Source organism: Mytilus californianus, unplaced genomic scaffold (assembly GCF_021869535.1).
Source record: "Mytilus californianus isolate M0D057914Y unplaced genomic scaffold, xbMytCali1.0.p SCAF_4, whole genome shotgun sequence".
Taxonomy (NCBI): domain Eukaryota; kingdom Metazoa; phylum Mollusca; class Bivalvia; order Mytilida; family Mytilidae; genus Mytilus; species Mytilus californianus.
This window is the reverse complement of record NW_026262690.1, coordinates 95,892,273-96,010,192: the sequence shown is the minus strand read 5'-3', so window position 1 is coordinate 96,010,192 and position 117,920 is coordinate 95,892,273. Positions and strand designations below refer to the sequence as shown.

At 32.2% G+C, this 117,920-nt stretch overlaps 3 protein-coding genes across 8 annotated transcripts; 1 reads left to right on the top strand and 2 right to left on the bottom strand.

Moving 5' to 3' along the window:
- Positions 1-9,825: 9,825 nt before the first annotated feature.
- LOC127698939 (galectin-4-like) lies at positions 9,826-65,335 on the top strand. 6 transcript variants are annotated; one of them, XM_052202703.1, is made up of 17 exons: positions 9,826-9,938; positions 12,466-12,513; positions 16,686-16,774; positions 17,475-17,802; positions 18,322-18,407; positions 18,920-19,121; positions 19,869-19,988; positions 21,345-21,433; positions 22,781-22,985; positions 59,919-60,038; positions 60,424-60,512; positions 61,889-62,093; positions 62,366-62,485; positions 63,582-63,670; positions 64,052-64,259; positions 64,530-64,647; positions 65,189-65,335. In XM_052202703.1, the coding sequence occupies exons 2-16, from the start codon at positions 12,490-12,492 to the stop codon at positions 64,641-64,643; spliced, it is 2,088 nt and encodes a 695-aa protein (XP_052058663.1). In that variant the 5' UTR covers positions 9,826-9,938; positions 12,466-12,489; the 3' UTR covers positions 64,644-64,647; positions 65,189-65,335. The 6 variants fall into 6 exon arrangements, with proteins under 6 accessions (XP_052058663.1, XP_052058662.1, XP_052058661.1 ...); XM_052202702.1 differs by having other exon boundaries at positions 64,530-64,664; XM_052202701.1 differs by having other exon boundaries at positions 64,530-65,335.
- Positions 65,336-76,425: 11,090 nt separating this feature from the next.
- LOC127698994 (serine/threonine-protein phosphatase PP1-beta catalytic subunit) lies at positions 76,426-88,034 on the bottom strand. The gene is made up of 8 exons (XM_052202789.1): positions 87,968-88,034; positions 84,851-84,982; positions 83,751-83,981; positions 83,050-83,154; positions 81,602-81,673; positions 80,879-81,030; positions 80,057-80,191; positions 76,426-78,777 (listed from the first exon to the last, which is right to left on the bottom strand). Exons 1-8 carry the CDS (start codon positions 88,017-88,019, stop codon positions 78,673-78,675), a joined length of 984 nt encoding a protein of 327 aa, XP_052058749.1. The 5' UTR covers positions 88,020-88,034; the 3' UTR covers positions 76,426-78,672.
- Positions 88,035-100,885: 12,851 nt separating this feature from the next.
- Positions 100,886-117,057, bottom strand: LOC127698953 (GTP-binding protein 2-like). Its single transcript, XM_052202732.1, has 12 exons — positions 116,854-117,057; positions 114,061-114,087; positions 112,623-112,807; positions 110,659-110,770; positions 110,256-110,453; positions 109,133-109,307; positions 108,417-108,633; positions 107,978-108,113; positions 106,215-106,273; positions 105,641-105,812; positions 104,792-104,956; positions 100,886-104,204 (listed from the first exon to the last, which is right to left on the bottom strand). Exons 1-12 carry the CDS (start codon positions 116,908-116,910, stop codon positions 103,992-103,994), a joined length of 1,716 nt encoding a protein of 571 aa, XP_052058692.1. The 5' UTR covers positions 116,911-117,057; the 3' UTR covers positions 100,886-103,991.
- Between the last annotated feature and the right edge of the window lie 863 nt (positions 117,058-117,920).

Here is a 117,920-nt window from a genome sequence, read left to right as displayed (position 1 = left end):
ATGTTTATCTGACATACAAATCTATATAAAGTTGTTTAAAATTTGGTGTTAGTACATGTCTTAAAATATGAAAAATATATAAAAAAGTGTCAAAAAATGAAAAAGATGTCAAGCTCTCTGTATATGCCCAGAATACAGGATTTTACACCATCTATCCCAGACCCCCTGCCAACATTTTTTGCCTCGCTCCGCTCGGCTCAATTTTTTCAGTTTTGCCTCACTAAAATAATCTGCCTAGTTACGGCCTTGTAATTCATTGGTTGTCGTTTGTTGCTGTGTTACATATTTGTTTTTCGTTCATTTTTTTGTACATTAATTAGACCGTTAGTTTTCTCGTTTGAATTGTTTTACATTTGTGATTTCGGGGCCTTTTATAGCTGACTATGCGGAATGGGCTTTGCTTATTGTTGAAGGCCGTACGGTGACCTATAGCTGTTAATTGCTGTGTCATTTTGTCTCTTGTGGAGAGTTGTCTCATTGGCAATCTTTGTTTTTATATTAACCCTGCCATATTCTTTGTGTGCCTTTCCCAAGTCAGGAGCCTGTAGTTTAGTTGTTGTCGTTGGTTCATGTCTCGACTCATATTTGATATTTTGTAAATTATTTTGTTATGTATAATTAGGCCGTAAGTTTTTTCGTTTGAATTGTTTCTCACACTTTTCACGTCGGGTTTTGTCATTGTTGAAGGCCTTAATTACGGTTGCCTATAATTGCTTACATCCACTTCATATTTGAACTCCGGTGGATAGTTGCCTCATTAGCCATCATACATTTCTTCGTTTTTATTTATTTACCTGACTTTTAAACTCGTGTTTCCTGAACCGAACCGAATCCTGAACCTGCATGACATATTTGTCACTGGGCGTTACAAATTAGCAACAAACAATCAATCAATTTAAACTTGTGTTAAATAAGAAGAAAAACCATTTGATATTCATTCATTTATTGGGGTGGGGGCTGGACGATTTCATATATGAATATGGTTGGCCGGTAAGAGCTGAAAAATAGGCATAATTAGCGACAGATTAAAAAAGTTAATTATGCCCTCTTCCCTTCCCCATCCTTCATCTATAAATTTAAACTGATCACCACGGAATAGCCCAACTTAGTGTTGAAAGTAGCGTTAAACACCAATCAATCAAAATCCCTTCCTTAGAATATCAAATAGTGGTCCCTTAACTGTTATTGTCCGTGTAGTTCTTATATTTATACAGCTTATCGTCCTACATGGATGTCCTACTAAGACTGTCATACCATAAAAACGTTTATAACACAGCTCACATTCTAATATATCTGCATTCATAAATTTATTAATGTCATTTAGACTAAACGACGCCATGTTTGTTATGTGCCTCTGCCGTCTAAACTACCTATCAAAAAAGAAGAGGTGGAAGAGAGCCAGAAGATCTTCCCTATGCAAAAAAAAAACAGAAATGGACCTCTTCTGGCTCACTACCGAAGAACAAAAAAACACGCCCCAGATCACACTGAACACCGTAAAACATCGCGGAACACAAGACATATACAGTTTTTGTCATCCAAGCTCCCGTGTTCTGAAATTGTTCAGTAAATTAATATTCCGATGAAGTGTCGTTTTTGTCTAGAATAAAAAATACAAACACATATTTATAAAGAAATATAACTTTTATTTGTTTGTTTGTTAAAAACTAAGACAGTATCAGGAAGGCGAAATTGAACTACAGAATGACAAAACAGACCCTAAAATGACATATATATATATATATATTGAACAAAATAAAAAAAAAGAATTCATCTGCCCAGAATCAAAAAAATACCTTAAATAATTATATTAAAATATACATTGAATCATTATGCATTTGATTCACAGATACAATAACATAATAAATAGACTTTCACAAACGCTGTGTGTATATTCTCCGTTATATTAGTTTTTGAAATTGCGATAAAAAATCAACAAATTCAACAGTTTTCTGCTTTAACTGACACACATTATTGATTTTTTCATAGTTTTAATTCACTTTTGGGGTGTTCGGCGGTGTGCGGTGGTGTTCGGCGGTGAAAAGACCTATGTTAAACTAAGTCCCCTGCTGGCAGCCATCTTGAATGACAAATTAGCTACAAAGTAACAACACTTGGTCAGCACCTCAAAAGAAACATTTATACTATGTTTGGTTTCAATCCATTAAGCAGTTTTCTAGAAGAAGACATTTGTATGTATTTCCCAAATGGTCCTTTGTTAAACTAAGTCCCCCGTTGGCAGCTATTTTGGTTGATGGATTTGCTACAAAGTAACAACACTTGGTCAGCACCTCATAAGGAACATTCATGCCATGTTTGGTTTAATTCCATTCAATTGTTCTTCAAAAGAAGACATTTGTATGTATTGTCCATAGATCCAATGTTAAAATTAGTCCCCGCTGGCGGCCATCTTGGATGATTGATTGGCTACAAAGTTACAACACTTGATCAGCACCTCATAAGGAACATTCATGTTATGTTTTATTTCATTCTATTAAGTTCTATTCAGTGGTACTTTAAAAGAAGACAATTGTATGTATTTCCCATAGCCGGGTCCTATGTTAAACTAAGTCCCTCTCTGGCCGCCATCTTGGATGATGGATCCACTTCAAAGTAACAACACTTGGTCAGCACCTCATAAGGAACATTCATGTCATGTTTGGTTTCATTCTATTCAGTGGTTCTCTAAAAGAAGACATTTGTACGTATTGCCCTTAGGGTCCTATGTTAAACGAAGTCCTCCGCTGGCGGCCATCTTGGATGATGAATCGCCTACAAAGTTACAACACTTGACCAGCACCTCATAAGGAACATTCTTGCTATGTTTTATTTCATTCTATACAGTGGTTCTCTAAAGGAAGACATTTGTATGTATTTCACATAGGGTCCAATGTTAAATTAAGTCCCTCTCTGGTCGCCATCTTGGATGATGGATTGGCAACAAAGTAACAACACTTGGTCAGCACCTCATAAGGAACATTCATTCTATGTTTGGTTTCATTCCATTCAGTGGTTCTCTAAAAGAAGACATTTGTGTGTATTGTCCATAGGGTCCTATGTTAAACTAAGTCCCCCGCTGGCGGCCATCTTGGATGATGGATAGGCTACAAAGTAACAACACTTGGTCAGCACCTCATAAGGAACATTCATGCCATGTTTGGTTTTATTCCATTCAGTGGTTCTCTAGAAAAAGTTCAAAATGTAAAAAGTTAACGACGACGGACGACGGACGCCAAGTGATGAGAAAAGCTCACTTGGCCCTTCAGGTCAGGTGAGCTAAAAAGGATGCCAACAAATTGAAAACCAGATGGAATGTACCCTGGATTCATAGAGAGATCAAAACAATTATTAGAAGAAAAAAACAAAGAGTCTACAACAAGGCTAAACGCAGCAACAATGAAAAACATGCACTGAGGCTCCTACGAAAGACGGTTAAATCTTGAAGAAGTACATAAAAACTGTATTTCACAAATATTGGAAGTAGATTAAGACGGATAAAGAAAAGCAACCAATTGTAGGAAAAAAGTATTGGAAATATGTTAAATCAAAGAAAAGTGGAATAGCAACACTCAGTTCAAATGGAAAAATAATGAAAGATAGTAAAAGTAAGGCAGGAGCACTTATAACCATCAATTTGTTTCTGTGTTTACAGATGAAAATACACAATCCAACCAGAATTGAAAGGCAATCCATCACCTATCATAATCAAGTTAGAAATTACAGAAAAAAGGGATAAGAAATATTTTAAGTAAAACCAAATGGTAAAATTGAGAATGGAAATGGGGAATGTGTCAAAGAGACAACAACCCGACCATAGAGCAGACAACAGACGAAGGCCACCAATGGGTCTTCAATGCAGCGAGAAACTCCCGCACCCGGAGGCGTCCTTCAGCTGGCCCCTAAACAAATATGTATACTAGTTAACTTGATAACATCCATAACGAGAGTCATTAAAGAGTGTGGAACCAGTATCTTTCCATACATAACAACAATATATGAAAAAAAACCATACGAGAGACATACAGCAATCATCACAGCATTTTTAAAAAGGGAGATAAAAGAATGCCAGTTAATTACCAACCGGTTTTATTGATGTTAGTTATACCCCAGCGAAGTCATGGATAAAACATTACCATCGGCCCAATGTTAAAAAGTCTGCCAAATCTAGATCGCTATCTGGGAGATTTGATTACCTTCTTTCACATCTCCATCATCCGCTAGGGTTACATTACATTAGAACTATTCTTTTTTCACTGCCTGGTAAATTTCTTAAATGTTTGAGAGATTATGCACTTGACAAGGGATGCATATATACATTTTCGCCAATATACATGCTGGTCAGTATAATTTGTGATGTAGCTGTTTTTCCGTCTTTTTAAACCAGTAAAATCGAAACCTTTACATGATGAAAAGAGGAAATTCCTTCCTATTCAGTTTACTAATAAAGGAATTGATGCTATCAACATCAGAAACGTTCTTCATCACAAAGAGGTAACATCTGAAATTCCAATTTATTTTCAAAATCAGTCTGTTCCTATTGTAGCCTACAGTTACACCAAAACCATTGCACCTAAAGTATTTAACAAAAAAAAAATACCTATAAAAACCCTCCGACATGTGACTGATCCCACTCGCCTTATATTTACAGCCCCTCTGGCCATGTTATTACTGGGGATCTAAACAAAATTCAACATGAACATCTCCGAAAGGTGATATATCACGGTCCCAAATTCAGAGAACCCCAACACATCAATTGGAACCATAACTTCAAAATAATTATGGATTCCATTGAGAACTACGCCAGAGCCAGAGCTTGGGCTAAACGAAAAGAAGTTGAACTGGAAACATTGTCAGAATGGGTCAAAACAATCAGGTCTCTGATAAAACGTCGAATTCATAAGTTGAAAAACTGTGTGAATGATCGACCAAAGTCCGTTTTCAGAGACAAAGAAGCTGTGAAATGTCTATCATCTCTTCACGATAAATATGTTGTTGTTCCTGCGGACAAAGCTTCAAATAATATTGTTTTTGTATGTAAATCGTACTACTATGAGTGTCTGGTAAATGAATTAGGAATAAATGAGCATTCAGGTAATCCCACATACAAAAACATATCATTTGACAAGGATGAGATTTTGGTGAATCATAAGTCCTTCATGGCTTCAATGAACATTACATTGAACAGCAAATCTAAGGACTTACCTTGTCTGTATTGGATACCTAAGCTTCACAAAATTCCGTACAAACAACGGTACATTGCCGACTGATCTGCATGTTCTACAAAGGAATTGTCCATTAGATTGACGAAAATTCTGGCCGCAGTGAAAGAGGGTCTTCAGAAATACTGTGAAACTGTTTACTCGCGTAGTGGTATTAACCATATGTGGATTCTAAAAAATTCTAAAGAACTTCTTGTTAATTATAAATCTCGATCTTTCTCTGAAATTAATTCTATCAAAACTTTTGATTTTTCAACCCTGTATACCACCATTCCCCATGTGAAATTGAAAAATCGTCTAAAAGAAATAATCCACAATGCTTTTCAATATAAAAATGGCAGCATACGCAATAAATTTATTGCTTTGGGATACCATACGGCATATTTTGTTAATAGTGAACAAAAAGGTAAAACATGCTACACCGAGGAACACGTGATCAGTATGCTGGAGTTTTTCATTGACAACATATTTGTTGAATTTGGAGGTAGACCTTTTCAGCAAGTTGTCGGCATTCCTATGGGAACGAACTGTGCGCCTCTCCTTGCAAACGTTTTCTTATTTTCATATGAGTCGGAGTTCCTTCAGACACGTGTCAAAAACAAGAAAATCAAAGAAGCCCGATCATTTAATTTCACATTCAGATATATTGATGATGCGCTTTCCATTAAATATCCAAACTTTTCTGATTGGGTTCCATTAATATATCCTCCAGAACTAGAAATTAAAGAAACAACAGACACGGCTTCCTCCGCCTCATTTTTAGACTTATACCTCGAATTTGACATAAGCGGTCATAGACGATTTTAATTTTGAAATTATAAACTTTCCCCACCTTAGTAGCAATATACCAGCTTCACCTGCATATGGGATATACATTTCCCAACTTCCCAACTCATTCGGTATTCAAGAGCTTGCAGCTGTTACTCAGACTTTATAAAACGTCAACAGTGTTTGAGAAAAAAGTTGATGAGCCAAGGGCAAGGTTACGTCAAAGAACGTCTCGTCCTGTTTCTAAAAAAGTTCATTGGAAGATACCACGACCTTGTTGATAAATATTCCGTATCAACTTCAAAAATAGTACATGATGGTCTTGAAGTATATATTCTAGGTACTGACGTTGTTTATCATCTTAATTGCGTGTTAAAGTCCCCTTTTTTGTCCTAGTATATTTTTAACCCTTACTGTTTATCCATATTTGATTATATATCTATGACGTGGATCGGTACTTATACATTCCGCCATTGTGTTATTGTGCTATGGTCAATTTTGAGTTCTTGTCTTCCATTTTTGCATATGTACTTTGTCTATATAGATATAAGAAGATGTGGTATGAGTGCCAATGAGACAACTCTCCATCCAAGTCAAAATTTAAAAAAGTAAACCATTATAGGTCAAAGTACGGTATGCCAGTTTGTGTTTCTTTGTTAAAACAGTTATTTGTTTTATAGTGTTTAAGATTATATTACAATTTTGACTGCTGTACTCCGATTTTTGACGTTTTTACCTATTATGTCTGTTTGTTTTGCTCACACATTGTTGTCAATATAATGGAATTCTATGCGACTGTCATACAAGCGAGAGGTTTAGCTAGCTATAAAACCAGGTTTAATCCACCATTTATTACATAAGGAAATGCCTGTACCAAGTCTGGAATATGACAGTTGTTTTCCATTCGTTAGATGTGTTTAAGCTTTTGATTTTGCCATTTTATAAAGGACTTTCCGTTTTGAATTTCCCTTCTAGTTCGATATTTTTGTTATTTTACTTTTTACATGTAAACACATGGAAAACATTATCTTCAAACACATAATGCAACACCTAGAGAAATAGGAAATCTTAGTAGATTTACAACACAGCTTCAGGCAGAAAAGATCATGCGAATCTCATTAAGTTACAACAATTGAAGATATAGCCAAACATCTGGATAACAAAGAGCAAGTAGATATGCTATAAATTTTAGACTTTAGAAAAGCTTTCGATGTAGTACGACACCTGCGCCTTTTACAGAAACTGCTGCATTACGGAATAAAAGGCAAAATACTTGAGTGGCTAAAGGCTTGGCTCACGCAACGTCAACAGTGTGTAGCAGTTGAAGGTAAACGTCTAGAAAGGCCTTTGTGAAATCAGGATTACCTCAAGGGAACATTTTAGGTCAATTGATGTTCCTTTTGTACATCAATGATATCGGTGATGAAATCAAGACAAATATACCAGATTATGTTCAACAACAAAACAGGACAACAAGGTGATACCATAAACGAAAATTCAGAAATCTTCAAACATCAACCAACAGCTTCTTACCTCGTACCATCAAAGACTGGAACAGTTTACCAACAAAACTGTTAAATATAGCATAAATATATTTAATATGCGCATGTAAATATGTTTTTTAAAGAGCATCGTATTGAATGACTGGTCTTAAACATCTTTAAATGGAGGATAGAATACATACTATTTCTGGAAAAGCACATTGTATCTGAAATAATAATAGTATGAATATACTTTGGCGGACACTGACCGTTAGATGGCGCTGAATTATTCCAATTAGAATATACTGTTTATTTGAAATAAGTCAGTCATGGGGTACAAAATATAGTCACGGAATACAAAAACAAATTAACTGATATTAGTCTAGCCAGACCAAGAATACTTTTACATACCATGGAGGAAATAAGAAAAAAAAAGGCATGCGATACTCAGATTCCGATGGACGAAACTAAAACATAATACTGGCAATAAAACTTCCTGATAATTCATATTGGACAACACATTCACAATCCACAGTCGTATTTTCATTAGAATCCATAATTTTGATTGGCTGACAACAATCCCGAGGCACTCCAATATCATATTTTATTTCTGTATAAAAAATACAACATCTATGACTGAACGTGCTGTCTGTGACAATTTTAAAATGATGCATTGAAAAACAATCAAAAAGTTTGATATAACTTTTATTAAATTTCATGGTTGTAGCATAAAAATGTAATCATAAGAATTGAATGCTTCGTTTTCTAATTTTATAGAGTTGTAAAAGCGTTGATCGTGCGTACATTTTAGATGTGAAGCACTTCATACAAAATGTGCTTCGGTCAACGGTTTTATACCCTAATCAAATTATAAAAAGAAGCATTCAATTCTTAAACAAATTTTCGGGTGCGAGATTATCTCGCTGTGTTGAAGACCCATTGGTGGCCTTGGGCTGTTTTCTGATCTTTGGTCGGGTTGTTGTCTGTATGACATATTCCCCGTTTCCATTCTCAATTTTATTTTCTCGTCTGAAATGCTTTTCTGGATTCACCTCCCGATCAGGAACACTCAAACTCAACATTTGAAGCTTATAGTGAGGGATGTATATATCATGTAAAATACGTAGAAACGTTAGGAACTATTTGACCAAAAAGGAAACAAAAAAGAATAGCCAAGCTATTCATTGCCTTGGGGAGTTGGAACCTTAGTACCTTGATTATTTTTTGATAATTTGTTAATCTATCAACGGAGTATTTTATAAAATTACGTTCAAAATCATGTCAGTACCGGAGCACTGACTATATATACGATCTCTCAAACAATCATGTTTTAAGCATATAAAACAATTAATAAAACAGCAGGTCTAAACTTCCCCAGCAAAGGCTTTGGGACAAGTCAACTTTATATTCATTTACTGGAATGAAAATATGGATATTTATTTTTTTTTAAATCTGCTGTTGTTTAATATTGGTAACTATCTTAAATTAAGAAATATATTTCCCTCATACAAAGCTTTGATTTGGCTATACTTGAGGTCATTTTTGGTTAATCAGCTCTTCAAATTTTGTATTAGGTTTTAAATGTTTAAATAGTTTTGCCTCAGGCATCACATACGCATCTGGTGCAGTAAAATTGCTAACGTTAATGTTATTACTCTGGATTCCAAAGGACTACGAGTGAACTATAACATACGACAAGTGTTTACCCGAGAAAGAGGACAAAGTCCGAAAGACTATAGTATGTTGCCACTATTTTTTTATATCAGAAAAGCCAAATGGGTCAATTTTTTGTGCAAACCATATCTGCCACAAAAGTGAATTGAAAAGTAGTTTAAATTTGCGTCTGAAACGGTTAAAATTAACTCACTCAGATATAGGCGGTGTTCTGTTAAAGCAAGAAAATGGCTGCACTCATTGTAACTGTGTAAGTTTTACTTCGCATATTCTAAAAAGAGAAAATAAAAGTTAACAAGAGAAGCTTGTTCGACTTTAGCATCTATCAAATGTGAGCACAATTGCATTAGTAGAAGTAAGTATAAGTTCTGAATGTGTAGAAGGGAGGCGAAAGATACCAAAGGAACACTCAATCTCATAGGTCGAAATTAAACTGATAACGCCATGGAAAAAAACCCAACAAAAAAGACCAAAAGACAAACAACAGTACACAAAACAAACATTTATTGTATAACGTAATATTAACTTTAGAGGAGTGTTCAGAAACTTTTCTGAGGTCTCTATTTCTACGACCAAGCCTTGTAAATACAAAATAAATATAAAGTTACACATACTTACATCTCCTTATTTTTATATTAGAGGCTACTAAAGAAAGTCACGCATAAAAATAAATAGGAAATTATTAAGCAGTTTTACAAGTTGTTTCCGATGGTTTTCTCGGTCGTGTGATTGCAATCATAACAAGTCCGCAATTGGACTGACGTGGAAGGAAAAATACAACAGTGAACTTTAATCAGTAAGACATTTTATTTACATTGACAAGCGATATTATTTGCATGTAAAGCCAAACTATGCATGTATTGACCAATAATCCTGCAAATTCTATTTTGATTTCAACGAAAGTAATTTGAAACAAAAAAATATATATTATCTAGATAAGCGAAGGTGGGGGTTGTAATTACGTAAAAACTGGTTTAACCCCACCACATTAATCAGGCTATCTTGACCATTTGTTGTTGTTGGATTTAAATTGTGTGTATGTCTTTTTCCGGGGAGTCGGCTGTTGGTGGTTGAGTTGTATGGTCTCATAATTTTGATAATTCGTGTTATCATTTTTAAGTATTGTTAGGTATTGAATACATTGAACTCATGCAAAACTTAAGTACAGTAATTTGAATTAAACTGTTTCACCTTAACAAAATAAATTTGACTGTTTGTATGTAATTTTTGGATAGCTCTTGTTAAAACCTATCTAGCAAAAACACATCAGTGGTTCAAAGTGGATCGTAAAAAAATCAGATTTTTAGTTAAAACTTTTTATTCTAAAACCTAATTCATAAACACGTACAGTAATACAATGCAATGATTAGAAAACTTATACAAATTTATCTCCTAGCATGAGAAGTGGATTTAGTCAAGATTGTTGTATTTAAGGAGATCCTGAAATATTTAAGAACATCCAAAACTCGATTTCAGGACACCTTTAAAAGTGTATAGAGCCTTGCAAATATTTCAAAGAATCTAGAATTCGATTTCAGTCTTTTCTTAAATATTTATGGATGTCCTGAAATCATTGTGGACCTATGTAAATGTTTTAGGATATCCCGAAATCGAATTATGGAGCTCCTTAAAATTATAATAAAGGAGCTCTATAAATATTAAGGATATTCTGAAAAAGGTTAAAGGCAACCTGAACAGGTTAAAGGACATCCTGTGATAAAGCAATTTTGACCAATTATTTGAAGAGGTCATGAAATCATGCGGAAGTCGAATTATACAGGTCCTTGTATATTTCAGGAGGTCCTCAAGGATGTATTGATATCTTGAACTCGAATTATGGAGGTCCTGAAATATTTCATATTTTTGCCTCTCATTTTGTAGGAGGCATTGTTAGATACCGGATAAACCGAACACTTTCTGTGATTACTAATACATAACACTTGGATTGGCTTAGTATGTATATATTGATCAACAGTTCCAATGAACATAAAATTACTTGATGACATCAAGTTTAAAAGTGGTATTCCCAGAACTATTCCAGCTATATACAATTAAAGAGAACGATACTATGCTCGTTTCGATACAAAAAAGTACATGCCGTTTAATATGTGAATTGATAAATACACCAATAAAATGAAAATTACATGGTCTTTTTCGATAAATTGACCTATCTTTCTGCTGACACATATGTCGTAAGATATTCATTGTTATTCAAACCCCCCCCCCCCCACACTATTTTTTTTTGAATCTTTTAGTCACAGAAAGTACTAATCAAACCGGTGAAAATGGCTCGGCAATCGTAGAAACCCGGTCTGAGAGTTTGGTCTGATATGTATGAAATTGTATCTATCAACAAAAGTGCTCTTCTGACTAAAAAGTATACTATCGTATATCATATCTATGTAGTACACTTCATAGATATAGTTGATATTATGTAATACTGCATAAATAATATCTTTATGCTTATCAAAAACAAAATAAATTATCTATAAGTGTGATTGCCAATGAGACAACTATATCCACACTAGAGACAAGGATATAAGCAACTTTAAGTAACCGTACGGCCTTCAACAATAAACCAAAAACCTATATGTATAGTCAGTTATAAAACGCCCTGACATGACAAAATGTAAATCATTTTGAAACAAACAAAAAATCAACAGGTTTGCGAGCGATCAACCCTCCTTCCAACCAGGGACAGTAGTGTAACAGCACAACATAAGAAAAAAATATTAAAAATCAGTTGTAAAGGATTGACTCCTCAGATCGACTCAAATTACAAAATGACAAAAAGACGACAGATACAACATACCGATCTAAGAGTACTTGCAGTTTCTGAAAGCTGCTTATTACGACTAAAAACGCGTCTTAAAATAATGTAAACTACATTTTAAGAAGGGAGAAAAAGTTTAACATGAGCAAGTTTTGAGCCTTCAGTAAGTCTATCGTCTTGAATATGCATGAAATATTTGCCACTTGACGTTAAGCAAACAACAATCAATTAATCAATCAGTAAGTCTATACAACCACCATACACGGCATTCCTATCTATATTATCTATTCTGTAATATTGCTAATTAATGTCCATGACGTATGACAAAGAGTTATCGGTTTAAACATATATCCTTCTGGTGACCACAGGTAAAACGAGATAACACATTCTTCCTTGATAAATACAAGTATCCAACGATCGCACTCCCACTCTATAAACCTCCTATCAACGTCTAAACATCAGGTGAGTCTACACAAAGTTCGGCTTTTTCAATTTCTGAAATTTCAAATGTTTATATAGCCAATTTTGATTCTTTGCTGGTCTTTTGTAGGGTCACCACCAATAGCTTGCCAAGATGTCTTATATGATCAATCGTGTGGTATGTACTTTTCATTCTGTCTTTTATTTGTTCAAAGCATCCGACTAAGCAATGAAAAAAAATACCTGTTATTTTAAAACTGATACATTAAAATACAAATTTTATACACTATCAGTGCTTTCAATATGAACAGACAAATTGTTTGACCTGTGTCAAACATCTCTAGTCCCTTTATTTTTAAATTGTAAAACCATTAGTGGTTATTTTAATTTTCTCATGTTTCTACGATTATGTGTATGCCTTGTAGTTGAATACCATGTATGTTTATTAAGTTATATTCAAAATGATTAAAAGCTTTCATGTCATACAGACGAATTATATAGTTAGTGTTTCCATGCTTTTGCAGCTGGTAATTTTTCTTCCTTCTCACAAGAAGGAGGTTACTATATATGGAATAAATTTGATGGTGTAAATAATCTTTTATTAGATCTTTCCCTAATGTGTTCTTGTTGTTGTCTCAAAATCCGAAGTGTTCATTCGGCCTCTTTTTTTGCGGTGTTTATATATCCCAACTCGTTCCCTATACCCGTGTCTGTAGTTACGTTTTGGGTCAATTTAAACGTTATCTATGTATAATAACTGCACATGATGAATTATTGAGTCGGGGATTTTGTTAACACAAGTTTCGTAAAACCTTTACAAAATTCTTTCTTATATAAATAGAAGGATTTAGTTTGCAAGCTTGGCAATATCTGTAAAGATATAATTATAAACGAGATATCATATCCCAATTTTTCGTTGATGATGTTTATTGAGCTTGTATAGTACGATTCGATCCATGCATGTATTGGTCATTTGAATATTCCTATTCATAAAGTTATCAATTTAACATTGTACAAAGTCAGAGTCAAAAGTGTTTCACCATTTGAAACTGAATTCCGCTATCTATTTCATATTTATACACATTTTAATAAAGATTCTCCTTAGGTTATTTCTTTTCCCATTAAATGCAGAAATGTCTGCATTTTTTTCAATACTTATGAACTATATTTATGATTTTTACCTTTGAGGGAATCACTTTTTAAAGACAAATATGAATTACTGCATGCCCGAAACGATCATATGGATATATAGGGAAAAATGAAACGCAGTGCCTATATTTGTATACATATAATGATTTTTTCGGAAATGAAATGTTTTAAGAATATTTCAAAATAGCTATAAAAAACCGTACACATTTATGAGTGTAATAAGATCTTTGTCTTTATTGGTACTTAATTTGATTTTAATTCAATAATTTCATACATATCCTATCCATTTGTTAACACTTATGGTCCTTCATTCTAAAATTGAGAATGGAAACGGATACTGACAGATACTTATATTTTGGCATTGGACTAGGTCAATGCTTTTCTCAAACTTTGCTGCTTATAATGTATTTACGCTAAATTCTTTTGAGCTGTACTGGTTGATATTTATTTAAGTCTGGCACACGTGTTCTATTTATAAGTTAAAAACTGGGCAAGAACTAGCTTTTAGTAACTGTAGGTACTATTAGGTCAGTGTGTCTATCGTAATTTGTTTTTTGTTTGTTTTGTTTTTGTGATTAGCCAAAATATTAGGCGCAAGTGTCAATTAATATTTACAGTTTGCTCTAATGTTGTACTGTTACCACCTTGTTCAAGGTTAGGATATTGTTGAGCGCTTACAAACATGTTTATGTCAAGCCGAGGCATCATGGCTTACTATACGGTATGGGTTTTGCTAATTGTTGAAGGCCGTACAGTACGCTATAGTTGTCAACATCTTCGACTTTAGGTCTCTGGTGGATAATTCAACCATTGGTAATCATACCACATCTCCTTCTTTTTATATCAACCCTCAACATATTCGTTATGTACTTTCTCTCACAGTGGTTGTGGAAATGCAGTGTTCCGATTATTTAATTTGTCATCACTATGAAAAATAAGGAGACGTGGTTTGGTCAATTGCCAGTCAGACCACTCGCCATAAAAGACAATATTGAAAAAAGGGAGACGTGGTATGATTGCCAATGAGACAACTAGCCACCAGAGACCAATTGACGTTGATTTGTGTAACTATAGGTTAACCCATGAGCAAGACCTATACCGTAAAGTCAGCTTAAAAAAGCCCCGACATGACAAAATAACATATAATTAGTTTGTTTTTGATGTATTATTTAAGTTTCTCTATTTTGTCACAAATATAGGCAATTATTATGGAATATTTAACCCGGTATGTCAAGGTTGTGTTTACTTGTACTGTTTATAGCGTTAATGTGTGAAATCGATTTAGACAAACCTTGGCCTATTCGTATATGGAACCTGAGCCTATTTCATTATGCAATAAGATGATGTGGTATGATTGCCAACGAGACAACTCTCCATCGGAGACCAACTGAAGTAGAAGTTAACAACTATAGATCACTGTACAGCTTTCAACAATGAACAAAACCCATACCGCATAGTAAGCTATGACAGTTCCCGAAATGACAAATGTAATACAATTTAAACGAATAAACTAACGGCTTGATTTGTTTACAAAACAATAAACGAAAATGAATATGATATACAGCAACAAACAACTATCACTGAACTACAGTCTCCTGACTTTGGACAGACACATACAGAATTAGTAGCATTTCATATCAGAATATAGATTTGATGTAAAATGTGGGAAACGTAAATGTTTCCCCGTTCTGCAAGCCTTAGGTTACGACTTAATCCAGAGTAATTGTTCACAAAATTTATTACAATTTAATAGATAACTTTCAAGTAAGAACCAATTGAACTTTCAAGTACAGTTCCCATTACATTTACTATGATACAATGCTTATGTTATTATGCCAAAGTTAGAACCAATTGTTCAATGACCTCGGGTCAACCGTCGCAACTCATTCATAAAAAACAACTTCAAATTGGTCTACTACAGCAAAACTTCAAAATTGATATCGTTTAGTACGAACGAGGGAACACCTTTTGATCCTCACATGCATATGTTTTGTCTAGCAAAAGACTATATACCATCTGCAAGTTAAACATGTCACTATAGTACTAGAGACTAAACAAACAAGAAAACACGTCATTACTTGGCCTCCACAATTTAATATGAATTGCATTCTTCATATGAATTGTACATGAAAGAACATTATCAGACGATGAGTAGGCGAGGGTTTGAAGTTGGTCTCATTTTCAACCCAAGATAACCCGACTACAAAGTTATTTTTATTGTCCTTGTCTTTACATTTGCGATCAAATCAATACAAACCCAATAAATTACAAATACATTTAATCCTGTTATCAAATATTTTAGGGTACGCCTGGTATATACCGGGTTATATCGGTTGATTTAAGAATAGTATATCTATGTGTCATAAATTCATTGATAACCAACTAAAATATTGTGGGTGAGATAGCATATGCATATTCAGCAAAATGGGAAGGTCATAAAAAACTGAATCTGAAGCATTAACTTAAGGTTCCGCGTTCCTTTATCCATTACCTGTTATGAACAATGAATTCATTGGCGTTCAGTGTTTTTGTTATTTTACTTTTTAGAGGGTTTCATCATCTAATATGTATTTTTAATGAGAGGGAAATGATACCAAAACTGTTTGTATGTGTTTTCCTATTACAGCCCAAGTACACCAAACAATATTGTTAACAGCAAGTGCAATAATATTGCTGAATAAAAAAAAAAGATTTACGCAATTGAACAATGACCATGATGCCATCCAACTAGAGTTACGTGCTTGGATGAGTTCAACAGAGTCATTCGAAGATATTGACAATCGCGCCATATCGCTTGAAGAACAATGATCATAATAAAAAAAAACTGAAACATATGTTCTACCACTGTCCAAATTCTTAGCTTTGTACAGATTGTCTATATATTCCACTTGTCAATGATGATTAGAAGCATTTATCTTAATTTATTATTATGAAAAATGCATGTCAATCCTTATATTCTGTTTTTGTCTCCCATCGTATGTGAAGGTTGACATGCTAGTTTTCCCTTAAAAATACATCTACCTCTATCCGATTGTGAAAGTGACAGTAGTTCCAAGTCGCTTTCTCCTTCACCTCCTGCTATATTATTTTGACTTACTTTTTCTTTGTACCTTACAAAAAAGATTCTAGTTTGTGATTATTTAAAATACTACTGTGACTATCCAAGATATATTTTTAAGATGACTAGTTATTTTCTTTTAGTACACACCATCGTCTTTCTATATCCCCAATGGATTACATCCTGGAAAACAATTCATCATGCGAGGAAGAGTCACATGGGGTACCGAAGCGTAAGTCTTTGATTACAATCTTAATGATCTTACTTAGCAAGACTGATATTTGAAGAAATAAATCCTCTACTTAAAGAAGCATTTATGTTATCTCAACTGCTTGACACACATTGGTATACGTATGTCAAGAATATTTCACCCAGCCCAGACTTTTTTGATATAATTAACTGTAGAGACTTGAATAAAGCAAAGTCTGTAAAGCCCTTTAAAATGAACTAAAATAAACATATAAAAGTATGTTTGAAAATAAAATGAATAGTTATGATGAAAATAGTCAACTGTTTCTTTATAAAAATTTCAAACATGTCCTGGATAGATAATTTTATTTCGCTTCTCATATAACTTCTCCGTAAGAAAATGCTTCACAAAACTGAGAATAAGTGACCTCAATCTAGAAATACATAAGGGTTGGTATTATAAAATTCATAAAAAGGATAGACTATGTTAACAGTGTCATTTGCTGGAGGATGAAAAAAAAGATATTTTGTTATGGTACTCTCTACTTTTCCAACCGGACCATCTAAAATGTCTTCCGAACAATTCACTAATCCCAGTGGTACTAGCTTCGTTTTATTAATATCAGCTCATACACTGTACTATAACGGCTTCTTAATATGAGACACGATTCCTATGTTTTATCTATGTAAAAGTACTGAAACTGATTTTTGATCATTATACTGTGCATTTCACGTATATTTAGATTTGCAATCAATTTACAACAAGACACCGACCCACAGGGAGGTGACATCGCATTCCATTTCAACCCCCGACCATCACAAGGAGAAGTAATCAGGAACTCTTGTACTGGTGGTGATTGGCAGGACGAAGAAAAAGATCAGCCACATTTTCCATTTGAAGACGGCAGATCATTCATTCTCCGTATTGAAGTTACTGCTAGTGAATTCAGAACATATGTTAACGGAAAACCATACATCAACTACTCTCACCGTGTTGATTTGGGAAATGTCCATTTCTTACACCTGACGGACGGCGCTGAATACTACGACATCACTTTTGTTGATAGATATGTAAGTAGACTTAAACCAATATGCTTTCAAGATATGTAAAATGCAAAATATGAAACACTTCGTGAAATAAATTAGTAAAGGTTGAATTCGTTTCAATTTTTAATAGCAATAAACACGGAATAACGATGAAACAACATTTTCATCTTCCTGGTCATTTTGAGGTTTCTAATTTATCATCTAGCTGGTATACTACATTTTGAGGTTTCTAATTTATCATCTAGCTGGTATACTAGTAATTGCAACGTCGACAATAAAGTTCCTAAGTGTAACATAACAGGAAAACGATGCATAGTACTGTAAAAGAAAAATCAAAAATTGAATTCGAAAGAGACAAATAAAACAGCATACAGAGACTCAAGACAATTGTATAAAAACAGTAAACATTTGAAATTTAAACTTTTACAGCACGAACTCGAATTAAAACATTGAATAAAAGCACGTGCATTAGAAATGGAAGACTGCTGGTCATGAGGATTTTTTCAAACGAATGTAAATAACACTTGATCTTACGTTTTTAAGGGCTTGCCATATAGAACAGAGATTCCAGGAGGTATGCAAGTCGGAAAAGCCGTTAGAATACGGGGAGCAGGAATGGACAATGAACCGTACGTATAAAAATAGCTCTGCATTTATCCTCATTTCAAAAAGTAGAAGCAGATATTTCATTGCAGTTTGAAAAAAAACTGCTAAACACTAATAAATGCTAAAGCGTCATTATTCTTATCATTTATGTAAACAGACAATTTTGTATTGTCACGCCTGTGACTAACTCCATCCAAAAGGAATTCATACTATTTATTTGATTAAACATTCCTCAAAAGATCTTTCTTTATTCCTGAATATTAAGTTGGACCAATGATAACAGTATGAATTAACAAAGATAAGGATGAGGAAGTTCAAATATTTAATCTGAAGGAAAATGTCGTATTTAATATGAAATGTATTTTTCAATAACCACGTTCATAATGATATATATATAGTAACAATAAAACTTTACTGGTATTTGATGGACTAAAATCGTTGAAGAAATGTAACGTAATAGGTTTGTTCATTGCTCTGTTTATTGCAATTGACAATAGTTTCCACATATAGATAATGATTATTGTTATTGAAATAGATTCAGCATCAATTTTGGATGTGATTGTGAGAATGAGACATGCGCTTTTCACTTCAACCCAAGACCAAACGAAGGTGTAGTTATTCGGAATGCAAACCTTGGTGGCTGGGGAGACGAGGAGAGAGATTATGAGGCAGATTTCCCATTCAGCCCAGGTCAATACTTCGATGCTCTGTTTGTGTGTACTGACGATAAGTATCATGTAAGTAAACCCAGGAATGGAGTAAGATGTCTTGTCCCAGTTGATTCCAGTATTGATTAGTTACATTCGACTACGTCGCAACGGTTAGAAATCAGTCAAAATCAACTTTATATTAAAACAAGAGTCCACAGTCATGCCCCTACCATAGAATATAATTTCAAAATGACCTAGACAGGGAAATTTAACTCACGTGAATCTCATGTGAAATTCAAACGAGCTTACACGTGAAACTCATGTGAACTAATTATACGTGAATCTATGTGAAACTCAAATGAATTTCACGTGAATTTCCGAAATAAAATTATTCAAATAACATCTAAATTTTCAAAATTAATTAAAATCATGAAAAATACAATTTTTTGTGTAAAGTTCACGTGAGATTCATGTATAATCTCGTTTGGGGTGAATTTCACGTGAGCAAAATTTGCCTATGTGTAGAGAGTGTTCAATAACTTCACATGATATTTATTTTATTGAAAAACTAGAATAGTAATATTAAATGTGTACAATGCATTTGTAAAAGTAGAGTTCATTGTAATACGTTGATTATTTAAACAGTCAAGTGATTCAAAATGAAAAAAAAACATAGTACAATTCAACAGGAATACAACTAAACAATAATGTCATTCTAAATATGTACATACTTGCTATGTAAAACACTACTCGTCTATTTCAAGTCATTTTGTCATGTATAAGTTGTATTATTACAAGATTGTGTATTAAATATGAAAATCTATTCTTATATAGGTGTACGTAAACGGAGAGCATTTTACTGATTTCAATCATCGATGTGGAGTGCCTGATGTGTCTCACTTTCATGTACAGGGAAATATGGACATCAAAGATGTGGAATATTTTGAACCATTGGTAAGTCTTTTTTTAACAACTAAGCATCTATAACGAAAGATATTTGACAAAAAAAGAGTTTTGGTAGAAAGTACTATACAAACATAAATCAAAACTGTAGGGATGAACATGTAAGAACGAGATAGCTGAGGTTAAGATACTAACAGCAAACAATTTGGAATACTAAGACTAAGCGGTATAAACACTTCTAGACTCTTACAGGACAGCTGTCAAATTAAACAAAACATCCCATGAAAATCACTGCCAATTTAAACAAATGTTTGTATTGAACGATGTCCATGATGAAATATTGAATCAGAATCTCATTTACTTTTACTACAGTAGATGGAGACTAGCTACCTAGACAGAATAAGTATTTCCTGCTACGCATGTAGTACCCGTCACATAATTAAAAAAATCACATTTAGTTTGAAGTGTAAAAGACATGAACTTTGCCAAATCTGTTATTTCGACATATTGACGATATGATATAAACCTGAATGAGTTCAAATGTCACAAGTAAGTTGAGAAGCCAAGATGCTATGACCTATTCATGATGACAACTTAGTGTCTTTTGGAGTATAGATTTACATGATTTATAACAAACTTTTCTAAAATTGCCCGTTTATAAATTTTGAAATTATAAAGAAACTAAGGTTTCAACTCCCTCAGGCAAAGTTGACCTTAGATGGATTTGGCTATTTGTTTTAGGTATTTTTGTCATATAGCTCTTCAACTGTTTCGGTACTTATACATCCCTCGGATTTCAAATGTTTGGCTTTGAGCGTTCCTGATGAAGGTAAGTCCAGAAAAGCGCTTCGGACGCATGAAATTATTAAACGTGTTGTTTTCATTTTTTTACAACCGTTCTTCCAAATAACCATGCTAGAATATATCTTAAGATAAGAGTATACTCCTGTTTTTGAAATCACAAAAATGAGAACACTCTCTGGCAAATCTTCTTAACCGAGAAATGTAAACGCCATAACCTGGGGAAGATGTAGCAAGTTTCCTCTCAAAAATGGAGATTGGACAATTGAATACCGTATGATGAAAATTTGGTGTGTTGTTTGTGTTGTTGGGATGCTGTCTAATTGACGTGTGTCTTTTGTCTATTTAGTATTAATAATTTTAATTTCACAGGGATTGTAAGTACTTTCCAAAAAAAGTGAAAGAACATCATCAGTATATCTGAAAGTGCACCTAAAGGACATTGCTAGATGTGTTGGTTGCTGTATGATGTAAAGGCAGCTAAAAAGCCAAACAATTTTTGGTCAATAAATGGTGTAATAAACGTTTGTGTATTTTTAACTAATAAGCTAATAATTTTTGGAGTATAAAAACTTTGTACAGTAACGTGATTGAATTAAATTTTAGGAGGATGATTTTGTGAAACAGGTTCCATCTGGAATGGAGAAAGGAGATGTAGTGGTGTTTAGAGGTTTCATGAGACCAGGAGGCGATGTGTAAGTTGAATTGTAGAATACCAGGAAGATATTGTCCTAAATAGAATATAGTACTACATAAGCTTACAAATGCAGTACATATATTGTGAGATTCAATCATTTCATTGTTTGAAAAAAAAACTTAAGAAATAATGGTATACGAAACGTATATGATAGGGAATTATTTGTAGAAAATATTTTTGCTCTTACATGACTTACTTGTTGCGGAGGTAAAGGCTTTCTGGTTGAAACTTTTGGGTGTAGTAAGAGGATTTCAGAATAAAAACTTATAAAACGTATAGATATATTACTTACCAACAATATAATAAATGATGTGGAATTTATGAAAGTTTTCAAATCAGAAATAAGAAAACTAAATCCAAACATATGTGTATAATTATCATCTTATACATATCAACGACGTGATGTATGTGAGGATTGAAAATTTATCAATTTATTCAATTTACAATTTAATTGACATTTGCAAACAAGTTAGTGAAGTAATTTCTCAATTGATCTTTATACCTCTAAAATAGATTTACATTAACTGTTACAATTTAAATATGAACTGAATTTTTTTCGTCAAAATTACTGAATGTTTCTAGTAATTTTTTATGTCATTAATTAAACTTTCTGTTTGGGTAATTTATTCATGAGACACGTGTTGTATATTTTGTCCAACCACTATGAAAAGATACTCTAAACAGCTTATAAAGAACATACAAATGAAGAGGCTACCTGTAATATATAGTGATATGTTGATGTCACATGTGACTATATCTTTAACACTTTTGTGTTGACAGGAAATGTTATTGATACGTTCATGTTCTGTAAATTTTACTGTTTATAAAATGTTGAACTATTCCAAACACTGAGGTGTTTCTATCCCAGGCACAGATAGATAAGCCGTGTTTGGCACAAATTTTCGGAAGTTATGGTTTTCAATGCAGTTCAACTTCATGTTTGATTTGGCTTTCCAACTTGATTGGAGCACGACTGATGAGTCTTATGTAGACGACGCGCATGTCTGGCGTACCAAATTATAAGCCTGGTATCTTTGATGAGGTTTACAACCATTTAATCGCTTCCCTTGCTGGTGGACTTTTCTGTAAATTTCCTGTAAACCAAAAGATGAATTATTCGAAACACTAAGGTTGTTCTACCTACAGTGTCGTATATATGGAACAGCTTTTCGGATTGTTTTTGGTTTCTAATACTCTTTAGTTTCACATTTGATCTGATCTTCCAAATGTTTTGGTTCTAGTCCAACTGGTGAGCTTTATGTAGACGAAACTTGTATGTGGTACCAAGTTATAAGCCTTTTTAATTTAGAATGACAAAATAAAGTTCAATCATCTTTATTCACAGATTTTCAGTAAACTTTATGAACGGATACACAGCCGATTCAGACATTGCCTTACATTTCAACCCTCGTATCGGTGAGGGACAGGTTATTATGAACTGCTGTACTGGAGGAGATTGGGGCGAAGAAGAAAAAGCAGACATTCCATCTGTTATTGCCGAGGGAAAACCATTTGAAATCAAAATTGTAACAAAGAGGAACAAATTCAAGGTAAAATGCGAAACTTCTGAATCACCTGACAACATTTAAAACTAAGCCTCTTTCATCTTTGTTTAGTATTATCATATACCGGTATGTCCTCACGTATTCAGGCAGGCCCACCTCCGGGTGCGGGATTTTCTCGCTGCGTTGAAGACCCATTGGTTGCCTTCGGCTGTTATCTGCTCTTTGGTCGGGTTGTTGTCTCTTTGACATATTCCTTATTTCCATTCTCAATCTTATTTATACTTTTTGATTTTTAACGTTCCTGGTGAAAGAAAATCCAGAAACGCATTGCGGACGCATATTGCTTCTATGTATTATTTTTATTTTCTAACACTGGGTCGTCAGTTAGTGAGGATATCAATCAGCTTAGTAGTCAGGATTCGGTTGGGGAGATATTTCCCCTGTCGACGAACCCGTCTCTCTCCTTTTTTGGATTTCTCGATTTCTGTTTGTTACCTCGATTTATCTCTAGGTAAACTACTGTCGCCATAACTAACACAATTTATTACGTTCTTTTCTTAAATTCTCCGTTAATAAATTAAACATTATTAAGATACTAAGTATTTAACTCCCTAAGGCAAACTGACCTTAAATGAATTTGGATATTCTTTCTAGGTCCGTTTTGTTCATATAGTTTTTCACATATTTAGATATTTAACCATCCTTAATGGGCTTCCGGTTCTTTTTTAATTTGAGCATTCCTGCTGAAAGTAAATCCAGAAAAGCACTTCTGATCCACCAAATTTGTTAATTAGTATTTTCTTTTTAATATATCTTGGAGAAAATTTCTCTTTCTAATATTATTTGATATCAATGCTATTACTACAAAAAGAGATGAAAGCCAGAAGCCAAAAAGTCAACAGCGAAATTGCCTCAACGTTTCACAAATTTCTTGCAACATGTAAAATCTATCTATACTTACGATAAGTGACAGAACGGAAATATAAAATCAGAACACCGACATTCTCAATAAAACACAGGGCAAATATGCTTACTAAGCTTTAGTGTTTGTAAGAGCAATTTTGATGGTAACACCATTAAATATTTCACTTAACTATAATGGAAAGAAATCATGTATAAAGATGCATTATTTCCCTCGAATATCTCCGAAAACTACTATATTGTATAGAATTATAGTTTTGATCTATATCCACTATCACCAATTACAATCGTATACAGTCAGATCATAACTTATAGCTGCATTCGATGTGTTTTTCTGAGTAAACTTTGAGGAGGTTAGCTCAGAACCAATATTTGGAACAGTAAGATTTTGTTCACGAATGTAGCTATAACAAAAATGAAATCCGTTTGAGGCCTGCTTTGTCTCGGACGACTGAAAACCTTATATTTTTTTTAACTTACAAACTCAGTTGAGAATTTGTATATAAAATGCCAAACACGTTAAGTAGAAGAGAAATAGCCTCGCTAACACAAAACAGTATATCACAAACGTCAACTTTGCAAAAGGTAGTCACAACTTCAATTTTAATTTTGGGTAAAGTTCGTTAAGCATTATTCGTTGCCAACTTAAACTTAAGAAATGTTGTTTCCTGGGTACATTTCTTATTTCATGGTATATTTCTTCTCATAAATCTTCTCATTTTTCTGAAGGTTTATGTCAACGGAAACAAATGCATGAAATTCGATGCCAGAGGTAACGTGGAGGACATCAAAGGAATAATGGTTAAAGGAGAAGCCTTTATCTACCAAGTTAAACTAGAGAGAAAACTGGTAAGTATAAACACCTAATTGCAAATTTGATTTAAATTAACACTATAATATTAGTTATCTTGGTGTAATCAGGGGTGTACAGAATTTTACCGAATTTATTTCTTATGAACAATTCCTTTACTCATTTTTAAACCGGGATGTAAAATTGAAAAATGCTAATGAAAAAATTCCAGTGTTACATTTTTTCAACATCGATGTTGCTGCGCATTGTCAAATACTTTTTTTCTTTATTTTGGGGATTCAGAAAAAAAAAATTGTTATTTTGAATTTTCGGGGAAAAAATTTTTTTATTTAATTTTTTTTTATATAAATTTTTTTTACAAATTTTTGTCCTCAAATTTATTTATTTTTCATTTTTTATATTATTTTTTTTTTTTGACATTTTATTTTTTTTTGTTTTTGACATTTTATTTATTAATGTTTTATTATTTATTTTTTTTTACATTTTATTTTTTTCTTCTTTATTTTGGCAATTTTTTTAATTTTTTTATTTTTTGGCAAAATTTTATTTATCCCGGGGTGAACAAGGTTGGGTGTTATTTACACCGTGGTAATTAACCAATCAGATTGCAGTATTTTTGCTGCATAAGAAATAAGCTGTTTTACAATTGTTTTCCCATAGAGGATAGTTTCCAAATTTCGAGGAGGGTTGAAGATCATCTGTGAAACCAATCTGGTAGTTGTGAAATCGACATACACAAACAAGTCTCCTTATTTTGTATAATGTTTACATTTAAGTAAATTAAATATGTACTTTTTTAGACTTGTCAAAATGATTGTGGAATATTTTTTTTTAAAAGCTGTCTTAATATCTAATATTAATGCTGTTTTAACAGGAAAAACCAGTTGTAGAAAGTCTACCATTTGGTCTTAGAGAAGGTGGATGGGTCGTTGTTCAAGCCATTCCAAAGAAAGGCTCAGAAGGGTAAGACATATTTTTAAAAATTACCGACAAAAAGTATAATTTTATACATTTGAATTGCTCAGGTATCAAAATAAATAATTTATCATTGTTACCTTATATGAAGGCTTTAAACATTTACATGTATAACGTAATGTGTTCTTCCGCTGACATTATAAATCTTTCTCACTTGTTTTTTTTTAAATATCACAAAACCCGTGCCAGTGCTATTTATTTGTATGAATAAATGATAGTATCTTCAGTTTATATATATAGACAATAGAGGTGGTTCTGGACATTTGGCTATTAATGAAGACTTATTATGACAACCTCCGGACGTGTTTTTGTATTTTATTGTTTTTAACTATAACGTTATGCTCGACGTCCTTTTTATGCATCAGTTTGCAGCATTTCTTAACTAATGTTTAGAAAAATCATATATCCCCAAAAGTTTAAATGTTAATTTGTTATGTTTAATGTACCCATTTTATAATTTTGAATAATGTCCACTTATAGCTTTGCTGTAAACTTATGCTGTGGAGAAGATGATGACTGTGATGTAGCATTCCACTTTAATCCACGTCTACAGGAAAATTGCTCCATTCGAAACACGTTTTCTGGTGGAGAGTGGCAAGAGGAGGAACGTGACCAACCATGCTTTCCATTTGAAAAGAAGGAAACCTGTGAAATTGCGATTAATATAAAGTCCGATAAATTTGTGGTAAGGGATTATTTCTTGAAAAAGATTATCATTTCACAAAACGTTGAAAGAAGTAAACATTTGTATTCTGTATGTTTATTTTCATCTCTCGCCGACAATTATTTGACAATTTGACGAAAGAGTCGATTTTTCTATGTATAAAATAAAGAAATAAAAACGATAATAGCTTTCTACAGAATGAATCATAATTTTATTCACATCTCTTCAAAAAGCCGGTGTTTTCAATATTTAATTTGCTTACCAAATATTGCTTTGATTTTAGACGTATGTAAATGGAGAACATTATGTAGACTATAACCACAGACTTTCACTAGACAGCGTGTGCCATCTGAAACTAACGGGAAATGCAGAATTTTATGAACCAGAGTTCTTATAAAAGGTAATAATCGTGTAAAAAGTACACCATTTACTCAGGGTATCATCCGCCAAATAGCCAGTGCTTTGCAACAGACATGACTTTTGAAACATACTTTTCTAAAATTTTCGATTGATAAACTGATAAATTATGAGTGTTATAAGAGCTCATAAAAAATACAAGGCTTTTAATTTGGTACGCCAGACCATCGTTTTGTCTACATAAGACTCATCAGTGCCGTTCGAATCAAAAACCAAATAAATATTACGAAGTTGAAGAGCATTTATAACCGAACTTCCAAAAAGGTTATAAGGTTCCAACTCTTTCAGGCTGGTTTTGGGTTTGGTTGTTCTTTTTAAGTCACTTAAAAAAGACTTTTTTAAAGTCTCTTTTGGTCATAAAGCTTTGTTAAGTATCTATACCTCCCCCTGGCTTTCAAATTGTTGGATTTGATCGATATTGAAGCAAGTAAATCCACCAAGTGTTAATTTCATTTACCAAAATAACATTGCATTGCATTTTCAGAACGGAATTGATTTGATGGCTCAATAAAAATGCCTTTGTTGCGCTTTTTACATCGCGATGAACGTGAGGGCATTCCGATGTATTGCTATCACCTAGATTTCCATTACGTAAATTTCGTTTTGGGTTTGTAACCGATCTATAAACATAATAAATATGCGGATATTAACGAGTGCAAACTAACATTCCTTATCGTTTGTAAATTAAATTCATCTCTTCAATGAATACTGATAAAAATATTTTTGTTTAGAACATAAATTAATAATATGAAAATGTTTTGTCGTTAGATATATATATATATATAAGTAAAAAATCATTGACAATATCTATGCACACGTACCGAAAAATTGTGTTAAAGCATGCGGAAGAATATCTCAAGAATCCCGGCAAGGACCGGTAACTCTGTAATTGTTTTTGAGGGAAAATATGAATGCCTACTCATATCCAATCTTTTAGAAAAATCGAATTTTTACAGAAGAGTGTCCACCATGCACTTGCACTGCACTATTATTAGAATAGTATAATAGAATGATATACAAATGGATGAAAATCATATATATATGTAACTGTTATATTAATATAATATATAACAACAAACCAGTGTATACTGATTTGTATCACTACAATATAATAGTTATTTCGGTGAGGTTGAATTTCCTGTCATTTATTCATCATCCACGCACGAACTTGTCTCAGAAAAAAATATATCTCTGTACATTAACCTCAGTTTCACGTATAGAGATGTGATTTTTTTCTGTGACAAGTGCTTCCTCCGCCTCATTTTTAGACTTATATCTCGAATTTGACATACACAGTCATCTCAGTACCAGAATCTATGACAAACGAGACGATTTTAATTTTAAAATTATAAATTTCCCCCACCTTAGTAGCAATATACCAACTTCACCTGCATATGGGATATACATTTCCCAACTTATTCGTTATTCAAGAGCTTGCAGCTCCTACTCAGACTTTGTAAAACGTCACCAGTGTCTCAGCAGAAAGTTGATGAACCAGGGGTATGTCAAAGAACGTCTCTTCCTTTTTCTAAAAAGTTCATCGGAAGGTACCAAGACCTTGTTGATAAATATTCCGTATCAACTTCACAAATAATACATGATGGTCTTGAAGTATAGATTCTGCGTACTGACGTTGTTTATCATCTTAACAACGTGTTATATTGTTCTTTCATTTGTCTTTGTTCTATTATTAATATTACTTTTACTGTTTGGTTTGTTTTCTGTGATATCCATTTGACGTGGCTCGGTACTTATACATCCCGTCAATGTGTTTGTATTATCTTTCATTTTTGCTGGTGTGTTTTGTATATGCGACTTTTTGTGTTTCTTTGGTTCTTATAACGTGACTCTGTACTTTAAAAGATCCCGTCATTATGTTATTGTTCTATTATATGTCATTATGTTATTGTTCTATTATAAATTTGAAAATACTTTGAACGACAAACGACAAATTTATTTTACTCGCGTAGTGGTATTAACCATATGTGGATTCTTAAAAATTCTAAAGAACTTCTTGACAATTTTAAATCTCGGTCTATTTCTGAAATTAATTCTAACATAATTTTTGATTTTTTAACCCTGTATACCAACATTCCCCTTGTGAAATTATAAAATTGTTTTGAATAAACATTGAACGACAAAATTTCTTCTTATGTGACGTTTACATTTTCTGACGTCAGACAAACGAAGCAATGAATGTGGTTTTTAATTTGATAGATGCTTTTGTGCTTTTTTGTAAATGATGGTTTGTTTTGATATTGTAACACAGTGATGACTGCTGTACCCATATTTTGACTATTTTATTTATTATGTCTGTTTTGTTCACGCATCGTTGTAAATATAACGGAATTTGACGAGACTGTCGTACAAGTGAGAGGTTTAGCGCTATAAAACCAGGTTCAATCCACCATTTTCTACATTTGAAAATGCCTGTACCAAGTCAGGTATATGACAGTTGTTGTCCATTCGTTTGATGTGTTTTGTCATTTGATTTTGTCATGTGATTAGGGACTTTCCGATTGAATTTTCCTCGGAGTTCAGTATTTTTGTGATTTTACTTTTTTTGACCATCCACAAGAACTTGCGGTCATCCGATATTCAGTACTTCAGTACTTCAGTACTTTGATTAGAATATATTGTCATGTGAAAAAGTAAGATGTATAAAAACATCAGGATGTATCACCGGTAGTCATTTTGAACTGACACGAGCATTTTGATAAGATATTTTCAGTCTTTCAGTCCAATCCAGGTATCCATTCTGGTAAATTTAGTCCTGTTCAGACATTCTTTATAAAAGATCAGTTCAGTAGCTGTTAGTTACCTGTGCAAAACCATTAAAGCGAGGAGAAAGAGAATAAATCTCAAATTGGCTGAAAAGTAACTGTACAATACTGGATTTGCTGTAAGCGAACTCCCAATATTCTTCAGTCGCTTTTCAGTTTAGTAGGTTTTGTTATATACAGCACTAAATTTACAGTAAGGCTAACATAAAAAAACCCATTAAACTCGGAAAAAAAGTATTTGCTACATTTTTTATGATGTTAATAACAATTAAGGCAACAATGTTTTACCGATGTTCAAAATTCATAGACTGATTAAGAAGATAAATCAAGGTAAATTAAAGTAACATACACAAATTAAGGGAAAGGCATGAACTTCAAAAGGACAAAGACCATGTGCGCCATTAAGGTAAGCGTTTCCTACTATGTATGCATCATCCGCCATGCAAAAACATTCTCAGTCAAAACGTCACAATCAGGAATAGAACAAAATCGGTAAAAATACAGATTAGATGACTATTATGGTATCTAAATATCTAAGACTGCTAGAACAATACCATAATTCTTTTTATAACGGTTTTTTTCTGCTAAAATAGTCGTTTAATAATAAATTCATTTACTATCGTCTATAAACTAAATGTGACGTAAAAATGCAAAATAGTTTGATGTCAATATTTCCATGGACAGTAAAAACGATAAGATGAGTTGCTTGAAGTATCCTTTCTTATGATTAAATACTAAGGTTATTAAGGTTTCCCATCTTATGATTAACTACCAAGGAGGTCGAATTATCATTTCTTATGATTATCTACTAAGATTGATGTATTTCCTTCTTATGATTAACTACTAATGTTATTGAATTATACCGGTACTTTCTTATAGATAACTACTTAGGTTGTGAATTTTTTTTCCGATAATTAACTACTAAGGTTGTTGAATTATCATTTTTTATGAATAATTACTAAGGTTATTGAATTATCCCATCTTATGATTCATTCAGTCACGTCTCAGTCATTACAGCTGAAAGGACGTGCTGGGTCAGCTCCTCTTTACCCGCTATCTACGATGTTGGTTTACTGATAGATGGATCAACGACTTACTACTCTCGATGACAGAAACCAATCCAACGCTGTACAGTACGTTCATAAACTTGTTTTTTTGCGTAAATACCCGCGTAAGCATATACTCCGTAACACCCATTATGGGGGAGAATGTATGCCGACTGACGTCCGAGGGTCTGTATCCTAGGTGTTAGATAATGGACCGCCATTTCACTGTCTACTTACGACTTTGGTCCTGATAATGCTTCCTGTCGTTGTTATTACTATGTCCGAGACCCATCGACCAGTACTTCATCATCGTGGTTAGCGGGCTGACAAGCTGACCAACCTGGCACTGAAAGCAGCCGTCTCGAAGGCAGTAAACAACACCAAAATAGTCAACATACCAAAAAGAATTATGAAAATATTTAAACGCTCATCAAACGCCTTCGGGCACCGAGCCGACCGTGCGAGGACTGTATAGCCAGTCAAGGTCGTTAAACACTTCCATCATCATCATCTTATGATTAACAACTAAGATTGTTGAATTATCATTCTTTATGATTTACTACTATAAAGGTTGTTGAATTATAATTTTTAATTTATGATTAACTATTAAGGTTGTTAAATTATCCTTACTTATGATTCATTACTAAGATTGTTGACCGATCCTTACTTGTGATCAACTACTGAGGTTGTTGAATTTCCCTTATTTCTAATTAACTAATTTCTTTTTCAGAAATTTTGGAATTATAAATACCATACGAGAATAACATCGCCATATACTGCAAAGACAATCAACCTACGCATTATTAATCTGTGATATATAGAATTAAAAAAATAGTGTATATTAGAATCAGTACCGGTCTGTTAAAAACAAAGTGTGGAAAGGAGAAGTAATTGCTTAGGCAGCTTTTTATAATGAACAAATTGATATATAAAAAATAAATGTATTAATTTTGTATAAAAACATTTAAAAGCTTTAAACTGACCATCATGTCAAAGGCTGATTTGAGAATTATTACATGTCAAAGGCTGATTTGAGAATTATTATAGCCCTATTCATCAACTTGCTTTATTACATGTTGTGAGAAAAAAAGTCTGGATAAGTATATTGCACTATTTCAGTCAGATTTCGTAAAACCTAGGAGTTTACATATAGACTTTTCAAAAATTCAAATTTATTTACAATTCAAAGTTTTCAAAATTGGACCCGGACTGTATTGCTAGAATGATAACTTATCATAATTGTAATTTCTATTTACTTATATTGCTTTGTTGCTGTTTATTATTGAATAAAAAACTTTATCTTTAATTTTTTTAATTAATCAATTGTTTAAATTTTCATAGGCCATACACACAAAAAATCCATACCTTATCCTTAATTTTCTATATACCACCAAAAATATACCTTTACACACTATACAGGAAGACTGTTTGGTCGACTGAATTGATTTAAGAATTGATTGCTTCTTTTTATAGTTTTATATGAATGCCGAGAAGAGGGTCGATAACTAACATCTAGACGTGTGTGAAAGCGTTGATCGGAGTATGTTTAGAATTACTTATAATGCTTTAGTGTTACAGAAAGAGAAGCATTTCTGCTTTATTATTATAAATTTCGATACTTAAAAAAACTCATCAGAGGTACAAGGCTTGTTGATAGTTAACTACGTTAAACGCGAGTCTCGTCTACAAGAGAGTCATCAGTAAAACTCGAATTGAATGAGTAAAAAAATGACATGGATGATGAAAAAAAATCCCAAATTTGTGTCAAATCTGGCTCAGACATCTATGCCTTGGGGTCAGAAACTTAAGTGGTATGACAGAGTTTAATATCTTATTGACAGAAAATTTACAGATAATGATCGCCTCAATGATGCTTCATTTCAAGTGCTGACTACTGAACTGGTAACATAATTAGGGACCAATCCGCCAGTAGTATAATCTATCCAGTTGTTTTAATTTTAGGTACAGAATGCATACAGCATATTATCACAAACGTGAAAAACAAGTTGCTTTCTTTAAAAAAAGAAATGCAATCGTAAACCCAAATGCTTGTTTGGCATTAAATATTAGATAATTGTTTTTTTAAGATAAGAGTTAGTTTCTAGGCTTATGTTCAAATACAAATGTAAGAAATTTAATCAATTAATGATCATTTGTGCTTAAAAAAAGAAATGCAATACGTGAAACTTAATAGCTGTTTTTATTGGAATTTGAGATATGTTCATGGTTATTTGAACAATGGCTTGATATTTTTCATTATTAAGATCCTTACACCGGCTCTGCAAGGTTTTTGTGATGCTTAGGGTAGTAAGCATTGGCAATTTTAAGTTGTGTGCTTTATTCTCTTAAAACATTTAGATGACAAACCTCTTTTTTAAAAAACAAAAACTTTTTAAAACCTTAAATAACTCGATTTGAAGATATTTTTTGAATGTCCCTTTTTATTTTGATGTTTTCTTATATTTTAAATTGTGGGTCATGAAAAAAGGCCTGCAAGTTTAATTGTAAATATATATAATTTGAATTGCACTGTATTCTCTTCACCTTGATGACCAAAACCAATTCATTAAGAAAGCTATTTACAGCCTAGACAAAACAGCTTACACCTTGTACTTATATATAAACAAACTAAATTGAAAACAACAAAACAACTAACATAATCAAATCTGAAATTATCACTGAATACCCATTTCTAAACATTAGTTTGTTTAAAGGCCACATTTATGAACTGTTGTAAGGTGTTCCTTTTTTTATTTGAACAAGTTTTTTCATTAACTTTTAAAGGGTGTCTTTTACATGGTAAAGTTACACTACTGTCTTATGGTATGTATGTAAATTCTTTTAAAACAGGTGTATTCATAAGCACATGTCCCAAGTCAGAAGCATGTTGTTTAGTGGTTTTTTTTGGTGCAGTTCATATTTGCTTTTTGTTTCTGGTTTGAAGTTAAAGTAGATTTGATTTTTCCTGTTTGAATTGTTTTATAACAGTGTCTTAGGGCCCCTAGTAGGATGCAGTTAAAAAAAAAAGAATTAGCCTGCTTTGTACATCAAGTACATCTTCCCTAGACTCAAAATCTTAAATGAAATGCTATAGTAATACTTCTTTTATAGATTTTAGTTTTAACGATTTTGAACGTTTGGAACGAGATGGATGCAGTTCAATGTGAGCCACGCCTTTGTGTTAAAGGCTGTATTATAACCTATTATTGCTTACTTTGACTACACTGTGTATTGATGGAGAGTTGTCTCATTGGTATTCCTACCACATTTAAAACAGATATTCCCTCTGACATTTGACAAATCCATAAGAATAATCTAAATATTGAAATGGAACTGAAGTTGCCTTGTAGGTTTCTTATATTGACCTATCCTTTTTCTCTCGTGCTGGATAGTTTTATACTAGTCATTTGGGGGCACTGTATAGCCTACTGATCACTGAGATGGCTTGTATTGAAAGAAAAAATGTAACCTGCAACATTTTGCTTAATTGTACCACATTGTGTCTCACAGAGTCCTTGTTTATAATCACTCTGATATTACCGTAAAGTTGTCAGGCGGTCAAAATCGGTGGACCTTATAGGGGAAACGGTACTATTTATTCTGCCATAGACGACAATACTAACATTTTCTAAATTTACCACTTTTTATAATAAAAACCTGGACAAAACAGTTATGTGTGGTGTTAGTTACTTTATTACTAAAATTTGTAGCCATTATGTCAACATATGGTAACAACAGGCGTCGCTCTATATAATCATGGAAGTAATATTGAATATTACTTCCATGATATAATTAAGATTCTCTCAGTATCAATTATAAATAATTTTATACTCACTTACTGTCTTGTAATCTAATTAATTAGTACAACAATTGTATACAATTAATGTGAGTTCGTGGTCTAGTGGTTAAGACCGATGGCTACAGTGCTGAAGGTCCCGAGTTCGATTCTCACTCGGGGTGCTAAAAATATCAGTACATCAGAAGGGTAATTTTCACCCTCTCACACACATCTCTGGTACCCAGACCGGAGTTTAAACTAGAATGGGTACTTTGGGGGCCTCGGTTGGTCAAAGTTGTCCCCTACTTTTACCTGGAGATCAATCTTCTGATATCTCCCTGGTTTGTCTGTTTCTGCCGAGTGGCCCGGTGGTTCTCTCCGAGTACTTCGGCTTCCTCCGCCTTAATAACAGACTTCCCGGTGTCCTAGCACTCCCTTTGTGTTGGGTGGGGATTGATCGTCCTTGTAAAAATAATTGTCGTATAAATATACGTTAGTGACACATCTCCATTAATTCCGATAGGGAGTGTACATGGATGCCACTGTACCCTCGCAGCTTTCGATGGGTTCTTCGGATAACGGAGGCATTTACCAGAACATACATACATACAACAACCGATTTGTTTTTGCAACGCAACTTTAACATCACAAAGAAACACTTACAACCCATACACCGTAGCTGCTATATAAGACATCAGAGAAAATTTAGTTTACAGTTATGAGAACAGTTGACCAGGAGCTTTTAATTAATTAGATAACGCGTTTACATCGGTACATTATCACAAAGGTCACACAAAGCTCTGCTACTTGTGGTCAAAATTATAAAAATATAACATAAATAAAACAAACTTCAAAATTTCCTAAAAACTATTTTACATGCATATATATAAAACCTAAGTATCAATTATCCTGTCGTTTTTCAAAATCTCCTTGCACTATTTTACATTTTCGTATTTAATATATATTAAAACCGAAAATTCATCATCTGATCGTTTTCAAGAAATAATATTTATTTTTTTTATTTTGACGAACATTTTGAAGAGCCTTAATTACTACAGGTTAGATAATCTGTTGACGGCCAAGATAACAATAAATAGAAATTATTTTTTCTTAACTCTGCCTGCATCTGTCATCACTCGGTGTCCATAAATAGACATTTGATATCTTATCGCTGACCCTGTTAAGTCTGCTGAAATTGCATGCATGATGAATTTTAAGGTTATCGATCGTAATTAAAGCGGCACATTTAATTCGTTATTTCATTGCTTGAAGTATTATTTCTTTCATCTGCATGGTCAAATGTATTTTTTTTTAAATATATTTTAGATTTAGATTTCAGTTTTAGTTTTTTTTTTCATATTCAATATCTATTTATTCACATTCTAATAACGAAAAAGGATCCAGATATACCTATAACAATCTGATTTGTTATTTTAATCAAGGAGGTTATATGACCTCCTTGTTTTTTAAAAAGGAAATAATGTTGCAATATTTAAACAAAGAAAATAACTGTATTTCAATTTGCAATGTACTTTCATAATTAATTTAAACGTTATTTTTAATAAACGATATTTTTTTCGAAAAATCCTCGTTTTTTTACATCCATTCAAGGACGTATTATAGATTATATACGTCCTTGGTCTATTCTTGACGTAAAATTTTAATAAAGTGCAAGAAAGACTTCCTTTTTAATTTCAGTATAAAAAAATGAATTAGCCTGCTTTGTACATCAAGTACATCTTCCCTAGACTCAAAATCTTAAATGAAATGCTAGTAATACTTCTTTTATAGATTTTAGTTTTAACGATTCTCGTTCCGAATATAAATCGCATTGTTTACATGAAATTTTATCTCATATCTAAACACAGCTGGTTTCAACGTTCGACTCTAATTAAAATAAGTACGCATACATGTAGGTAAATATTAGCAGCTTGTAATTGCGTGCAAGGAAGTATTCAAATGCTTATTACAGTAGCTTGCGTCATAACAAATTTCGCATCATATGTATCATATCACTATAGCAACTTTAAGATGCTAATGCTTATTCAATAGGTCAATTAATAAGCTATTGCGCATGTATATGAAAGGTGGTCATAGAAAGAACAGATGTATTCCGAATAACATCCGGTGTTCCGAAAGACTACGGACATCGTCCAATATATACTGCGTAAACCCTCAGGGGTTTACGCAAAAAATCGACTCATCGGGTGTCCAGTTCGCAAGATAAGACAACTCTCGGTAGATATCGCGATGGTCTATATGTGTTTATTGATTAATCAGTAGGAATCGTTTAACATGTTAACTATCAGCAAGGATTTGTATATACAGTTTTAAAGTTTTAAATCCTTGCTATCAGTAAGACACTGGATTTTAAAGGGAAAGAAAATTTAATAAGGCAGTAGTAGAAAGAATTCACGACTTACTATGTCCAAAAAAGTTCATAGTTAAATTTTCATTATTCATGATTTCAAATCTTTCTTTCAAGAACATTTTCTTTTTTCTTCTTGATAATAATGAAACTTTTTTTCTGTAAAAAACCGTATTTACAAAGTTTTTTTTTTACATATAATGTTCAAGAAAATAAAAATATAACTTTGAAATAAGTTTTTCACATTGTAAATCAGAGACAAAACTATCTCAAACCTTACTTTTTTCTGGTACCTTGTTCGTGTCCGGGGCTTTCTGTCCTACATTTGAAATGCGTCCTCTTAATTCTAAAAAAATGGATATATTGGCTTATTAATAAGAAGATGTGGTATGATGAAAACCTTTCCATCAATTGAAAAAAACAAAAGACGAGGATGTCAACAACTATAGGACACTGTACGTCATTCAACAATGAGTAAAACCAGTTATACATGTTATAAAAAGTTATGTTATAAAATGCCCCGGCATGACAAAATGAGAAATAATTCAAAAAAGAAAACCAATGGCCTGACTTATGTTCTAATATCGTTCAAAAAGATTTAAATCGCAACTAGTTAAAATCGCGGTGGGTTCTTTCAAATCTTAAAAATGCATTTTTCAATTTAGAGACACTTTAAAGAAGATTTGGGTGAAAAAAAAACTATACCTGTGAATTTTAGAAAGTCGATTTGATAGGTTTTTACAATTTTAAGGCTACAATGCTTAGAAATATAGAAGAATATTAAAAAGGCAGTCTCACATTTTGTCTTCTTTTTTATTAGTGTGAAATACAAGTTAGTATAATTCCCTTTTTTTTTTTAAATATTTGCATTCTTCGTGTCATTTTTTGCTGTATCTATATTACCTTTAGATAATGATGTTTATTCTTAACATAAACCCATATCAACATAAACCCATATCAACTGAAAGAGAATGCCCCCCCCCCCCCTCCCCCCAAAAAATTTTTTAAAAAAGACACAATACAATTTCATATGAAACTCATACATTTCGAAAACATATACGAAATTACGTGTGAAGCTTAATTTTTCAATAAACTATAGAGCTCCATCTTCACCAGTGTATGAGGGATCGTTTTCCGTCTTTCTCAAGCAAGTTTAAAAAGCAATTCATATTGACGAAAAGAACACAGGTTTTCATATATAGACTAACCTGTAAAAATAAGTTCATGTTCAATCATGTATGGGAAAATCATAATACTTTTTCAAAAAAGTGCCTGGTTAATTCTGTAGGGAACAAATTAGCTGAAAGACATACAGATTTCTGGAAAAACAGTCTTTTTAATGACCAAAATAACCCTATTGGAAACAAACTAAGAATATACAGAATTGTTTTTCTGTTTTTCATATATATTTGTTATGTTATATTTTATTACAATAGCATTAATAATATTGTGTGTACTTTTACTTTCAAATTTAAAAAGTATCACCTACTCCAAAATATCTAAATATATGAGATACTTATATAATATGAATGTTGCTTAAATCTAAATATTATATGTTTGTAAATATTGTCATGTTTGTCTTGGTAACAACCAAATATTTGGATTTTACACCAATTAGATGATTTGATTTGATTTGTTATTGGTAAAAACACAGCTATATATAGACAAAAAATCAAATTAACATATGGTTTAGCCTTATAGTAGAATTTCTAGCTTTGACTCAAATTATAGTAAAACGTTGAGCGGTCTAATTCACATCTCCTTCAAATATTTGTTTTCGTATGAAATGACTATATACTCCAGTATGAAAACAATTTTATGTCCTATGTGCTCTTATTAAACTCCTTTGTGGTCCTTTGTGCTACATGATTGTACTGCTTTGTGCACAAAGGCGTTCCTTTGTGGGGTTTTTAGAGACCGTATTCATATACATGTAACCATTTTCATACAAAATATATATAATGTGACTTTTTTTCCAATATATATGTAGCAATATGACCATTTTCATACAAAATATAACCTCGTAAGTAGTTGTCGTATGTCATATCTTATTTGTTTGCGTAAACCCCTCATTTACGCAGTATATATTGGACGATGTCCGTAGTCTTTCGGAACACCGGATGTTATTCGGAATACATCTGTTTCTTTCTATGACCACCTTTCATATACATGCGCAATAGCTTATTATTTGACCTGTTGAATCATTAGCATCTTAAAGTTGCTATAGAGATATGTTACATATGATGTGAAATTTATTATGACGCAAGCTACTTAAATAAGCATTTGAATACTTCCTTGCACGCAATTACAAGCTGCTAATATTTACCTTACATATACGCGTAGTTATTCTAATTAGAGTCAAACGTTGAAACCAGCTGTGTTTAGATATGAGATAAGATTTCACATAAACAATGCGATTTATATTCGAAACGAGATTTCACGGTTAAAACTAAAATCTATAAAAGAAGTATTACTAGCATTTCACTTGAGATTCCGAGTCTAGGGAAAATGTACATAATGTACGAAGCAGGCTATTTCATAATTTTCATACCTCAACGTCCTTGTGGGACTAACTAAAGGACAATACTGAAATTAAAATGAAGTCTTTCTTATGGCAAGCCGTTGTGGAATTTATTCCCTATTTATTAATATTAATAAATCATTTATTAATATTAAAAAATGATTTTTTAATATTACAAAATCATTTTTTAATATTAATAAATCGATTTTTTAATATTAAAAAATACTGTCATTTTTTAATATTAATAAATGAATATTTAATATTAAAAAATCATTTATTAATATTAAAAAATCATTTTTTAATATTAAATATTCAGTCTGATATTTTAATATTAATAAATGAATTTTTAATATTAAATAATACGCTGATTTTTTAATATTAAAAAATCAACATCAATGTTACCGTAGCGTTTAATATAAGGCAAACCAATCATTTATCTGTCAAACGCTTTGAAGATGATTATTGGACAAGTCGATCCGGAGAAATTTTGGACCGACTATGTTAAGTCAACTCGGACCATCTTATATCGACCCAGACAAGTAATTAAGAAAAGTTCGAACTATTTAATGATTATAAACCATTAAATATTGAATTTTGAATTAAATTTTCTTTTAAAATCGTGCATTAAATTTGCCAAAATAATTTCAAATTATAATTTGATCCATGTGAATGAATGGACTCAATCCTACGGAAGCGTATTAGGAACAAAACAAATTAGCATTGACCAATATTTGGCAAACATATAGACTAAGCAACTCTTTCGTATGGCAAGCCGTTGTGGAATTTATTCAGTGTACCACTCTGAATGTAATTTTTTTACTCTTCTGGTGATAGCCACGTGGTTAAACTATGATATTCTGCATTGCCCCTATCAGAGCTTTGAAAAGATCTATTCATATCAATATTTAAGTTCATGAAAAAATCAAAACAAAGTGTCACATTCATGTTTACCACTGACTAAATTCTCGATCGATTTATTTACTTGGGCCAACATAAGCGATTTGTAGGTATTTTTTTGTTAGTCAAATAGGACACGGAATTTCAACCCTTCCATTTTTTACATTTCAAATATCTGTAATACGATTTCCGTAACCCGGAGTCTGGACTAAGCAAACATACAAACTATTAGTCCCATGCATACAGTTACCTTGTTTCTTCTATCAAAAATTTGAAACGTGTTTAGGTTAAAAGAAGTACAGTGACACGATACTTCTTTATAGCAATATAAAGAATAAGGAGGTGTTATGTGGTAATATATGATTGCCAATAAGACAACTATTCCATCAAAGTTCAAATGAATTGGGTGTAAGCAATTATACTGTTCGTCCATCAACAATAAGAAAAATATAGGGACATAGTAAAAAATAAAATGGGCACATTTGTTTCGAAGTCGAACTTTTGACATGTCAAATCTAAAAATTTCGACTTTAACTCAAATTCTTGACTTTTCAAATCTCGAAATTTTGACTGTAATCTGAAATTTTGACTTTTGAAATCTTGAAATATCGACTTTTTTAAAAAGTATTACAACTTTAATATAAGTATTCAAACACAGCTATTACAATTTTAGAAGGAGATGACATGGACGCAAATAAATAAATAAAGCGTCATCCAAACATTTTGTCAATTTATATTCAGAAATAGTTTTGTTCTCTTTAATAATGATATGGATTAACATTTAAGATTGAAGAGTTTAATTCGGAAGGAGCATGCATGTTGACAGAAAAAAAAATGTTATTTTCCCATATTCCATGTTTTAGTATCCACGGCTCTGTCATAGGGTCGTCACATCTAAGGACATTTTGCATCCTATGTTTTATGATTGGGTTAAAAGTCCTGTTCGGTATCCCAAAAGCAGGTCAACGACTTTGCCTTGTTGAAACAATGGTAAATCAAGTGGCAAAATATGCCATGCATATTCAGGACGACTCATGAGCTCCTCAGTTTTCTAGTTTTAGAACATATAAACATATAAATACTGAGAAGTTGAAATTTCCAGATTCTAAAACTTGAAATTTTGAGTTTAAAGTCTAAATTTTGACTTTATAAAGCTGAAATTTCGACTTTTCAAAAAGTCAATACTTTCAACTTTCTAAAAGTCGAAATTTCAAAATTTCTAATAGCTAAAATTTCAAATTAAAGTCAAAATTTCGAGATTTGAAAAGTTGAAAATTCGATGTTTCAATAAGATTTGATTTGTCAAAATTTCGAATTTGAAACAAAAGTTCAATGCCAATTTTAATTCTAGTTTGTCCCAAATATGATTCCGTAGTATCCAAATTTCATCAAGTTTATCATAAAACTTAATTCATACCCAGAAAAAAAACATTGTGAAGTGGATGCTGATTATAGTGTGTGATACATATAGATTCTACCACTGCATCGAGTGTGATACGATATTTATCCACTCGAGACAGTTAAATTTTCAAATTTAAAACGCGAGGCTCGCCGAGCGTTTTAAATATTTAAAATTTAACTGTCAATATAATTACTAGGTAGTTGATGAATGTCCAATATTATTACTAGGTAGTTGATGAATGTTCTTAACGTATAGCAGGTACCTGTTGATTATACTATAGCTGTAGCAGGTACTTGTTGAATTTCCTATATCTATAGCAGGTACTTTTTGAATATCGGTATAGTAGGCTCTTGTTGAATGTCCTAAACATATAGCAGTTACATGTTGAATTTGCTCTTTTATAGTATGAACTTGTTGAATGTCATTTAGTTATAAAAGGTACTTGTTGAATGTCCTATATTTATAGCAAGTACTTGTTGAAAATCCTATTGATATAGAAGGTTCTTGTTGAATGGCCTATAGATTTAGGAGTCACGTGTTGAATATCCTATAGATATAGCAGGTACTTGTTTAATGTCTTGTCTTATAGTCATAGCAGGTACTTGTTGAATGTCCTTTAGTTATAGCAGGTACTTGTTGAATGTCCTATAGTTATAGCAGGAACTTGTTGAATGTCCTATAGTTAAAGCAGTTACTTGTTGAATGTCCTACAGTTACAGCAGGTACTTGGTGAATATCATATAGTCATTGGCAGGTACTTATTGAATGTCCTATAGTTAAAACAGGTATTTGTTTCATGTCCTATTGCTATATCAGGTACTCGTTGAATATCCTATTGGTATAGAAGGTTCTTATTGAATGTCCTACAGATATAGTAGGTACTTGTTGAATGCCCTATAGTTATATCAGGTATTTGTTGAATGTCCTGTATTAATAGCAGGTACTTGTTGAATATCCTATTGGTAAAGTAGGTTTTAGTTGAATGTCCTATAAATATAGCAAGTACTTGTTGAATGTCCTATAGATATAGCACATACTTGTTGAATTTCATATAGATATAGCAGGTACGTGTTGAATTTCCTTTTGTTATAGTAGGAACTTGTTGAATATCATAGTTCAAGCCGGTAATTGATGAATGTCCAATATTATTACTAGGTAGTTGATGAATGTCCAATATTATTACTAGGTAGTTGATGAATGTTCTTTACATATAGCAGGTACCTGTTGATTATACTATAGCTATAGCAGGTACTTGTTGAATTTCATATAGATATAGCAGGTACGTGTTGAATTTCTTATTGTTATAGTAGGAACTTTTTGAATGTCCTATACATATAGCAGGTACTTGTTGAATGCCTTATAGTTATAGCAGGTACTCGACGAATTTCCTATATCTATAGCAGGTACTTTTTGAATATCCTATCGGTATAGTAGGCTCTTGTTGAATGTCCTAGACATATATCAGTTACGTGTTGAATATGCTTTTTTATAGTATGAACTTGTTGATTGTTCTATAGTTATAACAGGTACTTGTTGAATGTCCTATATTTATAACAAGTACTTGTTGAAAATCATATTGGTATAGTAGGTAGTTGTTGAATAGCCTATATATTTAGGAGTTACGTGTTGAATATCCTATATATATAGCAGGTACTTGTTGAATGTCTTATAGTCATAGCAGGTACTTGTTGAATGTCCTATAGTTATAGCAGGTACTTATTGGATGTCCTAAAGTTATAGCGGGTACTTTTTGAATATCATATAGTCGTGGCAGGTACTTGTTGAATGGCCTATAGTTATAGCAGGTACTTGTTGGATATCCTATTGCTATAGCAGGTACTTGTTGAATGTCTTATAGTCATAGCAGGTACTTGTTGAATGTCCTATAGTTATAGCAGGTATTTATTGAAATAAAGGTAGGTATGGCCTCTAAAATGTTCCATAGCACTTATACCCTTAGGAGTGTGTAAGGAAAGAGAAGGGGATTGGGGTATTCTGGTATGGCTCATAGCTGAAGGGGGATTTTCTCGCTGTGTTGAAGACCCATTGGTGGCCTTCGGCTGTTTTCTGCTCTATGGTCGGGCTGTTGTCTCTGACATTTTCCCCCATTTCCATCCTCAATTTATTTTTATGCCCCACCTACGATAGTAGAGGGGCATTATGTTTTCTGGTCCGTTCGTCCGTTTGTCCGTCCGTTTGTCCGTCCGTTCGTCCGTCCCGCTTCAGGTTAAAGTTTTTGGTCAAGGTAGTTTTTGATAAAGGTGAAGTCCAATCAACTTGAAACTCAGTACACATGTTCCCTATGATATGATCTATAATTTTAATGCCAAATTAGAGATTTTACCCCAATTTCACGGTCCACTGAACATTGAAATGATAGTGCGAGTTGGGCATCCGTGTACTATGGACATATTCTTGTTTTATCTCTACTATTGCCCGCTGGGAAAACTAAGAGATTCTCCATTGGGGCCATGGTACTAGAAAATGGTAATGGTCTCTAAAATGGAATATAGCATTTAAAACCCTACATTTGTACGAGTTTGTCAGCAAAGGTTAATGGGGACCCGGAATGTTACATAGTCCAACTTTTATATTGCCTGCTGACCAAACTAAGAGATTTTCTACGTGGGCCATGGGAATAGAGGTAGAGGTTGGCATGTCTCAAAGCAATTAAAGCTTAGACCCATACGTGTGTGTCAGCAAAGAATGGGAGTTTGGGTATCCTCGTATGGCAAATATGCCAACTTTCCTATTCCCCACTGGCCAAACTAAGATATTTTCCATGCGGCCCACGGTTACCAGAAGTAGAGGTAGGCATGGTCTCTAAAATTACCCATAGCACTAGACCTGTAAAAGTTTTGAAGCATATGGTAGGAGGTGTCTGGTTTGTCACAAAGACCACATGAACTATCACCTGCTGGCCAAAGTAAGTGATTCACCACATGGGCCATGTTATAGAGGTAGAGGTAGAGTTATGCATGACCTCTATTATGGACCAAATCATTTATACATTTAAAAATTATAAACCAAATTTATTAAAAAATATCTTACACAGTTATTTTTTCTGAGACTTATTTTTCTACATTCCAATTCACTATGACAGCATGTTTTTTGTTGTCTCTTAAACACAACAAAGGACATCCTTTGAGCACAAAAAAAGGTCAATGTAGCACATAGGACCACAAAGGACCTTATAATCATTTTTTTGTAAGGAAATAATATTTTTTTAAATCTCTATTTCAGAAATGTCAATATGCTTTGCTTTATCAAATTTTATTTTGGACAAAAACAAACCCTCTTCAGAAATGTCCTTACTTTATACGAATCTTAAATTGCTATGAGGAACAAAAAGTGCACATGGTGCAATAAAAAAGGTGCAGTAAAAAAGGACTGTACAGCTGTCTTTTGGGAATATGTTTCGTTGGGCTGTTTGATGAAAATGAAAATATACCTGTTGCCGTCTAGATAACCCCGATAAGTAACTGTAATAAAAGTGTATCATCATGCCGTGAAATGTATAGCCTTGAAAAATGTATTTATGATAAACTCTCTTATTTTATACCTTTTGGATGAAATGGTTTCTATTTCTCCCTTTTTTACATCAATTAACGATGACCGGTGTCTTTGGTCGCCGCTTGTGTGGTCTAGACTTAGAACACTTGTATATTTTGCATATATCGTATTCTTTATTCTATATTGGCTAGGTTGAGATCTCACAATATATGTTTAACCCCGCCGCATTTTTGCTCCTGTCCCAAGTCAGGAGCCTCTGGCCTTTGTTAGTCTTGTATGCTTTTTAACTTTAGTTTATTCATATGTTTTGGAGTTTAGTGTGAAGTCCATTTTCACTGAACTTTCTTTTCTTAATGTTCTTCGTCTAGTTTGAAGAGCTCTAAATTAATTATGGGACGTCACCTAACCACATAGAGGTAATATACAATAATTATTGTAGAAGGCTTATTTTCTGGGACCTTTTTTTTATTACCATGTTTTTCTATTAAATGGGCAGCTTTTTGTTAATATGTTTATGTTTAGTAATGTTTTTAACTTGTAAATTCATAAAATATTATAAAAAAATGTTTTATAGATTTCAGTAATAAAAAAACCCAACTGATTGTCTAAAAAGATAAGTCCTTTCTTAAATTTAATAAAAAAAAAAAACAGTTTTCTTATCACTGGATTGTGATTTTTGTCGTGTGTTAAAATATGCAAGTCAATGTAAAAAGTGATTATTAGAATAAAAGATTAGAGAAAAAGGAAAAAAAAAAAAAACAGCAACCGTAAGAATATAAATCTTTCAAAATTTCGTTTTCGTGTATGAATTAATTTATTGTTTTGAATAGTCATAAAAATAACTTTTATTACTTTTTTCCTGTTATGTCAGCTTGCCATTTATTGGGGGTAGTTGTTATAGAAATTAAACGTATGTCAAATATTAACAATATCATGAATATAACAGGTAAAGCTTTGATAATCTGGTCACCTGTAATTACATTTACCTGTTAAAATCAAACTTATTTTGTTCAAGATTTAGAAACAGAACGAAAAGCAACTCTTTTCCAGGTTTTCTCTTCTTTCTTAGTAGCGAGTACACATACATTTAGTATTTCCGACAATGTACATTTATTGTTTATATCCTACAATTTATAACTGACGCTAAAATGGTTAGTTTTTAAATCCAAGTCTGAATTTTTACATTTTTAAAAGAAATCTACATAGTTTTAACCGCTGACCGCGAAGTTGATCGAAATTGAACTGTCACGGCAGAAACAGAAATATTCTCATTACCGTTTGCTCAATATGGAGGTGGAGTACAAGAGGCTTTATTTGTACAAGTTAAAATAAACAAAACTTTATTTTTGAACTTGTTATTTATGCAACAATTAGTTGATAGCAGGATAAAAGCCGGTGTTTCGTAGATATTTTTGTTATTCATATTTTCCACTGATCTAGTTCAGCTACATGCTTGCAGTAACGTTTGATCATCGTATATAAAAGCGCTCAAACAACTCTTATATATAGGTGGCGTATTTATTAATATTAGAAAATGATTTTTTAATATTAAAAAATCAAGCTGAATATTTAACATTAAATATTCATTTTTTAATATTAAAAAATAAGACCATTTATTAATATTAGAAAATGAATTTTTAATATTAAAAAATGATTTATTAATATTAAAAAATGATTTTTTAATATTAATAAATAGGATCTATTTTTTAATATTACAAATTATTTTTTAATATTAATAAATCGAATATTTAATATTAAAAATTGAATATTTAATATTAATAAATAAAACCCATTTATTAATATTAAAAATTACCTATTTATTAATATTAAAAAATATTTATTAATATTAAAAAATAATATTTAATATTAATAAATGATTTTTTAATATTAATAAATAGGGAATAAATTCCACAACGGCTTGCCATACTTTCTTGCACTTTATTGAAATTTTACGTCTAGGATAGACCAAGGACGTATATAATCTAAATTGATATACGTCCTTGAATAGTTTTTATTTTCTTTAAAATTGCAATTTTCTTTGTTTAAATATTGCAACGTTATTTCCTTATCAAATGTCTATTAATTAATAGACACCGAGTGATGACAGATGCAGGCAGAGATAAGAAAAATTAATTTCTATTCATAGTTATCTTGGTCAGGGAACAGATTATCTAACTATATGTTCGGCCTGTAGTAATTAATGCTCTTCAAAATGTTCGTCAAAATAAAAATAAATAATTATTATTTCATGAAGACGATCAGATGATGAATTTTCGGTTTTTAATATATTAAGTACGAAAATGTAAAATAGTGTAAGAAGATTTTGAGCCATCTCACTGATCAGTAGGCTACACAGTGCCCCCAATTGACCAGTATAAAACTATCCAGCAAGAGAAAAATGTAAGAAACCTACTAGGCAACTTCAGTTCAATTTCAATATCTCGATTATTCTAATGGATTTGTCGAATGTCAGGGAATATCTTTTTAAATGTGGTAGGAAGACAACTCTCCATCAAAACACAGTGTAGTCAAAATTAGCAATTATAGGTTATAATTCAGCCTTCAACACAAAAGCTTTGCTCACAATGGACAGCATCCTACCGACGGCCCCTGTTATAAAACAATTTAAACAGGAAAAAAACAAACAGATCTAATTTAACTTCAAACCAGAAACAAAAAGCAAATATGAACTGCACCAAAAAAAGACAACCACTAAACAACATGATTCGGACTTGGGACATGTGCTTATGAATACACCTGGTTTAAAAGAATTTACATACATACCAAAAGACAGTAGTGTAATTTTACCATGTAAAAGACACCCTTTAATATTTAATGAAAAAATCGTGTTCAGATAAAAAAAATCTTAAGAGTTCCGCGGAACCCAGTGTCTCGCCTACTTTTGCTGTAAATCGCAGGCTAAACAAAAATGAGGAAAAACATCACTAAAAATATTCCTCTCAATACTATTTTTTTTTATTTTAAGAAGCTTCTGTCCAAGTTTTGTAAAAATCCAGGATAGTTTATAAATCTAAAAAATTTAACTTCAGACTGTATGTAATGTTAACTGGAAGAAAAACTAAGTCCATTTATAAGTAAAATACAGATAAACAGGTACAAAATTTTAACAAAAAATGTCCTTCTAGATACTAGCTTTTAATCATAAACAAGCTTCTGTCCAAGTTTGGTACAAATCCAGGATAGTATAATAAAGTTATTAAAATTTAGAAAAAACTTTAACCTCGGAGTGAATGTATTGTATCCCAGCAGAAAACTAAGTCCATTTATAAGTAAAATACGGAAAAAATGGAATTTAATTTTTACAAAATTTACTTCTGGATACTATCTTATGATCATAAACAAGCTTCTGTCCAAGTTTGGTACAAATCCAGGATAGTTTAAGAAAGTTATTAGAATTTTAAAAACTTTAACCACAGAGTGAATGTATTGTTTCCCAGCAGAAAAAACTAAGTCCATTTATAAGTAAAATACGGAAAAATGGAATTTTATTCTTACAAAATTTACTTCTGGATACTATCTTATGATCATAAACAAGCTTCTGTCCAAGTTTGGTACAAATCCAGAATAGTTTAAGAAAGTTATTAAAATTTCAAAAACTTTAACCACAGAGTGAATATTTGTGGACGCCACCGCCGACGACACCGACGGAATGTAGAATCGCTTTGTCTCGCTTTTTCGACTAAAGTCGAAGGCTCGACAAAAAGGAACACCTTACAACAGTTCATAAATGTGACCTTTAAACAAACTCATATTTAGGTGATGGGTATACTGATCAGTGGTAATTTCAGGTTTGACCATGTTAGTTTTTTTGTTGTTTTCAATTTTGTTTGTTTGTTCATAAGTACAAGGTGTAGGCTGTTTTGTCTAGGCTATAAATATCTTTTAATGAATTGGTTTCGGTCATCAAGGTGAAGAGGATACAGTGCGATTCAAATTGTATATATTTACAATTAAACTTGCAGGCCTTTTTTCATGATCCACAATTTAAAATATAAGAAAACATCAAAATAAAAAGGGACATCCGGAAAATATCTTCAAAGCGAGTTAAAGGTTTTTAAAGTGTTTGTTTTTAACAAAAGAGGTTTGTCATCTAAAACTTTTAAGAGCATACACAAAGCACAGAACTTAAAATTGCCAATGCTTGCTACCCTAAGCATAAAAAAACCTTGCAGAGCAGGTGTAAGGATCTTAATAATGATCAATATCAAGCCATTGTTCAAATAACCATGAACATATCTCAAATTCCAATAAAAACGGCTATTTTACAGGTTCACGTATTGCATTTCTTAAACACATATAATCATTAATTGATTATTTCTTCACATTTGCATTTGAACTTTAGCCTAAAAACTAACTCTAATTTAAAAACAAAAACCAGCATCTTAGAATGGAACATCAAGTGGATGACTTAACATGATGTCTTTTGGGAGAGAGGAGAGAAAACAATATTCCTTTAACAAGAATATTTCACCCCACATTGAACAGTATTTACTTTAAGTAAACAGTCACTGTCAGTTTCTAATTCTTATATAACAAAAATGATATAAAACAATAAATCTTTTTTTTTTAAATAATTATCTTATATCTAATGCCAAACAAGCATTTGGGTTTACGATTGCATTTCTTTTTTTTAAAGAAAGCAACTTGTTTCGTTAGTTGGAGAATGTTTTTGTTTATGACAGACCTTAAGAAAAATAAGAAGATGTGGTATGATTGCCAATAAGAAAACAATCCAACAGAGACTGAAGAACAAGGATGTAAGCAAACACCACATACATTTTTTTTTAATTCCCATTGAACGTATAGACTCTGGGAGATTTAGGTCTTGAAATTTTTATAAAGGCATTTCTATTGTTGAATATTTAAGTTGCCCTGTTAGAGCCTGTCTTTTGGTGAAGACTATATTTTGCTCTCTAGATGTCTAGGTTATTTTTGAGGTTGGGTTGCTATCTCATTAACTTATACTCCACATCTACCTTTATTCATAAAAAGTATGGTGTGATAGAAATTATTACACTGATGTTGAAAGGCAAAGTAATATTATTTTTTAAAATATTAGAAAACTTGTTGCACATATCAAATAATATGTCAAACAGTGTGTCCAACTTTTTGTGAATTTATTATCATAATTTAACTGTCAAACGGAGATTATTGTTTAAATAAGTTAGTTTTTTTTATCGTTGGACAATTGTATGTTCTAGATTCACAATTGGCATATTGTCTAAGATTTCAACATTCAACATTTTTGTGATATCTCCCATGCACTCTAGACGGGGCTATATATGTACATGTATAAACATCCCGGAAGTTGACGTAGTTATACCCCTGTTAATACATTGTACATTAATTTTTTTATATTATGATGATATTCAGAATCATCGCATAAATGTCGGTCTAGGTCTACATCCTTCATTAATTGAATAGCTGACAGATGATAAAACAGAGGGATGGGTGTTATTTAAATTCACACCTTGATATGGTTAAGGTAAGAACACTATAAACGATACTTGTACATTCATTCAAATAAAATAAAATATGTTTTATACATAATACGTTTTTAACTAAGAGAAAGAAAAACACTTAAATATCATTTTTCCAGAACTCTACAACTCTTTATAGCAATACACAAATGCTCTGCATTTTGAATTAATACATAGACCAACGTTAACGGTATTTCAAATTTACATTGTGGCTTTTGTCATGTGTGTACTGCAAATAATCTCTTTATAATTCATTAGCAGATTTCTAGACATACAAAATGTGTTTTAGTTCTATATATACATTTAAATTATCCGGAGTTTAAAATTTCAACAATTTTTAATTAGTACTTAAATTCAATTTAACATTTTCGTCATCATGAATTTATTTTAAACAATAATTGAATTATGATTAATATTATTATTTTTTTTTTTTAAGTTTTCGATGCTATCTTTTATCATATACATAATATCCATGGCTATTATATCTATGCTTATATCAAACATATTCCGTCTTTCCCGATATGGGACGTATATATATCGGTTTCAGTTCCTTTCAATATATATATATATAAATATATATATATATAAACAAGTCTAAATTGAAAACAACGTTCAAACCTATGATTGCGCTGGATAAAAACCGCAATTTTTATACGTGTGCATGCAAAACAAATTTCTTGTTAGAGGGGTCTAAATACAGCACAAACAACATTTTCCAAAAGACCAAAAAAAGTGAAAAAGTATATTTTAACAAAACTCATTTGACTAACAGGTCGAACAACACATGTTCTTAAACCCTGCTGACTGCCATTGGCGATTGCCAAATAAACGGATCACCGACGTAATAAATGGATCTTAATTTTAAATTTAATACTAAACAGAAAACAATAAACTTGCGGAAAAGATGATATACCGCAAACAAAAGTTGCAAAGGTTTTTGTACACCATATCCGGATTTCGACAAATAATGTCTCTTCAGTGATGTTAGGAATCGAAACGGTATTTGGAAAGCCCAACAATTTACCTCAATTTAGGATAGACTCTTGAATTTTGAGGAGTCAAAATAGGATGAACGGATCATATAAACCCTAAGGCAAATATAATACAAGCCCAAACGAAAAAATATAAACAAGTCTAAATTGAAAACAACGTTCAAACCTATGATTGCGTTGGATAAAAACCGCAATTTTTATACGTGTGCATGCAAAACAAATTTATTGTTAGAGGGGTCTAAATACAGCACAAACAACATTTTCCAAAAGACCAAAAAAAAGTGAAAAAGTATATTTTAACAAAACGCATTTGACTAACAGTTCGAACAACAAATGTTCTTAAACCCTGCTGACTGCCATTGGCGATTGCCAAATAAACGGATCACCGATGTATATATGGATCTTCATTTTAAATTTAATACTAAACAGAAAACAATAAACTTGCGGAAAAGATGATATACCGCAAACAAAAGGTGAAAAGGTTTTTGTACACCATATCCGGATTTCGACAAATAATGTCTCTTCAGTGATGTTAGGAATCGAAACGGTATTTGGAAAGCCCAACAATTTACCTCAATTTAGGATAGACTCTTGAATTTTGAGGAGTCAAAATAGGATGAACGGATCATATATATATATATATATACATAAACTGAAGTTTGATAACGAAATAATCGCCATATTACCATTCAAAAGTCTAGGGACACCATCAAATGTAAACTTAAAATATTTTTTTTGCACCTCAGAAAGAAGAATTATACAGAAATAGCATGGGTCATGGAAAAATAATGTCACTTCAATAATGAATTTTATATATGATTTTTTCCCCTACCACTAGTCATCATTGAATTTGGTTAAGTTATGAAGGAAAAACGTATCTTTTAATGGGAAATTTTCAAATCGTAAGGGAAACCACTTTAACATAACATAAAATGATTTTTTTACATCAAACAAGTTAGACAACGCAAACAGCACCAACTGTTCAATCTGACATTAATGTAATTTAAAACATAATATTGGAACTATGTAACGATCACATCGCATGACATACATGTACATGTACTGTGATGGAATGATTGAATACAAAATATCTATACTGAAAATGGTCCCGTGCCGATTTTACAATTTTTCTGAATACATTTGAAGACATCGATCTACTGCATAATCTAGCTTCAGCTTAAAATCCCACCCAATACAGAGGCAGACATCTTTATGTACCATAATTAAGAGATTTCCCTTTCCAACTTGAATTTAATGATTGTGTCAAGCTTGATATAAATAAGAAAATGTGGTATGAGTGCCAATGAGACAACTATCCATCCAAGTCACAATGCGTAAAAAGTAAACAATTATGGTCAAAGTACGGCCTTCAACACGGATCATTGGCTCACATCGAACAGCAAGTTATAAAGGGCCCAAAAAGACTAGTGTAAAACAATTCAAACAGGAAAACCAACGGTCTAATCTATATAAAAAACGAGAAACGAGAAACACGTCTGAACCACACCAACAAACGACAACCACTGGACAACAGGCTCTTGACTTAGGACAGGTGCATAAAAATGCAGCGGGTTTAAACGTTGTAACAGGCGCCAACCTTCACCCTAACCTGAGACAGTAGTGTAACATAACAACAAAGACACACTATAAAATATCAATTGAAATGGCTTAACTCGATCAAAAAGACATTTAAACAAAAACAAGTAAACATACACTGAACGAATAAGTTTGATCTATGACACAATATAAATACAATATTAAAACGTAGGTGCCTATATAACATAGACCTTACAGGTATTTATAAAAAAGATGTAGTACGAGTGTCAATAAGACAACTCTTACCTGGGACAAAATGGCGTCAAATAAAACAAGGTACACAGGTTAATTTAAATATAATGATTTTGTTGTTAGGAGTACGGAAGTAAACATTTTTTACAAAATAAATAAATTTGTTGTTCAGAGTACGAGTACAGAAGTGAAAATTTCTCGTCATACTAAATAATATCAAAGGTGGTTGTTTCAAAATATATTTTACAGTTTAAATGAACTAAACATGATAATAGTATATATAATAATGATAATAATAATAATAATAATGATGATAGTTGTACTAAATATAAGAATAAGAACAGAAAAAAAAGAAGATCAGACGAAAAGCACTAAACAGATAGTTTATAATTGAGCAACACGATCCACACCAAAATTCATTGATAAACACAAGTATCCCGGAAGGGCCATTTCTAGAAGATGATCCAGTGGTGGATTCAGAGGGGGGAGTAAAGGGCGTACGCTCCCCTTTTTGATTGGAAAATATATCATTTTTTAGCAAAAAAATCGTTAACAAATAAATTGGCCTCGTTACACTCTTCAAAAATCATGTCTCCACTCCCCTGTGGTCAATAAAAGTTTGATAATTTTTATGAAGATAAGACTTTCGGTAGCCACAACTTGAAACTGTACATTATATTATGTAATACCTGAATAATAGGTAGTGGGATTAAGGGTAATCAAACCTCTTATTAAACTCTAGATCTCATTTTTTTTATGGATAATGGTTTCAACGAAAATGATTAACTGTTGTTTTCTTAATGTCCAGTGGCAAATATTTCACGCATGTTCGCGATGATTATTAAAAGTGGAAGACGATATTAATACGAAAATAAAAATCCACAATAGAAAATAGAAAGAAATAACAACATGGTCTCATATTACAGGGTGATTTTGGTGGCACTCACTAGAAAACGAACAACTAAATCATGATGTTCACATATATCTTTAAAAGATTACTTCAAATCTACCATTAGGAAGTCTTGTTTTAATTTCTTTCGAGTTAGAACAAGCAACCTTCTATCAAGGAAATCATGATATTAAACACAGACCTTGGAATATCGAAGCAATTTGAAGAGAGTTTCTCATATGCGGGTGCGGCTGAAATGTTGAAAAGTGGAAATGGCAGGTTGACCATCGGAACATTGACAACATTTCTTTTGTCACAGAAGTGAAACTGCAAACAAAGCATCTGATAACATCAACATGAGATGAACCTAAACAGAACAGTAAAAATCATGAAGTTCCTACACCAGCAGCATTGAGGGAAACATTCATAAAACTTTGAAATATGTCAAAACAAATACTTTTAATCGAAAATCGAAAATCATATTAAGAATTTAGGAAATGTTATAGCATTCCAAAGGGTTATAAAATATAAAATACAAGCACTGGTCTATACATCACTTAACACAAAAAAAAAATGGTCAAGTGAATGGCAATATGCAGATCGGCATTTTTTGTAATAAAAATACGAAGCAGGATTTTTTATCTGTAATCTTTAGTTAAAAATAAATAAAACGTGTAACTAAAACATACGAATTTTATATTAATATATTTTTGTTTTGCGTAGTTTTATTATGTTATCATTTTGTACTATAAATGCGTAATAAGCTTTCTACTTATGTTATTTTGAGGTTATGACCCGCGTAGGATACTAAATTGCATTAATAACAAAAAACACGTTTACATGGTACATGTATTATTGGGATGAATCACATAAAGGTGCGCCATCTGTTAGCAGACAGCTAAATCGAACGTTGGATTAGTTTAAAACGCTCGATCGACCATAGAAGAGGTAAGCACACTTTTACCTACACAACTAATGTAATAAATTACGTTAGAAACTTTGTTTACTTCATATTTTAGGAATACATAACTTTCTATTTGTATTTTTTACAGAATCAGCAGTATGTCTTATAGTATAAATCGCATCGTAAGTATACAATTAATTGTATTAGCGCATATCGTAGTTATCATCTAAGTCGGTGAAGGGGTGTTGGCAACTGAACAAGATGTATAAACAGCCTTAGGTTTAATTATTCTAATGTTAGAACAAATTTGACCACCAACGGTCATGGAAATGTTAATTGTGTTTACATGTATCATCTTGTTTTGCTTGTTTATACTAAGTCTATTTATTTTTGACAAGTTGGGTTGAAAAACATTAGTGCAAACGTAAACTCCGTTCATCATTGTGAGGAGGTAGTTTTGTACTTATTTCTCATTCAATTTTTATTTTATGATTATCAATTGATATATGAAAGAATTTATCCGTAGATATTCGATCGATAGGACTAAAAATCAATTTGAATGAAGTTATGCCTCGTTCACACGTACATTTAATTCGAATTGAATTCGCATCGAATGCGAATCGAATTCGCTAATCGCGTTCACACACTCTTCTTTTTTTATTCGAATTGATTCGAATTGGCTAAACCGCATTATCCAATTCGCATTAGAAATGCGTTTTTGTTAATACGAATTTTTAAAAAGTTAACGTCGTTTGGACAGTAAAGTGAATTTGACGCGCATTTCAATTCGAATTAGAATTTACGTTTGGACGTAAAACGTTTCGAATGCGAATTAAACTAATTCGAATTAGTTAATGCGAATCGAATTCGAATTACGTGTGAACGCAGCATTAGGGTTTCAATTTTCAGAAATATCATAAATTGGTTTAAATAACAGGATGTATTAAAAACAGACGTTGGTTATACGCCAATAAGACCGCAATCTAACGACAAAAATAATAAAAAAGACATCTTGTGGACAGCATACAGTCTTCAATCAATGTAATTGATTTAAAAAAAAATAGCTATTGTGTTAATTTTTAACGTTTGTTTTTTTCACATATTCGGGATAGTTGAAATTCCATTTAATCATAGTGTCAAAGAAATATAAAAGATCATCAAAATTGTTCTCAATTGCATTTCAACATCTATGATTACTAACCAAAAAATAAATATCAGTTTAATTGTCATTTTGTTACTATGATCTTTCGTCAGTGATTGATTGGTTTTTGTAACGTGTAAGAAAGTGAAATTATGATGATATCGTTGTTTAAAAATAAGTATATAGATACCCCTTGGTTTTTGTGTGTCGTTGTTGGGTTACTCTCTCATTGATATATATATACCCCACATGGTCTCTGTAAGATGAATTCCTGTCTCAATGGCGAATACTCCACATCTTATACTATTTATCAATTTTCCCATGCTTGTCTACGGTAAGCAATGTTGTTATTCCAAAATAGTTGGAAGTTTGAAAAAAGTAAATAACTGAAGACGTAATCATTGCAACCGTGTAAACGAATCTACGGAAATCTACAAAGTTGAAGAAATGTTGAAACGTTTATTGCATACACTTTATGATTTCGCTAGCTTAAAACACAACTTTGCCCTTTTATTTTTATCTAATTTTTAGATAACCCCATCAACATTGCAAATCCCTGGTGGATTACGTCCTGGAAAACAGATCCTGCTTCGTGGTAGAGTTACTCATAATCATGATTAGTAAGTGAATTAATTATCTTATAGAAGAAGGGGGCGTTAGAAAGGAGTAAAATGAGATGTGGGATATCACAATAACCCAACAACCATCGAAAAACCAAAAGATTTCTAGTGGTCAACATACGATGTTGGAAAATAAACAAGTGCCTTCATCATATAAGATACTATCGTGTTAATTTCATTGACGAAACCAAGAATGTTGGACAAATGCATGCATGTGCTGAAAAATGTCCATCAATACCTGCAATATGTTAATCCTTAGTGAATTCCCCTATTCTTTCCAGTCCCGTCTACGAGAAAACATTATCAAGTTTACAAAACGCTTACAAAAACAACTGCTGAATCTCTGTAGCGTTTAACAAAGGACGTTCTTCTAAATCACAAGCGGGCATTAGCCTGTTAAGTTTGCCCCAACGAAATAGTTGAATTTAGATTTGAAATGAAATTAAGTAATATAGCTGCGCACTTAACAATGATGTTTTTTGTTGAAATAGGTGGGGTTTATTGAATTACCGTGAGCTATCTATTCATACATCATGCAAGATAAAATTTTATGCGGTTTTTCTTGAATAATATTATAGACATGCAAAAACACTAATAAAATAGTTTACCTAAGCTTGTTAAGCACGTTATCATGACGGCCACTCTTGATTAAAGATGGGGGAAAATCATGTTCTTACATGCTCTCATGTTTTCAGACAAAATTTATGTTATTAACTGCAATTTAGTACACCAAATAAATTTTCCTCTTCTTTTTAGTAGGTATGATTTAATTCATCTTGTGCAGCATCGGTCGACAATTGTACCTACTAGTATATTGTTTGCAATTTACCTGTATGCTATTTTTTTCAATTTCCTGATTTTCTCTGGAGACTTTTTCTAATATCTTTCTTGCATTTTAATGAGTTCTTTATGAAATGCACGCATTTTTCAAATATAATATTATCAATATGTTCTTCGTTTTCTCAGTTTTGCCATTAATGTGAAAGAGGCAGAGGATGGTGGTGATATACTGTTCCATTTTAATCCTCGCCAAGAAGATGAAGTGGTGGTAAGAAACACATTTTCAGGAGGAGAATGGGGAGGAGAAGAAAGGGATAAACCACATTTCCCATTTGGAGCTGGAAAATCTTTTCTACTCCGAATAGAGATGGCCGAAGATGGCTATCATACTTACGTTCAAGGAAAACCGTTCATCAACTATGGTCATAGGATAGATCCAAGTAAGGGCATGTTTTTACAGTTGTCGGATGGAGCAGAATATTACGATGTTACCTTCCAAGATAAGGATGTAAGTACATCGACATAAGAAATAAAAAATAATCATTTATATAATCAGGTAGTTTGATTTGTAAGAAGATGGCAGGTTAAAATGTGAATCACAAAAAACTTGAATGGAATGAAAAATATTTTTTAACATCTGAAATTCTTGCAGCAGTTGATTTGGCTAGGTAAAAAATGATTACTGCAACTTACTTTGAAACACAAATATAGAAACAATGCAAATAAATTCTACGGAAATGATTAGTTGTAACTTGTAATTTTGCATTATAACACTGTGTTTTTTGCTTTTGCTTTCAAAACAGGGAACTCCGTACAGAACAGAAATACCAGGAAGGATGCAAATTGGCAAAGCTGTCCGCCTTCGAGGTGCAGCTCGAGGTTCTGAAGGGTAAAATATATAGAAGTAATTTATAATTGCTATATAAGTAGACAATAGATGGAGTCACTAGATGTTGTTGTCCTTTTAATCTCGTGTACAGCTTATCTGTATCTCATTTGTTTTATAAGTATGGTTTATTGATTGTTGATGTTGATGCTCTCGACGTGCAGATCGATGTTCTGACGGGTAAAATATATCCTTTATCATTGCTATTTGATTGTAGACAAATCAAACCAGATACTTATTTTGCGATTTATTTTTTTTTTTTTTTTTAAACATTCTTTAAAATGATTAGATCTATTTATATGTATGTAAGCCAAATTTTAAGAGAACACTCCGGATCTGACAGTAACAACAATATAGAGTTCTGTAAATTCTGCAATGATAAAAATTAATATTCTCGAATTCTTTCGCTTTATATTTTATTCCTGATTGGAATTTTTTAGGTTCAATGTAAATTTTTCCTGTGACTGTGAAAACGAAAGCATTGCCTTTCACTTCAATCCACGGCCATCAGACGGAACTGTAGTAATGAATGCTAACATAGGAGGTTGGGGAGATGAAGAAACAGATTTTGAAGGAGATTTCCCGTTTGACAATGATCAATATTTTGATATTATTTTTGTTTGCACTGCTGAGAAATATCACGTATGTTTTATATCATCATTTCACCGCATATTTGGCAGTGTTGCAGAGGACATGGAACATAGAGAATGATACTGCCATTTTATTATGATATTTTAAATTATTCAAGAAGTTCTATAATTTTTTGTTTGTCAAAGCAAAATAGAATTAAGATATACTAAACTGTTTTTATCAAACATTAGAAATATCTATGTAGATGTACAGGATAAAAAACAATACCGACTTCAATATAAATATACACCTGTCATTTTTATATCTACTTTAACCAGTGCATTTAGTATTTTTATTCTCAAAAAGATGTTGAAAAACTTGAACCTTGTATACCTTAAATCTAAACTTCCTGAACGTTTTTTGTTCTGCGTCCAATTATAAAAAAGAGTCATGTGCGGCGTTTTTTATCAGTAGTTACATTGCATTGTGAACGATGGCGAAAAGTTCAATGTTGGCCAGAGGTTCGATCTATCGCATGGGTTTCGTTGAGGACAGCGCCAAATAATTGCCGAAATGCGATTTGTTGGAACCAGACACTCTTTCACGCTTGTTTAAAAGCCAATCGTTACATTACACGGTTCGATTAGGACGGTTCGAATCCGACATTTAAAAAAAATGACCCAAAGGTGGATACTCAAAACACCGCGTGTAAAATGTTCTGTGTTCTGATCAGTTCTACTAATCAACTACTTTGTAATATGTATTTTTGTAAATGTAGATTTCGTACATATTAAAATTAAAACTCTTGCAGGTTTATGTCAACGAAAACCATTTTGCCGATTTCAATCATCGACTTGATTTTGCCGATGCCACACATTTGCACATTCTAGGTGACGTAGATATTGCCGAGTTAGAGTTCCTAGAACCCGTTGTAAGTACTTTACTCAAAATTAAACAATACGTAATACTGATTGTAACACACTTATTCACTTATTTAAAAAAAAACAATGAAAGATGTTTAGCACTTACTCCAAAAACAAAACTGCACCATCTTTAAGAATTTGAAATCTAAAATAATTTGTTTAGAGAAAAGATAAGCAAACATTTATAACAAAATGTAATGTTTAAACTTAGCAAAAACAAGCTGGTAAACTCAATTTCTTGAACAAAAATACAAATTGAGTACATATTCATTAAGAGTAAACGCTAAATGTATCTTCTATTTATCTCTTTATTTTAGAATAGTGAAAGTCTGTATTTCTCAGTATCATAACACCAGCATAATTTTCTGATTTCAATAAATATATCTTATTTAGGATGACGACTTTGTAAAGGAGATTCCTTCAGGTCTTGAGAAAGGAGATGTGTTGTTGTTCAGAGGGTTCATGAGACCTGAGTCAGAACGGTACGCAAATCTATATGTCAGTTTCTTGTTTGGCTTTATAACTATTTTGATCTGAGCGTCACTGATGAGTCTTATGTAGTCGAAACGCGCGTCTGGCGTATTAAATTATAATCCTGGTACCTTTGATAACTATTTTTGTTGTTGCAAAAAACAAAGGATTAGATTGAAACTGTATTCGGAAAATCGAAAAGTAACATTATGGTGCATTAGTTCATGACATAAAATCCCTATACACTTTTGCATTAGTCCATGACATAAAATCCATATACACTTTTGCATTAGTCCATGACATAAAATCCCTATACACTTTTGCATTAGTTCATGACATAAAATCCCTATACACTTTTGCATTTGTCCATGACATAAAATCCCTATACACTTTTGCATTAGTTCATAACATAAAATCCCTATACCCTTTAAACAAATCTTAAAGTAATGAGCATCAAGTTATGGCGTTTTTTATCTAACTGTGAGGCCTTTTACATGGTTCAAAAGCATCAGGAAAGCTCATAGTCTTAAATTGAAAAGGATTCAGATGTATAAATACAAGAGGAGCCAAATAACCAAAATGACCTTATAAGAATAGTCAAAACCAATGTTCACTTTATCTGGGGCTAGAATAAACATATGCTATTAATCAAATTCAAGTTAGATACTAATCATAATTTGGCATGAACATATTAATACAAATGAATAATTAATAAGAACCGAAAACGAGAGTGGAGCTAGAGTCATAGTATTGTAAAAAAAATATCAAAATAAAGCTAATCGACCCATGGTTTGGGGAATTTCTTGGAATAAAATAAAATCACCTGAAATTAACATGGATATTATAAGTGATAATCGGTACACGACTTCTAGACTGATGAAACCATCAGGGTCTTACAATTCGCCAGCAATGGTATCAACCATGCAAGTGAAAGTTTATCAAAATAAAACGTTCTTAAATGTGGTGAATTTAATTCACAATGATTTTCAAATCCAAGGTTTAGAAAAGAATACATTTGGGAGCTATATGAATAAATGTCGACTTTTGAGTGATTTGTATGGTATTTTTTTTACTGTTCTACTACCGTTGAAGAAAATAGACTTATATCAAGGGGCATTTGAAACTGCACGTTGAAAAACATTGCCGAAGGGACACGGGACAAAAAAAAGACAATGAATTTTACACTCGCTGATTAGTTGAGAACTAAAGATTGAGCAACAGCAACCACACTTAAAACTGTTGGGTGAAGCTAGGTTAAAAGATACATTTTGATTTGTTATATTTCTTTCTTTAGATCATCATTTAATAATAAATTGTGACAAGTATGATACTTATATCAGATGTGAGTTTAGTGTTAAAAATTAAGCAGTTGTTCTAACTATTGTAGGTTTGCCATAAACCTTCATTATGGTCTTACTACCGATTCCGATGTTGCCCTACATTTTAATCCCCGGATTGAACAAGGTCAAGTGGTATTCAATAGTAGAACTGATGATTCTTGGGCCGACGAAGAAAGAATAGACATCCCGCAATGCATAGCCGAGAGGAAACCGTTTGAAATCAAGATAGTCACCAAAAGCAGTAAGTTCAAGGTAATGCGTACTCTTATTTTTATATACATTTTTTCTCAGTTTTAACTTATTATGAAATTAATGATGTAAGATAAATCTTATCACTGAAATTCATGTATTTGCTTATGATAGTTATAACATTTTTATTAACATATGATTTGTGATTATTAAGTATGATAAACTCGCCCGACCTCATATTTCATATTGTTCATACTGCTATTGTTCATTAATATTTCATATGCTTGCTAACATGACTAATTATTTTCTTAATCGTTTTCATATCTGAATTCCAGGTTTATGTGAATGGAACGAAAGTTAAAAAGTTTGAATCAAGAGGAGATATTGAAAATATCAAAGGAATCAACGTTAATGCAGGAGCTTATATTTTCCAAGTCAAATTGGAGAGAAAATTGGTATGTAGTCTAGGCTTCAATAGGTAATGTGATTTAACATTCTTTCATTCTCCTGTAAATAATATATCTAGATGTTGTCCTTTGTTTAATCTCATGTATAGCTTATCTGTAAATCATTAGCTTTTATACTGTATGATTGATGTTTTACGCTCAACATGACTAAAAAGCTAAAACAATGAACATGAAAGGGTGTTATGCAAAACTACAAAGAAAGAAATCGATGGAATGAGACACAAAATGGCAATCAATTTAGATTACCACAGAAATCATATTGAAACTTTTATATCAACTGTGCATTTGCAGATCGATAACCAATCAAAACATCTGCACAAAATTTATAGCCCCAGCATCGCCCCCGATTGATCCTTGTCTTAACTAATGATGCTGGATGGGTGTTTTTCGTGTAATGCGCGCTGCACTCTCCCATCACGTTCTGTGTATTTGATACACCCAGCACAAACGCGGACACCCCTTGCAGCGGGGGTGTCATGTATATTGTCCACAAAATTTACACAGAAAAAGGGGAGTGCTTCTGAATGGTAAGCAGTTCCTGCTTCACTAGCTACTCCTTCGTGTTGCTCATTGTAGGTGAAAAGAGGAATTCTGTGGAATGTCAAAATCGAGAAAAGGACGATGGGATTGTAGTAACAACAAATAGAAAACATATGCTTTGTCGTCCGTGGTGTATACATTTCTAAACGATCAAGCGACCGTAAAACTAATAAAAAAAAGGAATACTTTGACTTTTCAATAGAGAACTATTGGTTCAATAGTATCCTTGCAAGCAGCAACACTCTATCAAGAAATCATGGTAAAAAACAAGTTTGCAAATCAAAAATATAACTAATCGCTCACAGTTACATATGAAAACAGATTGCATTTGATTTTTTTTCGGCTTGCCTGGAAGATAATAATAAAGTGACTAGTTTGAAATAAGTTAGTTTTTTGCTGATATGAGAAAATTGAGTCAGTAAGGTATATCGCGAAGAAATAATTCTACCCTCCAAGGTGTGTTGGTTATATAGACCTACATATGGTTAATGATAATACAGTCGAAATAAAATCACTATATGTATGATTTGTAAACCTTTAATAGGAGAAACCAGTTTTAGAAAGGATCCCTGGAGGTATAAGACCTGGTTCCTGGATTATTATTCATGGAATGCCAAAGAAGAACTGTGATAGGTGACTTTTTGAATTGCTGCAAAAAAGTTAAAATAATAGAATATTATCTTACAAGCTACCAGAAATAATAGAACTTTGTTAATATCATTTCATAACAATAAACGTCAATCATTTCAATACTGAAAGTAAAAGAAACATGCAAACAAATAAAAACAATGAGGAAAGACAAAAAAAAACAGATCATGAGACAATAATCCACTAGAAAATAACAGACAACTCAAGATCTGCATGGTTTCAGATGACATGGGAGATAATTGATTTATGCAACACATGTTGCGTCCATTGTGTCCTGTTTTAATTAATGACGACGACATTGATTTCTTTAACACTAACAATTTTATGACGTGATATTATAATTCTTCACACAATTTCTGAATACAGATTCCATATTAACTTGAAATGTGGAGATGACCCTGAGAGCAATGTAGCTTTTCACTTTAATCCCCGTTTTGGAGAAGAACATTGCACAGTGAGAAATACATACGTGGAAGGAAACTGGCAAGAAGAAGAGAGAGAAGAGGATAGTTTCCCATTTGAGAAAAAAGACACATTCGAAGTTGCTATAAAAGTTATGGAGGAAAAGTTTATGGTATGATACAGTGAATTTGTTTTGTTATTTTTGAATCATTTTTAAAATATTATTGTGATTTATTATGCAAAATAGCAAAAGGAAAATGTGTTGTTCTAACAATAACTTTTTAAGCTACGAAGGTTTTTGTAACCAGCTATACAAACTCGTCAAAGATACCAGGCTTATAATTTATTAACTAGAGATTCTGAAAATGGGTTAATACTCAATCAAAAAGTTTTCAATATATATTGGACTTTATCCTGATTTATAATTATATTATTATTTCAGACATATGTAAATGGAGACCATTATATAGACTTTAATCATCGACTACCATTGGATAGCATTTGTCATCTTGAAATGGATGGATTGGTAGAATTCTATGAAACGGAATTCTTATGATTAGGTTCAACATTGTTTATGGTAAAATTTCATACGGAATCATTTTAAACACAAATTGAAAAAAATAGAAAAAAAACAAAGAAATAAAATTGTGGTTCCCTGCGATCAACACGTTTGTCTGGAATAAACTTCATCTGTACCTGAAAAGTTTGAAAAGTTTGAAAAGCAGACATATAAATAAAACATTTACGAAACCATAAAAACCAAAAGGGCAAATATATAACAGCCAAAATCGTTCATGATTAATTGTGTCTTCGGGTGTTGTTATGTCCTAACTGACTGGAAATTTAAAGTTGACTATTAATTTGTCATAACTTACTAAATAAGGAATATTTAATTCATGTATAAGGATTTCACAAATGAAAGGAAAAATAAAGTAAGGTAATGGTACTTTCAATTTTGGTTTCCACATAGAAAATCGGGTAGTAGGGATGGACAATCAAAACCCATATTAATACTTTTTTTTATCATACAGAACCATGTGAAAGCGTGCGGTAGCAAAATAATTGCATTTACGTCTCTTTCTAACCTTTTATCTGTTTCAGATGATGGAAAAAAAAGTACCTTTTGTTGATAGCTTTAATGGTCTGATACAAACTTTTTATAAGTGACTTCAATTTTTGACTTTGTGATACATTATTTACGTTATTATTATATACTACAATGTGTTGAATACATATAGTTGTGTTGAATAGTGTTATCATTCAATACTTAGGATTCGAACGGGAAAGTAAATTTCGTTCTCGGTGCCATGTTGATATGAGTCGTCCTTCTTTAGATATCGCAATTACTTCCCAATCATCGTAATCACAATCCCGTCCTCCTTTCCCACTAATGTGACCTACCGAATTAGACTTATCACCGGGTGTGTACGTACATGAGCAACACGACGGGTGCCACATGTGGAGCAGGATCTGCATACCCTTCTGTAGCACCTGAGATCCCACTTGTTTTTGATGGGGTTCATGTTGCTCAGTCTTTAGTTTTATATGTTTTGTTTTATATACTGTCGTTTTTGGTCATTTTCTTTTTTTGCCATGGCGTTGTCAGTTTATTTTCGACTTATAAGTTTTAATGTCCCTTTAGTATTTTCGCCTCTCTTTTGTAGCTGTGCGTATTCTAGCTGTGGTCTTACTTGTCCAATGTAAGTTTAGTTCTTTATTTTGTTGATGAGATTCTGATATGTCGCCGCAGAAATCCAAGTGTCTTATTTACTTTTTACGTTATCTGCTGTACGGCATTCAGGTATGTGTTATGTCTGTTAAGATTTTATGTATAGTGAGACCAAAATATTTGGCTGCTGGTACTTCTATCATGGCTATGGAGATGATATACTGTTTAAATTTGTGTCTTCTTGTTTATTACCCTAAATATGTTGCATTTGTAAGGCTTAAATTAATTGCACCATATTTGTTACCACCCGCCTAGTTTATTTAAGTTTACTTGTAAAATTTCCAGTTTTCAGATGGTATTGCTGGGTAGGCAATTGTGTCATTACAAACAAGTTAGCTACGGCATTAAATTCTGCAAGTCGTTGATGTAATGCAGAAAGAGGCTTGGCCTTATGATTGTTCCCTGCGGTACTCTGAACCCACAGGGACTGATGTTGAATTGCTACTTTCTTATACGACAGTTTGTATTTTTCGACTCATCCAGTTCTTTATCAGCATATTGGTGTTGCTTCAAATTCCATAAGTTTGAAATTTGTGTACAAGTAAGCTATGATTAATCTTATCAAAATCCACTTAAGCTAATAAAACCACCCAATCAATAAAAAAGTATATGAAAAAAGTAAAATAACAAAAAGACCAAACTCCAAGGAAAATTCAAATCGGAAAGTCCCTTATACAATGGCAAAATCAAAAGCTCAAACACATCAAACGAATGGAAAACAACTGTTATATTCCTGACTTGGTACAGACATTTCCTTATGTAGAAAATTGTCGATTAAACCTGGTTTTGTAGCTAGCTAAACCTCTTACTTGTATGACAGTCGCATAAAATTCCATAATTTTGACAACAATGTGTGAACAAAACAAACAGACATTATAGGTAAAAATGTCAAAAATAGGGATACAGCAGTCAACATTGTGTTATAATCTTAATCACTATAATACAAACAAATATGTCAACAAAGAAAAAAAAATGGCATAAAGACATAGCACATAAGCAAAAATGAAAGACAAGAATACAAAAAATTACCACAGCACAATAACACATTGGCAGGATGCATAAGTACCGAGCCACGCCAAAAGGATATTACCAAAAATAGACTAAACAGTAAAGGTTAATAATTTACAAAGACAAATAAAAGAACACTTTAACACGTAATTAAGATGATAAACAACGGCAGTACCTAGAATCTATACTTCAAGACCATCATGTATTATTTTTGAAGTTGATACGGAATATTTATCAACAAGGTCTTGGTATCTTCCGATGAACTTTTTTAGAAAAAGGACGAGACGTTCTTTGACATAACCCTGGTTTATCAACTTTCTGCTCAGACACTGGTGACGTTTTATATTGTCTGGGTAGCAGCTGCAAGCTCTTGAAAACCGAATGAGTTGGGAAATGTATATCCCATATGCAGGAGAAGTTAGTATATTGCTACTCACTTGGGGGAAATTGATAATTTCAAAATCAAAACCGTCTCGTTTGTCATAGATTCTGGTACTGAGATGACTGCTTATGTCAAATTCGAGGTATAAGTCTTAAAATTTATTTTGAAGTTATGGTTCCAATTGATGTGTTGGTGTTCTCTGAACTTAGGACCACGAGATATTACCTTTCGGAGATGTTCATGTTGAATTATGTTTAGATCCCCAGTAATAACATGGCCAGAGGGGCTGTAAATATAAGGCGAGTGGGAACAGTCATATGTCAAAGGGTTTTATAGGTATTCTTCTAAATCAAGGTCCTGAAATGCTTGCTTATTGTTAAATACTGTAGGTGCAATGGTTTTGGTGTAACTGTAGGATACAATAGGAACAGACTGATTTTGAAAATAAAGTGGGATTTTAGATGTTACCTCCTTGTGATGAAGAACGGTGCTGATGTTGATTGGAACAATTCCTTTATTAGAAAACTGAACTGGAAGGAATTTCCTCTTTTCATCATGTAAAGGTAACGATCTTACTGGTATAAAAAGACGGAAAAGAGCTACATCACAAATTATGCTGACCAGTCTGTATATTGGAGAAAATGTATTAATGCATCCCTTGTCAAGTGCATAATCTCTCAAACATTTTAGAAAATTAACAGGCAGTGACAAACGAATAGTTCTAATGTAATGTAACCCTAGCGAATGATGAAGATGTGAAAGAAGGTCATCAAAGCTACCAGAGGGCGATCTAGATTTGGAAGACTTTTTTACATTGGGCCGATGGTAATGTTTTTGCTCATGAATACGCTAGTGTCTAACAGTAGTATTAAATAAGCTAATTACATTTACATCACTGCAGGCTGGACATGACAAATTTCCTATGACATTGCAGTACCTAGTTCCCTTATCCAAAAATTTTCTCTATCTTTTCGGAAAGGAGTACTTGGGGCTATTTCGGAAAGGAGTGCTTAGGGCTATTGATGTGGTGATAAATTTTCTCGATGATGCGTACTTTCATGGATAAAGAAGGATCATGGTCCGGTTGTTTAAAATGGTTATAAAGAACCCTAAATTGCGGGTCCTTATTATCAGACCGGTGTTGATTCATCCTTTTACGCAAAGTTTGTCGAGTTTCACCAAAATAAAGTAGTCCACACAAAGTACATTCAATTACGTAAACGACATTGTCCGTGGAACAGTCCAGAGGTCCAAAAGATTTTGTTAGATAATTTTTTCCTGTTAAGTTACTAGTGAAATCTGGAGTCGTGATTAACACTTTCCTTTTATATGTTAACAAGTAGAAATGATAGTTGATTCGCTTGTAGCAGGTGTCTTTAAACAGTCGAAAATATTAACGGTACATGGTTTTAATTTTTGAAAAGTATCTGAATTTTTAAAGTAATAATTACCTTCTTGCTGTACATAAGTCAAATTAGGGGTATCCCAGAGGATATTCCATGGAACACACAAATCAGATGGTACAGTGTTCAGTGTAGCAGAAGAGGACCTTGGTAACCCAGACGACATCCTAGCCGGTTTGTTTTTTTGTATTCTTTGTATTCATCATGCATTAAGCTACCAAGTTAATGATGCCCTCGGGGAATAATCCACCAGCAGTAAAGTTACTTCTAGGAAGAAACTTGTCATCGACTTGGTTGTAGTGAAAAGTTAAATAACAAAATACCAAACTCCAAGGAAAATTCAAATCTGAAAGTCCCTTATAAAATGGCAAAATCAAAAGCTCAAACACATCAAACGAATGGAAAACAACTGTCATATTCCTGACTTGGTACAGGCATTTCCTTATGTAGAAAATGGTGGATTAAACCTGGTTTTATATCTAGCTAAACCTCTCACTTATATGACAGTCGCATAAAATTCCATTATATTGACAACAATTTGTGAACAAAACAAACAGACATAATAAAGGACCTAAATATCGTCCCCCGTCAATTATTAATTGGAATGAGTGTCGTAATATCATCCACGACTCACTTCGTGCTTACTGTTTGAAATGGATAAAACGGGAAAAAGCTGACAAAAAATCTTTGGACTCTTTTTTTAATTCAGTAATGAAGATAGTTGATATACGTATACAACATTTTAAAGAACATTTTACTCTTAACAACAAACATAAAAATCCTATTTCTCGTATCAAACATAAACTAAAAGAACTAGCCAAGGAATTTGTTTTTGTCCCGGCTGATAAAGCTGCTAATAATATCATTATAGTTTGACGTAAATTTTACATTGAGGTTCTGCAAAAGGAAATCACGAATTCACCAACATTCCAACTGACTTCATTTTCAGAAAACGATATATGTAACAAACATAAACTATTAGCTACTTCTTTACAAGCAGAACCAAATATAATGAAAGTTCCAACTATGTACTGGCTTCCGAAGCTACACAAATCACCTTACAAATATAGATTTATTTCGTCTTCAAGTCATTGTTCCACTACTAAATTGTCTATTCTACTTACTAGTACACTTGGTACAATCAAAAACCTGATAATAAATTGTTCAAATAAGGCTTTTGAAAATAGTGGAATTAACTACTTTTGGAGTGACAAAAACTCGTTGGAAGTACTTGATAAATTGCATGCATATATTGGTGATTTTGAATCTGTTCAAAGTTTTGATTTTTCTACCCTATATACCACTTTGCCTCATATTCTTATTAAGAAAAAATTCACACACCTAATTAAATGGGCATTTAAAAAGTCGGAATGCGAATACATATGTTCAAACTCTTTTAGGTCATTTTTTAGTAGCAACAAACAAAAGAACTATGTCAATTGGACATGCTTTGATACTATATCTGCCCTTGAATTTTTACTTTATAACATTTTTGTTCGCTTTGGAGATTCCGTATATCGTCAAGTTATCGGAATTCCATTGGGGACTAACTGTGCACCACTTATTGCGGATCTGTTTTTGTATTGTTATGAGTTACAATTTATGACTAAAATCAGCAAAGACCCATCGAAACAACATCTGATACAAAAATTTAACAATACTTTTAGATATTTGGATGATATATTGGCTCTCAATAATGACGACTTCAGTATGTATACTAAAGAAATTTATCCTGTTGAACTTACTTTAAATAAAGCTAATACTAACAATGACCACTGTCCTTTCCTCGATCTTGATATCTATATCATTAACGGGAAGCTTAATACAAAAATTTATGATAAAAGAGATGATTTTTCATTTCCTATCGTTAATTATCCATTTTTAGATGGTGACGCTCCCTTGTCACCATCTTATGGTGTTTATATATCTCAACTTGTATGTGTATGTAACAACGTATTAGATTTTAGCGAGAGAAATTTATGTATTACTGAAAAATTATTACACCAGGGTTTTCGATATCATAAACTAGTCAAAACATTTACTAAATTTTATCATCGGTATAAGGACATCATTCGTAAATATAACGCAACATGCAGACATCTTATACGTTCGGGTATTTCACATCCAATCTTTTATGGTAATATTCTTTACAAAGCACAAAAATGTCAGTATTCACCTCAAAAGCTAACAAAACCTTTAAACAGACTTATTAAGAAGGGATATAGTTACGATACTGTTGTCAGGTCATTAAAGATTGCATATTTTGGCTTTAATATTGATTCACTTGTAGGGTCTTTGCATCGGAATTAAACATATTTATTCTAAAACCAGTTGTTGGCATGACACGGGTTATGTTCTTCTCATATTTTTTATGATGGTATAATACTAAACCCCTAACAGGAGGGATTGTGCCTGATATTCATATGATGAAGACATAATCGTTCAATCAGTTTAATTGAGGTCTGGAGCTGGCATGTCAGTAACTGCTAGTAGTCTGTTGTTATTTATGTATTATTGTCATTTTGTTTATTTTCTTTTGTTTCCTATTCTGACATCGGACTCGGACTTCTCTTAAACTGAATTTTACTGTGCGTACTGTTGTGCGTTTGTTTTTTCTACATTGGCTAGAGGTATAGGGGGAGGGTTGAGATCTCAAAAAACATGTTTAACCCCGCCGCATTTTTGCGCCTGTCCCAAGTCAGGAGCCTCTGGCCTTTGTAATATTTTTAATTTTAGTTTCTTGTGTGTAATTTGGAGTTTAGTATGACGTCCATTATCACTGAACTAGTATACATATTTGTTTAGGGGCCAGCTGAAGGACGCCTCCGGGTGCGGGAGTTTCTCGCTGCATTGAAGACCCATTGGTGGCCTTCGGCTGTTGTCTGCTCTATGGTCGGGTTGTTGTCTCTTTGACACATTCCCCATTTCCATTCTCAATTTTAATTTTATAATAGGTAAAAATGTCAAAAATAGAGGTACAGAAGTCAACATTGTGTTATAATCTTAATCACTATAAAAACAAACAAATATGTCAACAAAGAAAAACAAAATGGCATATAGACATAGCGAACCTACGAAATTTATATACATAGCATATGCATGTACAGGTTTTACCAAAAAAATTAAAGGCAACAGTAGTTTACCGATGTTCAAATCTCATAAATCCATTAAGTAAACTCATCGTAGATACCACAATTAAAGGTTTGTATGCCAGACGCGCGTTTCGTCTACAAAAGACTTATCAGTGACGCTCGAATCAAAATAGTTAAAAAGACCAAATGAATTTCGAAGTTGAAGCGCATTGAGGACCCAAAATTCCTAAAGGGTTCGGTCAAATACTAGTATAGCTAAGATAATGTATTCTTGGGGTAGAAAATCCTTAGTATTTCGAAAAGGCAACGTTTTGTAAACTGTAAATTTATAATTATGAATATACATGTATATCAATGACAATTCATGTCAAGAAGAAACAAATCAAGGTAAAAAATAAAACTAATGGAATCGCATGAACTCCAAAAGGAGTGAATCCTTGCGTCGACAGGGTAGCTGTCGATAAAAATTTGATAGTTAAATATCTCAGATTGAAAAAAAAATGAAAAAAGACAGTGTAAAAAAGAAATTTTAAACCCACCCATAAGATACCTTAAACGAAACTTACCATCAGCGCAAAGCCTGACAAACTCATTACTACATAAAGCAATCATAACCAATTGGTATTTAAAATTGTACACATTTAAACCGATTATCAGCTGAAATACTCTTTTCTGTGTAAGTATTACATCTAAATGAGGTTTAATGTTTAGCCAAACCCATTGAGGAGTTACTTTCGAAATTGCTTTAAATACAATAACATATGTACATAATTTCATAACTGAAAGTTTACAATCAAACTATATAATTTAACTCGTGTCAATGACAATGGACCGTTTGGGCGCTAAGCAAATAACAATCAACTAATGACTATTAAGTAACGAAAATAAAATTCACCTTCTTTTTATTTGTAATGTAAAATCTGTCCTCCTATAATGTCACTGTAGACTAGAAGAGTCCAAAAGCAACAATGAGAAAAATATGATGAAAGATTGAAAAATCTTATAGTACTTTATAGAACCTGTAACTCTGACTTCACAAAAACGGGCGTTTGAACATGAAACTTCCTGAGAAATGTGATGACTATTGATTCCAAGAAGTGAAATCTTTTCTGATTAGCAATCGAGCTCCAAAATGCTGTAAAACCCTATTGGATCTTCAATCGGAAGTAAAGGAGAAAGGATATCAAGTACTCAGCTGTCAGGAATGGGAGTATTCGTCAAATAAAAGCATTGTACTAACCACCAAGTGAGTCACAATCATGTGATTAAACAGTTTTGGAACTGCATGCAGGAGAATTTGGACAATGGTTACCCCTGAGCACCATACAGAAACATATACATGGACAGTCGCTTCCAGTAACACTTATATTACAATCATGTAACATTTATATGTCACCTTTAACAATGAGATCACTCAACTTGCCATACTAATTCCGATTTCAGGGGCTTTAGAAACGGTATAAACGATAAAAGATCAAGAGAGGCGGAAAATACGAATGTGATAATCAAACTCAAAAGTCGAATACAAACTGACAACGTCATGGCAAAAAACAAAAAACGATCAAAAGACAAACAAGTCAATCTGGCCCTTGGGAGATTTATGCACAGATACAAAACAATCATTCAAATCAGGTTTGCAAATGTTTTGTGTATGTTCTACATTTAGAAACAAACCAGAACTATGTTGGTCAGTTAAACGAATCATGGTAGATAATTCTTTTCAGTCTAAAGGGTCTAGATTTTTTTAAACGATAAAAATAGTGTTTCACATTTTCAAATTAAAAATATAATGTTTGGATAGGGTGGGTTATAGCTCATTTGCTTCTGGTGCAACAGATTTATTAAGTGTTATTTTAAGTTTTAAGATTTTTACTTCGCACCCAAGTGTTCTAAACCTCAAGCTCTCTATGTAGTGATTTTGGAATGTGTTTTCTTTTTCTTTTTGAGCACGGTGTTTGTAATGTGTCCTTCTTCGTCTTGTTCTTTTTTTAGTACCCCATCTGTATCATCTAACATTTTTCTTTATAAATTCATAATTTCTTCATAATGTATAGCTTGAAATTTCATTTAGAGTATACACAATTGCTAAATGATTATTTCGTTGTGCAAAGATTCCAAAATATGAACAATTGTATGTCATTTTACAAAGAAGTTTTGAAATGACAATGTACAGATTTAATTAACTGATACAAATCAGAATTAAAACTGAATGGATCTGAATATAAATGCTACATCGATGTTCAAAGACCCAAATGTTGCTAAGCACCTGTCCTACCTCCATGAAAAATATGTTGTTGTCCCTGCAGATGAAGCCCCACACAACATCGTTTTTGTGTGTAAATCACATTTCATAAACTGCTTGATAAAGGAATTAGGTATTGACAATACATTTGGAAACACAACATATACCCCCACGACACTTACCAAGGAGGAAATCCTGATTAATCATATTCTGTTCTATGTTCCTTTGAATAGCAACCAAAGACGAAGAACTGGATCTTCCTTCACTGTATTGGATACCTAAATTACATAAGTGTCCTTACAACAAGGTTATAATGCAGAGTCTCCACGAAACCTCTTTATAAAGCATTAACATCAATTTTATTAGCAATTAAAGCCGAGCTTCAAAATTATAGTGGTTCTACCTACTTTAGGGACGGCGTGAATCAGTTGTGGATTCTTAAAAATTCGATAGATCTGCAAGAGTACATACAATCTTACAATCTAAGTCTGTTTTCTCTTCAATAGTATTTTAACATTTGACTTTTCTACCCTTTACAAGTATTCTCCATTCCAAACTAAGACAATTTGAAAGAGTTGGTCCTGCTTTGTTTCATAAAATAGAATGGCCAACGTAGATACAAGTATCTTGTTTTAAGGAGGGATAAACCGTACTTTGTAAAAAAAAATCACTCTGATTCAAAAATTGCCTGAAACTGATATTATCAGGATGCTTGATTTCTTGACAACATATTTGTTACGTTTGAAGGACGTGTTTTTTAACAAACATTCGGCATTGCCATTGGAACCAACTGTGCTCCTCTTCTTCCTTTATTCATATGAGGCTGGCTTCATACAGGAGCTTCTTAGGGAGAATCAAAAGAAGCTAGCATTATCCTTTAGCTTCACGTTCAGCTATATGATGATGTCCTCTCACTAAATAATTCAAAGTTTGGCGACTATGTTGAATGCATCTATCCCATCGAACTTGAAATAAAGGATACAGCAGATACAGTAAAGTCTGCCTCATTACATCTAGAAATTGACAATGAGGGTAGGTTGATAACAAAACTTTAAAACAAAAGAGATGATTTCAGCTTCCCAATTGTGAACTTTCCATTTCTATGTAGCAACATTCCAGCACCACCTGCATATGGAGTATATATCTCCCAGTTGGTACGATATAAAGACAATAGTAGTATACCGCTGTTCAATAGTCATAAATCGATTAAACTGAAACAAATCCGGGTCACAAACCAAAACTGAGGAAAACACATCAACTATAAGAGGAAAACAATGGAACAACATAAACACCGAACTGCTACTAAAACATACGCCAACATACATAGAAACGGAATGAAAAAATGCTAAAATGACAACATTACGTGACAGAGCTTGCATTTCCTATCATGATTTCCTTGATAGAGGGTTACTGCTTACAAGGAAGCTATTGAACCAAGCTTTCAAAGTGAAGTTGAAATCATCCCTTCAAAAAATCATCACAAGTTGACCGTTATGGAATATGTTTCACAGATAATGACGGATATGTTCCAATTGTTGTAGCCACATTCCTGTCCACTATTCCTCGAAAGTGTCCTACAGAATTAGACTAATCACCGGGTTTGTACTTACATGAGCAACACGACAGGTGCCACATGTGGAGCAGGATCTGCATACCGTTCTGTAGCACCGGAGATCCCACTTGTTTTGGTGGGGTTCATGTTGCTCAGTCTTTAGTTTTCTATGATGTGTTTTATGTTTGGCTATTCATCCTTTTTTGTTTTTTGCCATGGCATTGTCAGTTTGTTTTCTACTAATGAGCTTGAATATCCCTTTGGGATCTTTCGCCACTCTTTTTTAAAGTCATCAAAAATGAAACCATTTCTTTTTCTGTAGATAGTCCCTTCAATCATTAAAAATTCACATAGATTTGTCTTTTCTGACATCACTCACTTTCCATGCCAAAAATAAAGATACCAAATTTTAATAATAATCAATTTCTCTCCCTTTGAAGAAATTTTTTTTTTATATTTCTCTTGAATTTTACATGAAAGTATTTCTTCAGAAGTGAAAATGTAATGTAGAACAGTAGTCTTCCACTCATGGATACTTTTGATTTTATTTATCTTTAAATACTGTATCGACACAAAATTCAAATTTGTTTCAATTTAGTTCATTTGTGTTATGTCTATTTCTATGTTAAATTAATGTTCGAAATCTGGGTCAAACACTTAATGTGGCATATACCCCAGTATTTTACAAAGTTTCAAACCATGATGAACATGTGTACTACCTTTATGGTAAACTTCCCTACACTAAAACTTTAACCTGATAAGTGAACAGTAAAATCTTGGTTAAATCCTTACTGACGAATGCACAGACAGGTAAACATAATGCCCCTACTGTCTTAGGCAGGTTATAAAAATGCCTATCAATCTTCAAAGTATTGTTCTGAGGCTGGAAGTGGATTCAAGAAATTTATCATAATCAAACAATAAAGCATATTTCAACTGTACATTATTATTTTTATTTAAATGTCATATAGCGTAGGTATAAATAATTTACTTAACAAACAAAAAGATATGAGGACAACAGTAACAATAGACATAAATGTATGCATAGATAAGTCTGTTTATCAGAAGTATTGCCCTGTCTTCTATACAGCCTTTCCTCTCGATTTACTTTGTTAATATACATGTTATTGCTTTTACAGCATCCCTTATGTACTTGGTATGTGTTAAAAAAAATGGTTTCTTGAATAATTTGTGGTTTTATACGTTTTACAAATCATTTTTACAAAAGAGGTTAATGTGAACCACTGTGCACTGTAGTAAATATCATTTCCAAATTTAATGTTTAAATTTATGAACAATTAACATCTACAAGAATGTTGAATTTACAACGAAAATGAACTTTGCATAAATAAAATTATCTGACAAGGTCAATGAATAATGTAACATAAAAATATTTGTGAAATGAATGTATTAAAAAAACAAATCTTTTCTGTGTGTAAAAACTACAACTCGTGTACAAGTTCACATAAACAGTTTATTGTTTGACCATTTATTAGAAAACAATCCCATAACTATTTGTTAAGAGAATAACCAAAAAAATCAGAATATTCTTTTAAATTATCTGATTGGTGACTCACAAATAAAATCCTTAATCATCGTATTTGTATTCCTACATTCCAATGAGCTTTATCATGTAACAGCCCCAAAAATAAACAAATGATTAATATGTAAATAAACAGAGGGTGTTTCTGGTTGTAACATACAATATTACAAACTATACAAATTGAATGATACGAAGAGATAAACAAAATATACTTGATGACCTTCAGGAAAGATAATCAAAATATAAAATTCACAAAATTTGTAACACAATTTGTTTGCATTGTTTGTAGTTACCAATTTTATTTTGTGATCATCCTTCTCAAAATTGCAAAATGTACAACATTGAACTGAATCAAATGAAAATCAAACAAAAATCACACTCCTGAACACTCAGCGGGCTAAAAATAATTACATATCCTTTAAAAATCAAACTGCCACAAAAATTAACAGTCTTATAGTTAAATTGTGTTCACACAAACAATGTTAATCTTAATCTTAGTATTTATCTATAAAATGTACTTGGAGCAGACATAAATCAAGTGTTCCAGCTAGGATTTAAAATAAAGGGGTGTATTTATAAAGGGCGCTTTAGCACATTCACAAGAAAAAAAAATGGATTTATTTGACATTTATGTTATATTACTAAAAATGTTATTATTTAATCGGTACAAGTTAGAAAATCTTTTGTTATCAATATGCTTTAGAGCACAAGGATAAGAGAGGGTCGTAAATTTCACCTGAGCAAGTGATGACTAATTCATAGGTGATTATAAATAGGTAGCAAGTGTCATATTTAATGATTAAGTGTGTGTTTTATGAACCCAAGTAGATGGCGACGATGAAGGAAGAAAAGTTGGTTTTTACCTTATCATTAAAAAGGTGCAAAATTTCAGTTGCAAGGCACAGCGCCTTCTATATACTTTTGCCTGGGGCACTGACTCAATAATGCAATATTTCTTCACTGCATTTATGTACCAAATTAATTACACATGCAAAATCAAACTCTAGGGTATGAAAAAAAATTAATGACTTAACATAAAATGTTATTGTAAACATAAATGATAAACTCAACATGTAAACAGAGTTCTCAAACATTAAATTGAAGTTAGTCAATGGTTTTCTATGTGCACTGAAGTCTGAATTGTCAGACCTAACATCAAACACATGTGAATTAGTCCTTCGGCAGAAAAACCAGTGTCTGATGAGCTATTCTCAACCTGCTGTTTGGTTCATTCAGGAAAAGTATTAGATCACCACTAACAATTAAATATAAAAAAATAATATCTATTACAATTCAGATCATTTGAAAAACATATGTATATATATATAGTGTTCCTAATTAAAAAGATCATAACCAAAACTTGACTTAATCAGACAGACAGAAACCATTGAAGAAAACCTGAAACTTAAAAATGAAATGCCCAAATGAATTCTTTTTTCACTAATTTTTCCTCTACAATAAAATAAAGCATTAACTGGTCAGCAATTGTTTAGTAAAGGGATGCATAGACAATGAATGGTTGGATTTCCTTTATCTGCCCAACTTAGTTTGGTTAACAAGCTGTGTAATGTGATATGTTAATACATGTCTCTGTCATAAGCAAGCTGCAATCTTCTCGTAAGTCAATGTTCCTGTCATTTCTTCTTCTGAGCTTGAGGCCCTCTTGGCGGCGTTACAGGTCTACCCGAATTTAATCCTCCGTATTGATATTTTGCCTTCTTTTCAGAGGGTTTCAGAATCTAAAATGAAAACATCAGCCTCATCATAGAAATACATAGAAAGAAAGAAATTCTCATAGCAATGTATAAAACAATTCTAATATCTCATTATTTAAGCAAAAAAAAGGAATTTCAAGTTAGCCATGGAAGTTAATTTTTCTGGTGCATGAGCAAATTTTAGCCCAAGACTTGCATTTTCAAATAATAAACAGCCTTGACAAAAGTGCACTACCTTCAACATGATGAAAGAATATTATCTTAAACAAAGTTCAGAATACTTTGTAAACAAAGCAAAACTGTTTTTGTGATGATTTTTAACAGGTGATCCCTGAATAAATTTTCCAATAAACTGCTTCGCCGAGCGCAGCTGGATAAGACCGCAGAGGTCCAACCCTGAACAGTTGGGGCAAACTGGACACAATATTCAAGCTTGATACAGGTCTGAATTTGGATTGTAATTAGATATTTGACACATTATAGGTTTCTGACACAGAATAAATGTAGCCAAAGAACTTGAAATTGGTTGTATGATTTGAATTTATATTCAATTGAAGATTTCTTGCTGTTGTACAATACACTGTGCTGTTGCGCAATACTTAGTAAATCTGTTTTCAGACTATATACAAAGAATTAGCAAAATAAATTGTGACCCCCAATTTTTTTCTTTGGAAAATTGACAATTTCTTAAATCTTTGAAATTGACCCCCCCAAAAAAGAAAATATTTGAAGAGAATTTTCTTTTGAGGAAAAAAAATTGTGGTATTGAACCTTGTGGTACAATTTCAGAGCAATCAAAATACTTATACACAAGTTATTGTCCTGAAACTAAAAAAATGCTTGTTTTGGCCTCTAATTCCTAAAGGGTTGGGACCATCACCCCCAAAAACAATCCCAACCTTCCTTTTGTGGTGATATTGAACCTTTTGGTTAAATTTCATAGAGATCCATACACTTAAACTAAAGTTATTGTTCGGAAACCAAATGTCTTAGGATGACGCCGATGATGACATGATACAAATATACGACCGCAAAAATTTTTGCGGTCGTATAAAAACATATGAGAACACCTAACATTTTTTTTGCCATCCATCATCATTGCCCTAGGCCCCTTTTCTTACAAGACAACATTTCATCTGCTGAAAGAGTAACCAAATAAGAGGCAATGCAAATTTGTTTTCAATTGTATTATTTACTTGTGACATTTGATATTCAAGAAGGCTTCAGTTCAGTTAAAAAACATGATTTCTCCCCTTCACAAATAACCCAGAACTTCTTAGAACCTATTCATCTTAAGCATTACCTGAAATGAGCACATCAATGTTTCATCTACTGACATCATGCCTCCTGCATTATCAAACTCTCCACAGTAATTAGGTGCTGAGAATAATGTTACTAATTGTCTCTTGGCAAAAAACTCATAACCATCTTCTACTACCTAAAATACAATATAATGTTTCTACTGATCACAGATTCTTATGTATGATTAATACTAGTCACTGAACCATTCAACAAGGTCAAGGACAATAGACATATGACCTTATGGAAACTTTGTTACATAACGCATTTCTATACAAGGTATGCGCCAGCAAACATGTTTAACCCAGCCACAATCTGTAGGTGCCTGTCTGTGTTAGGAGACTGTAATTCAGGGGTTGTTGTTTGTTGCGGTTTAACATATTTGTTTTTCATTTATTGTTTTGAACATTAATCATGTCTTTAGTTTTCTTGTCTCAATTGTTTCACATTTGTCATTTCAGGGCCTTTTATAGCTTACTATGCAGTATGGGTTTTGCTCATTGTTGAAAGCTGTATGGTGACCTTCAGTTGTTCACTTCTACGTCATTTGGTCTCTGGTTGAAAGTTGTCTCATTGACAATCATACCACATCTTCTTATTTTTATATGAAGCATCCAAGTCTTCTTCCCCCTGAAATTTAAAAGCTTTTTACAAAAAGTTTACAAATTATGCGACTTTCTTCAAAGACAAGACAAAAATAGACAGAGGATTTACCCATACAGTTGTAAATTTCTATAAATTCTTTTAGCTACCTAATCACAAAAGGGTTTCATATCACTTCAAGGGAAACTACTTTCTTGGAATGTAACTTCAATAAATAACTTACCTGATGCGCTCTGCATATAAGATCTAAGTCATGTCTGTTGAGGAATTTACTAACAACATCACCACCAAATGTAAACGACACACCTCTATCATTCTCTCCCCATCCCTGGACATCTTTATCTGGGTCTGACCACAATAAATCACACAATAAACCTGTCAAAGACAACACACAGTTTCTTTTAAGTTATCTGTATATATCTCCTATTTATCAAATGCATATCATCGAGTTCATATTTTGTATATGATTAGGGACCTTTGCAGATTTGTACCTTAAAACATTAAAGTTTTAATTTAAAAATTTCCTTTCTAAAGCAATGAAATCACATTAAATTCTGTATTATGGTAAAATTACACAAATTTTGACTTTTAAACTAATAAAATAAGAAAAACCTTCAGGCAAAACTAAAAAAGATATGAACACAAAAAGCATGTTTTGTGGTTCTTTATTGTTCTATTATCCTTTTTAGAAACAAATGTTCTGTATGTTTCTGAAATTACCCTATTTTTCTTATAATCTAACAAATCTTCCTTGTGCATCATCTTAATGATGGACTGGTCAAACTGTGTCATCAAGCCTAAGCTAATATTCACATTTTCTGAAAGCCCTCATTCTAACGTTTAAAAAGATATAACAATGTTTTATATGGCTTGTATATTAGCATTTAGAAATTGATGTCAATAGATTTGTTAAATAGATTAATTAAATGTTCTTAAATTTATCTACCTGTATCTGGTACATCTGTTGGTCTCATAATACGTCTGATTTGTTCCATTGACTGTAAATCTGGTGAAAGTCCTAAAAAATACAACACATTTTAAATGTCACAAACATGCACTTTTTCTATCATAAAATTAAGTTTTAAGGTGTGTGCTACAAAAATCAATGGTAAATATTTTTAAACCCATGTGGTGTATGATGTTTCAAAGGATTTTTCATCTCAAGCAATACACAATTTATTTGGTTTATAAACATCTCAATTAACAGTTGTTCCCAAGGCTTTGAGAAATCAACTGGAAATTTGGTCCAGTAAACCATTCTTTTTAAGTGGACCAACTCTTTTTTTTACAGGACATTTACACATATGATTTGGACAAAACAAAAAATGTTACTGGTCATTTGGTCCAGGAATGCATATCACCTTACAGGACCAAACCAATTTTGACTGGCATTTGCCTGATGTCCGGCGACCTTAGGCATGACTGAATTAATTAAAACTTTTACTTTTAGAACAACAGTGTGGATGACATAATGCTACAATTGTTTCCATACAAAATGCTGTATTTTAATTCCACATCTATAGAAAGATAGTACTTCCTGTACATTAAGAAATTTTTGCATGCATTTATTATTGCAACTGTTGTACAATGGACAAAAATGTGACATTAGTTTTGATATTTCAATTTCAGGAAATGTTTCATATAAATAATACTATCAAAAACTAAAATGTGAGTTTTCATTTTTGTGAAACTGTAATTTTTCGCAATAATTAAAAAACAGAATTTACAGTATCATCTGTAAAAAATTGAGATGGAAGAATAGATTAAATACCATTGTACTTTTTTTTATAACAGTTTAGTACTTCCTGTGAATTCCACAAAATAAGTACCATCAATTAACTAAAGAATTTTTCAAGTAAAAAAAATCTGTAAACTAAAATTTCCTTATCATTATTGAAATATGGAGTCTGAAGATTTGTCAAAAATCAAAAAAAATATTTATTCTCACATAGGGTTGTTCAATAACTGACTATATTAGGGGGTTGAGAGGCACTTAAATTATGAATTGATTGGTGGCTGTATTTTTTCACAACAGCTTTAATAATAAAACAGAATTAAATCAATCTGATTGAAAATACAAATCATGTGTCATCACTTACAAGGATCTATATGACAACACTCTGTTCTACTTTCTGTACTGGGAATTATTAAATCAGCAAATGAAATTTCAGCCTTCAAATTTTTGAAAGTGTACAAAAAAAAACATAGAATCCTGAAAGGTCTTCATAACAGAAAGTAGAACAGAGTGTTGTCAGACCCTTTTAGGAATAGGACACAGGATCTGCATTTTACTCAAATTGTGAGTGTCCATGACTAACCCCTCGAATTACTTCTGAAACAGCCCTTATACATGTTTCAAACATATCATCAGTCCTATATTTATCCAAAACATACCTCCATGACAACAAAATATTTTTTCATCTATAATAGCAGCAATTGGTAAGCAATTAAAACAATCTGTGAAGGTTTTCCATAACTTTACTGTGAATCTTCTTTTACCTAAAATCATATTACTAGGTCATAAATAAATCAAATTGAATGTCTGCTTACTTTCAACCCCAGTTCTGAAATTTGTAACTATCTTTTATTCCTAAATCATACATCTATCAATGATGTGTATTGGTGAACTGTTGAGGTTATACATGGACCGAACATTAGTGAGATGCAAGTTTAAAATTAAATGTGTATGTTTTTCTTTGCTCAGTGTTGAAGGCCTCACTGTGACTTTGAGATGAAGAACAGCAATAAAAGCCCTGTTCCTTTGCTTATTGTGTGTGGGTTTTTTTTCTGTGCATGTACTGATTTTGTGTCATGGATGGATATGCCATATCCTTTGTTTTTCTATTATGTATTATCAGCTGATTATGATATAAAAAGTAGGGTGTGTTAGTTGGTAAATTTTTTCCATTTCAGTCATATACATTTGTAAGTGCAGATTATGTTATTATCACCAATCTGAGTTCCACGGTCAAGTGGTATCAAAGTAATAAATCTCCCATAAATGTGTTTTCTGAACCTTAGCAACGACTTACTAGTAATAAAGTAATTATAATCATGCATTTTTCTATACAGTCTAATAGCAAACCAAGTCTTACATTCATCATAAAAGCCATATATTCTGTTTATACTAGCACATTCATGGTTTCCTCGTAATAGAAAAAAGTTCTCTGGGTATTTGATTTTATATGCAAGAAGTAAACAAATTGTTTCCAGTGACTGTTTGCCTCTGTCTACGTAGTCTCCTAGAAAGAGGTAATTTGATTCTGGTGGAAATCCTCCATATTCAAACAACCGTAATAAATCTGTGTACTGTCCGTGAATATCTCCTATAAAATACAAAATGTATCAAATTAGTGCATTACACTGAGCATATGATAGTTTTACATGGCACAAGCCTAGAAATATGAAATTTTATCATAAACATTTGACTGTAGAGAATAGCCTCAATTTCCAAAACGATTTAAAGTGCTCAGTGAACAAAATAATAATAATAATAATAAATTCCAGTATATAAATTGTACATTTGTCTTTGATATTTTACATTTAACCCTCAAACAGGAGATAAGTGTCAGTAATGAATTTTTGTAATTACAATATATATATATATATATATATATATAAACAAGTCTAAATTGAAAACAACTGCTAAATTATGGTATCAGTTTATCGGTTTGTACTACATGTATGCAAACACTTGTCCAATTTTCTTTAGGCCTGCTGAAATTCTGGAAAAATTTAAGCCTGGTATTTAAGTGTCATGCATGAATGAGTAATGACTAGGGTTATTCAGTGTCTTGTCAGCTGGACTTAATCATGCATTTGGAGATAAAATGTGTTAACCTGGTGCTTGATTTTCAAATGTCTAAAAAATTACTTTGTAAGTCTGCACACCTCCAAATTCTCCTTATTACAATGACATACAATGTAAAATGCCAACACTGAAAGAATACAGACTTACAATACAGCTGTCTAAATCAATTTGGCAGTGATTGGGAAAGGCAGGGACCAAATAAGCTGTGTGATACACAGTTCGAAGTGATGGACCATGAAAGTACAGAATGACACCATATTTCAATCTTTTTAATAGAAAATAGCCAATTTAAATTTTCATTTGTCAATTCACTAATGGGATTGTTTCGTAACAGTTAGAAAACATAGTGTTCAGAATGATACTAAATTATTTTTATTTTCTTACCACATATTTTAAGAGGTGCTTCAAGTTCTAGCAGTATGGGCTGACTAAGAAAGATTTCTCTTGATTTCAGGCAAAGTCCCCTAACTTCAGCCTCTGTCATATGAACTGTCTTTCCTGGTCGACATCCTCTGACTTAAAAGAAAATAAGAACGTTACAAATTAACAATTTATAGATATGTGTATGATGTAACATAACACTTGACACTGACAGAAGTATAACATGTTTTGCAATAAAATTCAAAAACAATGTTTAACAAGCATTCTGAGAGTATTGCATGGCAATACATAGTCCCCTACTGGGTAAAAATTCATTATACTGGAACAAAATGCTAACTTGTTTTATAACTTGTCATGGTGTAAACAAAAAGTAAAAATATCATGTCAATATCTTCAGGCATGACTAAAAACAGTGTGGAAAACTGATTATATGAGTGAATTTTTCAAGTCCAAGGACCATAACTCTGCACAAAATTATTAAACTATAATTCTTATATGATTTGCATATCTATAAATACTTGAAACGGATTGGTTAATTAGAATTTTTAACCTTGGTTTACACTTCGATAAACCATGTTTCCGAAACTACTTTCGTACCATCTATTCATGTGCGATACACATGCATATGCAGGGAGTCCGGGATTTTCAGTAAATTGAGATTGAAAAACAAAAACATAACAGTTTTTTTCTATTTTAATGCGTATGTAACAAAAAAAAAATATTGCATTAAAGCTCTGAAAATGCATAAAATTAAAATTCATGAAAAATTCCGCGAAATTTCATGAATGATTTAGCGCATTTACGTCATGGCAAAACACGACGTCATACAAATGAAAACTTTCAAGCGAAAGATTATTTCGTTACTTGTACGCTTCAAATTCGGATAATATCTCATTAAAATGCAGTTTTTGAGGTAGGTGCTATTTCATTTTAAATTCTGTTGCATTTATCGAACATTTACGGATATTAGAAATTCAATATGGCGACTAACTCCTTAGTTACGACATGTGCAATTGATGTAGTAGCCATCAAACAAAAAATCTTAACTAAAAATCGCGAATGTTTGACTGAAGAATTATAAGGATTAAACACATTTTTTCTAGAGGTTATTGATGTGTAAACCGGGGCTCTTACTCACAAACTTAACATAAAAGTCCTTCGGACTTTTATTCAGTTTGTGAGTTAATCGCCCCGGTTTACACATCAATAACCTCTAGAAAAAATGTGTTTAATCCTATAGAAACAAAAATTTGAACTTGATCTGTAACTTGTGATGATAAAACTATATACCAATTATCAATCAATATCTTATAAGCATGATGAAAAAAAACATTAGATATGATTAATAGTTCTCTAAAATTAGATATGATGTAATACAGTGTATATCTATTTTCAAATTATAATCAAAGTAGAAAATATCAGACCTTGGTAAAATAATTTGAACAACCATTTTCATATTTAACTATCATGACTTGTTTTTATTAATTGGCTATTACTTTAGTTCCTTTTAGGTCAAATAGCTGTTCAACTGTTTCAGTTCTAATACATCTTTGGCTATCAAATATTTGGCTTTGAGCGTTCATAGTGTAGGTAAATCTAGAAAAGGGCTTCAGACGCATGAAAATTTATAAAGTGTTGATTTAATTCTTTATTTTCTTAATCATTTTTAAACTGTAACTTGCAATATCAGCTTCCTGCTTTTGTACTTCAGCATGATTTTTATTCCGATTTGATTCCATCCATATTTAATCAGCAACAATTGACCTGAGAATGTTTTACACTTGGAAGTATAGCCGTTCATTTTACAGTGAGTTTTTTTTTGTGGTGTCAAAAACATTTTTCTTGTAATGTTAAAATTTTACAGGAAGGAGTATGATGTCCACATCCAGTAATGCCCATCAAGTAGCATTAAGTATAGATTATTAGGTTTTCTACAATATAGAACCGTTTTGGCTGGCGAGTGCAGCAAACGAGCAAAAAAGCTTCACATTGTGTTGAGCTGATGTATTTTACAATGTCTTTTGGTAGAAAGTCTGATATTCTATCTATCGTTCTATAACTGATCATTTCCTCTCCCTTACACTGTTTAAAGCTTGACAACGTCTCATCACACATTGTGACATCACTGATAACTTCTCCTCATGTCATTGTGACATCAACGATAATGTCTGGTCTCAAAGTAGTGATACCAGATTTACGTAGTGACTGAGCAGTGTGATATAGGCGAAGGAAAGGACAATAAGGTCTATTGACACAAAAGACCACTTTCGAGTACATTGCATTTCTGTCAAAAACTTAGGTTTTAGTGAACATCACTCGTATGTTTAGGGGCATCGTCACTTCCTTCCCATGTTGAGCAATATGAAAAAATATGATTCTATATTGCATGAATTATTCAGCAAATTAAATTCTTATAATTGATAATCAGCACTGCTGTCATTAGGGAATTGTGATTAAGTACCTATGGAACAAACATTATTTCTAGTTTATCCTGCATAATGACGATCATGAAGACGCTTGATGAACTTTAATAGTGCAGGGATACAGGCTGTCCCCTCTATCTGGTAAATGACGTCATAAAGGGGTGCATAATTGATGAACTTTTCCAGTGAAGACCATAACTCGAAAAGTGCTCTATTGAAGGTGCCCTTCTTACATGACTTATAAACACATGCTCATCTAATACGAGTTCCTGGAGCAATCCATAAAGTTTAAGGTTTCAGTTTCGAAATATGTGCAATACTAAACATATATGCATAGTACAACCTTCAAAGGGGTACATATTTACAGTACAGCAGTAAATCATAGTCCCTCTTCCCCTTTTTTGTAAACTTATTATTTCAAACTCGTGTCAGGGCCTAATCAGCTTCTGTGTCAAACCTGGCTTCCAACATGCTTTCAGGTGGTTCACGTTTTTTCAAACAATAGAATATGTATGACGTTAGTTGATTGCAACTGTCAAACTCGTGAAACTGACGGAAGACGGGAACTCCTAAGTTTTGAAACCAGTTTTCAATTTGATCATTCTTCTCATACATCTTCAATCATAACTTTTTTCAGCCAGTTTAAAGATACTTTGATTTTTATGAAGTGCCCTAATTAAATTATCAACTTCTTTACCCTCTAATAGCCGAGAGATCAGACTGTCAACATTTAGTTCTGTTTCCGCCATATTGCCTTATGACGTCACAGAAACTTGTTGACAAGCACCTTGCAAAATTAAAGAACTTCCCACAAAGGGTAGTGCAGATCTTTATTAGTCTCGATGCAATATTGAATAAACATCTAAGTTTCATTGACAAGTATTAATAAAAAGCGTCTTTACGGCATTTTGGACTGTTTTGGTGAAATTACCGCCCGTAAATTTACAGCCACATTCCTTTCCTAGATGTCGCTGTATCCTATATTTTTGTGTGGGGAGTAAGATATACAAAAGGCGCGAATTTCAATAATGTATTTCATAATTTATTAAAAAAAAACATTCTCCAAGGGTTCGATAAGCTTTTAAGAACATCAACCTTTTTGCTCTTGTTTTCTCTGTCTATTTACCCTTTTTTGATACATTGTGTTTTTTCTATCTCTCGACTGAGACTACAGACATATATATACCGTAGCACATATTTGGCATTGAGCGTTCCTGTTGAAGGTAAATCCAGAAAAGCGCTTTGGACGCATGAAATTTATAACGTGTTGTTTTAGTTTTTTATGTATATATATATATGTCTCTGATATAACATTTAGTAATCCAGCTCTCAAGAATTTTTTATGAATAACTTCCAGGCTCCCAGGGCCGCGGGCGGGTCCAGGTAATTGAATTCTAGACAGTTCGGTACCCAGACAAATCGGCACCCGAGAAAGACACATTATTGTATATGGTATCTTAGATGAAGTATCTTATGAAGTGGTTTATTGTTTTTGTTGTTTATTTGTGAAGACTGTATTGCAGCACTATAAGTTTTAACAAAGTCACTTTGGTGGTGGTCCGTACACACTGGCACATTCCTTTAGCAGTCTGGAGGTGGAGATGCTGTTGCTACAATACTGGTCCCACAGTCTATACACTTCTGATCTCCATTGAGAAATTATCAAATTTCATTATAAACTTACATAAAATACTGATTAATGCATAACTACAATTAATTATGATTTAATTAAATGATGTTTATTCAAACACCATCATATTTAACAATCAATTAGGATTTAATTAAAATTTAATGATGTTTATTCAAACACCATCGTTTAGGATTTAATTAAAAAAAGACGATTATTTTTTCAAATTTTGTAATGCATATTTCACATGTTTTATTTACGGATTTTTATATTTCTGTAATAATTCTTTTATTTTTCTTAATATATATATATAGAAAAAAAAATAAGGTGCCGAATTGTCTTGGTCCCGAAATGTCCTGGTCCCGAAATGTCCAAAACGGATGCCGAAATGTCTTCGGACCTGGGTGCCGATTTGTCTGGGTGCCGAAATGTCTTGTTACCCAGGTAATTAAGGGCGTAATGGGCGTACTTAAAAAAAAAAAAAAAAAAAAAAACTATCGTAATCTGCTAATATTGTATTGAATATGGCATATTCATTAATTAAACACATACTCTGGTTTCTTTTTATACTGATTCCCCCATCCGATGGGTGACTTGGACACCTCAGTTTTTAAACAACCAAAACGGTAAGTAAATCTATACATGAAATGGTTGTTTTGTGTGACACTTCCCCAATGGCCATTCACTACATCTACCCGGGGGATACTCGCTATATATATATATGATACCGGGTATGTTCTGACAAACGGGGTTGCATTTTCAGCTAAATTGTCTGAAATGGGGTAATGTTTTTTTTGGCTTGCATTGGAAAGGGTCAGATTTGACTATCTAGAACGGGGTATTATAAATACAATGTTACACTATTGTTTCAGATAAGGGTGAATGTTTGGTACCATTAAAACGTTTAAACCCGCTGCAACTGTTTGCATCTGTCCTAAGTCAGGAATCTGATGTTCAGTAGTTAATTGTCGTTTGTTGATGTGGTTCATAAGTGTCTCTCGTTTCTCGTTTTTTATATAGATTAGACCGTTGGTTTTCCCGTTTGAATGGTTTTACACAAGTAATTTTGGGGGCCTTTTATAGCTTGCTGTTCGGTGTGAGCCAAGGCTCCGTGTTGAAGACCGTACTTTGACCTATAATGGTGTACTTTTCAATGATAAATTGTGACTTGAATGGAGAGTTGCCGTCTCATTGCACTCATACCACATCTTTTTATATCTATACTAAATTAAAAACAACGTTCAAACCTATGATTGCGTTGGATAAAAACCGCAATTTTTATACGTGTGCATGCAAAACAAATTTCTTGGTAAAGGGGTCTAAATACAGCACAAACAACATTTTCCAAAAGACCAAAACAGTGAAAAGGTATATTTTAACAAAACGGGTATATATATATATATCAAAAGTTCAGAAAAAAGCTATCGTTAAAGATTTATTTTTGATTTTTCATGCCCATTTCATATAACCTTTTAACTGAATTTACAACTTCTTCCAAAGATTTGATATCCACATGTTAATCAATACATAATTTGAATGATCCGAAGGCAGACTATTTTCAACAATTTGTCTATCATGGAGTCTGTTATAATACTTCATAATTTGATGCATGCTAAATTGTTGAAATCCAGGAGCTTCTGACCTTCCCCATGGACCCTATACCAGGGCAACCGGAATTACGCCTCCCGTTCATAAAATCCTGGCCAAGGACTATTGAAATGTAAAGTAACGCCCTATACCCTAGAATTTGTAATTTCTCGTTATTGGTCTACTGCTGTTAAGATCCGGCAATCATTTTAATATACCATAGACAATTAATGGAGAGAATTCGGCATAAAAATATCAAACCCTGACACTTTAACTATAAAATATACATGCTCCAAGTCAGGAACCGTTACATTAGTGCACTTCACAATTATTTTATGTTTTTTAGCCAAAAAAAGGTCCGAAAGATTGTTTTATACGCCCCTTCTTTCAAATATCATGGAAACGCCCCTGGCTCCGACTCAGTCTCGGCACTATTTATGTCTCTTAATTTCTTCTTTAAAATCAAGCACTGATACACCAGAAAATTTGAAAGACTACAGAACAGCTAGCGATATTGTCAAGCAGACCATGACAGAGGCCCACGATAGATACATCAGGGGTATATTAAACAATGACAGTGCCGATGAAGATCAGAAAAAGAAGGCTACCATGGGATAGAAATTCTGACAATTAATCAAGTCTATGAAACAAAACACAGCCAATATATCAACATTGGAGAACAGCTCAGGAAGTGATGTAATAGTAGTTGGAAAGCTGCTATACAATATGCCATCCCTTGTGAACAACAACACCCAAGACAATGACAAACTAAGAGCAAAGGAAAATTGGATAAACAATCTTTTGTTAAAAAGCTTAACACACCAAAAGGCCGGATTCAATACCAACAGTAGAATTCTCATAGGACTGAGCAGTAGACCAAACGAGATGCGAAAGATTCCAAAGGGACTTTCAATTAAACTCATAATTCGAAAATAAACTGACAACGCCATGGCAAAATAAGAAAATATCACCATTTATCACATACCGTGATAAGATAAATTATTTTATTGTCAATAGAATACCTATTGTAGGCAATACGATTATCAGTACAATGATTAGTATATTAAACAATTGCAATAAAGATAAAACAAAAGATTGATTGACTGATTGGTGATTAACGCCACTTTCAGTACGATTGTGCTATTGAGGTCGCTATTTCGTCGTGGTCAGTTTTTATTGGTGGAGGAAGCCTAATCATCTACCGTCATGTAATTTACCATTTGGAAAAATACAACATTTTAATGGACTATCAACATGGTTTTAGACAACATCGTCACGCCTGTGAAACACCATAGAATCAATCGCGCGGTCATTGCATATGAGAAAACAAGTAGGTATGCTTGTCTTTTATTTTTCGAAGGCAGTCCCGAACCAGCAGATTTTAAAGAGGATGAGATACTATAGTATCAGAGGAAGTGTACTCAGTTGGATCATTGCTTGGCTAACCCAACGAAATCAATAAATGTGTAGATGGCGAAATGAGTGAAATGAAATCAGTACGTTCCGGTGTACCCAAGAGAACGGTTCTAGGAACCCAATGTTTCCTGTTGTACATCAACGACATAGGCGATTTTATATCACCGTGTACCATTTTACGACTGTTTGCTGACGACTCCCTCCTGTACAGAACCGTCCACAACTCAGAGACACGCCTACAGCTACAAGAAGATTTTGTGCAACTTGTAGAATGGGCCTGACGCTGGCAAATGACATTCAATTCAGCAAAATGTTTCATCCTTAGGGTGACCAAAAACGTAACCCTGTTGTTTACAACTACAACATTATTGGGCATTTTCTGGAAACTGTTCAGCTCTACCCATACCTCGGTTTAGAGCTGTCAAAGCAAATGAATTGGGAAAATTATCTAAAGTAACATCAAAAGCTAATCGAACACTAGGATTTCTAAGGAGGAATTTAAACAAATATCGACAAGATATAAAAGAGAGTTAGATATCGTTAGTGCGACACACCCCAAAGTATGCATATGCACAATTGGACCCAAATAAGAAGTGCGACATTAACCAAATTGAAATGATACAACGAAGTTCAAGAGCTACCGGCTTTGTAACAGCTATTTATTCCCGGGAAGCAGAAACTATAACCAACATCCTTCAGACACTTGGTTGCCCAACCTTAGTAAAACGCAGAAAAAGAGCCATGCTCCTGTATGCTATCTTGCATGGAGAAGCATCATTTACCATTCCATATTATATCAAGAGACCAACAGTAACAACAAGGCAATATCACAGAGACAGCAAGGTTTGCCAGGGTCAGAAAATCAAGGGATACCAATAAATACAGCTTCATCCCTAGAACAACTGTTGACTGGAATTAACACACGAAAGTGCCTTCCAAGTCCCTTTAACCGACACCTTCTTGGTCTGTGTGTGGGAGTTTATGATGTAACTGTGAATATCAGATTTTTATAAAATTGAGAATGGAAATGGGGAATGTGTCAAAGAGACAACAAACCGACCAAAGAGCAGAAAACAGCCCAAAGCCACCAATGGTTTAACCCTGTATATAGTTGTTGCTAACATCACATGTTTTTTCTTTCTTTCTTGTTAATACAGGATAGTTATTTGTTTATTTTTAACCCGGCGTGTGATGGTTGACACACGCACACAGTATATCTATATGTTATGGAAAATTTCACTAAATGCAGAGTATCCTCATAGAAGTAGATTCTCGCGGTTTTTGTACTTGCTATTTTGGTATACAGATTAAGTATATAGAGTATAGGTATATCATTTATATGTGTAGATGTTTGTTGAGGACAGACATTGGAATCTCTTCTCGGAAACAGTCAAGTGTAGTACATTTTACTGAAGCTACTGATAGAAGCTGGGACTAATAAATAAATGTCAAAGTAAATTCAATGTATTAATCCCAGGTAGAAGGATCCATTGTAATACTGTTTTTGGATAAAATGAATATTTGTAGGAATCTTTAGTGGTCTGTATTGGTCTATAAGAATAATAACTGTGTGAGTGTTGTTTTGTTCTTGTGTCAGATTGGATAAGCAAATCTGCTGGGTATATGGCTACACGATGGTGCATGATTTTCTAGAAAAACTTGGATGATGCGTGTTGTTATTCGCCTTTTCTCAAGAGTTGTCCAGTTTAGCGTTTGTAGCATTTCAGTGACTGAGCTGGTGTTATGGTATCTGTTGCCAGTGTGCATAGCTGCAATATGCTAGACCATCTGAAGTAGGTGTGTTTGTGATTTGGTATGTAAGTCCCATACACAGCTGCTGTATTCTAGCTTTCGTCTTACAAGCGACGAATACGTTTTATTCTTTTACTGTTTCTGAAATTAGGTTTCTCTGAATGAAGTTTAGCTTTTGAGTGAAGAGTGAGTTTGTTATCAGGAAAACTGAGCACTTGTCTGGGTGGAACGACATGAGCCAGTCATTCTCTCATTTTGCTTCTGATATAAGGTCTTGTTGCAGTTTTTGTCAGTCTTTATTTCGGTTTTTTTCTACATGATGCTCTTATCTGCAAATAATCTTAAGGAGCTGTGTTTGATGTATTCACTAGTCATTTGTGTACACAAGGAACAAGATAGGACCCAAATCTGTTCCTAGGGTAACATCAGATGTCACGTTAATTTTGTTGTACATCATACCATCAATAATGACGGTTTGTGTGCGAGATGTGAAAAGATATTCTATCCGTTTTAAGGTGTTGTATTCAATGCCATAATAATTGAGTTTGGAGAGAGGTCTTTTGTGAGGTACTTTTTTAAATGCTTTGGCAAAATCCACAACAGTTATATCAGTTCAAATGTTATTATTGTTGTTTTATGAAAGTTCTATTATGAATGATACTAATTAAGTTTCACATTATCTTGATGCTCGAAATCCGTGTTGAAGGTCATACACTTTGATTTTTTCCAAGTGAGCCATGATACTAATGACTATAATATGTTCCATGGGTTTAACTCATATGCAGGCCTATAATTCATTGCATTGTGTTAATCATCTTTTTTAAGACAGGACAAACATTCGCATGTTTCCAATCGCAATTTGATCTGGAACAGTTGCTTTATTAAGATTGATCTTATCCAGTAATTCTATGACACCTTTCTTTGAAATAGTGATGTTTTTCTTTTTTTTTGATAGTGTGAGTTTTCTCTTGTCTGGTATAGGCTCGATTGTTGATTCTTCAGAGAATGCTTTCTGAAACTAACTGTTTAAGGTGTTTGCTTTTCTGATGTATTGTTTGCTAGTTTTTCTTCTCATCTAAGTGCAGCAATGCCTGCCTTGTGATTTTTTATGCTTTTAATGTATATATGTAAACACGTTCTTTTGTTGTTTATGTCTGATGTTGTCACCTGGTTCTTCAACGGGTATGTCATTTTTTCTATGTTATCCCAGGAGGCCGGTATTACGCATTTCTCTTTGTAATGTTTTTTCAAGTTTTTGTATTTTTTCATTTCTTCTGGAATGTATGTAGTCGTTTAACTTTATGCATCATGATTTTTAAGGTGTTATCAACCATGGGTATTTTTTTCTTAATTGTGATTGTATTCTTGTGGATGTTTTTCTTCACTGATTTAAGTAGTCTGTCTGTGAATGTATTCCAGAGACCATTAGTAGATGGTGGTGGTGATGACCTTTAATTTCTTGTGTGAGTTTGTTCACATCTTGTATGATATTTTCCAAGTTAGCTTTTATACTGGTAGGTTTTCCTGTTGTTTATTTTATTAATACATTTCAGAGATGTGCACAATCTGCATAGACGATAATATATTGGTCTGCATTCCCGATAGGGGGCATAGTCTTTACCTTGTTGATTATGCCTGGTATGTTTGTAAATATGAGATCTAGCGTTCGGTCTCCCCGTGTGAATTTTTTTACAATCGGTTCGTGAAGTTTAATGTCTGGTTTGCTAGGAATGGTGTATTAGATATCCAAGATTATGTGGCCAAGATTAAAGACGCCACCAAGAATGATTGTTGATTTGGCGTTTTAGTTTATACGACCCAGTAAGGTTTTAAGTTGTCCTATGGATGTATCATTATCTGATGGAGGTCTATGGTAACTTCCAACAATTAGCTTTGTTGCATTTGTCATTTTTATTTGTACTCATATAGATTCAGAGTCTGTTTGTAGATCTTTGATATCTTGGGAGAGTGTGTTTGTTGTTACTACAACAAGTAACCATAGGCGGATCCAGCCCCCCCCCCCCTTTTGTGGGAAAAATTTGGTTGATTATAAAGGGAATCACTGAAGCATGACTGGAGCGGCCCCCCCCCCCCCCCTTAGGTCAGTCAGCGGGCCCTCTTATGAAAAGTTCTGGATCCGCCACTGGTAACCCTATAGCTCTGTCTTTCATGATGTCTATTATTGGGGAAAAGTAAGATAATAAAATCTCCTTATTGAGCCAGGTTTCAGTACCAGTGATGATGTTATGTTTAGTTGATTTCAAGGTAATCCTTGTAAATCTTGTCTTTTTGTTGATGAAGTTGCAGGTTGTATTTTTAAATTTACCACTGATTGATCGTCTAGGGAATCAAACGAATTAGATGTTACAAGTGACGATAAAGCAATTATTGATGATGAAAAGTTTGGCATTCCACATTGTATACAATGCCAGGATATGTTTTTTTGTCATTTTTGAACAAGCACTATTAAAGTCAGACGGTTTCGCCTGCTTAAACGTAAATCAGTCAAAAGATTTCATCATTGTCTTATTGAATACCGAAAATGGAAACTTGACACTTTATATTATTTGTTATAGGCCATATCAAAAAAACAAATCCTTGATTTTTATACCAGTCAGTTTTACAGTTTTTTTCAATCATCGAACACAACTTTAGGTTATCAGTGACGCTATGCCACGAACTTGCATCAGCTATAAACAAAGGAGAAATTTCCAAAACATTTGTTCATGTCCACATAAAAGAATACTAAGACATAAACAAATAATACATATATTTCTGCTAACAAGATGAAAAAAAAAGGATAGGTAGGTAGGCAAATATTTTTTTCTCAAAAAGTAATTGACTGGTTGACGTTTTAACCAGTGAACCAGTCTGACTTTAAAAGTGCAGTATGACTTCAATGGTGCTTGTTAAAAAATGGCCAGAAAAATTTCAACCGTCCCAATTGTCAAAAAAGATGGATAAGAATCCACAGGAGCTTGGGTAAAGGATATGGATATTGAGTTCAATTTTCTGTTCTGCATACTACATACTTTAAAGAACTCCACTGACCACAGGAGCTTTCTCTGATTCTCCCTTAACGATGACTTGTTGGGCACGATCATATAAGAATGACTGGATCCAGTTGTGTACTTGTCCTTCAACTTCATCATGAATGTTACAGCTTCTTTGATTTTTTATTGAGAACATGCGATACATTTAAGGTCTTGTTTTTGAACAAACGATCAGCACTCATATGGAAATGAACATTCTGGCGTGGTAATTACTTAACAAATAAATAGCTTTGTACAAGACAGGATGAAAATGATCAGTCAAACAAATGTAGGACAATGAAAAGTCGTCTACATAAATGAAAATAAATTTTCAAACGGCAGAAATAAACCATACTATTAAAACTGAAAAAAATATATTCCTGAAGCATCCGTTGTGCAGATGGACCTAGTTCATATCATATGGGTTTTTTCTTCTGTTGAAGACCATATTATAACCTCTACATATCTTTTGTGTGTAACAGTAGGGCATAATTTTCCTTCTTGCACCTCTTGAAATGACCACTGTACCATGGGATATATTTTGTTAACTTTTTTGTATTGGTTATGACTGACTTCAAAGTATCGTTTGGAAAAGGAATCCATGATGTTAAAGGATTTTGATTTTGCGGACATTTTGGCAGATTCACCAGAAGCAAAAAGAACACCTTTAACAACAAAGCACAGCAAAATAGTGTACATATATATTTTATATGACATCTTAAACCAAAAGCGAATTTAAGTATTAAGGCTTCAAAGAACATGATCTATTTTAAGTTCTACTATTATAGCAATTGTTTTTTCTTAACCCAAATTTGAAAGACAAACATTAGATTTGATTGATAAAAACAATTATTAGGAAACAGGACATACTGACATCAATAAAAAGTTTCCTTAATCCCTTTAGTTACCATGCAATGACTAATTATTATTTCCAGTAGTTTGTGAGATTGAAATCCCAAGTCCATTTACCCCATATCCAGATTCTCTTCTTAATAAATATACACCATACGTAAATGAGGTCAAGGTCAGGTAAACCCACACAGTCCGACATGTACACCATACAATCGTTTGATGCACCAAATATAGTTGACCTATTGCTTAAAGTATCCGAGAAAATTACTTTACATGAAAAACTTAACATTTACCAATGAACCATGAAAATAAGGTCAAGGTCAGATGAACACTGCCAGACAGATATTTTTTGTTCACCAAATTTAGTTATCCTACTGCTTATATGAGGAAAGGTCCAAACATTGACCAATGACTTCATGAAAATGAGGTAAAGGTCGGAAGAAACCTGCCAGACTTTCATCTTACAATCCTTCCCATACACCAAATAAAGTTGACCTACTGCTTATAGTATCTGAGAAACAGACCAAATCATGCAACTTTAACCTTGATCAATGATCCATGAAATGAGGTCTAGGTCAGGAGAACCCTGTCTGACAAAATGCAGACCTTGCAACGATCCAATACATCAAATATTTTTATCCTTTCACTCATAATAAGTCTTTTTAAGTAGTTGCTGAACCGTGAAAATGAGATTAAAGACAATGGACATATTTCAAACAGATACTTCATAACATAAGACATCTACTAGTATTTACAAGGTATGAAGCATCCAAGTCTTCTACGTTCTGAAATATAAAGCAGCCTTCTACAAATATTTTACACTGCCACAGCTGTCGTATTATCAGCCAAAATTATGTCTGAGACAAAATACTATGTATCCATATTTTTCCTACTGTTTTTTCATCATACAATAAATTGGTTCGCCGAGGGCAGCTAGATACAACCGCAGAGGTCCAACCCTGAACAGTTAGGGCAAAAATGGACACAATATTCACGCTTGATACAGGTCTGAATTTGGATTGTAATTAAATATTTGACACATAATAGGTTTCTGACACAGAATAACTGTAGTCAAAGAACTTAGAATTGGTTATATGATTTGAATTTATAATTTATATTCAATTTTTTGATTTTGTGCAATACACTATGCTGTTGCGAATTGCAAATTTTTTTTTAGTCCCCCCCCCTCCCCCTTTTTTGCAAAAAAAAAAAATGTTTGAAGAAATTTTCTTTTTAATTTCTGAAATCTGAAATGAGAAAAAATTGTCCCCCTCCCCACAATTTCTTTTTTTAACCCCCCCCCATTTTTTTTCACCTCCCCCTCCCTCCAAAAAAAAAATCTTTCCCTCAAGATATGGTCATAATCTCAATTCAAATTTCCAATAGAGTTTGCAACCATAATTACCCATTTAAATACATCATAAAAGTCTTAAAATAGAAAATGACAATGACATACATAATCATCGCTAAAATTAATATTCCTTAATCAGCAGTTTTAAAAGTAACTTATAAACATAAATTGACAGCTAATCACCTCAAGACAATACAACATTTCTTTATACATAATTTAAAAGCAGTGTAAGGGAGGTAATCCAAACATAACATTGTACTTTTAAGTAATTGTCCATTAACCAGGAAACCCTTGTTTTTCCCCCTTTTTTGCCCCTAATTCCTAAATGGTTTGGGCCATAACCCCCCAAAGCCAATCCTAATCATCCCTTTGTGGTATGGAAACTTGTGGTCTAATTTCAGAGAGATCCATACACTTATCCACAAGTTATTGTCTGGAAACTAGAAAAATGCTTATTTGGGCCCCTTTTTGGCCCCTAATTCCTAAACTGGTAGGACCATAACCCCCAAAATCAATCCCTACCTTCCTTTTGTGGTTATAAACCTTGTGTTTAAATTTCATAGATTTCTATTCACATATACTAAAGTAATTGTCCGGAAACCAAATGTCTTCAGACGACGCGGACGATGACGTGATACCAATATATGACAGCAAAAATTTTGCGGTCATATAAAAATTAGAAGTCAATTTTTTACTTTTTTTGTGCCAGCTTTTTTTTCTTTAATGGGGTTATCAAGATCATAGACTTTCTTATCTGATGGGCACATCAACTTTATATTAAATATGATAAGCTAAATAGAGTTGAAATGTATCCATTAACTGAGAAACTTGCCAAATCACAATCATTTACGCCTATTGACTTTGGGTCAACTGGTATAACTCACTCAAAAATAAACAACTTGAGACTGGTCTATGGCCAATTTACCCCTAATGATTTTATTCTAAATTAAAACCAGGTTTGTTTTGAGATATAATTCATGTTTTGAAAATGAGACTGTTCTTATTTTCAACTGATGGAATACTGTGGTATTTTACTTCTTTATCTTGCAATCAGTCATTTTACTATACAAGTAAAATATGATATAAAATGATGTGATATGCAAAATTTTCCAAAATTTTCTCCTGGTATCCTGCTTTTTTTTTTTTTTAATGTGAGTGAACAGTCATATTCAAATTATCATTAACACCACAGTTCACTTTGCTGTTGATATAAATATCCAAGCAATAACAATTTCTTTGATCACCAAAGACAATGAATGAGAATGACAAGAAGGAAATGTATATTGCATGAAAATGTAACATTTATTTGTACTGGGTATCAACAAATGAAAGCTCAACCAGTCCTACTATTCTTAAGTTAATACAAATTAAAGAACAGAGTTCCAATGTCCCCTGCGTTGCACATATTTTATCTATCCAAGGTACAAGGGCAATAACTAAAAACAGCACTTTTTTTTGTTCTTTGAAACTTTTTATTAATATCTTAGAGAAATGAAGGCTTCAGAGCAAATGCAATGTGATTTCCATTATAATTAATATTTCCAAGGGCATAACTCGTTAAAAATATTTGATCAGAACTTATTTTCAAAACTGTCAAAGACATTGCTGATATTAACCTATGATATAAGTTTCTAAAACTCTGGCAAGAATTGAACATATGAGAGCGCTAACAATGCAATTTTGCATATAATCAATATTTCAAGGGGCATAACTCTTTAAAAAATATTTAATCAGCACTGATTTTTGAACTTGTCAAAGACATTGATGATATAAACCTATGATATAAGTTTAATAAAAATCTGGCAAGAATTGTATACATGAGAGCGATAACAAGACTTGACGAACGGACGGTATTTCTATGTCCCCCGCAACGCCTTGCGCTGGGGACAATATTTTTTTTATATTGAATGAACATTCTAGTATGTAAATCCAAGCAGAGAAACAGCCAATTCAAAACTACAGAAATCTGGACCAAACTGAGGCAGAATAAAGACAACCTTTAATCACTCTTAACAAGTTTACTTCAACAAAGATCAAACTTAAATGGTCAAATTAAAATAAAACAAGCTAAAAATTAATTGAAAATATGCTATTCTAGAACACAGTTAATGCCAAACATAATTTGTATTTTCTCGTTGCAGAGAAAAATATAATAAAAAAAAATAACATGTTGAAAGTAAGGCACATCAAATAAATTAATCATAAATTAAATGTTTTGTATCCACACATGAAAATTTGAGGGAAAACACATTGAATATTTTTTGGTAAATTCTAACATTTTAAATGTTTAATTACAGAACTAAGAAGTTTCATATACAATAAATAATATTAAGAAAATTATATGGTTTTTTGTTTAGTCCTTTAGACTGGTTTAATGCAAAACAAAGCATTTTACAGCTGAATGTGTGTACATCAAAATTAAAATAAATCAAATCAAAATATGAGATAGGTAAATGAATCATTGCATAAAAATTTATAAAGCTATACACACTGAAATCTGTCTTGCTTTGGCACGGTTACCATAAATAAAACTTTTTTTCAAAACAATTGTTAACCACTGAAAAATCTAAGAAAATCTAAGTGGATATGAAGAATGCTCAATTAAATAGATCTTTTATACACAAAAATCTGCATTTGACCACATAATACTGTGGATTCATTTATTTTAGGGGATACATAGTTTGACAAATCCTTCATTAAGTTGAGAGAAATTTTGTATTTTATTGAACACTTAAATTCATTGTTCTCATTTGCTCTTGAAAATTAGTGTATGATTGAATTATTGTTAGTTGCTTAACGTCCAGTGGCAAATATAATTAGTGTATGAGGAATGGCACTGAATCCACAGTATACTAATCCAACTGCAACAGTGATTAATTAAAATTTAATATGAAATATAACTATGGTTTAAGTCAAAGTTTTTAAAACAAATATATGCAATGATAGCTTACAAAACTCTGTACATGTACGTATATACACAAATGCCATTTATATCATTTTTTTGTGTTATATTCAATACACAGTTTACATGATCAAACAAACAAGCAGAACTCAACAACACACATTTTGTGTTTATAGAACTCGCCTACACACATTTTGGTTTATTATCAAGATTTATGTTTTTAACATAAAAAAATATTCATTCTCTCATTGTTCATCTCCAATCCTTTTAAACTCACAACTTTTGTTACTCAATTTGTGTTTTATTCATGGCCTTTGCAGATATGATTGAGAAATATAGCTCAATGTAACAGAGAAAATAAATTTTATTTTACTTGTTTTAATAAAAAATCCTTGTGAAAGTTCAGTATAAGTATCTCCAAATAGTGAAGTATTTCTTTATTATGTCTACAAAGTTTTAAGCTGCCCTTGCAAGTTTGAACTCAAAATATAACTTTTCTAAAAGAAAATGTCAAAGAGAGATCAAATTTTACAGGTCAACAAGCAATGTGAACATTGCAAAGTCTTTCAAATCCAATTTTCTAAAGTCTTAACAAAATCAGTCATTTCTGCACTCTTATTTTCATTCATACATATTGAGATCAAAATTTGCAGTGTACCAAACTGTATCCCTGTCTATCAAAAAGCAAGTGGAACCAGCATGGTGTAATGTGTAGGATCTGACAATCATTTTCACTTCATAAAAACATTACAAATTTATGGTAAAAATGGGATTGCAAAATATGGGATTATGCAATTAAAATTAAAAAAAAAATTATGTACATCAAAGCCATCAAAACATGCTCTTTCCATAACATTTGAAAAGGCAGGGAAACAGTTTGTCCTACCTAGCTGTTGTTTCCCTTTGCAAAAATTTGTCAACAATGGGAAAATGGACAATAACTAGTTAATTTTAGGCAACTAATCTAATAACTAGACTGCTGACAATTGAAAATAGTTGTAACCAATCTAAAAACAACTTATCTAATAATTAGACTGCTGACAATTGAAAATAGTTGTAACCAATCTAAAAACATAAGTACATACAATTATAAAGGAAATAGTTACAACAAATCAAACTAATCAACTTAAGACAACTGAAATAAGTGCAATTTTCAGTGTTCTTAAATCAGAAAAAAACACATTATGATTGCAAGTATAAAGCAAACTTTTAACTCTCCTACACTAAAAAAATTCAGTTATGGTCTAAACGTCATTAAACTTTCCATAGTTTAAGTTATACAGGCGAATTATTACTTTTCCTTAAAATATTAAAGAAAAAAAAAATTAACACTGCCTTTAATGAATATCTCATTAGACAGATGGAAAAATATTGTTTTACAAAATATAGGTATATTAAAAGACAAACTATTCTAAGAAAGATTAACTTCTACTAGACTAGATAATGTTCAAGTCAAGCACAAAAATTACATACATACATATCTACTACTGTCATCATTTACTTACAGCTAATCCACCAATTATCAATTTGACAAATTTTCTTTGGTATTACTAATTATGTGTTAGTGAACAAGGTCAAAACTAAAAAAACTACATAAATTTAATTGGAATACAGTACAATTAGAACATATAAGAAGTAATATAATACATCGATGTAGTTGTTGTTTTGTTCGACCTGTTTACTAACACACAATTAGTAATACTGAAAGACAATTTGTCAAATTGATAAAAAAAATCAACAAATTCTTATTCATCTATTATATATAACCTCAAGTGATAAAATGAAAAAAATATCAATTTACAGACTAAAAAGTTTAAACCAAAAAAATTATATCACAGCAAATATTAACGAGATGCACCTAAATAAAAATGTATACTTAAAAAAAAAAAAAATATAACACCAAGTACAACCAATACCAAAAAATTTCAAATGTTAAGAGGGAATCAATTTTCCGACAAGAAAATATAAACAGTATTTCACAACATCAATATTTGCTGGAACATACAAATATTTATTCCATGAAACAGAGCCAGTTTTATTTCCCTTTAACAAAATTTAGATTTTCTGAAACCTATTAAAAGAGATTTCCCCTAGCAAAACAGCTTACAAGGTTATCACATAAAAATCTTAAATAAAACTCATTAAGTTGATATACCTAAGTACATTGTCTATCATAATTTTATATTCTAAACATATTTAACATTAACTGTTCTGTGCATCCACAAACATTCCATTCTCTGTCTCGTCACTGGAGGTGTTAGAATTATCGTCTAGTATAGAGTATATCTTGATAACTTCTCCCATTCCCTTGGTTACACCTTGTCTAAACAAGAGCCGTGATCCTACGGTTATATGTTCTGGCTGTTTTATAAATTTAAATAGGACTTGCGCTTTCTCACTTGTCCTTATAGAATCCTGTAAAATTAAAACACAGTGTGAGCATGAATTTCAAAGTGAAGTCTACAAAGCTGGTGCTATTTTGAATTAATCTTCATCAGGAATGCTCAATGCAAAAGATACATACAACAAATGAGAAAATTGAAATAAAATTACAAGTAAGACAAATACACAATGTTTTACTCCTTGCTCAATAATCCTCCACTTCACTCCTGAGCAATGTATTAATACAGCTGGCTTCTATTTTTTTTTCAGAGCATCAAAGCAATGGTTTGGAGAAAAAAAATGTTGGTACCAAAAACAACAAATTAAAACTTTTATTTTTTTTTTTTTGTTTAATCTTGGTAAATTTTATTCAGATATTTCTTTTTTATCTTCATGTTGAGAAACTAATTTTATAATCTTATTATACCAAATGTCACTTTATATTTTGGCAAACAGTATTTAGGTATTTTATTTATATATATTTACAATGATACTGTTTAGCTTCTAAATATAGCTGTATGTTTGATCATCTTTCTTATTATCAGACATGTTGTCTGATAGATGATCATATCACATTGAATAATCTTGCATTAAATTATGAAATGAAATGTCTAGTTTACCTTTTGATATATCTTTTCTATTCTGCAGATCTGACAAACACTTCCAACGTATAATGTTGTCTCAAATCCTGTAGTTATTTGGTTTGTATGGAATAATAAGAAAACATCAGCCTGAAACTGGTAACATACTGATGGCTGTACTTCAGGACTTAATAGTACCATACCCTGTAGTATAAAGTATGTCAATAATTCATGCTGAACAAACAAGTTAAAAGATCATATATCAATAAATAACTTTTGAAATTATAATTTTTATTATCTAAAATCAGAAGAATTTTTAAGGTTCCTTTAAATGTAACTGTGTGTTACATAAAGAGATGTTATTTGGTGTTTTATGATATGAAGTTTTGTGAGACTGAAGCTATCCATCTACACAAAATGTCACTGATTTTTTTGTTTATTTGTTTATATTTAGATACAGTCAAACCACTTTTGTGCCAAAAAATCTGATGAGTCAGGGAATTTCTTAGTCCAGGTAGATTTTCAGTTAGATCAATGCAATTTAATCATTGATGAGTAGAAATCTCATACTGTATTTCATGCATTCCAAATTAATGATAACATACTCGACCTGGGATGAGTGAAAAACTTTCGTTGTTCCCTGTGACTTAACGAGGTTTTACTGTAGTTTGATTGCTTGCTTTCCTTAAGAACTTTATAAATCAATAATTAAATTTTGCATATATATAAGCATGTCGAAGATCTTTTGGCTCATTGGAAACATTCTGTCTATAGCTGTATGGAAATTCCTGTTATTAGCATAGTCAAGGATTAAAAGATATTTTACACAGAAATGTTGTAAAGGTAGTTGAGGTGTCGATGTAGAAATTATATATCTATACAAATTACCTTCCTGAGGTCTTCTCTTTTAACATTGTTCAAAGCAACAGTTGCTGTTTGTCCTGCCTGTATCAAGCGGCAAGGGAGTCGATTTCTATATACAGATTTCACATGAACTTTGGTAAATGATCCATCTTCTAATGGTCCTAATTGTAAAGCTTCCCCTTCTTTTATGGAACCCCTATAATAATAGACATATGTACCTTAATTACTACTATAATTGGTAATATTAATGAAATAAGCAACAAAAATGATTAAATTCTTACAATCACACTTTCAAAATAAGACAAACTTTTAGTAAATTTATATATATACACAATTATTTAGTAATTCTTCAACCCAGCAACTCTCCCATATGGTACAAAGTTCATTACAATTTGTCAAATTTTTTGGATAATATGAAAGAGCTTGCTAAGAGATTTGTTGTATCAGTGAAGCAATCACTTGATTAGTTTAGGTGCTGTTGGGTTGTTGTGACTTATTATTTGTGAAAGTTTTGATAAATAGAATACAAGGAAGTCAGTATCTTACACTTTTGTTTATACTTTTAAATATATCCAACAAAGCTATACCAAATTCTTACCTGTGTATAGTACCACCAACAACAGTTCCAACCCCTGGTACTGAGAATAAACAGTCAATCTGCAAACAATAAAAGATCAGTCAGAACAAACTTTCACAATAAAATACAAGTGAAATTACCTATACATTAGTACATACTGTGTTACAATCTTTACAAAAGCCTGACAGCAATAAATCAAAGTACTGAAGTACTGAACATTGGATGACCGCAAGTTCTTGTGGATGGTCACAAGCACTTGTCTCAGAAAAAAAAATCACATCTGTACATCTGAAAGTGAGGTAAATGTACAGAGATATATTTTTTTTTGAGACAAGTTCGTGCGTGGATAATGAATAAATGACGGGGAATTCAACGTCACCATAATAACTATTATATTGTAGTGATACAAATCAGTATACTCTGGTTTGTTGTTATATATTGTTTTAATGTTTGTATATAAAAGTTACATGTATAAAATATAATTTTTATCCATTTGTATATCATTCTATTTTACTATTCTAATAATAGTGCAGTGCAAGTGCATGGTGGACACTCTTCTGTAATAATCATAGGCGGATCCAGGGGGGCTTGGGGGGCCCGGGCCCCCCCTTTTGTGGGAAAAATTCGGTTGATTATATAGGGAATCACTGAAGCATGACTGGAGCGCCCTCCCCCCCCCCCCCTTATAAAAAGTTCTGGATCCACAACTGATAATATGATTTTTCTAATAGATTGGATTTGAGCAGGCATTCATATTTTCCCGCAAAATGTTCTTGAGATATTCTTCCGCATGCATTAACACAATTTTTCTGTACGTGTGCATAGATATTATCAATGATTTTTTTACTTATATATATATTTCTAACGACAAAAACATTTTCATATTATTAATTTATGTTCTAAACAAAAACATTTTATGAGTATTCATATAAGAAATGAATTTATAACAAGCGATAAGGAATGTTATTTTGCAGTTGATAATGTCCGCGTATTTATAGATCAGTTACCAGTCAAACACAAAAGTTACGTAATAGAAATCTCGTCGGCAACAATACATCAGAATGCCCTCACGGTCATCGCAATGTAAAAATTTTACTCCAATCACAACCTCATTTTAGCAACCCAATTCTTAGGTATTTATTAAGTTACAAATGGTAAGAATTGTCAATAGGATTTTTTTCTACCTTCTTACAAATCTATTTAAAACTCAATTGTCAGAGAATAGTTTCTTTTTATCTTTTTTCGTGTACCCAAGTCTTTCTCTTTAAGAAATGTTGAATCTTTAAATCTAACCAATCAATGTTTTCATACCACTAGTCAGAGGATGTCTTATTTGCCAAATAACAAATAATCTTTCAGAGCAAATGATCAATTTATTTTTTTCTAAATAAATAAATATTTGATGTGGTATAACTGAAAGAAAGATTTCTTTCACATGGCACCCTACTGGTAAATGATGCTATATTTTACTTTGAACAGAACTGTTATGGCTATTTCAATTTCAAGGCAAAGTGGTTTGACAACTCTTTGACCATAAAACAACAGAGCAAAAAAAAACCAACTGTGATTTGCAGTGTTCTCAGAAATTTCAAAAAAGCTTCCTAGTAATGAATTTTTTTTCAAAAGCATATAGTTTCTATAACCATAACCTTTGTGTTAAGCATAATTTATAATAAAACAATATTCAAAATCATTTCTGATATGATCAGAGTTGAAATTTTCAAGTTGCTAAACTGATATGAAAAGAACACTAATTTGCAGAAAAAATATTTAGACATGTGTACCTGATATTCTGTATGATGCTGTTTTAATTTTTCTCTTTCTTTGACATTTTTCATAGGTGGGAGAACGTTGAGGAATTTAGTCAGCAGATCTAAGTGTTTACCAGTTACACTGGAAACTGTAAATATTGGAGTGATTCTAAAAAGAAAATGTAATATCATAAAATTATTTAAAAGTAATATCATGATGATGAAAATAAATTTTCCAAATGTTAGATAAGTAGGGTAGAAATATAGATTCTAAGCTGAATAAACTGAAGGATATGAATTTTCTTTTAAAAAGGTAAAAAATAAATCCACTTATTGTTGAATGAAAGCTTAAAATAATTGAAAATTGTAAAATGTCTCTATTTGATTGGATGTGTTTTGAAAGAAATGAACATATATATCTTTGATCAATCTATTGAAAAAGTTTTTGTTATTTACAAATCTGGATACTTACGTGTCAGAATCAAAATTAGTAGCAGCAGTAATAGCGTCATCTTCTGATTTAATCCTTAAAGGAACTTTTTTACAACCAGGAGATTTCAATATTTTTTCCAGTTGACTGACTGTCCTTTCTAACACAAATCTTCTACATTTGTCTATTTTAGTTACGACTACAAATACTGGCACTTTTAAAGCTAATGTAAATCCTAAGTGTTCTTTGGTTGTACCAGCTGAAAAAATTTTAAATTGTATAGCGGCGTAATTATGTAATGGATATTTCTTAAATTACTCCATATTCAATTGTATTTGAAAATTTTAACTAAGTCGAAAACAAAACTTTATCAAATTATCATTTCATGGGTATATGAGGACCAAGAATTTCATTGTTCCACAATTTTTCCTCAATCCATCAAAATTTTAACCTTTAAAATACATAGATAAACCTCGTATTTTTACATTAATGATAGATAGTCTGACAGGTGGAGGAAACTGGAGTACATTGGTCATATGTAATTATTAATAATTGAATGTACAATGCCATTGATACAATTTAGACACAAGTCACTTATGGATCATTTAAAAGCATACTTGATAACAGATAAAATATTTCTTTTCTATATTCATGTTCACATGTAATGATTTTCATCTGCCTCACCAAGGGATATCAATATACAATACACTTATGAAATGAAACTGTTACAAAACAAGCATCTTTAAGTGTAATCGTACCTAGCCCAGTGTTTGCACTAACAACAAGCATGGCAAAATCTGGAGCATAACCAGTCAATCCAAAGATGGTGGTTTTGAGATATTTATGATGTCCAGCTAAGTCTATCAATGTAATAAGTTTGGTTGAGTTTTCACAAATTTCTTCCACTGTCCTTGACTCACTGTAGTTTATAATCTGAAATGAAGATTATAACAGTTAATCTAAATTTTCTAAACAAATAAAAAACTAAAGAGATGTGTTTGAGTACCTAAGAGTACATTACTTATAACTTAAATCAGACACTTCACCAAGGGTAATGATTAGGGAAATATAATAACTAGTGACTCTAAAGAGTCTGTTTCACTCACCTAGGTGTATGTGCATATTCAACAATGGACACTCTCCAACATTGTGGACCAGAATAGAATTCATGACAAAAATCTCTTTCTTGTTGATCTTGTATTGCAGATCATTTTATCTGTTTACAGTTTCTATCTATCTTCTTTATTTTTTGTCCAAAACACAAAAAGGGTAAAAGATTGTCATATAAGGGCAATCACTCCTATAAAGAGTCTACTAAAGTTTTTGGCAAAATGTGACTAATTTGTAGATCTTGTCTTGCTGATCATTTTTGCTATTTAAAGTGTCTATCAATCTTTTATAGTTTTCAAAATAAAAGGCAAAAATTGAAAAATAATGGTAAAAATTGTCATTAATGAGCAAGAACTCCAATAAGGAGTCAACTGAAGATTTTGGCTATGTTGACTTATTAGCAGATCTAAGTCTTGCTGATCATTTTTGCTGTTTAAAGTGGCTATCTATCTATAATAGTTTTCAAGATTATAACTGAGTGAAAACTGTAGGATTCAACCAACTTCAAACATGTTCTGTTGTAAGACCAAATGATACAGGGTCCTTACAACTTTGAATATTTAATGCTGTTGATCAACGTGATGCAGTCTAAATTCAGTTACAAATATTTCCCCTTATTAATTTGCATACAGCCTAAACTCTGCATTTTTTACAATTTACAGATTTTTTAGAACCTAATCAGAAAATGTGATTAAGTATTTAGAATTTAATATTTTTTCTCTCAATTTTAGAGGAAATCAATGTTATACATTACATCAATCAAATAGTTACCTCCCCTTTTCCATTAAATCCTAGAATCTCATGACTTATACTGGATGTCCTTCCAGACTGTATTTCATGTAAATGACGGAACAGATTTAATCTTGCTCTCCCTCTTCCATTGTCCAATTCTCCCTGAGTTAATACTCCAAGCAAAGTACTCTTTCCAGCATCTACATTTCCAAGAACTGCTAGTCTCAAATCAATAAACTATAAAAACAAATTCAAATAACTATAATGTATGTTGTAGCATTGAATACATGAATAAGCTGCAAAAATATATCCAATAGTATACAATTAATTTGTTGGTTAAAAAGCAATTCATATTTCAGAGAAAAATCACTCAACTGAATATTCATTTCCGCGATACTTTCTTTTTAGACTGAAATGTGTTTTTCTAAAATCAACATTATACCTGCTGGTCTTCTGGAACTTTTCTGACTAAAATTTCTAAAGCATGCCTTGGATTATCTCCCCCTTCTGCTTCTATTGTCCTTTCTCTCAATATTGAAGTTGAAGCACCTAACCTAAAATATATTCATAAATAAATTGAAATTAAAGTACATCAGCAGGGCTCACACTACTTCAGAATCATAGGGAGAAGTGACTTCTCTTTTTGAAACTAATAGGGAGAAGTAGTGAGATTTGAAAGAGAAGTGCTTGTTTGCTCGCTCACGGCGCTACAATGTTTTTTGATTTTTACTATAATAAAAAGGGCAATATGTATCCTATTTATCTATTTTTTATATTGTTCAATTGATACCTGAGTATACAATTAAAGTAAAAGTTGTTTCAGTTTATCATTTCTAGTTGCACAATTATATAGGTCCTCTTGTCAGAAACCACAAACTAAATATCTAGTACTAAAAAGAACTTTTTTTTATATCAATAAGGAAAAGAAAGTATAATATATCAATTAAAATTCAATTAAAAAACTATTCTGTTTATCATGTTTACGAAATTCATTGTTTCTCATTAAAAAGATATATAAATTTAACAAAGTTAAGCAACTTTAATCAATAAAATGAAACAATGCTTATCAATGGAAATATATTCGTTAAGCAAGAAGATCTAACCAAAAGTCTGTTAATGCGTGTGGAATGCGTAATTTTCCCTTTTGGGATCATTATTCTTCTGTCAGCAGTGCCATTCGTGCATCTGTAGTTATTATTGTATGAATATGGATTTCGATCATATCTGGTCCAGTTCCAATCAATCCAGCCTCAGTTCTGTAGTCCGCACAATTATTTCAATGATGGACGAAGAAAATTTACAAAATAAACAATGTTTGACAAGCTATTTGGAAAGGAATATGACGTTTTTAATGCAATAAATGGATTGAACATTAACTAAAGGCAATTTTCAACACGTTCTTATGAAGTAGCAAATTTATTTTGCCAAAAATTAGAATGTTTTGATGTACGTTCTTGAGTAACAAGTAACGGAAGTGTTAAAAAGTTGTCTGTATGAAATAACATACAATCAATTTGTAAAGTCAATACTTTCTCCTCTTTTCTAAAGAAATAAATTGTTTATGTCTTTGAATTTCTTTTTACTTATAAATGAAAAATTACTGTTTCATCGACTTGGTAAAAAATTGAAAATTGCTGACAATGAAAGCTACTGAAAGCGAGAATTGTGAACACCAGGGCGACTAGTTATGGATTTTGACGGTCTGGCAAAGAGGAGTGACCGACGGGAAAGCGACTTTTTTGCCCCAGTCGCCTGCTAGCATGAGCCCTGCAACCGAATTTAATGTTTTTCCCCAACACATTCTCAAATTTTCAAGGATTGTAGCATCATACAACATAGAATCTTATACACTGTCATTACATTTTTGTATAGCTATAGTAATTATAGTTGTTACAAAACAACAACCAATACATCATGATGAGGATGTAGTAAACTGATATATATATAAAGTTATTGTTTATACTAATGGCCCTTGCCAAACGTCAATCTTCCAGGAATTCTGGTAGGCATATGTTGAAAACAAATAAGGTGGCAAATAAATTACCAATTATAGAAGGGGAATAATTAAATTGCAATAATGATTTTTGGCTGAAATAAATGAGAGTCTACATGTACCATTAAAATATTTTTTCCTTATAGTGGAGAAATGTGGAATTGGCATTTCTTATTCTTGTATCAATTCAGTCTTTGTACAAGAGACTGTTTAACTGCAACCTATATGATTTGTGTCCTAATAAAAGTCTTGTTACTAGTTATGATAGTCTTGGTTTTTAATGGCTAAATTAAATCGTAAGACATTTTCGTAATGAAATGGTTGTACTTTGTTCTTGTATCTAGTTCAAAACATAATCTAAAGCATATATCTGGTGTTTTTTTAGGGATAAGAATATGCAAGAAGGTTCTAACCTTAATGCCATGGTTTGTAAGGTCTCCATTGACTTATCTAAATCTGGTTTGGTCAATCCAGCTAACAATCCATTATCTTCCACACCAATCTCATATATAGCCTCTCCTTCTCCTTCCTCTAACCTCCATTTCATCTGAGTTATTAAATGCTCCAAACGTGATTCAGTAGGATTTACTAATTTTAGCTGTAAAATAATCACCTTATTGCATTACCCCTATGAATAAATTAATGTACATGTAAAAGTAAAAGTATTTATTCTTTTGGTGTATGAATTTTCATTCTTATTCTCCATTTAGAAAAATAAAATACATTTAAATCATAATATACATGTACTATAAAAAAAATTGAGGCAACAGTAATTACCCCCATGTTCAAACCATGAAAAGAAATATCTTAGGCTGCCACCATATATATGTACTGTGATAAATAATGCATACTTATGAGACTTAAATTTGTTTCAGTATGTACATGTATTGCTATTGCAGTGTTGTATTTTGTGTTTCCATACATTGTAATTTGTTTACTGATTAATAACCTCAGCTGTTATCTTTAAATAACACTGAAATTTGTCAGTCTGCACCATCAGCCATCAGTCCTATGACCCGGACTAGTAAAATTCTATTCGGACTAGTAAGTATTTGCAAAACTTTGTTTAGACTCATAAGAAAAATGTTGGAATATTGGTCTTCGGATTAGTAGTTGGAAAAGATTCTGGTACAGACTGATTTGCAGTGATTTTCAAACCCTTTTCATCATTCACATTATTTCATATTTTAAGATGTGATATCATCAACTTATAAAAGGCAATTACCACAGAGAACATTTGCTGAAAAGTTGAAAATGACCTTATAAAGCATATCCACAACTGAATTTTACTTCTTGAATATTTAACAGTAATATAAATACAGACAAAAGGATTTTATCAATTATTCAATAATTTTAAACTCCCTTTCAATTTTCACATATCTTTGGTTTTCCAAATCTTTTGGCTCTTTTGCTCTTAACCTGTAATGGATCTATGCATTTGTATTGATAAGTGTTAAATTAAGCAAAGTAAGCTTATTCTCTTTCTATTTACCACCAATTGTTTGATAATGCTGATGGTGGACTTTTAGACCCTTGCATGTCTTATGTCAATCAATGTTTCACTACTTGACATAATCTATAACACGAATTTTGATAAATTATCAATTCATAATCATTTGTAATTTTTTACCTATATTATGATTCCAAATTTTCTAGATACTAGGTTAACCTTAGATCTATGCTTTAGTCCTTAACTTTAAGAAACTTTTAAATTGATCTGATAGGTTTTATTATAAAGGAAAAAAGCAACATTAATCATTTTAAAGAGATCAAATTTCTATACATAAATACGGAAGTTAACAAGATTAGTTGTCTGTTCAAATAAAGATAAATAACTGTTAAAAGTAATACCTTGTATTCAATGTTTCCTTCTTCAACCTGAAATAGTACAAAACAAATTTTTAAAACAATACTTCAGGAATTAATGTAGGAACTTTTTACTTATGGCAATATATTGTGACCTTTCAATGAATTTCTGACATATCATCTGATATTTTGTTTTGAGAAAATTACCAAGTCAACTACTTTTTTTATGCAAATAATGGTAAATCAGCTAATACACATAAAAATTGTACCAAAAGTAAATTACTAATACACATAAAATTGTACAAAAGTCACAGTAATTGTAACTTAATGTTTACTAAGTTCTTACATTATGACTGCATTTCTGAGTTAATTATGAATATGTTTTGCTTCAAACACTAATACAAACATTTTTTTGGAAAGTATGCTTAGGTTATTTGTTCCTTTGCTCAGTAATACAATCTGGGGCCAGGGGTTTAACTTTTACTATGTGAAACCAGCAAATCAAACCAATTTTGCTATAACTATATATATGGATAAGTAATTTTACTCTTTTGACATATATAAATGTATTTAAATTTGAAATATAAGCTATGTTCAATTATGATCAACAGAGATATAAAAGAAGCAAGTATGTACACATTTGAACTTGCATGTTATTTTTGTACAATACACCTCCAGGCACATTAGTTAACATAATAAAATTTGCCTGCCTAATTACATGTACATGTACATACACATTACACTTGAAGATACATGTAACAATGTAATTATCATGTAATAGTATGCAAACTACATGATCCTACTACTACCATGTGACTTGTAACTTGATAGTTCAAATTTTCAGGAACAAACTTTCCATGCATAATATTTACATTGATTTATAAAAGGTATCAATATAGTTACTTAGAATAAGCTCACAAACTTAATTACTTAATTAATCCTTTAAAAGAAAGTTCAATTATAACCCCTTCTTAATGATTGAAAGGACTTATTATCTTCATATGATCACATGTCTAAGATTTACATAATAATGTTTTCAAGATTCAATAACAGATTGATGACAGACAAAAACGGTGATTAAAGAGGGGGTGTATGAGGGATAGAATTATTCTGACTTCACACAAATTTAATAAATGTCCTGTGCCTAATAGTATATGCATTTTCAGAGAAGAGGATTTACCTTAATTGCAATTAATAACTTAAATCTCATAAAAATTGTTTCAGAAAAGTATGTGTACCAAATACAATGTATTACTAAATTATCAAACTTAGAAAATCTCATTTAATTTGCATATTGTCATATGCATCTAAAGATCAAACTAATCAAGAAGTATAATTAATTTTCAAAATGGACAATTTCAAGATTTTTATTTTTTTTTTTCCGGCCGCTTGTTACGCCCGTCGCATTTTTTACGAATAAAGTTCAATAACTTCTCAATGTCATATCAGAAATTTGTGAAAAACTAAAGGGAGTTATCTTCATTGATATAAACCAGTCACCAAAGTTTAATGAAAACTGCTCAAAGCACTTTAAAGGTTTTGTCCGAAAACTAGAAAATCACCCCCTTTTTATGAATAAAATCCGATAATTCGGAAGTGAAAAATCTAAAATGAATAAAAATTGAAAGGGAGCTTACATCAATAGATATAAACAATTCTCCAAAGTTTTATGAGAACTGCTGAAAGCATTTTTGAGTTATTGTCCGAAAACTAGAAAATCCCCCTTTTTTTTAATGAATAAAACTGCACAACTCGGAAACATTAAATCTAAAATTTATAAAAATCAAAAGGGAGCTCATGTCAATAGATATTAACAATTGACCAAAGTTTCTTGCAAATTGGTGAAAGCATTATTGAGTTATTGTCCGAAAACTGGAAAATCCCCCCTTTTTTAATGAATAAAACCCCATAACTCAGAAACATAAAATCTAAATTTTATAAAAAACAAAAGGGAGCTCACATCAATAGATATGAACAATTTACCAAAGTTTTATGCAAATTGGTTGAAGCGTTTTTGAGTTAATGTCCGACATGTTGACGACAGACGGACAGAGGTATACCATAATACGTCCCGTTAACAGGCGTATTAAAACCTCCAAAAAACCCTTTGACATGTACATTGTAAGCTGTCCTAATATATACATGTATACAAGCCGTTCTCAATAACCTCAATCTGAAAACACAAGTATACCAACCTTTGTGACTTTAATCATTTATATGATTTATTATTATAAAAATATTGATAGATACATGTATGAAAACAAAATTTCAAATAATTTATTGAAATTTTTTTTTCATATCTATCAATATTTTTCATATTATTCTCATACAGGCTCATCATGCTGCAACAATTGTTTGTTTATCTGTTGTGTGTGATTGTACATATTCAAATATGTATGGTACATGTACTTTTTTGCATGCAGTGACCTTTATTGCAATATAAAATAAAATATGAAAGCTTCAAGACAAAAGAGTTACTGCTGCAGAATAACCATGTTACTGATGTTAGAATCTGTGACCATTGACACAGAGAATTTGCTACGCTTTAAAGTCAAAATTTTAAGGGAAGGTATGTGATGTCCAGTAAAACCAGACAAAAAGGATGAGGTGAATTGATTCTGCTTTAATAAGTTGTTTGTTGAAGATCGTACAACTGGCATATGGTGACCTCTGTAGATGCTTTTGATGTTTTCCTATACACGTATAAGGTACTCGAAGATACAAAGCATAATTTGATCTGATTAATGCATAAAATAAGTCACGAAAGAATGCAAAACAAATCAAAAATACAGTTTACTGTTCATAATATTTACAGGCTAAAACGAAACCAAAACAAACCTCTGGTGGCAACGAATTTGACATATCGCTTTCTATTCCGTGGTGATGAGGATCCATATCTTATATCTTCAGTAAGTAAATTAAATGTATAATATGATGAATGTCGACATAACAAGATTTCTATACAGTTATGAAAGATATTGTTCGAAGTTTAATTGGCCACAAAAAGATTTCCTTTTTGTGCGCCATATTGCATCAGCTGTGGCAACAATAATATCAAATCGGTGTCGGGAATTCCCCTTTTACGGATGTATATATATAGGTATAGGAAAAACGTCACATTCCTGTTATATAAGGATGTGATTAAATATATTTATAGATACTCGTACACAGTAAAAAAACCACACTCATAGAACTTTATTATTTTCGAATTCATTCAGAATATTTAAGTAAAGGTGAAAAAATAGAAAACAAAATGAAAGGAAAGTTAATTATCCTTAGCAAGGAATTGTATATACAATTCCTTGTCCTTAGTTACCACACACCCGATCTATTCTTGGACAGGGATTTTGATAGTTATAAAGACTATTCATGAACATTCATAGCCTCTGACTATATAAGACAATTGTCTAAAAATGCATAATTATTATGTGTCTGGTCCCAGTATGATTTTTGTTGCGTTTTTTTTTTTTACATTTTGAAACTGAACTTTAGAATCACTTATTTAATGTTAATTTATTAACATTCTTATCATTTTGTTGAATGCTAATCTGGTCAGTTTTGTATATTCATTAATTATAAGTTAAAGAGGTGAATTTAGTCAGGACATGAAATAATCCATACGCTTGTAATTAAGAAATTAAAGACTCCTCATACGCACAAAATGTATAAGTCGTACGTTATTTTCATTGTATAGTAACATGCTTAATTAATTGTTTGTTGTGTTCAAGGATTTGTATAGTTAGATCTCACTATACAAATCTTTGTTGTGTTAAAATTTTACTTTTATAAATAATGAATCCTCCTTAAAACAGATGATAACATTTAACTTTGATTCGTGATCGGATTTATTACATCGAGTGAAGAAATTCCCGGATGCTATAAATATTAAAAAAATTGATACCATT

Bases quoted from the DNA above. Each gene is read 5' to 3' on its own strand.
- LOC127698994 (XM_052202789.1), bottom strand. From the start codon at position 88,019: ATGGCGGAAACAGAACTAAATGTTGACAGTCTGATCTCTCGGCTATTA. The intron at 81,031-81,601 runs GTAGATAAATTT...TGTCTTTGACAG, and splicing joins AACAGATGTACCAGATACAG to GTTTATTGTGTGATTTATTG. The intron at 78,778-80,056 runs GTAATGCTTAAG...TTTTCATTTTAG, and splicing joins CATTGATGTGCTCATTTCAG to ATTCTGAAACCCTCTGAAAA.
- LOC127698953 (XM_052202732.1), bottom strand. From the start codon at position 116,910: ATGGATCCTCATCACCACGGAATAGAAAGCGATATGTCAAATTCGTTG. The intron at 110,771-112,622 runs GTTAGAACCTTC...AATATATTTTAG, and splicing joins TTACAAACCATGGCATTAAG to GTTAGGTGCTTCAACTTCAA. The intron at 109,308-110,255 runs GTAACTATTTGA...TCTTCATTTCAG, and splicing joins GATTTAATGGAAAAGGGGAG to ATTATAAACTACAGTGAGTC.
- LOC127698939 (XM_052202703.1), top strand. From the start codon at position 12,490: ATGTCTTATATGATCAATCGTGTG. The intron at 60,039-60,423 runs GTAAGTACTTTA...TATCTTATTTAG, and splicing joins TAGAGTTCCTAGAACCCGTT to GATGACGACTTTGTAAAGGA. The intron at 63,671-64,051 runs GTGACTTTTTGA...TTCTGAATACAG, and splicing joins CCAAAGAAGAACTGTGATAG to ATTCCATATTAACTTGAAAT.